The following is a 128,315-nucleotide window of genomic DNA, read 5'->3' as shown; positions in this document are numbered from 1 at the left end:
GTTAACATTTTCCGTTAAATTTAACGGTGCTTGATCAAATTAGTGACTTAATTTTAAAATCCAATTAACCGATTAACCTTACTAATTCAATATTATATTTATAAAATATTTTTTTACCTATATAAAAATATAATATTCATAAAATATTTTAACACGTATAATAAAAAATATTAAAATTTATAAAATATTTTTACCTATAGTAAAAATAAAGTTGAATTAAAATTTATAAAATATTTAAAAATTTATTAATATTAATATGTGCAAAATATTTTTTTTGTCAAATCACATTTGACCGTTAAATTTAATGGAAAATGTCACTTTTGGACCAAAACATATTATTTGGGATCAAAACCGTAACAAACTTAATACTCCATAAAGGACCTAAAAGTTTTTTAGAGAAAATATAAAAGATCTAAAAGCTTTTTAGAGCAAATGTAAATGATCAAATTTGGACTTTAGTCTTATTTTTATTATTAAAGTTCTTTATATATTTTCTTCGGTTCCATTCCATATCTTTTGATTATAAGTATTTCATCTTAGAAACTAAGGTTTGCTTTTTAAATTTATTTTCGTTATGAGAATTTGAATCATATTCTTTGTCTTATTTAGGCTTGCGAGTACAAAATTCCAGAATTTATTTTTTGAAAAGATTATTCTTGACCGTAAAAATATATAGTACAATAAGTAATATACCAGGCCAAATTAATTACCTAATATAATTGTTTTAATTAATAATGTGAATTGTAACTATGCATGTATATATAATTAATAGCTTGGTCCAATAAGAATTTGATTTCTAATAGATTTATTAGCTCTCATCAATTGTTTGAATCTAGCACCAAGATTAGGGTCAAAATGGCTTTTGACAGAATAGTTGTTACGTACCTTAGTCCAAATTGATTATAATACATATTAGGAAATACATCACGGTACGTTGTATAAAGAAACCAAATAACATCACAAATAATGATTTATTATAAAAATAAAATAATTTATCAAATTAATTATTTGATTTCTCTCTCTTTCCATATACCCATAAATACTAGCCAGTTGTAATATTTGGTAGTTAGCCCAATCAGAAAAAAGATGTGTTTTAATTTGCCATACACGCTGAAGGAAGGGAAGTTGATAATAATTAGGAAATGTAAGAAAGAGGAGAAAGAAGATATAGGGTTACTGGTGAAGGAGATTGAGAAATGGAACAAGATCAATGCAGATTCCAAGCCTAATGATGATGCTATTTCATTCTCCAAATGAGTACTATTTCTTCTCATGTTTTGTTGACTTTGTTATAATTATGTGTTGTAAGCATCTACATATTTTGATATACTATATGATTGAGATATATGCACACATGTAATGCTTGATGCAACACATACTGTAATGTTTTATGCTGTGTGATAAAATTTCATACTATTTCATTTTATCAGACAAGTTGGATCAATATATTTTATGTGAGCCATATTATAGTTCCATTCTTATGATCATACTTTAATTGCTAAGGACATTAAAGTCCAATAAATCGTGACTGGGATGAGACGAGGGGATAGAAATAGAAAGGGATAAATGGATCATTCATACTCTATATGTTCCATAGTAGTAGAGACATTTATTTTCATCACAGAGATTAAGAAAAATTGTGTTAAGTGAGTTAAGTAAAGTAAAAATAAAGTAGGAAATGAAAAAAGTAGAAAGATGAAGAGAGAATAAAACACGAGAGAGTAAAGTAAAGTGACAAGAAACGTGTTGACTTTTACTAAAACAGAAAATGACTCCTCTACTATGGAACATACCAAAATGACAAAATGACTCTCCACTTCTATGGAACGGATGGAGTATAATTTAAAGGTATCTAAAAGGAAATACTTGAATAGAATAACTCGATCATAAAGATTTTGGGTCCATACGTCACAATTCGTCAAACATCAGAGCCTTCAAGGAAATACAGAATATAACATTCTTCAAAGCACAGCGGAAACAACTGAACGTGGTTCTATGTGTAAAGACTTAAACCTCTAAGAGTGTTGCATAAGCACAAGAGTAAAAGCCCAATTCAATCAGCACCTTCTACTAATCAGAACTCAACATACACATTTAGAAATACATGCATGGTTGAGAATAAAGGTACTCAGTGAACACATTGCCAAAAATACAATTATACATATGTAGATATTGTCAAGCCATCATCACATAGTACTCAAGGTTTTTTTTTTTGTCTTAAAGGGTTTGAGCTTTACTAAATTCTCTTACTTAAAAATTTGTTTGATCAAGCTAAATTCTCTTTTTGTAATTCGCCGTATCTAAACATCTTGTGCCGAGAAAATGGCCACTTTCCACGGTCACCGAACAGACCAACCCTTACGTTGACATACAGTCCATGTGTTCACTAGTCCGAGTAGGGACTCTCCTCTTGGTGGAACCCGAATTAGCTTAATAGCATTGTACTTTCAGTATAAGCAAATCAGATGGACATCATCAAATAAAATAAATTATTTATAGCAAGACAACATCATTTGGATCATTCATATAATTTTAACATCTTCCGTTATCAAGATTTTTAAGTTGTTATTTAACAATAGCAGTGTCATTTACCTGCAAGATCGGAGCTTTGAACGTTGTCCAATCGTTTTGAAATTTTAACAAAAAATAAACAACTTATCCAATTTCATTTTGACCGAAGGAAATTAATTTGAACCGTTAGATTTATCGTTATTAATATCCAAAGAGACTACTGTTCTAAGGGTGTCTACAATGGCGGACGTCCCGGTAGGACGTCGCCGACGTCCGACCGGACGTCCGACGTAGTGGGTGGGAAGGGCTCCCACGCCCGTCCCGAGTGCCCGTCAGATGGCCTCGCCCCTCGCATCGACGTCCGACCGGACGTCCGCCACTGTGGCGAAGGTCGGACGTCCATAATTTTTAAATTTTTTTTTTTTTTAAAAACTATAAATTTTTTTTCTACTACTATATTTTAATTTTTTTTTTCGAATGATGTATGTTTTTTTTAATGAAATATTCGTATTTCCCGTTTGTATTCGTGTCGAATTTTAATTCCGTAAATTTTAATTCTAATTGTGAATTAATTTAATTGTGGGAAGGGCTAGTGGGAAGTCCTAGTGCAGTGGGAAGGGCTAGTGATGTGGCAGTGGAATGGGAAGGGCGAGTGTTGACGTGGCAGGTAGTGATTGTGGGAAGGGCTAGTGGAGGTCCTAGTGGGAGGGGCGCCACCGGAGACACCCTAAGATGCTTATTTCCAAATTGAGCACCAAAAGAAATGTTTTGTACTCCCTCCATCCACAAAAAATAGAGCAATTTGTGTATGACACGGGTTTTAATGTAGAATTGGTAAAGTAAGAGAGAAGGGAAAAAGTAAGAGAGAAGGAGAAAAAGTAAGTGAGAAGTAGTGTTAGTGGAATGATGTGTATGGTTATTATTTGTTGAAAACTTTCCATAAATGAATGTGCTCTACTTTTTTGTGGACGGCCAAAAATGATAATTGTGCTCTATTTTTTTTGGACTGATGTGTATGGTTATTATTTGTTGAAAATGTAATTGTGCTCTATTTTTAACTTGAAAAAATAAAATTGGAATATTTGATGGTGATATTAGCATATTTGATTTTTTGTTCTACGATCTATATGATCTTTCTTCTATACATCAATCACCATACGCTTTTTTTTCTTTTCTAAAATGCAAGCTTTAAAGAATAAAAATGAAAACTTTGGAAAGGAAGAAAAAGGACTTTGGATTGAGTGATGAAAACTTTACCTATTGCCTCCTTTCTTTTGTGTTTGACACTTGGATAGATATACTTTGGAGGAAAGAAGAAAAGTGAATGAAGTGTTTTGGTGTATTGGAACTGCTTGAAAAAAGATTTGAGATTCGTAGTGTTATTATCTGTTGAGTTTGACCAAACCAAATTGTACGCGAACGTGCAGACATGGCATTCGACTACAAGTTACCTCACATCCCAGCTACTTGTCAAATTGGGTAACCGTTTATAAACTTCAAGTTTATGGTTTGGATAGCCATAATGCAAATCAAGTGACAGGTTGTCATTTTAATTAGATTTATCATTTAGTATAACCATGGTAAAATAATGCTAACTAATCATAATATGGACAATCACATAGGGACAAATTAGTAAATTTCTATGTGATCAATTAATAGATAAAATATTAATTTCTTTTATTTTCAAGTTAGAATTCCCTCCATCTGAATAATTTAAATTTTGAAATCAAATTATACAATTTTATGTAATTAATAGCCAAATATTGGAAATTGAATCAAAATAGACAAGCACCTTATATTGACTCCCTCTATATTTTTTTTTTCTATCTTTCTCACTAATTGATTTATTCCAAAGGAGCGTATGGTATTTTAAATTCTAATCTTTCAACTTAACTAATTTTAAGCATAATGCAGTATATGTTTGTCGACTGATGTATAACCAAATGGGATAAAGGAAAAAGTAAGTTGAATTCTATATTCATTTAAACAATTAAGTTGAATTTTATATCTAACTAATTTAGTTACATTTATATTCATTTCGCATTCAGTTTATCATAGATCCAAATATCTAATTGAAGGATTTTGATATATAATTTTAATTGAACTATTTGTTGATTATTGGAATCAATTAAAGTTGACTTTAATTTTAAATTCAATACAACTTAAATTTTAGTGAACAAGTTGAATTTTAGATTCAAATAGTGTAACACCCAATGCTATGCACGAAAATGAATTCATATAAAAATTAAATAATTATAATCTGTATGCCATTAACATAATATAAATAGATACAACAATTTAGCTTTGTACGATTAATAAAACATTGAGTAAATTCACAAATAATTTTATAAACTAACGTGACATTGTTTGTGACAGTAAACGTAAAATAAAATTGAAGATAACAAGTTTAGAATGGTCAGAATTATCATGGAAATTAATTATTAATATAAAACAATGGGTTTATCGATATAATAATTCTCCATTAGAAAATATAAATTATAATTTAAATTAATTTTTATTAATTTAAATCTTTATAGTTAGATTATACCAGTATAGTATCCATCATACATATACAAATTAATCAATAATAAAATACAAAACCCTAAACCCATACCTATACCTATACCTAAACCCTTAACTTATGGAGTATCATAACTAGAAATATTTTTTGACTTTCTTTAATCTTCTTTCAAAACATTTCACTTCCTCCATTTATTTATCATAAAAACCTATTTGATTTCCATTGACATGATTTTATAGGAATTATATGACCTTTTATGTTAATATTCCCCAAAATTCATCTTTTATCACAATCTATTTTATTCTTTTCACACTTATTTTATATTGGTGACATGATTTTATAAAATTAATAAAATATACGTACCATCATACAACATCTAAAATCATAAATGTATAATATAAAAAAAATATTATAAACAAAATATAAAATCAAACAACTTTTAAATTAATAAAATGCACACCAAAATATTTAGTGAATTCAGGGAACTAAATCAAATCCTAACAACTAAATCAAATATAATCCTAACCATTTATGAGAATAAATAATAAAATTAATACAAACCATATTCTAGATTCATGGAGAAAATTGGATGATATGGAAAAGATATCCGTATCATGTTTTCACATGGATACTGTTGAAAACACAATGACTTCGACGTTGAAATTAATATATACCATGAAGAAAATAATTGTTATTGTGTGGACTTTTCAGCATAAAATGACAATTTGGTAGGGCTTAATCGTTATTTTGTGTTTTCACTACTCTTCCATCTCTTCAACCTTACATATGCTACACATCCAACAACATATGTAACATCTCCCAAAATATAAAATGAGAGCAACATATCTCTTCATCTTTTTCATCTTGTTCATGCGAGAAGCCATTTTCACACACACCGTTGCTTCTCTCTCTAAGGGGCTTCCGCATTCACATTTTTTTTATCTGAAACGAGAAGTCCTGAGGCCGCCGCCGGCGCCAATAGCTGCATCAGGTCCTCGCGAGATTCCGCCGTCGCCGCCGCCTCCGCCACCACATGTCCCCAAGGTACTCACAGGCCGAGGCTGAGACTAGTACTCTATCAATGTAAGAAATTACGCTACGTTTTCGAGATTAATTGTCTTACTTTGGCTCGACTCAGATTTTGAGAGATATAATCATATAAAGGAGAGTTTGGAAAAAGATGGTGTGTGTCTTATTACTTTTATACTCCTATATCTTAAATAAAATACATGAGCGAAGAAGTTAGACATGTGAGGTTTAGGGTGGGGTTTACAACGACCCCAATTTTCACTTCGTTGTTGAGGGTTTTATTGACATGGGTGGAGCATAGTTGCAAGTGTTTCTATTCTAGTTTTGCCATGGAAAGAGTCAGCGGATTTCTAATACAATTTTGTCATTCAGTTGCCACGGTTTTAGGGGCGATTTCGCCGTCACTGGGGCCTGCTTGTGCATCTCCATTCTAATTTTGGTGTTTTCATCCTTATGTTTTTTGTTGTGGCTTTTTAGTGTATTTTATAAAATGTTATAATTGCTTACTTTTTCCTTGGTAATTGCTTGATAATATTAGAAGTGTTGCTTCTCTATTTTAGTTGTCGAAAGATTGGGTGGCCATCGATTTTAACTATGTCGTTTACTTGGTGCTATTTTTAGGTCGATTTTTGCCATTGCTGGGACTTGGTTCTGCATCCCCATCCTGATTTTGATATTTTGGTCCCAATGTTTTCGGTTGTGGAATTTTGCAAATCTGAAAAATTGTTCAATAAAAGTGAGTTGCTTGTATTTTGTTTGACAGTTGCTTGCTAATTCCTTCATAATTTGCTTGATAATCATGTAAGCGTTGCTGCTTTGATTTTTGGGTCGATTTTGTTAGGTAGCTTGTTTTATGGTTGAAATCGCTTGCTTTGTGAAAAACATTGCTTGCTTTTTCTTTCGCAATTGCTTGATAATTATGGAAGTGTTGTTGCTCTGATTTTTGGGTCGATTTAGTTAGGTAGCTTATTTTATGCTTGAAATTACTTGCTATATGATAAAAATTTGCTTGTTTTTTCTTTCGTAATTGCTTGATAATCATGGAAGTGTTGCTGCTCTTATTTTTGGGTCGATTTTGTTAGGTAGCTTATTTTATGCTTGAAATTGCTTGATGTATGATAAAAAAATTGCTTATTTTTATTTTCGTAATTGCTTGATAATCATGAAAGTGTTGTTGCTCTGATTTTTGGTAGATTTTGTTAGGTAGCTTGTTTTATGTTGAGCATTACTGATTTGCATATTACAATTCAAAAAATTGCTTGTTTCTTGATACGAATTTGCATTCTCTTCAATGTGATTTGCTTGCTTTTCAAAACCTCACATTAAAATTAGTTAGTATCTTCTAGAATTTGCATCATTTTTGGTATAGTGATCTTGCTTTCCAAAGTATATGTAATTGCATATTACTGGACATTATGTTGGGTTATATACTATGTAATATAATGTACTAATATTTATTCTATGCAATGTAATATTTGAAAATTAAAACTATACACTGCACATGTTTATAATAAATTTCAATTGATTTTTGTTTTTTTGCAGGTTTATGGAAATCGAAGAATATGATGACTTGTTGTGGATCAAATTTGTTATATTTATATGTGATGGATGGAAGTCAATGTATTTTCCTATTTCAATAATATTTCTATGTAATGTAAACTCTACAACAATTATTTCATGATTAATACAATAACAAGTTGTATATAATTGCAGACTCTTTTATATTGTAATGCGTTGCACTGCACGTATTAAAAATGTAAACTTCAAATATGAAGTACTTCATAAATCACATGTAAATATTATTTCATTATAAAGCAACACTCAACACAATACTATGCAATCTAGTAGTCATATTCTGTTCTACCATGACATTGAGTGAAATGTGGAATGAACAGAATAATATTATTATATAGTATGCAAATTAATTTAGTAACAAGCAAATTCTAAGACATTACACTGCAATATGGTAGGCATACTGTATGCGCTAACAAAAAAGTATGGAACAAAAAACAATAATGTGTATGTAATATGCAAACCATTTAGAAGTAAAATGCAATATTCAATCAATAACGTTGCAATATTATTATGAACAGAAAGGTAACACTACAATAATGTTTAAAATAATATCATGCATATTAAAAAAATATGGGTAAAGAAATAAAATAATATCATGCGTATGAAAAAATTATGAGTAAAAAATAAAGGAAATCAAATAATCGACATTATAAGAGAAATAAATCTATAATTTTTACAAATATAATGTACATGCAATAATATTGGAAAGAATAATAACTTACCTTATCTAGCATACTCATAATTGGTTGAATTTATGGAAGAATAAAACCGTCCAAATCAGATTTTGGTGGCATACCTTTAATACCCCTCCACGCCTAATCCCATATTTTTTTTTACATAATTATTATGCCATGTGGCAGTTTATATATCATAGGATCCACATCTCACCTAAAATCTAACGGCTCAGATTGGTGGCACAGTGTCATTTAAAATAGCGTTGTCATTTTAACATCTCCCTATATTTATATATTAATTACTCCCTTCGTTCCACGGTAGTTGAGTCATTTCATTTTCTGCATTCGTTTTGAAAAAATGGTAGTAATAAATAGTTAAAGTAGAGAAAGAGTTATTCTCTCTCTTACTCTCTTCATTCTCTATTTTAACTATTTATTATCATTTTTCCAAAACGAGTGCAGAAAATAAAACGACTCAACTACCACAGAACAGAGGGAGCAATATTTGATTAGTTTTTTGGAATAGTCCGAAATCCGTGCTTAGGATTGTAAATTTTATTCCAAAAATATTATACTCCTAGCTAGGGGTGTCAAAATGGATATCGGGTATTGGATACCCGATATCCGAACCCGAAAATGTCGGATAATTGGATACCCGAAAACTGATTTTTCGGGTATCGGATCGGGATCGGGTAGTAAGAATTTTGGATGGTCGGGTATATCCGAAATACCCGATTTATTTTTTAAAATTAATAAATTATATTTTTATTATAATTAAATGTAATTTAATTTCTTAATTATCTTTTAGTTAATATACTTATTAGCATATAAGTAAGATATTAGTGATTTAGATTTTAGGGTATACTCTAAAATTCACAGCGCCTCTCCTGCTCCCTTGCTGCAATTCCCTCTACCGCCGCTGTCCACTTCTCCCTCTCCTCTTCTTCACATCGCCTTCTTCTCCTTGCTGCAATTCCCTCTACTGCCCTGCCACTCTCCATCTTAAAATATTACTTTATTGTTTAGTGAATTGAAATATTATAAAATATGTGTACGTTTTGTTTACTGAATTGAAATATTAAAAAATGTTTGTTAACTTCTGCAGCATATAGAATTGGTTGCATGGTTCATTGAAATATATTTGTTTTATTTTAAAGCAGCCGAGCATATATTAAAATAAAGTAGTAACACAACTTTTCATATATGGCAGTATACTTGTATGGAGAGTTGGCAGCATATAATAGTATGAAATAAATTTTAAAAGTTTGTAGTTAATTTAAAAAAATAAAAAAATCAAAATCAAAATTACAATTGGGATTGGATACCCGATTTTTCGGGACTGGATACCCGAGTTGGGTATCCGGGTACCCGAAATAAAATTCGGATCGGATATCGGGTATTGGATTTTTGGAATTTCGGGATCGGGTACCCGAAAATTTCGGATCGGGTATCCGCGGGTACCCGATTTGACAGGCCTACTCCTAGCATTAAAAGGACAGTTTTGCATGTGTCCCTTCCTATTCAACAAATGTTTATACTTTTCCACTTTCCAAAATACTATTTCCTCCGTCCCTGGAAAGTATGAACAATTGGTTCGGCATGAATTGTAATGAAAAATTGGTAAAGTAAGAGAGAGATAGAAAGAAAAAGGTTTTTAAGTATTATCATTGAAAAATGAGTCTCACCTCATTAGAGAGAAAGTCATTTTCAAAATTAGAAAGTTCATATTTTTCATTGACGGACTAAAAAGGAAATAGTTCATACTTTTAAGGACGGCGGGAGTATTAACTAGATGTGGTAAGTCAGATGTCTATCCTACGAGGAACCGTAGTATCTGTTATGTAGTATTTCAACACTTAAAGTTTCATTGATGCCGCCAAGCTCTAATTTAGGGGGTAAGGAACTGGAATACAAAATATAAATAAGATGTAAAGCAGTGTAGGAAATAGAGTGCAAATAAAATACAATTAAAAGAAGAAAATTAAAGTGGAACACATAATGGACAAGTTGACAAACTGGGCAATTTAAACGATGGCGAGGAAAATTGACATTTAGTGAAAATTAAAACCTTTCGAAAATTAAAAAACACAGCAACTTGCACGAATATTCTCACCAGAATAATGCAAAAGTAACTAAGGTAAAAGGCTACTAAAAATAAACTATGTATTAAGTCCTAAAAATGAAGCTTGAAAGAATTAATAAAACTAGGAAACTGACATGTTCAAAAAAGTGAATATTAAGGCCCCAACTAATGTGACCAAAAGCTGAAAACATTAGGTTCGTCATATATCTAAATATTCAATTGAAAGATTTTGATATTTAATTTTAGTTGAACTATTTATTTATTACTGGACACAATTAAACATTGACTTCAATTTTAAATCCAATACAACTTAAATTTAATTGAACAATTAAGTTGAATTTTAGATTCAATTTAGTTTAGATTAATCTTAGTTCAATTAATCTGAAATCAACTCAAAACATTGAGATGATTTGATTATAATTTGATAGATATGTTCAAATGAATATAATATTCATTTGGACCATTAAATTTACTTTACAATTTAGTAGTATATTAATGTTCAAAACTGAGTTGAAAATAAGATTCAATTAAACATTTTAACTTAACACATTTAAATTGTTATCTAATAAAAACAATTACATGTAAATTAAATATTTCAACTTAACAACGTCCACACGGTTACTTTACTTCATTCGTCTCATAGTAAGAGTCACATTTAGTGTGGGCATGGGTTTTAAGAAATGTAAAAAATAGTGAATTGGAAAAGTCAGTGGAATATAGAGTCCACTTTTTTATATTGGTTTTATAATCAAATTTGAGTGAAATGAGTTAGTGGATTGTAAAATTTGAGTGAAATGAGTTGGTGAAATGTGAGATCTACTTAACATTTATGATAAAAATGAAATATAACTCTTATTATGAGACATATTGAAATGGTAAAATGTGACTCTTATTATGAAACGGGGGAGTACATCTTAATCACATTAAAAGATAATTAGTCAAACACTTACTATCATTAAGATTTTTTAATAATAAATAATTGAATTAAAATAATTTACTAATTGATCTATATATTTTGCAAAGTAAAATAATAACATTCCAGTTTCTAATATTACTGCCTTCGTTCCACTATAAGTGAAACATTCTCCTTTTCGAGATATCCAACTCTAAATGACACATTTCTAAATTTAGAAACATCATTCTCCCTACGTTTTCATTCACTTTTACTTTATTCTCTCTATTTTATTCACAAAACAACACTACATAAAATCTCATGCCGAATTATAATTATTTCATTTAGAGTGGAACGAAAGGAATAATTTGGGAGCTCTAACTACTCTAACAATTAAATTAATTTTAAGTTAATATTATACAAATTTAAAATTTAGATTCAGTTACTCCCTCCGTCCATAATTAAATGTCACATATCTGACCGGCATGGATTTTAAGAAATTGTTTGACATTATAAAGTAAAGTGCGAGAAAAAGTTAGTGAAATGTGAAGTCTACTTTTATATATTGGTTTTATAATAAAATGTGAGTTGAATGGGTTAGTGGAATGTGGGGTACACTTATCAAATATAATAAAAGTGAAATGAGACACTTATTTGCGGACGAATGAAAAGAAAAAATGAGGCATTTAATAGCACACAGATGGAGTATATTTTATCATAATATAGTCCAGAATATACATTAATCACATTTGATAACTTAGAATTAAAAATTATACTCCCTCCGTCCCAAGGTAATTGAGTCGTATTCCTTTTTGTATTGTTCCAAGATAGTTGAGTCATTTCCTTTTTTAGCAAAAATTTTATATCCCTCATACTTTACTCTCTCTTACTCTATTTTCTCTCTTACTTTACTATCTCCACTTTAACCTTTAGCACATCAATTTCTTAAATCACGTGCCCGAATAAAATACCCCAACTACCTTGGAACAGAAGAAGTACTAAGTATTATGTCATACTAAGTATTTTTAAATAAATTTGAAATCATTATACTCCCCCGTCTCATTGAAATATGTGCACTTTCCATTTTCGTATGTCCCATAAAAATATGGGCATTTCCATTTATGAAAAGTTATTCTAATTTATTACCCATATACATTGATAAGGCTAATTTCATGCATTGGTTATAGGGTTAAATTCTGTAATTTCCCGGGTCTAACAAGGTTTTGTAAGCCAAGTGTATAGAGAAAACGCCAGATCCAGGAAGAAAGGAGGCTAGCAGAGGAAGGGAGCCGAAAGTAGGAAATTCACTAGACGGAGGAGCATCTTGGAAAAAGGGCGGAATGGGGATTACAAGGAAGAATCTAGAAGCTCCACTCCTTATAAATAAGAGCACGCGACTTACATGAATATCATCATCCATCATCTTTTAGCTCTTAGCTCATCTTTCTCACACTCTACACACACACTAGGGGGTAGAATTTGGGGGTTCGGTTTGAAATTTGGAAATCGGTTTGTGCCATACCGTCTCTACGCGAGGCGAAGATACAATTTACATTTTCTGTTTTAAGTTTACGTTTCTGAATTTCCCGAGTCTTCATTGTTCGAAGCTCGGCCGTATTTTGTTAAGTATCTATTGAATTTGCACTCGTTTAGCTATGGAAGTTGTTGCTATGGTTCCATTTCATATTATAACTGTTTTTTTTCTGTTTACTTTGGATGCTTTTAGCGATTGATCTGAGTTTTATAGTTGAATCGTGTGGAGATCGTAGTTGATCGTTTGAATCTGGTTGAATCTGTGTGATCGGAAATGGAAATTGTTGTGGTATGTTGTGGATGGCTTAGATCCGGAGCGGATGAAGCGTCCAGTGTTTGGATCTGTTCATTTCTGCATGGTTTTGATGTTTAGTTTCTGTTTTCTCTATTTTGATCACAAGGCACCAAAACCAAAACCGATATAAAACAAAGATCAGATACCACTTTTGTGTAAAAGTGAAAGATCATGTACTATGTGCTCCACTCTTTTAAATATCAATTTCTTAAATCTTGTGCTAAAAGAAGTGGCTCGCTTATGGCGGGACAGAGGGAGTGCCAAGATATAATCAAAAATTAAGTTGTGAGATTATTTTAGCCGGATGAGGTTGGATATGACTAACTATCATATGATTGTCATCTAGGATTGAATTGTGAGATTCAATCTCGTGAACCAAACACAATATACATTAAATCCTGAGATATAATCTAGCAAACCGAATAGCCTCGTATAGTATAAATCCAAACATGCTATTGTGTTTTGTAAAAAAAATGAACTCATTTGGGCATTTCTTCGAATAAGTATTGTGAATACATCAAAATATATCTCTTCTTTCTATCTTACAATAAATTTATCCGAAAATTTTACGGAAAACCAAAAATATCTATGTAGTGAAATGGTACTAGATTTACATGAACCAATGGATAGGCTTAGCATATGCACAAAAGCTTGGTTACTCAACGATGACCAACATCTCCGGCTCCGGCCTAGTTCAAAAATCAACATTAATTGCTACCCCTTGCCCCTTGGTCCCATTCTAAGGGAACCATTTGCCTCTTTGGATGTTTCATTGTAAATAACATATTTCTAAAATTAAAAACATCAATCTCTCTATTTTTTTTCCAGTGCTTTTACTTAATTCATTTTACTTAACTCAAAAAAAACACTACATAAATCTCATGGCAGAATAGAAATGCTCCACTAAACGGAAGGAATATATTCAACGTGCCGCTCAATTCAACAAGAGACGCGAACTCTATGTAAGGAAATAGAAGACAGAGGAAAAGATGAAAGTAAAATAAAATTAAAGGGAAGAAAGATGAGGCGGCAATTTCCTCAAAATTATAGCCAAGATTATAAAAGAAAACATATACTTCAAATGAGAAATTATAGCAAAAGTTGACGCATCATTTTGAACATTATCAACAGATATATTTTATACATCGATCAATTAAGAAAATTTAAAACTTTAAAATTTAATATTCTGATTTCAATATTATAGGATCGGCAAGAATTTGATAAATATCCCACCTTGAACAATTTGATAGGGTAGATAACTCATCTCTCTTAAAATAATATGCCTTGAACAATTTGATGGGATAGATAACTCATCTCTCTTAAAATAATATGATCAGAAATTTTTTAAAATGAATATTTATATCTTATTTTATTTATTTATTTTCCTACCAAATTGCCTCTAAAGTACTCCCTCCGTCCACAAAAATTCGTCCCGGTTTGACCGGGCACGGGTTTTAAGAAATGTAATGGAAAGTGAGTTGAAAAAGTTAGTGGATTGTGGGTCCTACTTTTAAAGTATTAGTTTTATAATAAAATGTAAGTAGGAATGAATTAGTGGAATATGGGGTCCACTACCAAAAATGGTAAAAGTGAAATGGGACAAATTTTGGAGGATGGACGGAAATGGAAAACTGGGACAAATTTTCGTGGACGGAGGGAGTATAACGTAACACTTAGAACAACATTCATGTTCGAAGTTGGTGGATTAGTACATGCTCTGTTAGTTGCAAAGAAAATTCAAAGCTATTCAAATTTCAATGAATAGCTTAGACAGTCTTTATTTATTTTTAAAATCCAGTATCAAATTACATTCACTAATCTAATCCACGTACAAAGTAAGTTCTTGAAATAGAAAATTCAAAAGCTAAAATTACAACACACGAAGTTAAAAACCTCATCTCCTTCAACAAATCCTGCATCCACACTAGACGGTGACGGCCGGCTTGAGAGCGACGAGAGCACCCTTGATCCTCTCCACGGCCGCCTGCAGAGTTGTCAGAGACTCGGCATAGGAGATGCGGATGCATGTGTCGTCTCCAAAAGCATCCCCCGGAACAAGGGCAACCTACGAGCACCACCAACCAAGTTTCCTCATCAGATTACAAATTCACCCTAATTTAATCACTATAATTGTGGTAAATAAACCCTAATTAGCTAATGACAAATCCTAATTTATGATTTATAAATCCTTAACCCTACTTGGAGTGGGATGCATCATACATCTGGATATAAAGTGTGAACTAATTTTGCCTTTCAACATTAAGAAAAGCATGTCGATTTCAAGAAATGGATGGGAGTCTTACTTGAGCCTTGTCGAGCAAATACCGGCAGAGGGCCTCCGAGCCGTTGATGACACCGAAGCCATCGACCTCTAGGCCATAGTACGAGCTGAAATCGAGGAAAAGATAGAAAGCCCCCTGCAAAAAGATCAAACATAGGCATTTCATGAAAAGGGCACGAATAAAAAAAAGCTAGCTGTCCGTCTCTTCTCCACGCCACACGTCTAGCAAGAGCTGCCACGACCACAACGAAAAATAAGTTAGGCTGTCATTACCTGAGGCTCTGAAATCTTGACTCCACCTAATTCTCCGAAGCTCTTGACCAGAACATCTCTCCTCTCGCGGAATGCTTTAACCATATCTGCGACTGCTTCCCCGCCTGCATAACCCAACCCCAGAGCAGCAACGGCGGCCTTTTGAGATATGCTGCTGGCACCTGAAGTAGACTGTGATACAGAAATTTCACATTTTTACGAAATTTCATCAAATATGGTAGTCGAACTAACTAAGTGAAGATGGATCGATGGTGTCAAACCTGACTTTGGATCTTCCCGCAAGCAGAAACAAAGTGCTTTGGACCAGCAAGATACCCGAGTCTCCAACCAGTCATGGCGAAGGCCTGAGAAGACAACATTATAGCTAACGTTAGATCTTTGAGATGGAAAAAAAATCTATTCTTTAAGGTATTTGAGGGATTTACCTTTGAGAAGCCGTTGACAGTCAAGGTTCGATCCCACATGCCCGGCAAAGATGCAAAGCTCGTATGAGTAGCCGGGGCATAAATGATATGTTCGTAGATTTCATCGGACATAACCTGCAGTGGTAAAGCTCAAGAAAGTGAGAGTGTGACGACAATACGATCAACTTTCAGTTGTCTTGGCTGAAGCCCAACTAGATGTTGAGAGGGATAGAAAGCTTACAAGAAGCCTGGGATGCTTTGCTACAATCTCAGCAATCTGTTCGAGCAATTTGCGAGGGTAAACAGACCCGGTCGGGTTGGAGGGTGAGCAAAGAATCAACAGCCTTGACTTCTCCGTCAGTGAAGACTCGAGAACCTTTGGATCTAAGAGAAAGTTTTCTGATATGGTCGTGGGAAGAATTACGGGATTGGCGTCAGCCAACCTTGCCATCTCCGGGTAGCTCACCCAGAACGGAGCTGGAATAATCACCTGCAGCCGGTTATGAAATCTTAGAATTGATTTAGGTTTTATTCTTGGATAAGCCCTAACCCGGGTAAGAAACGATTCATCACTAATGCAAGTTTTTAGAGTTAAAATACGAAAACTTTTATCTCGTGTTTTAAGGTATTACCTCGTCTCCAGGGGAACACACTGCAAGAACTGCTTGAAGAATACTCTGTTTTGCACCATTGCTCACCAAAATCTGGTCGGGCGTGTAGGATATTCCATTTTCCTCTGTTATCAAAAGTCAAATAAATCACGATCTTATGCAACAGAAACAAGAATGCTACACGAGAAGAGTTCCGTGGATATGAATACCTTTGAGCTTGTGACAAATAGCTGTCCGGAGCTCCAATGTGCCCGCATTGGGAGTATACCTAGTGAACCCTTCACGAATTGCCTTAATCCCAGCCTAAATTCGTCAAAATAGACGACAACACAATCAAGATTATTTCATTTCCCAATTGACATGAATTGGATTATTGAGCAGCTTGGATGATGCTACCTCAGCAATTGGTGTTGGAGTGTCGAAATCCGGCTCCCCTGCTGCTAGTCGGATAACAGGCACACCGGCTTGTACAAGGGCAGTTGCCTGGTCAGTGATAGCCACCGTCTTCGAAGGCTTCACCGAGTTAACCCTAGGGCTCAACGATACATCAACCTGCACCGTGTCCGAGCTCATCTCTGCCCTCACCAATGCACTAGCCCCTTGAAGATGCAGTTGCCTCGTTGCACACAACGATCTACACAAAAGATACTGGATGAAATCGGAAACAGAGCTACACGGATCCATAATAACTAGACTGGAAAAGTATGAAAGAGTTCAGCAAAACAACAGATTATATGTCAATATTGTCACAACAAAGCTCATAACTTGAATAGATTTCAGATGAAAACTTCTTCCACAATCCACATGAATGAAATTATTGAACTCCCAATTAGCTTAGACATCAATATAGAATTAATTTTGTATATTGCAGCATTCAAACATGAAATTAAAGACAATCTTAAGCATTATCACTATGAAAATATAGTTCCAAACAACACGATAAATAAATAACCCAGAACAAAATCTGATTCCATCAAGACTCAATTTTTAATTGACGAAACTGAGAGCAATCAAATTCGACCGGGTAAACACAGGAGCTCATGAGCGAAAACAAAGAAAAGTTGCGTACTTGAGGGAGAATTTCTGGAATTGGGATGCGAAAGAAAGTGATCTGGAATTCAAAGCTGCATCTGCAAGAGATTTAGGGGGAGGCTGGTTACCAATTCTTGATGTGGGCTGAATAGAATAAGGGGCAGCTGCCGCCATAGCCTGGATATGTTTGGTGGGCTTGAGCTAAAGAATGATTCGGACAAACAGAATCACGAATCTTGATAATGGAGATTAGTCAGGTAAAATACAAACACTATTACCTGGGTTGGTGAGAGCAAAGAGTAGTTGTGTGTGTGAATGTCTACCTTTGTAGGCCGGGATTTGGTGGGAAGGTTTGAGACTAAAATATAAATAAAAGAGGGGTTGGTGGATCTCTACTTGTATAACAATATTCATTTCAAACTAGAGATAGGTATCACTTGTTTTTTGTTCAAACTTAGAACAAGTGAGGAATGGTTGTTCGGAGTTCAAATTATGTGTCGGATAAGATGCATCATCACATAGGGAAGTTTCTTAGTGGGTATGTGTACGTAGATGAGTGTAGCTTCTCTGGGAAAATTATCTCTTTGGATGTGTGTACGGACATCAAAAGTCTCATTTAACTAAAAAGAAATAAATTTTCTAAAATAGAAAGTATAGAAAATTTTAATGAGAATGAAAATAATTTCTATTTTTTGAAAGATATCGATATGAATTGAATGATTCTGGAGGTTAAGGTTTTAATATGAAAGAGTGGACGTTTAATCCTTGTGTCTCAACTTGTTTTATTCGGATTTGAGCATTTTGTAAACATCTGTTGAAAATTTATGCATTGTGTTCACTTGTTATTTTTCCGCTGCTATTCTGAAGTTGTAAAGTTGCAACTTTGTGCGTGTAAAATGTTTAAGAAAGTAAAATGGTCACATGAATTTTTCACTTTACACTTGTTTACTCAACTAAAATGATAGATTGTTGCCTTCAAGAATCATTGAGCATGTCATGGAAAAAAAGAAAACTTATTGAATCAAGAAATATATAAGTTTGGGATGAAGTCTCTCTCTCTCTCTCTCCAAATCAGCCTGCCTGGGCACTAGGACAAGGTCTGCTATCCAGCAGCACCTTTGCAAACATTGCCTGAAATAGTTCACACTAAGCAAAAAAATATGGAGTACTGAAATTTCACATTTCACCATTCACAATTAAAGGTATTTATCATTGGATTTGTATAGCATTAATAGCAAAGTCTCATATCCTCATCCAAACAATCCCTCGGAATATATATTACAGTTATAGGCATGTCAAGCTAAAACAAACAAGGCAAAGAAACAGCCAAAATCGAATCTATTTAATCAAAAGCTTATTCAGTTAGTCCATTTTGGGTAGATATTGTCAAGAATGGAGAGAACGCATGCCTCAAGCTGGGCACGATGGATGTATAATATGCAATGCTAGCAACTGCTCTACAGTATACGTGATGGACACTAGTGAATTGTGACGGTAAATGTACACTTGCTACAGTATGTAATTCTACGACAAGAAACAGTAGGCACGAAAATGAATGTAGTAGCAATTACCAAACAATGCTTGTGAATGAAGCAAATTGCATTGGCATATGAATGCAACCTTCACATGAAATTTGTTTTCCGAAGAATATCAAGATTATGCATAATCCTCCACTTACATATGCAACATCATGTAGAGTCACAAGCATCACAGTTCCTCCACAATCATAGAAAAGAAAAACAATAGATAATCCAGATACAACAATCCAGTCATCATCATGAATAAAGACTAGTAATTCGAGCCAAAAATGCATGCCACACAACACAAAGAACAGCTACACATATGAAATGCAGAGAAAGCCATTACATTTCAAACTTTTTGGTACCTGAAATCTTAATTGCAACGCAGAATTTGATCATTTTCAAGCAAATGATGTTTGTGAGTTGTGACTGAAGTAACTCGTTTTAGCATCTGAATACGACAATCACTTGAAATTTGCATTCCAAAAGAATTTCCAGATCAACTATAATCATACATGCTGACCACATTTCATAAGCATTACAGTTCGTCCACAATTTTGAACTAATCTTACAACTAAGCAGACCTGTGACTAAAATCCACTGCAGAACAATCATCAGAATCATAATCATATTCATCATAAACAAAGACTGTTAAATGTGAGCAACAATAATTCATTCATCACAACAAAAAGAACAGCTACAGATATCGAATGCAGAAATCGATTACATTTCAAAACATTTGGTACCTCAAATCCTGGTACACGAGGTATCGAAGTCGTCGGGAGCCACTCTCGCAATCCAAGTACTAAGTGTCTTCTTTATATCGGCATGATTCACATAAGCCAGCTCATACATACTACACAAATTCACAACAAGCGTCTCATTCAATGCCACAGTCGGAACCCTCTCCAGCGCGCTCTCCAGCACCTTAATCGAGTCCGACAAATCCCTCAAATACATCAAACAAAGAGCTTTGTTGTTGATCGCCACAAAATCGGATGCATCCCTCTCCATACACTCCTCATACTCCCTCACAGCTGATACATAATCCTTCCCAACCAAATATGTCAATGCCTTATTCCTACCTACCAAATTCTTCAAATTCAAATTCAAATTCGCATCCCCACCCTCACTCTTCTCCACCATTTTCTCAACCAATTCAAAGCTCCGTTTAGCCCCTTCCAGATCGCCGTATTGCATCTGAACGTAACCTAATTTCGACACCATGAACGGATCCTCAAGTTTACTAGTCTCCGATTTCAACAAATAGAGACACACCTTAAATTCCTTCAGAGTCAAATGGTGACTCACAATCGAATTGATCACAAATGTCTCACGCTTCTTCCACAGATCGATCGAGATTTCAGTAACCGAATCGCGATTGCGCGACAATTTCGTGTCGCGAATGAAATGCAGGAGAACGTAAAGGCGATCGAGAGATAATTGGCGATCACCTAGCGTAAACGGCAAGTGCGCGTGCAGCCAACGGAGCGCGAACGGGACCATAGATCCGGACTTGTTGTTCGGGTACTGATCCGGAAACGACTCGAATTGGTATTGCTTCGATCCGAGATCGTCATCTAGGGTTTCGAACTCCTGCTGCGCGTCGGCGAAGCGGCGGAGCTTCACCAGGGCGAGGACGTTGAAAGTGAGGTAAATTAGATGCTCGTGCGGCCGAGAGAGGAGGGACAGCGAGCGCGAGCGCGCTACCTTGTCTAGGATCGTCCGCCACGCGCCGCGGCAGGCGAGGTCCTGCAGCGTGGAGAGATCGTGGCAGTGAGAGTTCAGAGAGGCGTACGGACTCGAGAGAGGATCTTCGACCGCGGAGGCGGAGATGGAGGTGATCGGAGAAGAGGTCGCTGGTGCTGATTCAGACTCAGGAGCATCCATGGCGGAGGAAAGCTATCGTGCGCCGTCAGTGACATGTGCAGCTATTTGTTGAATATTTTTGTGAGGAAAATAATTGGGCCTTTTTAGAGGCCCAAAATCATTGGGCTTAAAAATTGAATAAACCATAAGTCGACATACATTTAATTTAAAGGCTTTGATTAAAAATTCTACGCACTGATCAAAAAATGAAACTTTTAGCCATTAGGGCAGCCGCAACACAGCCCAAAACGGGCTCGGACTCGATGAGCCAGCTTTGGGCTGTCGTCGCAGATGGCCCCGTTACGGAAGGCAGCTCGAGAGGGAGGTGAGGCTGGCGAGCCAGCGCGCCATCCCCCCACTCATGTGGCGCGCTTGGAATGGCTTGTGACACCCGTGAGTGGGCGTAATATTTTCGGATTTTAATTATAAAAAATTTTAAATATCGTAATGATAAGAACGATATTTTGGTATTTCAGTATTTTTTTTTCCCAACCGTATACACATCCAATACATTTTTATTATTTTTTGGTTGTCCATTTGGTCTTTTAGAAACTCTCTCCCTAACGACACGAACCTCATTTTTCACTAACAATACTTTAATAATTTGTCTCTCAATTTGTTTCTTCTTTCAATACTTGATGTGAATAAAATTGTAGTCCTTTATTAGAACGGCGAACAAAGAGAGAATTCTGGATGCAAACAGCAATTACCTATCAAGTTTATTTTCAAACGATTTTACAATACCACCATTGCCTTCTTCATTGAAAGATCTTCATGTGGGTACCTCGCATGAGGGTCTGACTCAATCGTAGTCTGGTAGAGAAAGTTATAGTTATTTTACAAAGACTGCGCATTCTAAAGAAAATGCGGGACCTGAGCAATTTATGCGTGTCGCGAGTCACAGAAAACACGCAGGCCGAACGTTTTCTAAGCCAAAAAAACACACGACCGAGAAAAACGTGTCTGGCATGTTTTTCATGCCCTTACTATTTAAATAGCTAGTGCACAACTCCCAACACAGCTTTTGACGACTGGAACTCATTTTGGAGAGAGAAAACAGCTAGGAAGTCACATTTTGGAGAGGATTTACTATTTACTACTCCCTCTGTCCCTGATAAGGCTCGTTTCATGCATTGGTTTTTGGTGATATTATATACTTTTGAGGGATATAATGCACAAATTTTGAGCTTAAGTGTGCAGAAATCTGTTGGATCCGGGAGTTTGTGCTAATTGACCTGGCAGATGCAAAAGAGCTGATTTTGAAGTAAAATACCAGAAGTCATCGCCCGGACCTGGGAGAATCAAAAAGTTGGCGAAAGGAGATAGAATGGAAAAAGTCGCCTACCTGGTCAAAGAGACAGAATGGCATACTGACATGAAGATTCTCAATTACTGCAAGGGTAAAATGGTCAAATACCAACAAGAAGTTGCCTTAGGGTTGAAGTTGAAGCCACTCTATAAATAGAGGCTTTCCACAATGAAGAAGGAGCGCTTAACGCTATCGTAGTTTAGGTAGGAAGCTCTCGTAGGCGCTTAACGCCACCGCTCTCTTAGTTTAGTTAGTTAGTTTGTTGCTTTCTTGGCTTAAATATGTAGTTTCATCAGAGGAATTGACGACTTCACCTTTGGATCTCAACTTATTTTCAGTTTTATGAAGCTTTGGTGTTTATTTTCATGTTGATGATGCTATTTACTTATATTTCTTGGATGTTTTTCGCAATTGGTGGCTTAGATGTTTAGATCCATGTTGTTTACATGATTTCCAGTAGTTTAGAGGTTAAGATTTAGTTGTTCACGTGCTGGATTTCTGAGATCCAATAGTTTAGGTGATGAATTTAAGGTAATCTGTGTTCATTTTGCTTTCTGCTTGACCCAGTAGCATAGATCTGGTAGTTCTAGCTTGAATTTCGTGTTTACGTCTCGTTTTGAAACATGCTCTGTTTTATTTGTCAATGGTGTTGAAGCTCTATTCCATGCTTTGTTTTTACTTGGTTGTTTGGAGAAGATAAAGTTGAAATTAGTTAGAAAATCAGATCTGCTTTTTGCTTTTGCTTTTCACATCTTTCTGCCAGCCCCAGCATGTTTAGGAGAAATGGTCCCCACTTACTTTTGCATCTTTGTCTGCTTATTTTGGGAAAGTTTCAGCATGTTCCTTTAGTTACAGGTGTTCTAGTCAGTTTAACTCCAGTTTACAAGTTGCAAGTGTCCGTACTTTTCCCATCCCCTAGGTCAGGTAAATAGAGTCAAGTTTAATTCCGCCAGGTCAAGTAGATTAGAGTTTTAACCCACTCAATGAATGCGTGGCAGCAGCCGACCCCTTTTCTGCTTGTGTCATAGAATCGATCTCGAGTAGGTCCATGGTCTCTGTGGTTCGACCCCACTCTTGCCGCTTATACTTAGTAATATTTGTTGCATTAGTGGGAAAATTATAAATCTTGTTGAAAGGAGGGACACGTGCACACGACACACGTGCAAAAACCCGATCTTCAGTCCCTCTATAATAGAGGCATTTTCTTTTCAGCACGGAGTTTAAGAAAAAATTATTTTAAGTGAGTTAAGTAAATAAAGAATAAAGTAGGAAAAAAAAAGTAGAGAGATGAAGACAGAATAAAGTAAGATAAATGAAATTTTTTCCAAAAAAGAAAATGACTTAGCTATAGGATAATCCAAAAAGGAATATCACTCATATACCGATGGATGAAGAGTGTTCTAAAGTCCGTTATATTGACTTAAAATAAAAATATATATATTCCGTCCGTCTTGGCTCAGATGACACATTTTTTGGTCGGCACAAGATTTTTAGGAGTTGTTGGTTAATGTGTTTAATTAGAGAGAAAATGTGAGTGCGTGTATAAAATGGAAAAAGAAAAAGAGTTGAATATTTGAAATTAGTAAAAAAAGTGGTTGGTGCATTAGAGCAACCACAACAATGCTCTCCACGGAGAGCATGCTCTTAACTATTCATAGGTCTGACCCAACTTTTATTTATATTTTATTCTACGCTCTTAGCTAAAGCAAAATACCCACAATCATGCTCGTCCCCAAGAGTAGGGGTGGGCATTCGGGTTTCGGTTCGGTTTTTTGCCCAAACTTAATCAAAATGAAAAATCGAATTTAGTTCAAAATCCAAACCTAACCGAACCGAAAAACCAAAAATCGAACTTCAAAAACCGAACAAAACCGAAAAAACTGAAATTTTCAAAAAAACCCGAAAAACCGAAAAAAAAAATATGGAGTATATTAATATATAGTCATTTTGGATTCTTTTTAATAAAAAATTATTATTAATGAAATGCTTTTAGTAATTGTAGTTTTAAAATTGAATAATAGAATAGTGAGACTCATGAATAGTGAAGAACATGCTCTTGGGTAGGGGTGAGCAAAATAACCGAAGACCGAATATCCGAACCAAACCAAACCAAAATTTTAAAATTTGGTTCGATTTTTTCGCTTTTTCGGTTCGGTTCGGTTTTAACAATTCAAAAATTTTGGTTTTTCAGTTCGGTTCGGTTTGAGCGAAAAAAAAAAACTGAAAAACCGAATTATATTTTAAATATAATATTATATATATTTATTCTATTAATTTAATATATTATATTATATATATATATATATATATATAATATTCTTTTAATATATTTTTATATAATATGCATTAGGGGAGTGATCAATTGCTAACTCATCATTTAATTGCTAACTACAACTAATTTAAGGCCATAGGATTTTAGAAAACGTGTAGTCTACAATTTGTCACTTGTAACTTTTTTTTTAATAATTAAATCGAAAAAGATAAAAAAAAAACTCTAAATTATGGTTTTGGATGAAAATGTCAATATAGTGTTCCGAAAATATCAACACAATGCTTTGAGAATGTCAACACGATGCTTTAAGAATGTTAACCCATTGCTTATATTGACATTCTACATGTATTATATTGACATATTTTATATAGTATGTTGACATTTCTGCTTGTACGAAAAAATTAAAAAATTTCGAAATGTTTTCAAATTTTGACGTCGGAACATATGCATCTATGATATCGTTGGAATCCTTATGAAATTATCTTTAATTTGATATATGTTATATGAATTTAAAGTTTTGGAATTTCTTTTAAAAGTTAGTTATAAATAAACATGTAGTTAATTGACATTAATACCCCTATTGATATTTTTTGGAATTAATCATATGGCCTTATTGACGTTTTTCGTTGATCGTATTGACATTTATGGATTAATGATCTAAGCCCTTAATTTGAATATCTAATAGCTATTATTTAGTTGTAGTTAACAATTAAGTTATGAGTTAGCAATATAACACTCCACATATGCATTATATATATTCTATTAATTTTATATTATATATATCATATTCTATTAGTATATACTACCTCTGTCCCTGAAAATTTGATACATATTACCATTTCGGTTCGTCCCTGAAAATTTGATACACTTCACTTTTACCATTTTTGGTAGTGGACTCCATATTCCACTAACTCATTCCTACTCACATTTTATTATAAAACTAATACTTTAAAAGTAGGACCCACATCCCACCAACTTTTTCAACTCACTTTCCATTACATTTCTTAAAACCCGTGTCGGGTCAAAGTGTAGCAAATTTTGGGGGACGGAGGTAGTCTAAAATAAAATATTATATATATATATATATATATATTGTAAAAATGGTCTTAAAACGGAATATTTTGGGAATTGGAAATAAAAATTTGGGATGTTTTGGGATTTTTTCGGATTTTTTACGCTTTTTAAAAAAAATAAAAAAATCCTTAAATGATGCCAGCTCGCGGAGGGGCGAGTGGGCGTCGGCGCTCGGGCGCTCACCCACGTCGCGACACGTGGGCGGGAGAGTCGTGCCGCTGCAGAGAGCGTGCTCGTGCCGACGGCATGAGCCCAACGGTGAGCTCGTCGCGTGCTGTGTCAGCGGCACGAGTTGTGCTGTTTCAAATGGCAGCGCGGTGGATGCTCTTAACGGGAAAGAGAATAGTAGTGGAGAATTATTTTACTATTTGCAAAAATAAAAAAAATGCTATTTTAATTGAGACAGATTAAAAAGAAAATTATGTGATTTTAGTTGGACGAGAGAATACTACTCCACGTTAATTCATCTATAGTTCTGAATTTTGATTGATTTTGCCTACTAATTATATTCCCAAGATTTAACGATTTAACTGAGCAATGACTCATGAGGATCAACAATGTGTTATTTTAAGTTTTGACTTGGATTGAGATTGAATCTACTTTGCGAAACCCAAATTTGACTAATTCAAAGTTTAAATAATTTTTATATGATTAATTAAATAGTGAACCAAAAAAAATGTTCTTAGAATAATATGGTTTGTATATTTGCAGTATCTAGTAAAGTAAATTTTCCTAAAGATCTCTGAATAAATACATAATTTTACTTGAGGTACTTTTATACTCCTTCAGTTTGGTGGTACTTGAGTCATTTCATTTTTTTCACTCATTTTAAAAAAATGATATTTCCCCGTTTCTAAGATAAACAACATTTGAAATGGGTAAGGATTCTAATTCATAATTGGTAAAGTAAGAGAGAAGGAAAGAAAAAGTAATTTGAGTATTGTTAGTAGAGAAATGGGGACCCACCTCAATAGAGAGAAAAAAGTTTTCTAAAATTGAATTGGTCTATTTTTTTGGTAAATCCAAAAATGTCAAATATGGTCTATTTTTAAGAATTGAGTAATAAGTAAGAGAGAAAATAATATACTCTCCACTACATTATTCTCTATATTATTCTCTCTTTTACTTTACTTTTTCTCTAATTTAACTATTTATTACTTCTAAACCGAGTGGAACACATGGAGTACTATTTTTGGCCCCTTTTTTTTTGCCTTTTTTGTTCTTTTTAGTTTCAAAGGATATTTTAGTGATAATATTTCTCCCTTTTATCTCTTTTATATCTGTTTCCATTTTCTTCTCTTGTTTATTATTTATTTAATTTATTATTCATCTCTCTCATTCTCCATTTAATCTCATTATAATTTAGTTTAACAATAAATATTCAATGAACATCAATTCAAATATAGCTTTAATTTGATATTTATTTTATGAACAAATTTAAAATAAAAGACAATAATTTAATTTTTCTAAATTTTCTTTACAGAATGGATGAAAGAGAAATATAGTAACATAAAGACTAAAAGATTCATTAAAACAAAGAGGATAAAAAATGATAAAAATATTAAAAGAGTGCAAAAGTACATCAAATGAAATTGAATTACGCCACACATACAAAATGTTTCATTAATGTATCAAATTGATACAAAAGTTTTAATTTTACATGAACCATTCAAAAAGTTTAATTAGTATTTTAAATTAATACATTATGTTAAATTTCTTTAACATGGGGAGCACTATGGCGCATCCTTAACTAAAGTCACAACATACTTGCACGAAACATACAATACTATAAACACTAAAATGCAATATACATTTATGAAGCTGTAGATGGTTTTCCGCAGATTGCATTTTATATTTTGAGTTTTGCATTATAAACATAAATTGTCTACAATACAAAATAAACAATATACAAATGCAATTCGATCATCTAAATATAATGCAAATTAAACAGTGTATGTCTAAAACGCAAAACTCAATAATACAAAATACAATCTGCCTATAACTAAAATACAATCTGCAGAAATCCAACTACAACTTTCACAAATGCATATTGCATATTCGTGTTTATAATATTGCATGTTAGTACGTGTCATGTGGCAGTACGAGGTTGAAAGTACATGGTAACTTACTAATTTTAAGCACATCCCTCTTTAACATTGTTTAAAATTATTTCTATGAGGGTTAGTTTTTTATTATAAAAAAAAAAAGTTCGATGCCCTTTTTTTAAAATCATCCAATTATAAGAAATTTAACATCGTCTAAAAACATTGCTATTAGGGTTAGTTTTTTTTTTTTTTAACTCCATATTTAAAAACTAAGTTTGATGCCCTTTTTATAGAATCATCCAATTATACTTTTGTCGTATAGAAATATACAAGATTTCCAAACAATATTGCTTGTATCTACTCTAATATTTTGCAGTATACAAATATATAGTACTATACAAAAATCATAACATAACTACTATATTTGGCTAAAGGGAGACGCGGTCTGCTTTTTCATACTTGTGTGACTTTTATTTGCACTAAAATAAGTCTCTAATCACAAGAGAAGAAATAATGAGAAGAAATCTCATCCTAATATATGTAGAATTTAGTGTGGTGCTAAGCCTCATTATAATTTTGCTTAAGCACAAACTATTTTCTTTTCCCAATAAATCTTCCAGGAATTCATTCACAATATGACGTGCCCAAATGACACGTGTCCCTGTAAAATCATGTTAATTTTCTATTAATCGAGGGACAAAATCAGTAGCATAGGATTTTCAGATTTACCTAATTATTGCAAGAGATTAGTCAAAATCTTGTTTGGCGCAAATATTTTTTAACAAAAAATTAATTTTCGAAATTAAATTGATTCACTACGCAACAAGATATTTTTATTATATTTTATGTGTTGCAATTCATACTTTTAAATGTTAAATTTAGAATGAAATATAAAAGTCATCGTCGTCACATAAGATAATGCCAAACACGACTTATTGGAAACTAGTAGTAATTCTCAACAAGCTAATAATAAATGTAGGAGTTAGTTCACCTCTTGTTATATATTCCAAATTCATTATTCACACAAACTATATATATTTACATATAAAAAAGCTCATATTCACATTTTTCATAAAATTCATATTACAAAGTTTCTTAGGCCTATAAATATAGCGCTTGTGGACACAACGTTTTACCAACTTACATAGCAAAACCAAATAAGATGGGTCGGAAAATTGACATGAAAAAGATAGAAGACGTAACAAAATGTCAAGTGACGTTTTCAAAGCGTCGCAGCAGCCTCATGAAGAAGGCGAATGAAATCGCGATTTGCTGCGACGTTGATGTCGCATTTGTTGCCTTTTCGCCATCTGGCCGGATTAGCAAGTTCTGCAATAAAAAACGGTGTGTGTCAATTTTAACTCAATAAAAAAATTCTTTTTTTAAGAGAATGGAAAATTTTTGTTAAACTCAATAAAAAAATTCTTTTTATATTTTTATGTTTCACCCTCACAGAATTGAAGATGTGCTCCATCGTTATGTTGATCTACCAGCAGAGAGTAGATTGAGGTATTCGGAATTATTTCTATAGCTAATAAATTTTCGATTATTAACTTTTATTTAAGCAATTACTAAAACTTTGTTTTGCTAATAATAATTGTGATATGCTGCTGTCCGTGGTTGACGAAATGCAGGGAGATAGATGATGTTCAGGTATTTTTTTAATAAATAAATTTATTATGGATATATACACATTTTATTTTTATTTTATTCGAAAAGAATTCATATATTTTGTATTCAATTATTTACATGAAGAGGAAACTGGAGAAGTTGAAGAATCTGGATCATATTAAAAGTGACAATAGCAAGTTGCAATATTTGGACAAACAGTAATTAACTCTCTCCCTCAAACACACAAAATTTATACCTTCAATTTTAGTTTGTGTAATTATATATGTGAATTTAATTCCGTATTTCAATATATTTTTTCAACAAAAATGAAGTTAATTATCTTTTAATCTATTTCCCTAGCTGACAATAAAATATTATATATTTGGTGCATATATATTGAATTTGATGGGTGCTTTTTTGGGGATAACTAATTCAAGGATTGAGGTATGATTGATTTCTCACACTATCTACCTTTTAAATACATATGTATATCTAAATTATGAATTATAATATATAATTGCTCCTGATCAGAATCTCGAATTGCAAATTAAAAAGAGTGGCCTAGAACTGCAAATTTTAGAAGCAAATCTCAGGTAATTATTTTAGTATTTTAACCTAATCTAATTTCATTTCATTTCTTAATCCTTATTATGCCATGTTGATTAAACAATTATTTTAATTTTCTTAGAGACTATGAATTGGATCCGGAGCAGGAGCCTTCATTACATCTATTGTCTTGGTGTGAGAGAAACATTAATCATTCTCTCGAAAGAGTCCTAGCTAGAAAAGTTAGTATTCAAATTTCATCTTATTATTTTCTAAAATATTTTTAAGAGGATAGAGGATCCATTTTGTCTTATCATTTGAATCATTTGCTCAAAAATATCACATAGTTTAGGTAATTACCATCTAGTACTCGTGTTTCATTTTCAAAAATTAAAAATTCTGCAGATAAATTCAGGCGATTGATGTATTAGATTTCGTTGTATAATTTTGTGTTATCGATGTCTAATTTGGGTAATTGACATTTAATTTCAATTGTCATGTAGACATTTTGATTGGCGAAAATTTTATGCGTGATATTTAATCTCAAAAACGAAACAATAGTTATTAAATGATAATTATCTAAATGGTAGGACATATTCGAGTAATGCCCAAATGGCTAGGACAAAATGGATTGTTTACCATTTTTCAAATAATAAATAATAAATATATTAATCACGTGCTAACAAATATATTAATTACTTTGTAGGGCGTGTTGTTTAATCATCTGCAAACATCAAATGTCCAACCGAATTTTCAAGTATGTTAACAATATTTATAATTTGTTAAATATGTTTATAATACTGAATATTTGTATGATTAGTTGGATTCAAGGGTGTTGCAAAACCAAGATCATGAGATTTCTTTTTCTTCAAATTTAATGGAGAACGAGCTCAATTCAGCGATAAGTCCATTATTGAGGTAAATTTGTAAACTTTTAATTTTATTTACATATGTTGTTTTAGACCATATGGAAAAATATATGTTGTTTTTAATTTTTTATAGTGCCAAAGTCCAAGTTCAAGGTATAATAAATCCGGATCTGGATACACCCAACACATCGAACCTTCCTATCTCGTTTCAAAATTCTCAACAGGTAATATTTGTGTATATATATCAAATATGCCTTTTCCAATTGATCGATTTTAATTCTACCGTATGTAAATTATCTTTAGGCAACGTTTTCAAATGCATTCTACAATTCCATTCCTAACTTAAGCAACATGCCACCTCCAAGGTAAATACTTTCTTTTTTAAGTTGAATTTATCCATTTTCACAGTTAATTTACAAAGTTTTGTAGTGAATTGGTAATGTCTCACTCAAATGTATATAATATGATATACCCTTTTTAATATTTTTTACAGATCTACTCCAAGCGCAATATTTACAGGTTATGGCAGCACGCAATATGCAACATGCAACTTCACTAATAAAGATGATACGATACAAACTAGCTCGCAATATGCAGCTTGCAACTTCACCGATAAGGGTGAAGAGACCAGCCAATCAAACATATTGAATGGTTCAAAACAAGAGGTAGATATTTACATTACTTATTTGAAATTATATTGACGCTCTTCTTTTCTTTTCTTTTTTTTCTTTTTAAAAACACCAAGTCCTTGAAATTTTATTTTTTAATAGTATTTTTTTTGTGTGTGCACATTGAATAGTTTGTTGTGATTGTAGGGTACTTCGGGAGACAACACTTGTTGGACATCCAAGATTCAGAAGAGCAGCTTATGGGAGTGGGAAGACTTGCTTATTGATGACAATTTTAACATCGGAATTTCAAAATAATTCATGTGCTTTAACATATAGTCAAAGCTTCTTTGGAGTTGTTGGAGAAAAATGAGAAAAGAAAAAGCAGGAAGAGGAATATATTTAGTAAAGAATGAAGGAGAAGAGAACAGATAAACAATAAAGCATTTTTTTTCATTTCTGTAACATTTATGTTGTCATCTAGTGTAATTTTGCATCTATATATCAGTGGAATGTTGGAGTTGATTTGGACACATATATCAACTTATTTTCTTGAACTTCATGAAACAAATTAAAAGAAGATGCAATAAACCAACACTAGACATTACAAAAACCCACAACTAATTTTCCAAATTATAGTAACGAAAATACAAATACTGCTATCTAAAATATTAAGTTCATAAGTAGATCGGCTAATTTGTGAGTCACTCACTTAATATTATGTTTATGAGTTGATTTTGATTCGGAAGAGTTCGATGAGGAAGTAGAGAGAGAAGAAATTACCCGTAAAGATGGGCGCAGTGCCCCTCTCAGAGATATTCAGACCGCATAGGCTAAATGGAGGATGGTCAAAGGTTTGGCGCTTGCATCAGTGTTATGACATTATTGTCCAACTTCATTTTTAGGTTAGAGTAGAATGGTGACTGTTCCTTATTGGTAGGGTAGAACCTCTTTGTACTCTGCTTGATATTTGGCGAGCCATCACTTTTACACGGTTCAGTGTACATTTCAACTCAAAAAAATAATGGAACCTCCATACCATTTAGTCTAATGGATCAACTCATAGCTCAAATCCAGTTGACACAATTCAAGAAACTATAAATTCAGATGCCAAAATAGAGTTGAGACAAAACATAGAAAGGAAATCCGACTTCTCCAAGGAAAACATGTTAATGGGTATGTTAATGGGTACATACACATATGCGTCACCCCATGAGAAGAGAGTGGGCATCTGAGAATATCAGATGGAGGTTTTAATGTTTATCATATGATGTATAGAGAGGTGGTCAGTCTACAGATTGCAATGCATAAGAAAATAACTGGACAGCTCATAAATTTTTACCAAGAATGCACCACAGAGAATGTATACACCATACTCTCGATACTAAAATTATCAAGGGTTAAGAAGACCTAATGTAGGAAAGATGAGTTCCAAAAGGATAGACCTAAGAAAGATAAACCTTGTCATCATCGATAAGCTCAAGTCTGGCATACACTCACAGTAGAAATAAAGTCACACTACAGCCAGAGTAATGAAATCCTGCAAGAATGTAGAGAAAAAAATTAGAATGCCACAAAACCATAAACCATGGTAAAGAAGCAAATTTACTAAACAAACAGTAACTGAGAGATCATGCTGATTTGTTTGGATGTCAACTTCAGTTCCAGATGGTAACAGGGAGAATACGATAATAAAATACACATTTCACAAAAAGGTAGGTTTGATATAAGAGCAGCAACTGCAATTAAACAGCATATAAAGTTAATACTTCATATATGATGTACAAAAAAAATCATCATAAATAAATGCTTATCACTTATCAGAAAGTTAGCAACCTCAACAAGAGGATCGCTAAACATCAGATAATCAACTCCATATAGAATTCGGGGTTGAACAAAGAAAGTGGCATGAGTAAGCTAACATATTTCATAAAGACGATAAAAATCATTGAAACAACCATGCCTTAACCAAACTTCAAATTCATATGGAACCAAAGCAGATCGATAAGAGTTATTAGATGTCAAAATTTGATAAATACAGGCTGTCCCATAAAACAAAAGAGAAAACAAGTAACCTATAACTTCTACTGGACCTACTTAGACAAGATTGAGGTAAACAGAAATATATTGCTCAGTAAACACAAGTAATGAGACATACCGATCACTTAGGATTTCTGAGGACAATGATCACGGAATCTCCTCGGAGGAACATCTTGCTAATAAAACGATCCTTGTTAACTGGAAGAGCTTTCTTTTTTCCTTTACCAGTCTTAGGTATCTATGCAATGGATAGAATTTGATGTATGTTAGAAACATATTCCAACAGCATAAACAATTTGTTAACAATTTGAAATTAGATGTATACGCACGCCACGAACAGTAAAAAACATAAACAAACCTCAGTCCACATCTCCCTGACATTTTCAAGCACCATGTTGCAGTGGCGATCAAAAGCCCTCACATGGCCCAGAAGCTTTTTGTTGTTACGGCAATTGATGAGCACCTACCAAGCAACCGTGTCAAAAAAATCAGAGACAATACACAGTAACTGCTTTAGATTGATAAGCACAAAACACTCCATAATGGAAGAACAATGACAATACACAGTAACTGCTTTAGATTGATAAACACAAAACACTCCATAATGGAAGAACAATGATAACACACGATTTTGAAACTAAAATTCACAGAATCATACAAACTAGTCACATATAGCAGCCCTTTTTCTCTTGAACTAATCAATACCTGTGTGTTATTCTTAACACTCAACATCAAGACAGAAAGTGGACCAGTGTTGAACTCCTCCTCCTCATTCTTCACCTGTAAAAGTTGTCCAATGTAACCCAAAAAGGTCACCACTTGCTGCAAAGGTTAAAAAAAAACAACTACAACCATGCCATAAAGGATTGCAACTTACGGGAGCATCTTCTTCCATTGGCCGACTGTAAAAGAAAAAAAAACAGCAATAATTAAAATAATTGCAACAGAAAATTTGATTGTCCAGAAACCTCTCAAATACACATTATAGATGAAATATTGAAATGAAACTAAACATCCAGATAAATTTGGGCATTTTCAACTACCACTAAGAATTTTCAAATGCGGGACAAATCCAGAGAGAAAAGCAAAATCGAGCTAGAAACAGTAATTGACCATCGCTGGAAACTAAAAGGTTCAATTGAAACCGACATAAACCATTTCGCCTCTTTGCGTTCATAGATCGAACAATATTAAATCCATTTTCTCGTCATCAAACACGTACATAGATATATAAACAAGAGCTAAAATTCAACGAAGCAGGTCCTCAAAAACTCGACCAATAAATATCACCAAAAAAAAAGAGTAAATGCAAAGTAAACAGGAAATGTACAGAATTCGACCATCAGCATCACGACGGTGAGAATGAGAAATAGTAAACGTTTGACACGTTTGACAAGGAACAATTCATACCTCATACTGGAATCTGATTCGAAGAGATAGCAAGGTAGTAGAAACCCTAGAAAACAGAGAAATGGAGAGAGAAAGTATCGCTGCTCAGTTTTCAAACCTCCACTCTAAAACCCTGAAATGAAATAAAGGGGCCGGCCCACTATAGACTTTTCATATAAAAAGAAATTGGGCCTTAGTTGGGCTTTTAGTTGCTGTTTAAATTTTTAAACATGTACTACTAGTACAATTTAAATAAGTATCCATCCGTCCACGATTAATTGACACCAATATATTTTTCTTCCAAACCCATAACTAATTAACACTCTTACTTTTTACTTCCTCCATTTCAACTAATTGTACTTCCTTTTAACAAAAAAATAAAACATTCACTCATTCTTACTTTATTATATGACTAAAATACGAAATTAGTCCAAAACATTCACTTTTTGAAAAATAGGTCTATAACAAATAAAATTCTTGTCAGAGTGGTCCCTTTTTTTACGGTTCCGTCAAAAACTAGTGGCCATGCCACTGTGCATTTGACGTTGACCGTTAGTTTTTTTACAGAAACGTCAAAAAAATGACTATTTCGGTGACATTTTCATTTGAGATGGACATGTTTTTCAAAAAATGAATGTTTTGGACCAAATTCGTATTTTGATCATATGTTTAAGACTAAAATTGACCTTTACTCCTTTATTATATGAATATCACTTACTTTGTTCACTCTTTATCTTTCCTCATTTATTCTTTCATCTTACTTTTCAACACAATTTCTTAATATCTGTGTCCGAAAGTTTTGACTCAACTTAGTTGAGACAGATAGAGTACTGCTACTTTTAGAAATGGACCTCGCATTTTAATAATTTATCATATTCACATTTTATTATAAAATTAATATATAAAAATAGTACGGAAGGATTTGTTAATTTCCACATAATTTGAAACCAACTTAGCTTAGTTGAATCACATGCAAATTTTATGGTGCTATATAGACTATTCAATTATAGAAAAGTGAGTTTGTATTTTTATTTTTAAAAAGTCATGATTATTGAATACGAGTACTAATATGTCAATGCCGACAAAGTAATAGATTTATGAAAAAAAGAAAGGTATGGTATACTTTGACCTAAAAAGTGATACTGTACATTCATTGATTGGTCCAGGAAATAACTCTGGAGGAAGCGAAATTATTTGGAGTGAACGATACTGAAGTAGAATTAGGTTTATCTTTTTATATTAATAATAATGAGTAAAATTGTAATTTCACTAAATCCCTAAATGACATTATTTGACGTTTTCTTCTTAAAAAATAAATTTTGCATATTGGAGTGACGACTATGGCAACTACTAATAAATTGAATTCAACAATAAATTCTATATCAACACTATTTATATATTAATAATATAAATAGTAGTAGGAGTATTAATTATAAGATAAAATATCAATAATATTTTTTGTTAAATATAAAATAACAATGTAAAAGAAATGAACATATTTTTAAAATACGAAGACCACAAAAGTGTAATAGTATAAGAACTAAAATTTGCAATTCTCTCTATCCATTACAACGTTGTCAACGACTTGTCATTTATAATAAAATTGACATACTATTTCCACGGACATCACATAAATTCCCACCTACGAATAAATTCCCACCTACGAAACTACTCTCTCCATTCCATAGTAATAGAGTCATTTTGCCATTTTGGTACGTTCCATAGTAATAGAGTCATTTCATTTTTTTAGTAAAAGTCAACACATTTTTTCCACTCATACTTTACTCTCTCTTACTTTTTTCTCTCTTCATCTCTCTACCTTTTTCATTTTCCACTTTATTCTTTCTTTACTTAACTCACCTAACACAATTTTTCTTAATCTCCGTACCCGAAAAGTTTTGTCTGCATTACTATGGAATGGAGGGAGTAGTTTTCTAGAGCTATCACTACCGGTGGTAATTGATTTTCTATTTATTTTTTTTATTTTTTTTTGTATTAGCTAATCATAATGCCCTGATAGAGAAATCTTCATCAACTTCTCCACAGGTCATAAATTCTATCTTATCCCAGGATTCACTTCAAAACTATGTACATATATGTGTGGAGACAGCAAGTAATTGGTTTTCCAACAACGAATTCATAATTTTAATTTAGGAGATGTGACTAATAATTACAACTGACTTGTAGTTTTAAAATCCAATCAATTTGGCATTTTGTAAATGTTATCTGAAATAGAGTTGTCTTATTTTTCGTTAAAAACTTTGTGTACATAAAAAGTTTTAATCTTTAATCACCGAATAGTCTGAAAATTATTTATGATAAAGAGTTTTTTAATACTAGTAGTAACTTTATATATCGAACTTCGATAACTAAATTATTGGTCATTATAATCTGGATTTTTAAATAAAAAAACAAATTTTCATTTAGTTTTGAGTAAGGATAATGAAATTACTAGTATTTAGTGATTATTGTAATTTGCAATTTTAATTTTTTTTTTTTAAAAACAAATTTTATTTTACTTTTTAATAAAGATAATGAAAGTAAAATTTAGTACGAACTAATATTCATGTATTTGCACCTCTTTTTAAAATTTTCATATATTAGTAGTTTATATGATTTCATTATATTATAAATCGAGTTTTGGAGATTGAGTTATACCCCTTGTTTAGACAGGTTGTTATTTTCTTAAATTCATTTTCCAAATGTCATTTTAGGTGGATGATTAGAATGCAATGCGTCTAATTATGCTATCACTAATCTTAATTTAATGTACATACCTATCTATATATGATCAAAATCGCCTCATTTTAATTGGGGAATCCGAATAATTGAGGTCAATATATGTGCTTAATAAACCTTTGATTATGCTACGAGGAATAAATCGAAATAATGCTAGTACATTAGAAGATGAAGAAGAAGGTGGGCTCAATTACACTTCTTTTTATTGCTACTTTAATTCTTCTTCTTTTTGCAAATATTCTTCCAACAGAGAAAGTTAAATGCTTTATAAATGCTTTTGTTTTTGCAACACCACTTTTTGGAGCCTCAAGGATTCAACTACAACGTTGTTTTTGAATGTGGAATATTCCCATGCAAATTCTGTTACATATATATGCTGATTGAGTATATCAAATAGTAATAAAATAAATTCATCGAGATCGATCAAAAAGGTAGACTTTTACAAGAATTCAAAAATATATTGTCGGTGATCAAGATCAAGATTCCATCAGTGTAAATAATTTTACTTTAAATTCCTATCACTTGATAATTGATATTACCAATGTATGAAAACCACAACTCAGAATATCATATCTAAATTAGCTCATAATAATTGAAGTATACATATATAGGAAAATGTGAAGTGTAATGGTAGCCACGGATTACAATCAACATTATTTGTACAACTACTACAACTAATTATCCATATAAAAATGGTTTGACAGAAACGCGCATTTATATGTACCATAAATTAAAAACTTCATTAATTGATGACAAACATTCCTCTTCTTGATAAAAAATACGTACATGTCCAAAAATCATCAAAATCACCACAAGACCTACACAATTTAATTAGAACAAAAATCATATATATCGATCAAATTATTTAGTACTACAACCACCAAATACATTTCTTGAAACAAAATTAATATGAGAATTTCCATAACTACATTAGGGAGCATGCATTTGGATTGTCATCGCTAAACATAGCAATGTAGGGATCATCATACTTGACGGAGGCGACCGGGTTTTCGACTTTCCTAACGAAGCCCGGTGGAGCCTTCTTGTCATAGGCCTGCGGCGCGTAGGGCTGGGAAACCAGATTGTACGGAACATAGGGCCAAATCTCGGCCTTCTTCCCCGTTGCCTTGGCCTTCTTGAGCACCTTGGCTTGCTCCACGTACCCCGTCACCGTCACCTTCTGCTGCTTCCTGTTTATCTCCACAGACTTCACTCCTGAATTACATTACCATTTTCTTAATTATATATACTCCTTCCGTCCCATTAAAGTATGTACTTACTTTTCATTTTTGCCCGTCTTATAAAAATATGAGTATTTCCATTTATAAAAAGTTGTCCCTCATTACTCATGTAAATCAATTTATTTACAACTTATACCACTACGCCTACTAATAATAATATGGTCCCATTATTCAATAACACTGATTTAACTTAACTACCATTCTTATCCCCTCTCTTACTTTATTAATTGTGCATTAATTTCCGTGTCATTTCAAATGCACGTATTTTATGGGATGGAGGTAGTATGCATTTTGAAGGATCAAGAATGTAGAGTGAGTTATATACCAGAGAGAGAAGATAAGGCGTTCTTGACTTTGAGCTCACAGCCATCGCAGTCCATTCTGACCTTGAGGTTTACAGTTTGGAATTGCTTCTTCTTCTTTTTGTGTTTGTGGCTGCTGCTCATCATCTCTGAAATGTATTCTAATGTTCCTGATACACCCATTTTCTTTTCTTTAAAAAAAAAAAAAACTCAAAAATTAGAACCAAATACTCTATTTTAGTTTTGTTTCATAGAGCTCACTTGTTTATATAGGCATTTGGTTGTGCAAACAGCTGCATATGAATGGGGCTGGGGCCCACCATTTTTTTACATTGGAATTTTAGTTTTTATATTTGAATTTAATTAGTTTAATAGATATGGGAGAAAGTGACTGAAAGTGAGGACATTTACAAAGTAAAGTTGGATGGTAGGAGTAGTTTAAAGTGACAAAACATCGAGAATTATTTAGGGCCAAATTCACTCAAGAAAGAGACATGTTTTTGCCCTTTTTTAAAAGGATGCGAGTAATTTATTAGAGTGGAAAAGAATGCACAATTTTGAAATTTTATTTGCATAATTTTTAATTCAAATTCTTCGAATGCTATATCGTGTTTGCAAATTCACATTGGAAATCAAGTAAGGGGATGCATTATCCAAAATAATGAAAACACCACTAATTAAAATTTTAAATCAATGAAATGCAGCAATAAAGATACATACAGGAAGAGAATTCGCATTGATTTAAGTTTTTTGGATTTAGAGAAAATGAAGATGATTTCATATAGTAACAATAACGGTGCAAAATATAATATAAAAATTATAATAGTGGTTCAACATTAGGAGTAATAATGTTGAAACAACCAATAATGGAGGGGAATATGTCACATCCGGAGATGGGACACGTGGCTCGATCGGATCGACGGGTTCCAATCTAACGGATTTGCCTTCCTTGAAAGCGCGTTTATGAATTAACAACGCTTAGGAAGTCGCCTTTTCTCGTTAGTTAGGACTTAGGAGTATAAAATTAGTGTGTGGAGGATTAAGAAGACCCATTTTTGACATCAAATATTAGTATATTTTAGGTGTTGTTTGACATACATACAAGACACATTGACAAAAAGTTTATAATTCTCCTTTTCAAGTGCTGTTTTAGATATTTTTACGGTTAAAATGATACACCTTAGGGTCTCAAATTATCCTAACTGCGCCATTTTTTATACTCCTATTTGTTTTGAACTTGATTTGCGAATTTTGAATTTTCTCTCTTATCTTATTAAAATAAAATAAAATAATCATCCCTACCTCATTCATTCACGGAGTTATTAATTTTGGCTCAAAATATGATTTGTATTCTAGATCCGCCACTTTAATAAAAGAAATATTATTATGATTTATGTAGACTTGTTTTTACTTAAAAGTACTATCATAAGAAATAAAAATATTAGTATAATAGTAATATTATTATAATATTCCATCCGTCTCCGAAAAATAGAATTATTTTTTTGTCCGTCCCTTAAAAATAAAAACCTGTCCTTTTTAGGAGGTGTGACTCATTTTCCATTAACACATTTTTTTTATTTACTTCTTTCTTACTTTACCAAATTTGCATTAAACCGTAACATTTCAAATATTTCTATTTTTAAAGGACAAAGAGAATATCTTTTTAGAATTAGCCCCCGATTATTCATTCCGTCAATATCAACAATAAATATTGATTTTGAATAAGAGTCCGTATATGTGTGTATATTTACTTATTGGTAGTTATTACTCCCCCCTAAAATTCAAAGGGTACCAATATTTAAAGTCAATATGACAAGATGTTCGAACATATAATTGAAATTTTGGTGATCCAAATTAAAATTATTTATATGTGAATGAGAGGCACAGCTGGAAGAAAATTGGTTACCATGATTTAGGGCTCCAATCTCAAAGATTCCACGTTTTGAAGGTACACTAATTGTTCTACATCCTTGTATATCTACCCATGTCTACAATATTTATTACTACAATTTTATTAAATGAATATATGTGTTATATCTTTACATTATGTGTTGTCCCATTGTTTCCCACCAAAAAAAGATTCTCGTCTTCGGGAAATGTCATAGAACTCCAAAAATAAAATAAAAATTTTGAATTCGATTTAACTTTTTGAGTTGTGTTTCTGTGGGGAGATATACTTGTAATTTAAATTTGAATTGTTGGACTTTAATGCAAATTGAACCTATTTTTGATTTGTTTTTTTCATCAATGTTTTCTTCTATCATGTTATAAATTTCGTTGTCAAGCATCTAACACCTGAATAAGTAATAAAAAGTTGACACCACAAGATTTGAGGTTTTTTTATGAATTGAGTTACAATTTTGAATATCTGACAAAATTTGACAACACCGAAAGCCAATCCAAAACATGCATTTCATTGGGTGTCTTAATTTTACTTGCATTATTACACTTCTTTTTCTTGATGAGTAATAATATCTGAAAAAAGATACTAATAATCTAAGATCTATATGTATTAAATATGTCTAAAATAGAGTTCATTCTATTCATGAACAAATATGGGGCCCTCAATTTAGGTAGTCAATACGGAGTATTTTTTTAATATACCAAAATGATTTTTAAAAATGGGACTTCCATTAAATATCATTTTAGACAAACTATCTAAATTATTGCTTTCAAATCAACTGCACACGTTGTCTTCTCTCTTGAATGTAATGTTCATTCCGAGCAACTTCAACCATCAATTCTTGATAAGGATTAAGGATTAAGGATTAAGGAGCAATGCAATGTATTACTAATGAAATGAGATCTCTTAATAGTGTTGTTTTTTAATAGGTTCATGACACTTATGCTTATGCATTACATTCTATATTATCAAGCAAAGTAAGGGTATCATAGGCTAATAGTAGAAACATCTTATCGAAGAAAACTTAACTATATATCATGTCTATCTAAATGTCTTTTTTTTTAATGTTTATTATGTCTTAATTGCACATACATTCACACACACACACGCATGAAATTAGAATAAAATGTACATGGAAAACATAGTTCCCAAAGGGCCACAAGCTTAAAAGTAGAGCTAGGATGAGTTCCTCTTTATGCAAAACAACAAAAGGAAATAATAGCTTTTGGGATTGGAGTTGGAAGAGGAGGTGCAAATTCCAATTCTCAAAAGCCACACTCATCCAATCTTGATAATTTATTCATTATTTTTCCCTCACTTTATTCACTTGCTAGCATCTACTACAAACATAGTCCAACACCCTCCAACTCCCCCACTCAACACACACCATACAAATCATGGCTTGATCTAACTAGTATCCCTAGATTTCACCACTCACACAAATTCATAAATAAGCACATTTGCTAAAAGCATTATCAATCTTAGAAAAGCAGGGTGTCTAAACCAGACTTCATATATATTTGCATTAATCCAAATCTCACTCTCAAGGAATAAAAAGAGTAAATTTCTCCACTTCTTAATACTCCCTCCTGTCTCCTAAAACTAAGAACTTTAGACACGGTAAGGTTTTAATACAAAATTGGTAATTTAAGAAAGAGATAGTACTAAGAAAGAAAAAAGTGTAGTGGAAAATGGGACAACCTCATTAGAGAGAAAAATTTCCTAAAAAGGAAAGTTTCTATTTTTAGGGGACGGACCAAAAAGGAAAGAATTTCTATTTTTACGGGATGGAGGGAGTACATTTTTACTTTAATATCAACAAATGAATTTCTGAGGAGTGGGTGGTCTATTCCATTAGTGACAATTGATCAAGCTGGCAATTCAAAAGTTTAAACTACTTATACCTACAATGCAGGGGGGAGGGGGTTCATGATTATTCAACAGGAGCCTTCCTACTTGGTGCAAAAAAACAAGAATCATAACAAAATGCTTCAATCATACAAGCTGTCAATTTGGACTAATGTGGTCTAAACAAGCATTATAAATTAATAGCTTGGAACATAATTCACAAATAAAAACAGACATCATATGCTTCCTTAGATTGAGAAACACACCTGCACCAAGCTTGTTAGGTAAACAAGAATCTTTTCTCAATTGTTTGAAATTTTCTGCACAAAATGAATGAAAAAAATATCTGCAATCAACATAGAAATTATTCTTCAGTACTTGTCAAACAGATAAGGTTTCTCTGGCTCCAGCTAAGTTAAATTAATAAGTACTATGATTTGAGAGAAGCCCTACCTCAAAGGCTACCTATTGAAATGAGAGTCCAAGCCTACATAAATTCCAAGTTAAAGTTAGCATCCTATTGTATAGGAGTAAACTTTTCCCAGAAATAGTAGACATAAAAATGCAATCTTTTACAGTTCAAGTAGAAAAACGTGCAATAATAGACCTTACAGAATGGATTCCATTGGGCAACTATGGAAGTATCACAAGACTGTAAAACTGAATTTACACAAAAGAGAGAGAATCAAACAAAGACAACTGTAAAAAAAGTAATATTGGTTGACAAAAAATGCAACCAAAATTGAATTATGCATATCTCTATGTGAAGGAAGTGTATACTATTACATACAACAGTACATAAGCAGAAGTGCTAGGAACAACTCTATGTATGACCATCCTAATTCAAAGCCTATATAAGATTATATAAAGAAAAAGGGATGTTGGGATGGTGAATAATAATGATGCAGTGGGAAAGAATGAAGCTAAGAATCAGAATTTACATGGAACTAACAAAGATTTATATTTTATGTACTCTATGAGAGATGAGCTATGAGCATCAATGAGAATAGTTTTGCCAAACATGACAGGCATTTGGCAGAGGATTCAGAAGGTGTCCTTCCGGCAACTGCAGGAGAAACTGCACGGCTATTTGGCGCACTCTGCTGTTGTGCTGTCGGCAGTGAGTTGGAAGAGCTGTTATTGCCTGATGGATTCAGAGGCGCTCTGTCATTGAGATCCTTACCTGGAAAGATCAACATATACGGGTTGATGGTGTGAACTGGATAGAGAAACGAGGTTCTAGGTTGAGAATGCTTTGTTGAAATAGGTACTATCAACAGATGCAGAAGATGCGAAAAATGACCATGCAATTTATGCTTAAAATAGACAAATTTAAGCATACACTAGATTATGGACACTCACAATTTGATTCAGACCAACCCAGCTTGAAGTTTTCCCTGTCGAATACAATCTGATATCCAGTCATGAAGTTCTCTGCAAGGCATAGCCAATCACAAAAGGGCACTCACATGATGCCAACCAAATGGAAAGATGCACAACTCATTGCTTCCCATGGTAAGAGTCAGAAGCTTTTATTAAGATTCACTTACGTCCGATTGTCCCAATATCTCCATCTGCGGCCTGTACTGCTAAACAGAATCCAACAGCACCCTGTACCAAAAACAGACTATTCAGAGATTTCACATGTTTCGCATCTTAAGTTTCGTCATTCATGAACTAACAATTGACACCATCTATAACTCCAGAAACCAAATAACCTCAGTTCCATATATCACAAAAACTGGATTCTTGACCACAAAACTTTTGGATGTTGCAAACTTCAGAGTGAAAGAAGGAAGCTTAGGCACCCCATCAGAACTGTTTTCCATAAAATAATCAGCTGTGTAGATAAATAAATCAATGGGTAGTTTTAACACATGGTAAACAGTCAAAACAAACACACCTGGATTTGTAGCAGTACTTCCATGGGTATCCTTCAAAGCTTGATTTTGAAGCATTTACTTGGCTGTCAAACTACAACCAAAACAGTGCGTCTAACAAACTTGCTCACTTTTACAACAGATACCAGGATGAATAAAACTAAAAGAGAAGGGAAAAAAGAATCACCTCATTAGCCACCTTTTCAAAAATTTGTGCTGGAAGAAATGAGAATGAAGACCCACTGTCGACCAGCATCTGGAACTCCGGATTTTCAATACATGAGCTCTCAATGCAGCACACATCCACTCCGACAATATATGTTAAACTGTATCACGAACTGGATCAAAAATGAACTGCAATGTGCAAACAAAAGAAAAAAAAAGAGTAGCAGCTGTTGTTACTTACTTTTTCCCATGCAAAGGCAAAAATGGAGTAGTTTGTTGGCCAGCAATTCCCTGGTCCCCAAAAAGTAACCTTCCAGAATCATCTTCATTAAAACATAGAGAAAAGGAATTTCTAATATATCCAGCTTTTGCAAGAAAACTCCCAACAGAAATTTCTCCAAGTCCAAGACCCAAGAGCCCATCAGGAGCAACTCCACTCAGGTACCCACCAGTTTGTTTACTACCACACCTAAAATAGAAGAGTGTATAAGAATCAAGAAAAGAAGGGGAAAATGTTTCTTTATTGTAGTTATCGGGTGCATTGAGGTATGAGCAAAGCAAAACGCACCCAATAACCACTGGAGCCTTGACAGATTTGTTAGATACGTCTGAATTGCCTGGCAGGAGATGAAGAACATCTTCAACCAGAAATCCAGAAGTTGAGGTATCATCTGAATAGTAGTTGATGGTATAAGGACATTGTTGCTTAGGATTTGGACAGTTTGGACCCAGTGCACATAATTGGTGGCTGCAAGAAATGGTTTTGCTAGTACTAGAACCAGAAGGACTGTACTCACTAAGATCTCTATCCTGCATAATAAATGCCCGAAAAACAAGAGGGCACCTGCCAATCAATCATTCGGAATAAGTGATACTAAGCAGTACAAACAGCTCATTGCTTCTGATACGAGTTTATTGGGCTGCAGTTTTTTTGCTTTCTCTCATATAAAAAATTATCACTAAGGAAGTCAACTGAAACCAATTTAGGAGATCATGGACCACCAAAAGAGAATGTAAGACATACCAGGCTGCTATAGTAACTGGACGATAGTGGTGCACATTGAACACAATCACAGGGAACCCAAAATAGGTCACTTCCAGCATCCAATGCCACAAGAAAAGATACTTTTGGTGTGCCTATGTCAATCCACATATAGTGCAACCTATTTGAGATTAAAATCAGTGAATATCCCTAAACAGTTAACAGCAAACAAAAGCTAGATATGAATTGTACAGATAAGAAAGCAGGCGTATATCTCGTATTTAAAGCGACATAGCACACTCTAACTTATGGCTAGTCATATAGAGCAACTCTGAGACAAGAAAATATTTTTTTTGCAAGCTTCACACTCCCTACCTTCCAGATATCTTGGCGCCTTGTGTACTCCTAATCCTATCTAAATTCAAGTATGGGATTATTTTTTATTGACCATTGTATTAGAGAAAAGCGATAGTAATATTAATTGCATAGCCTGAGCTCTCAAATAAACAGATGCAATCCCCAATTATTAGCAACGATTAGTATTGCAGCCTATACATAACAAGATTCCTCTCAATCTCATAGTATTTGTTTAACTTCAATAAAAACTACAGAAGTCTCTCCTATTCCAGATTTGGCAACATAAAAACATAAATAACGAAATATTTCCACATAAATCCTTGTTGCCATAAAAAAGTCAATCAATCTTAAAATTGAATAATACTATTTCGGTTTTAACAAGTCATTCCCCCAATTTTCGGAGTTTTACTAATAAATTGAATTCCCCTTGGCGTGTTCCAGAGCAAGTTCCGATCACATCAAATGAGAGAGGAGAAAGAGAGAGAGTTGTGACCATCCGAAGTCATTTCCAAGAGGCAATGTGGCGCTGCCTGCAGCGGGGTAGAGAAATTGGAACTGAGGATTGAGCTTAAGCGTCTGTCTCTGGACGTCGCTGCTGAGCAGGCGGCGGTAATACTCCAAGCTCCGCCGCTGCGGCCAAAAACCGCCGTTTAATCCAGTTCCATTCCTCAAAACCCTGGCATCGCGGTGAGCCCTGGCTTCATCCGAAAATCGATGCACCAGCCTGGCGGAATAGACGATTGGAGCCCCTGATCGAGGCTCAACACAAAATACGAGTAGAAAAGCAAGCAGAGGTAACCGGATCTCCATTGATTGAAGGAGATCGGAAAAAGGTAGAATCCACACTGCAGGGGAAGATATATGTGTGTGTGTGTATTTTACGAAAACAAATGTTTAGTGTAGTTGTAGTTGTAGTTGTGGTTGGTAGAAGAAGAGAGAAAGAGTAAATGCAAGAGTAGATAGAATAGAGAGAAAGAGAGTGCGGTGAGAAGGCAATGAGGAGTGAGGAAGAAGATGCACAGCACAGCAGAGATCAGGGGATTGGGCGTAGTGCGCACCGTGGCGCATTTTAATACGCACCCAAAAAGGAAAGTCGGAAAACTACGTTTCTTTTTTTGTCTGTTTCTCTCTCATTTTATACTCAGATTTTGACACATCCTTATTTAAGCCTCGAAATTGATAATAATATCATTTGTTTCATAAAAAAAATAAAGAATTTTTCAGTTTTAATCTACTCCCTCCCTTCCATAATACTCCCTCCGTCCCAGAAAAATTGTCTCATTTCCTTTTTCACCCTCATTTTGCAAGAATAATAATAAATACTTAAAGTAGAGAGAGTAAAGTAAAATAGAGAATACTATAGAGAATAGTCTTACCTACATTATTATTTCTCTTATTTTACTCTCTTTCAACTTTACCAATTTATTAGCATTATTTTTGCAAAACGAGTGCAAAAAGTAAACTGGGACAATCTTTCTGGGACGGAGGCAGTACTAAAAAAGAGTTTTATATGCCCGCAGGGGCTTAGCGCAGTTGGTTCCGGGGAAGCAGATATTGCTACAAGGAGCTGGGTTCGAATCCCACTACTGGCGTGTGGGAGCTTCCATCTCTCAGGCACAAGTGTGAGGCCTTGAGAGATGGGCTTCTGTCAGGACAGTGGGTTGAAGGCCTCCTCTCTAACGGAGACATTCCACCAACTTATTTTTACTCACATTATATTATATATAAGTGAAACTCATATTCCACTAACTTATTCAATCCACTTTTTTTCACATTTCTTAAAACACGTGTCATAACCAAAGAGGACTACTATTGCTGGACGGATGGAGTATGTCATAAAAATACTTCAGTTCTAATTTCTATACTTCATTCATTCTGCAATAGGAATCCTATTTAGCTGGGATGAAATCCCTTACTATTGATATTCCTCACACCCCAATATTTTATTCATCAAATATAATAAAATAAATTATAAAATAATAGGGTGTGAGGACAACACCCAACTGTGTACCCCTCCACGGCAGGAGATCTCATCCCTATTTAGTTATGACACGAATTTTAAGAAATATAAAGAAAAGTATGTTGAATAAGTTAGTGGAATATGAATTTCACTTATACATACTGGTATTATAGTAATAAAATGTGAGTAAATTAAGTTAGTGGAATATGAGACTCACTTACCATTTATAATAAAATTGAATCAAATATGCTTTAATCATGGGACATACCGAAATAGTAAAATAAGACTCTTATTGTTTACAGAGAGTAAATTTTTTCAAATGTGGTGGGATTTTTTTTTTACTTTATTAATTACGCCTTAAAACTTATGTTATTATAAATGCCTTTATATTATGGGACTGGATTGAATATTAATTTAGAAAATAAAGTTAATCATATTCATGAACTTTATATTAAATTCCTAAGTTTACTTTGAATTTATTTTAAATTTCACTTTAACATTCTTCATTTCGAAAAACCGGAAATCTTTCAAACTGTTTTAGTCAATAAAAAAAAAAAAAAACTACAATAAAAGTTGTTTAAATCCAAATTTCTTAGATTATTTTTTTACTCTTGAGGAGGAGAGAAAGAAAGGGATAGTTCAATTACAGTTACTAGGAATAAATTAGTTTTAGTTTTTTCTTATCATTCACTACATGGATTATTTTCTACTATTTGTTTTATATTTATTTGTATATAATTTAATGAAAACAATAATTTATATTGTACTATCTTGTATATATGTTTCAAATTATTAGATTATTTAAATAAATAGTCACAATAATGAAATATTTATAGTTAACATAATGATAACTAACTTAGTTGATATTTAAAAAATGATAATATATCTTGTTAATAAAAATTATATTGTGACATTCTATAGATGGAGTAAAAATTTCATAGTCCTTCCATATCATGGTGTTATAATAATATGGTGTGCCTTACCAATAAATTCTTAACAAATGGAAATAAATAAGCCCATATGCCAAACCAATTGGACACATACTTCATCCGTCCCAAAATAAGCGACTCGCATTCCTTTTTGGACGTCCCAAGATAAGTGAGTCATTTACTTTTTTTTTCATTCTCTCTCTTACTTTTTCTCTATGTTTTATTAACTATATTACTTTATTCACTTTCCACTTTACTGACAAAACCTCATTTCCTTAAATCATGTGCCGAAATTTTTTTGCTCAGTTATCTTGAGACGGATGGAGTACATTTTATAAACTGACGGAGTAAGAGAGGTCCATTTTATGGAAACTCTCTAATAGTACTCTCTTCATCCTCAAAAGAATATGAACTTTGGATTCGCCACGAGTTTTAATGCATTATTGATAAAGTAAGATAGAGAGATAGAAAAAGTTTTTAAGTATTATTAGTAGAGAATGAGTCCCACCTTATTAGAGAGAAGAGAGTTTCCAAATTTAAAAATTCATACTCTTTCAGAACAGATAAAAAAGAAATTAATACGTACTCATTGGGACCGAGGAAACATTAAATATGAAAATTTCCTTATGTAATTATTGGCGTTCCATAATTGAAATATTTCCTTATGTAACTACTGCACTATTTTATATGGACATTGATCTCATAAAATAATATAATATAATATAAGGGAGTGATCAATTGCTAACTAATCATTTAATTGCTAACTATAACTAATTTAAGGCCACATGATTTTAAAAAACGTGTGATCTACAATTTGCCACGTGTAATTTTCATTTTTATTAATTAAATCGAAAAAAATTAAAAAAAAAACGTCAAATTAGGGTTTTGGATGAAAATGTCAATATAGTACTTCGAAAATATCAACACAATGCTTTGAGAATGTCAACACAAATTTAGGATTGACATTATATATGTTTTATATTGACATATTATCTTAGCTGTACTGACATTAGCCTGTGTACGAAAAATACGAAAATTCTAGATTTTTTTTTTCAAATTTTGACGTCGGAACATATGCGTGTAGTATATCGTTGGAATCCTTATAAAATTATCTTTAATTTAATATATGTTATATGAATTTAAAGTTTTGGGATTTCTTTTAAAAGTTAGTTATAACTAACTTGACATTAATACCCCTATTGATTTTTATTGGAATTAATCCTATAGCCTTATTGACGTTTTTTGTTGATCGTATTGACATTTTGTGGTTAATGATCTAGGCCTTTAATTTGAATATCTAATGGCTATTATTGAGTTGTAGTTAGCAATTAAGCATTGAGCTAGCAATATAACAATCCCAATATAATATAATATAATATACAATAATATTATACATATGAAAAATATATTCATATTGGCGTGCTATATACTACAACATTTCTCTTTCATTTTACTACTATTTGAAATAATATAAGAATATTACATTTTTTATTTTCTATTTTCATTGTTTTAAAATCTTGAAATAGAAAGATAGGAGTAGTAAAAATTATAGTATAATTTATTATGATAACAAAATATAAGTTGTAGTCATAATTTTTATTTGTTTAAAATTTTCAAATATATAAGGTTTTACCCATAAAATTCAAATAGTACTATTATCAGAGAGTTGTAATATGATTTGTTTTCCTTGATGTGAAAAGTAATGCAACATGAATATTTTTTATATGTATAATATTATTATATTATGAGATCATTCTACATATATAAATATTGTAGTAATATATGGAACACCAATAATTACATATAAAATTTCCATTTTTAATACTATTAGAAGACTTTCCATAAAATTACTTTCCATAAAATTAGCAAATGAACCTGTCTTGTTCCTCAGTTTATAAAATGCATGTGTAAAATTGATTTGGCATGTGAGCTTATTTATTTCCATTTGTCAATAAGTTATGGTGAAGCAAACCACATTATTATGTCACATGGTTACTCCTATAGATGTGTATTTGAAAAAAGAAATAAATGAAAAATATAATAATCTCAAAAATCAATTTCTTAGATGTGTATTTGAACAAAGAAATAGATCCTAAATATAATAATCTCAAAAATCATTTTCTTTGAAAACTTCATTTTTTTTCAATTAAACAAGAACTAAGTGTTAAACGTTGATTTACAAGGTGTACTCTGCGCGGACAATTTTCATCGACTCTTGAAAATGACTAGAAAATTAAAGAAATAAAGAAAATTAGATAAATAGAAAAATAGAATGAAGAGTGATTATAGAAACAAATTGAGAAATGTGGTAAAAGCCATTTTAGTCTATTCAAGTTAAATTTAGCAGTGTTTACTGTTTATGTTTTTAGAAGTTACTTGCCGCCAATTTCTAATTAAACAATGTTCAACTATTTTAATGAACTACTCTAGAAATGAGCCATAACTATTTTGAGCAATTAAAAAGAATGAACATGTGACTATTTTGACGAACCAAGAACTGACTGTTGTGAACTTATGAGAATCTATTAAAATGTTAAGTTTTTGCAAACCAAGAAAACATTTTTTAGCAAATATTAAAAATGAGCAAGTGACTATTTTCCCTCGAGATATGCATATGGTTGCAAATTGTGATCGTCTAGTTTCTTTTATTTAAAGCCATTTTATTAGGCAGACGCAACACAAATATTGAAATCCTAATTATTTTGTATTTTTATTTAAATTAAGTAAATTCTTTTTTTAATGAAATTGTGATATTTTGTTTATCCAAAAATTCTGACTTACCTATAACTAAAGAAACAAGGAAAAATCTAGTAAATGTTAATATTGTTAAGTGTTCAGATTTAACAGATTTTGCATGTATAGGACTATGGATAGTGGCACAAAAGCATATATATAGAAAATGTAAGTATTTAAAATTTAAATATTTTTGTTTGCACGTTTTTGTGGATTCCAATATTGGCATATTTTTTTAGCACTATTCGAACTCTTGAACATTAAAAAATTGAGAACTTACCCAATGATTATATTTTTTTCATTTTAGCTCGTCCATTAAAAGCAGTCTTTATCTATTTATAGTCCCAATGTTAAAGACTACTCTTTCCGTCCCGGCTAAGATGACACATTGCTTAGCTGACACGGAATTTTAAGAATTATTGGTTAAAGTGTTTAATTGGAGAGAGAGAAGGTGAGTGTAAGCAATGGCGGATCCAGGAATCGATAACCGTGGGATCGGATCGGACAAGACAAAAAATATAGTAATATTTAAATAATTACTCCCTCCGTCCCGCTTTAGCAGTCCCATTGACTTTTCTGCACTTATTTTGTAAAAATAATAATAAATAATTAAAATGGAGAAATAATAAAGTAAAAAAGAGAATAATATAGAGAAGAGTCTTATCTACATTATTCTCTTTTTTGTTTTATTATTTTTCCACTTTAACTATTTATTATCATTTTTACAAAACGAGTACAGAAAAGTCAATGGGACTGCTAAAGTGGGACGGAGGGAGTATAATTTAATAAAAAAAATATTAAAATTTATAATCTCCCCATCCCATAAAAAATATCCCTTCTATTTTTGGTAACTTCTTTCTCTCTTTCTCTCTAATAAGGAGGGTCTCATTATTCAATAACAATACTATAATTAGTTTTTTTTGGCTCTTACTTTACCAATTGCGCATTAATTACCGTATCATTTCAAATGTCATTATTTTGTTAGAAAGGGGGGAGTATATCGGTTATGTATACTCCATTTTTTGCAAGATAGTTGACATCAAAAAATATATTCTGCAAACAACTAAAAATTGTTTCATTAAACATTATTTACAATAATTTGGATATATTTTTTAAAAGTATAAAAATCATGATATATCCAACCATTTATCCTTGGTAACTAGATAAGTAAAATAATGAATTCAATAAAAAAATGTCAATAAGAGAAAAATAGAGAATATAACAATTATTGATTAATATACTATAAATTGAAAAATAAAATACTAGTAATAATCTTATTAAGGTTATGATAAGTAAAATAATGAATTCAATAAAAAATGTTAATAAGAGAAAAAATAGAGAATATAACAATTATTGATTAATATACTATAAATTGAAAAATAAAATACTAGTAATAATCTTATTACATGAAACTGTAAAAGATTCAATTTAAAAGACTTGAATTAATGTTGGAACTTATATCAATGTTGAAACTTAAAATAAAGCTACCGCTAAATTTCAAAAGAAAATTTAAATTACCATTGGAACTTGTATTACTAGAATATAAGCCGAAAATGAGACTGGTTCTAAGTTAATCAACAATTAAAAAATATAAAAAAAAATAAAAAAAAAGGAGGAAGGCCCAGTTTAGGAGCCCATTTCACAGAAAACTTATGAAAAACTCTTTCTGAGCATGCCGCCGGGTTCTGGATATATAGGATGGGGCAGATACGTGAAGGCGGTGGGGTCAGCAGCTGATGGAGGGCGTTTCCCGGCCACTCTCCGGTGCATACGGTGGGGTCGGCCGACCCTGCGCAACTCCACCTAGATCCGCCGCTGGGTGTAAGTATTAAAGTAGAGAGATAAAGAAATATGAATATTTTAATAGGAGTGAGAAAAAGTGGCCGAGTGTATTAATTGGAGAGAGAAAGTTATCAAAAAAGGAAATGTGTCATCTTAATTGGGACAAACCAAAAAAGAAAACGTGTATCTTAAGCAGGACGGAGAGAGTACCGAGTACTTACTATTTTTATTATTATTTTTTTTTAGTTATTAAAAATATTAAAATAAGTTACTAATGGGCTCTGGATGACAATGGAGTGGCGTACTCTTACAGACTTGCACGCCATAGTAATAGAGTACGACGTGATCAACGACCCTTAATATCGTGCTTAAGAAGAGCCGGTCATGATTATATGACTTATTGGTGGAAAACATTTTTTAGTTTTTTTTTCATTTCTGTTGGTATTCAATGGAGTACGTGATTATTGAAAAAAGAGTACTCCCTCTCTTCGCTATTAGGAGTCTCATTTCTTGAAGGCATATGAGTCTCATTTATATATACTCTCTCTGTCCTATTAAAAATGAAACGTTTACCTTTTTGGATTGTCCCATTAAAAATGAAGCGTTTCCTTAAAGTAGAATAACTCTATTTCTTCATTAACTCACAAAACAACACTATATAAAAAACCATATCGATTCCCAAATGTTTCATTTTAAGTGAAACGAAGGGAGTACTAGTTTTAAATAAAATGTGAGTGGAATAAGTTGATAGATTATGAGACCATATTACCGTAAAAATGAATTGAGACTTCTATTTACGGACATACTAAAATGAAAAATGAGAGTCCTATTCAACGAAAGGAATAGGAATTTAGTGAATAATGGAAATGCACGCCTTGCTTCGAGTCAAAAAGCATTGCTATTATTCAAACGTGCAACCAAAACAGCAGAATCAATAGGACCATTTTATATAAGACTTGTAGCTCAGCAACCTTAATCACACGCATTTACGTACTACTCCCTCCATCCCATAAAAGATGTCACACCTTCCTTTTTAGTTTGTCCCATAAAAGATGTTATATTTTCATTTTAAAAAAAAACTCTCTCCCACATGAATATAAAAATAATATTTTTTCTCTCCATTTAACACACAAAATAAAACTTCCTAAAATTCCGTACCGTCGACGGAGGGAGTATTACTTATTTGGCATTTTTCTATTGTATGCTCCAATTTATATTTGCATATCAAAATTATAATAACATACCTAATTATAACCGTAACAGCTGCATATCAAAAGAAAAAAGATGATTACCGAATACTATCATAATTATTTAGACAAATCAGTCTTTGCTAGGCATGTTACATTAGCACAAGATAATTAATTTAGATGGCCTTTAAAATAATGATATGTTATGTCACTCTATTGGACTATTAAATAATCCACCATTTTGAACTAATTCGCTTCGGGCCTCAATGACCGAGATAGGCTTTGATGGCCTAACATGATTCATGAATCTTATTTTATCTACCAAACAACCAAATAACTCATATAACTCATATATCTTGGTTTTATTTAGGCTACCAAACAAACACGTATATCTATAACTATAGTGAAAAACAATAAAAAAGAAAAACATTTTGATGCACGGTGCCATCCATCGAGAACTTTTTTCTATTATTTAATAAACTATATTTTTAAATTAATAATTTTTTTTTATAAATTATTACTATATCCGTCTCTTAAAAATATAAACTGCTATTTTCATTTTGATCCATCCTTTAAAAATAGAAACTTTTAAACTTTCTATTTTAGGAAATTTTTTACCTCATACTCCCTCCGTCCCACTTTAGCAGTCCCATTGACTTTTCTGCACTCATTTTGTAAAAATGATAATAAATAGTTAAAGTGGAGAAATAATAAAGTAAAAAAGAGAATAATGCAGAGAAGAGTGTTATCTACATTATTCTCTTTTTTACTTTATTATTTCTCCATTTTAACTATTTATTATCATTTTTACAAAATGAGTGCAGAAAAGTCAATGGGACTGCTAAAGCGGGACAGAGGGAGTATTACTCTTAAATGTCAATTTATTTACAACTTATATCATTAAAAGTACTATTAATTAATAATGTGGACCCCATAATCCACTAAGTTCTAATACTCCATCCGTCCCATAAAAGTTGAGTCGTATTCTTTTTTAGTCCGTCCAAATAAAGTTGAGTCATTTCCTTTTTTAACTAAAGACAAAACATCTAATCACACTTACTTTATTCCATCAATTACTTTACTCTCTCTTATCTTTTCTACTTTTTTCATCTCTCCTATATATTTAATATAAATTCTTAATCTCTGTGCCCAAAAGTTTGTCTCAACTTTTATGGGACGGAGGGAGTACTACTTACACTAAATTTTCTTTTTCTCTTACTTTATTCATTTTTTCTCTTCCTTACTTTAATAATTATATTTTAAAATCCATGTCGTTTCAAAAGATTTTATTTTTTTAAAGATAAAAGTGTGTTCTAACAAATATAGTTAATAATTAAATAATATGTCACCCTGCAAATGACCGTGCATGAGTTTTTGCATAAGGGCACTAGCAATAGGGTTGATAAACTCGACAGCCGCTCGGTGAGTTTTCCGACCCTATTGCGGAGAAGAGGCCGCAATTTTTGCCTCTAAATCGTCGTGGCACGACGCTTTCTTCGGCGGGCGTGATGACGCTATTGCAGGGTAGTTCCGCCGTAGAATCCGCCCCCGAACTTGAATTTTTTTTTTCATTATTTTATTCTATACTCTATAAATATCTCATTCCACACCCCATTTCATCACTCCTTCACTTTAATCTCATCTCATCTATCTCTCTCAAGAAAACAAAAAATGAATCCAAGTGGCCCCCCAACAAATCCCGAAAAAACTCTGATGTACACCGAGAGTTCCTTCCCCAACATTCCCCAATTGAGAGGACCCATGACTCCGGCTATCCAGGCTGCCTACTACTCCCTCTGTTCCACAGTAGTGGAGTATTTTTGTCATTTTGGTACGTTACATTACAGTGGAGTCATTTTTTTTCTTGCAAAAGTCAACATATTTTTTCGCTCTACATCTCTCTACCTTTTTCAATTCTTCCTTTACTTAATTCACTTAATACTTTATTTCTAAATTGCGTACCAAAAATAAACGTCTTCACTACTTTGGAATGGAGAGAGTACAACTTTGATCAAGTTGCAGGAATTGATTCCAACTATGGAGACGAAGTGTATCGCCCGACCATGGATGAACAAAATTTGGGTACCCTAGGAACGCATGGCTCCATCTCTAACCAGAACTTCAACATCGATAATTATGAGGTCTCGGACATGGAGCCGTCAATCTACAAGGATGTTCTCATGAAAGAAACAAAGTTTTTGGATAAAGCTACAACTCACACCTGCACACTCTGCAACATTTAAATGCAGTTTTGACTCATTTGATTTCATGTTGTGCTGGCATAATTTGATCATATGAATCAACTTGTAATCTCTATTTGAGCCTCTTCGATCATTCAATCAATGCAATGAGTTCTTTTTTATCATGGTATCAGAGCCTAAGTTCATCCTAGGTTCTGCCCATTTTTCTCCTCCATCTTCCCTTTTCAGTTTAACATAATGTCTGATAGTGAAAGCTCAAATGATGGGCAAAACAAGCCCAAGCGTTCCGAAAATATATTTCCAGTTTTAACTCAAAGTCATCCAATAGCTATCAAGCTCACAGATAGCAACTATCTTCTATGGAAGCAACAGCTCATGACTACCATTCGTGGATTCGAGTTGGAGTCCTACTTGATGGGAGAAGAAGATACCCCCCCACCTCCAAAATGCTGGCAGTTGAGGGATTTACTAAAATGAAGCTCAACCCAAAATATTCAGCTTGGCACAGGCAGGATCAGCTGCTTGCTTCGTGGATTCAGTCCTTTCTCACTGAGAGTACGCTGATGCTGGTTGTTGGCCTAATTAACACCAGTAGGGAGATATGGAGCGCTCTGGAAACCAGCTTCGCCAGTCAATCGAAGGCAAAAATTATGCAGTATAAGTTTCAGTTGCAAACTACAAAGAAAGAAAATCTCTCCATGAGAGAATACTTAGGCAAGATCAAGACATCTTGTGATCTTCTTGCTTCCGTTGGTTGCCGAATCCCTGAAGAGGACCAAATCCTCTATGCCTTGGGAGGATTAAACAAAGATTACGATTCTGTTATGGTGGCTATTTCAGCCAGAATTGATCCCTGGAGTATGCAAGAGGTGTCTGCCTTACTACACACTTTTGAATCTAGGTTGGAAAGTTCTAGCTCAAAGTCTGACAATATTAATTCTGATGGATCTCTCCCATCAGCATTACTTGGCTCAACCTTTTGCACCAAGAAAAGATGATTTTCATCAATAGGCTCGAGGTAGCTATTCTGGTTTTGGCCGAGGGGGAGGAGGTAGAAGTGCTGGTCACAGAGGAGGTAGATCTGGAGGATTCAAAGGCAGAGGTAGCAATAGGCTTATATGCCAACTTTGTCAAAAACCTGGCCATTCGTGTAATAGATGCCGGTATCGTTTTGAGCAGAGTTACATGCCTCAGCAAAATGTTCAACACAGGTAGCCACAACAACAAACTTTTCATCAAAGTTTCCAGCCTAGGCAATCTGCTCCTTCTGTCAACATGGCTTCGATCAGAGGGCCTCAATCCCACTACTCTCCTTCTGAGTACAATGCTGATTCCACTCCTCCCACATCCTGGTACCCTGACTCAGGTGTCACCCACCATGTGTCAGATGACCTCTCCAATCTCAACATTGTTGCTGAATATTGTGGAGGTACATCTCTTCACCTTGGTGATAATTCTGGTGTTGATATAGTTCATGTTGGTGAATCTTTTGTATGCTCTATTGCTTCTCCTCATTACAAAAATTCCAAGCCTTTTTTGTTAAAAATTTGCTTCATGTTCCTCAAGTGTCCAAAAATTTGCTTAGTGTGTCTCATTTTGCTAAAGACAACCATGTTTTCTTTGAATTTCACCCTTCCTTTTGTGTTGTGAGAGATCAGGACACCAAGGAAATCCTCCTACGGGGCACTCTTGAAAAGGGACTCTACAAATTTCTTCTCCAAAATTCCAAATCCAGTTCTGTTAATCCAATCAAAGGCCATTAGTTGTTGATCCTTCTGCCTGCTCAGCCTTTCTATCAGCTCCTGTCATTTTTAACTCATCTTGTAATGTTAGCCTAGAATTATGGCACAAAAGACTTGGGCATTGTGCCTTTCCTATTGTCAAGAAAATACTTAAAGGTTGTAACATTCCTTTCAAATCAATGAAGTCTACTTTGCTTTGTCACTCTTGTTGTCTTGCTAAAAGTCACAGGCTACCTTACTTGCCATCTACATCTCAATATCATAATCCTCTTGAACTGATTCACTCCGATTTATGGGGGCCTGCTCCCACTGTTTCCCGGAATGGATTCAAATACTACGTAAACTTTGTGGATCACTCTAGTAGATTTACTTGGACTTATTTTCTGAAAACTAAAGATGAAGTACTTCCTGTATTCAAATATTTCAAATCTTTGGTTGAGAACCAATGCAATTCAAAAATAAAAAATCTCCAGAGTGATTGGGGTGGTGAGTTCAGGGGACTAGTTGATTTTCTTCATGCCGTGGGCATCCACCATCGTGTATCATGTCCCTATACTCCTCAACAAAATGGATTGGCTGAAAGAAAGCATAGACACATTGTTGAATCCGGTCTAGCTATCCTTGCCCAATCTGGGCTCCCCTCTAGATTTTGGGATGATTCCTTTGCCACTGCTGTTCATCTCATTAACAGACTTCCTTCTCAAACTCTCCTCTTCTCCACCCCCTATGAGAAACTTTACAAATCCAAACCTACCTATCATGAATTGAGAGCTTTTGGCTGTCTGTGCTATCCTCATCTTAGGCCACTAAATAAATCCAAGCTTGATTTCAGATCAGATTCTGCTATTTTCTTGGGATATAGTTCATCTCATAAAGGCTATAAGGCTTTGCTTAAAAATGGTAGAACTATAATCACAAGAGATATACTTTTTGATGAATCTATTTTTCCCTACCACTCAACACCATCTCCTGTTTCAGCCACCTCACCTTTAAATTTCCTACATATTCTCCTTCTATTCCAACTACCCATCATGCTCCCTCCACTCCTATCTTGGATACTTCTGCTGATTTTTCCCCTAACTTCAGTCACACTACCTCACCCCATACTCCCAACACTTCTGCACATATGCCTGCCAATCCACCCTCTCCTGCCATTCCCTCTTCTGATTCCTCTATTTCCCCAGATATGGCCTCTCCTGCCATTCCTACTATTTCTACTCAGTCACATCATTCATCTTCCCCTGCTCCAACTAGAAGGCATCACATGATCACTTGAGTTAAAGGTGGGATTTTCAAACCTAAACTTTACTCTACCACTGCTCCCATTCCTGGTGATCTTTACTTTGTCATTCTCCACTCCATCAAGGCCGCCTTAGCATTTCCAGTCTGGTTTGCTGCAATGAATGAGGAATTCGTTGCACTACTAAGAAACAACACTTGGACTCTTACATTTCTTCCCCCAGGAAAGAATCTTATTGGGTGTACATGGATTTTTAAAATAAAAAATCATGCTGATGGATCCATTGCTAGACATAAAGCTCGACTTGTTGCTCAAGGCTTTTCACAGGAGGCCGGTTTTGATTTTCTTGAAACCTTTAGTCCTGTAGTCAAACCTAACACTATCAGAATCATGCTAAGTATTGCTGTTACCTCAAAGTGGTCTATTCGACATCTTGATGTCAACAATGCTTTCTTGAATGGTGATCTTGAGGAGGAAATATACATGAAGCAGCCCCCTGGTTTTGAACAAGGTTCCCCTGGAATGGTGTGCAAGCTTAACAAAGCTTTATATGGCCTAAAACAGGCTTCAAGGTCTTGGTTTCTCACTATCCAATCTGCTCTCTTAAATATTGGTTTTTCTCAGTCCAAGGCTGACACCTCATTGTTCTTTCTCATCAACAAGTCTGAAGTTATCTACCTTTTATTATACGTGGATGATATGCTCATCACGGGTAACTCTTCCTCTGGTATTCAAAGAGTAATATCTCAGTTGCACAACAAGTTTTCGTTGAAAGATCTTGGTGAGGTGACACATTTTCTTGGTATAGAGGTTTCTAGAACTGCCCAGGGTCTTCATTTGTCACAAGCTGCTTATATTAAGAAGCTTCTTAGCAAGGTCAAGATGCTTGATGCAAAGCCATGTCCAACCCCTATGATATCAGATCTCAAACTCAGAAGGTAATCCCACCATCGATGGTAAGCTTTATAGGAGCGTTGTTGGAGCTCTACAATATGCTACCATCACTAGACCCGAGCTGAGTTTTTCGGTCAACAAAGTTAGTCAATACATGTCTTGTCCTCTAGACACACATTGGAAGGCTGTCAAACATATTCTAAGGTATTTGGTTGGTTCTATTGATCATGGTTTGCATATCACTCTTTCTGATTTCACTCTCTCGGGGTTTTCTGATTCGGATTGGGCCTCCGATGTTGATGACAGACGATCCACCACAGGCTATTGTGTTTATTTTGGCAATAACCTTGTCTCTTGGTGTGCTAAGAAGCAAAAATTCATCTCTAGATCCAGCACTGAGGCTGAATACCGCAGTCTTGCGCAGGTTGTTGCTGATATTTCATGGCTTCAGTCTCTTCTTATGGAGTTAAGATGGTCTTTACCCAATCCCCCTGTTGTTTGGGTCGACAATCTAAGTACAATAGCTTTGGCTTCCAATCCTGTTCTCTATGCTCGTGCCAAACACATTGAACTCGATAGCCATTTTGTTCGAGACAAGGTTGCTGCAAAAGAAATTGATCTTCGTCATGTACCCTCATCGGATCAGGTTGCTAATATTCTTACCAAACCTTTAGGCTCCCAATTCTTCACGAGGTTGCGCAACCGCTTAGGCGTTTGCTCCCTCTCCTCGCTTGAATTGCGGGGGAGTGTTAACCTGGTCATTCTTCATGCAAAAGAAATGGATGCAATCCATGCAGATAAAGGGCAAGGTGTTCAAGAAGTCCATGCCAAGGATGCTATTGTCATTTCTGATAAAGGAGACACGTCCCCACCGAATCAAAGTGGTCCCAGCTACAAGGATGTTCTCATGAAAGAAACAAAGTTTTTGGATAAAGCTACAGCTCACACCTGCACACTCTGCAACATTTAAATGCAGTTTTGACTCATTTGATTTCATGTTGTGCTGGCATAATTTGATCATATGAATCAACTTGTAATCTCTTTTTAAGCCTCTTCAATCATTCAATCAATGCAATGAGTTCTTTTTTATCAGTGCGCACAAAGGGGAAGGGGAATGGCAAAGCAACAAAGACGTATCAGCCCGTCACGCAAGTACTACAACTCCGAAGAGACGATGGTTCTGGCTAGGTGTTGGGTCGACATCTCCAAGAACCCGATCTTCGCAAACAATAAGACAGTGAACAAATTCTGGTCGCGGATCTTGGAGAGGTACCATTCCTTGAAGCCGACGTGGGCAAAGGAGCACAACCCTAACCAACTCCCTAGACTAAAGTGTTATCTCATTCGTGGTAGTTTTTCACTCTTCATCCTATTTTCTCAACCAAAAATGTTCTCCAATGCATGAAGGGCAAATTTTGTCCACTTATAAAATTGGGTACTGGGTATATTGTTTACTCTATCTCACTCTTTAGTACTATTGAGTATGATATTTTCATATAGGATGGGTACCTACAATGATATTTATCACTTAAAAATATGATTTAACTGAAATACTTTCCTTTCTAATTTCTTTTTTTTTTTAATTTTATATTAACATATTACTTCCTCCGTTCCCTCATAGTTGAGGCAAAACTTTTCGGCATGGTGTTTAAGAAGTAGATGTTTTGTGTGTTAAATAGTAGTAGATAAAAAACTAAGAGAGAGAAAAAAAATAGAGAGAATAGAGTAGAAAGTGAATAAAGTAGAGATAATAGAGTAACAGAGAGTAAAGTAAGAGTGAGAAAAAGTATTACTACCATATATAGAAATGACCCAACTATGAGGAAACTTTTCAAAATAGAAAAATAACTCAATTATGACGGAACAGAGAAAATAATATGAATTAATATAGAGACTTCCATTTTTTCATATTTGTATATGTCAATTTTTTAATTATTTTTTTATTGAAATTTTTTATTTACGTTCTTTATTACTTCTTTTGTCCCTGAAAATTTGTCACTTATTTTTATTTTCATCCATCCATAAAAATTTGTCACCTTTCACTTTTACAATTTTTGGTAGTGGATCTCATATTCCACTAACTCATTTCCACTTATATTTTATCATAGAATTAATAGTATATAAAAGAATGACTCACATGCCACTAACTTTTTCAACCTTCTTTCTATTACTTTTCTCAAAACTTGTGTCACCTCAAATGGTGACAAATTATAAGTGAAGGAGAGAGTATTTTTATACTTCATCCGTCCTGCAATAGAAGTCCTATTTAGTTCTGACACGAGTTTTAAGAAATGTAAATAAAAGTGAGTTTAACAAGTTAGTGGATTTGGGCCCACTTATATATATGGAGTAGTTTTATAGTAACAAAATGTGCGTGAAATAAGTTGATGGAATGTGTGATCTACTTACCACTTATAGTAAAAGTAAAATAGAAACCCTATTGTGGGACGGAGAGAGTATAATATTTTTTATAATTAAGGCCTGGTATGTGTATTTTATTTTGAACTATCTAGTTTGGTTACAAGTCATGTAAATATTAAAAATTTTAATTTTTAATATTAGAAAACAATTAAACCATAATTAAAATTAAATTTAGCTACAAATTATTTTGATAATGATATAATTTTATTTTTGTAATTAATATATTTGAGCATTCATAGTGGAATATTTTTTTTATTATTTCTTATTTTCTAAGTATTTAATAGAAAGAGAGAAAGTGGATTTGATATAAAGTGATTGAGAAAATGATATTGCAAAATATTATACACAATACTAAAGACAAAGATAGAGAGTAAAGTAGTGCCAGATACCCTAATTTTATGAATGGACAAAATTATCTTCCATGCCTTGGAGGGCATTTTCGGTGGAAAAATAATGTAAATAGTGAAAAAGTATCACAAATAAGATTACACCTTAGTTCACCCTTTTAACTAAAATTGAAAAGTCATCTTAAACCTCTATTTAAGATAGACTAAACTATCCTAATAATCCCTGATCAATGGTCCTAAAAATTTTTATAGTCTTTTTGTCCTTAGAAATCACATTTTTGGTACCTGGCGGTCTTTTATACCTCTCTACATTCGAAAAATCCCCTAAATGCCAAGGAGGGCATTTTTAGTATCTAAAAATAACAAGTTTGGTACCTCTCTGGTTGTATCTAAAAAATTTTATAGCCTTTTTGGTCCTTAGAAATCATATTTTTAGTACCTGACGGTCTTTTATACCCCTCTGCATTTGAAAAATCCCCTAAATGCCAAGGAGGACATTTTTAGTATCTAAAAGTAACAATTTTGGTACCTCTCCAGTAGTACAATTTTTTTGGACATACATAAAAGTATCTTTTTGGGCATAAAACATTTACATTTCTTGTACTAGTTGATTTATATTTTACAATAAAATAATATTTTCTTTTGAATTAATTCATTTAATATTATTAAACAATTATTTGAATGTTTTTTATCAAAAATCTTACTTACAAGGGTTCACTTTTGTTTACGTTAGATATAATTTACTTAAATTTTAATTAATATACTTAAAAAATATTTTTTCACTCTACTATATTTTAATTAACTTAATTAAAATATTTATTGTTCACTTAAGTATATTAACATTTAAATATTTAAGTAACATTTTAAGTATAATTAAAGCTCAATTAAAACGTTTGGTTTCTTATTAAAATTTTTGAATTCATAAAGTATCAGATATTATTTAAAGGAAAGTATAATTGAGTTTCTAAATTAAAATAATACTAATGAAACTAAAAGAAAATGGTGATGAAAGATAAAATTAAAGGGAGAGTAGAAAGGTCCAAAATGCCCTAAATGCTAAATATTCATATTAGTGGTACCTAAGGTTACTTTAGTTTTATCATATCAAAAATGCTTGTATAAAATTTTTTGAAGAACCATTGGTACATTTTTCGACAAGATCAGGGACTATTAGGGTAGTTCACTCTTTAAGATAACCTCCATTTAGGAATAACTTTTTTATGGTCCAAAAAGGGTACTTGAAGAGGTTAGAGTTAGTTTGAAGAGGTCCAAAAATATTACTCCCTTTGTTCGGTTGTTCCACTAGTGTTGGCACATTTTTTTTTTCACACTCATTTTTTTAAAAATGAGATAATAAATAGTTAACGTGAAGAATGAGTCGAGTAAGAGAGAGAATATTGTAAAACTCTTTCTTCACATTAATTATTTATTACTCCCTCCGTCCCACTAGAGTATGCATTCTTTACTTTAATTCTACATTATTTTTTTTCTTACTTTACACTTTCTTTATGTTAACTATTTATTAATCTCTTCGTTCCACCAGAGTATGCACTCTTTACTTTTAAATCTATCCCACAAAAGTATGCATTTTTTAGATTTGGAAACTCTTTATCTCTATTAACGTGCGACTTACTTTTCAATAACAATACTTTAATAACTTTTTCCTTTCTAATTTTACTAATTATGCATTAAAATCTGTGCCCAATCAAAAGTGCATACTCTTGTAGAACGAAGGAGGTGCAATATAATTTTTCTAAAATGAGTGCCAAAATAAATGTTCCAACATTAATGGAACGAAGCGAGTATAAATGTAATTTAGGAACAAGATATAAATATGCTTCCAAGTTCAATCCTACTCCTACTTAATGTAGAGCAATTTTTCAAGTTCCATGAATGATAAAGCTGGAACAAATTCAACAGGTATATTCAATTCGACGCAATATGTTTATCCATGGCAAGACTACAATTACATTATCTTGCCCCAAATTCCAAAAAATATCTATAACAATAATAATAAAAGAATTTCTCACTTGTACATTAAAAATGACTCAAATTACAAACAAACAGCCGCTTGGCGAATGAGGAATTGCTACAAAAGATTGCCAAAAAATCTATATACATTTACGCCATAAATTATCACAAACGAAAAAATAATTAAAGAGCAAAATCTGTATCTTTTTGTAAATCAATTTTTAATTGAAGTAAATTTGCTAGTTTACCTCAGCTTGGCCCACTTGGTCTTGGGGCTTGTTAGACCATTGGAATTCTATTTCCAGATTCCTCGACGGCCCGCTTTTGCTCTCCGGAAGCAGAGTGTACTCACCGGCGACTGCGCCTAGCATCACCACGCGATCGATCTGGATGGTTACCTTCCCGAACGAGCTCTGCAGTTAAAGAAACAGACCTGATTAGAATAGGTATTTAAATACAGTGTTGAGAGTTAAATCTTGTCACTAGAATTCATTAACCTTTCCCATCTTGCTCTTGTTCTTGCATGAAATGTGAAGCTTCTGGCCCTTGGGAGGACTCTCGAAGGACCAATCGAAGCTCTCGTCCCACTCAGGATTAGGACCCGTTGATACAACCTAGAGCAAAGAACAGTTGGAGTAAAACAGGGGGGCGTGAAACAAACGTGTTTGGTGATGAGAGTGGATCCATACCTTGGTTTGCCGAGGGGGTGTGTTTCCGAGGGTTAGCTTGCAGTATACGCTAGCATTCCCGACGGATTGCCTCATGTTGTTTCCTCGCTTGATTATCACCACAAGTGTGCCTGGCAAACACTGCAGCAGAAACTCAGCTTTCTCCTGGAACCGTGGTGGCCCTGATTGAATCAAGTACTGTAGAAGGGGAATTGCGTCTGCAGCAGCAATGGATTGTGCTCGAGAAACTTCAGCTGGACATGCTGACCATGCTTGCCTGAGAAGAAATAGAGCATCCAAGGCAGCTTCTTGAGTTGCCTCCGAGGCAGTCTTGAGCGAGGCGACCAGATGAGGAATGCTTAGTGTTGCAGGCTCCGTTGCTCTAAGACGGGGGAAGTTGCCAAAAAGCGCATTCAGAGCCTTCAGATACTCTTCATTTACCGTGCCAGTAGCCCATAAATCTTTCTCAATTGCAGCTGGAAAAACAGCGAAAAAGTTTTCGTCAATTAGATGTTACACTCGAGCTAGCTCCGATCAAGGGAGGTAAGAATTTACCTGTTATAGCTCTCACAGTTTCGCTTGAAGCGTATTCTTGAATGGTGTTGTTAGAGAAAAGAAGTTTGACAAACATAGCTGCCTGGATTGATGTTTCAGGGTCGCTAGAGCTAATCAGATCGAGCACGACCTGAACACCGCCAGCCTCTGCAACGGCCCTCTTATTTGATCGGCTGTACATAACCAGATTCTGCAAAGCACATATAGCTACTACTTTCATTTCCTCTGTAGGTTGATCTTCAAGAAGATTCACCAATGCACGGCAGGCTGAAACAGCATCTGCTGTTCGGGCAAGAGACTCATTCTGGAATAGGTCACCCAGAGCAAGGGTGGCAAGTAATCTCGCCTGCTGACCTTGTGTTTGAGGATCCAAAAGGTATTGGGACAACGGCAATATTGCAGCTTTGGTAACTTTCGATTCCCTTATCTTCACGTTGTTCAGTAAAACCTCGAGTAGTCTGGCAGATGTTTCCTCGCACTGATGGCTTCTGAGAAGGTCCAGAAGCGCCTCGATTGCCCCACTTTCAGCCATTGCTTCAGCACTTGTAGAGTCGTCGCTCTCCAACACGAGAAGAGCACTCAGAGCACCAACAACAGTGCTCTCTGTTCCTGAACGCAGCAACCTGACCAGCACTGCAACGGGTACTTCCAAATAGAACTCAGAACTATATTGTAGGATGCTAGATAACACTGAAGCAGCACACTCCCACAAAGCATGAGGGAGAAGAGGATCTGACTGAAGTATGACACTCGATAGCTGGCCTACACCACCCTCTTTTGCAATTTCATTTGGCCATATAGTTGAGACATTGACAAGAGCACGGACAGCTCTCTGTTGCAAAATAGGAATGCCAGAACCAAGAATTCGTACCAGTGGAGGGATCACCTGCTGTGTCAGAGGATCTTTTTGAAGATGCTCTTCCAATAGTAAGTGGGAAAGAAGCTCTGCTGCTAACTGCCGTACTGCTGAAGCTGGACAGTCAAGCAAAGGTAGGAGGGGTTCTATAGCTTGTTGTGAAGTAAGAGTATAATCCACACGGCACTGCGGATGCTCAAGAATATTGACAAGAACCTGCAACGCACTGTGTTGTCCATCAGGTCCAACCTCTGGTCTTGTCAGCAACTGGAAGAGAGGCTCGACCACTTTTGCTGCCGAAGGACCTTTTGCAATGCTTGCATTGTTTGTTAGTATTCTAAGCAATTCAGAAAATGCAGCGCAGAGAAAATCAGGAGCTTCATGAAGTATATCAAGCACACACTCTATTACTCCAGCTTTCACCATTTCCATCTTACAGGCTGGCCTATCTTTACCTAACTTAACTAGAGCTCTTGATATAGCTTCATGAAGCAAATAGTTTCGACCGTATAGAAGGCCCACAAGTGGGATGACGGCACCATGGGCAGCCACAAGTTCTGCCAGCTGGTCATCATCAAGGAGCTTATCTAATGCACGGACAACAGAATGGTGAGCTGGACTATACTCAGAAACAAGCAGAGAAACCAACGGCTCCACACAGCGCGCTGCTGCTAAAGTGGATCGTATTCTTGTGTTGCCAAAAAGCACACTGCACAATTCAGCAGCATCTCCCTTCAGCTCCATAGAGTAATTCGACGAAAGGATTCTGCAAAGCACGTCAACTGCATTCATCTCAACATCAGCAACTGCAAGGGCCTTCGATGGGTTTTCATTCAGCAGTCTAATTAAGGCAGCGATAGCAGCATGTTGTTCTTTCTCCAAACCTGTACTCAGAATTTCCACCAGAGGCTGAACAGCTTGCCTGGCAGACTCGGCATTCCTTACATGATCAGCAGAAAATAAGTTTTCCAATGCTTTAGCAGCACTATATCTTGCGGCTCTTCCACCCAAGCGCAAAACTGCTACGAGCTGACTGACTGCACCGAATGCAGATTCGTGTCTCCTTATCTCAGCTGTGCTGAACATAATGCCCAGTAAATCTGTAGCAGCTTCCTCATATGTATCTTGGGGGCCAAGGGACAGATACTTAGTCAAGCCTTCCAAGGCACCTGACTCTACCATAGCGATTTGATTAGTAGGGCAATCTGTAGCAAGCTGGATCAGAAGTCCCAGAGCAAGAAAAGGTGCTCCGGGACGTTCTGGAATAGGTTTAAGCAAATCCACTAGTGCTGGTATAGCTTTCCGAGAAGTAGCACCAAGCCTGATGTCATCAACCCTGAACAATCTCTCAAGGGCGACTTGATCAGGATAACGAACCAAAGCAAAGTCATCCGCCAATTCCAAAAGGTCATGTATATCAACATCAGCACAACCAAGCAAGGAAATGAGTCCAGCTGGTGCCCCTGAATTTGCAACAGAGAGAAGAGTCCCCCTGCTACCATTACAGACAAGACTTGCTACAGCTTGTGCAGCAAAATATCTATTCGCCCCCTCTTCCGTCCTAAACAAACTAGCCAGTACCGGAATCACTTTCATAGTTGCATTGGCACGTATGATATCTCTATCTTGGAACAATATTGCTAACAATAACGCACAGATCCATATGCTGCCATCCTCCTTATAATCATTCTAAACAAAAGAAAATGAAAAAATCAGAGCAAGTTTTTTCAAGACTATGCCAGCAAGGCTATGCTTTAGAATATGAGCCATGTACTGCAGCACTTAAATCAATAAAATAAACACATACCAGCAAGTTGTGAGAAAAGGATTCAGAAATTTTATCAGTGAGAACTTCAATTGCACCAGCCTCCATGATCTCAACTTTACTTTTGTCATCCCGACTAGCAAGAATAGAAAGAAGCCATGTAGCAATATTCACACTACTGATGACTGACGTACTTTTCTCAAAGTCATCTTCACTTTCTTTTTCGGGGATCCTGGAGATGCTTATAATATCCTTGCTACCCCGATCAGCACCAGGGGAAGACTCTGAAGAAGTTAACATTCCAACAAGAGAATGAATGAGTGGTGTACTCATATTAGATCCATGTAAATCTTCAACTACTTGTTGATAATTGACTTTTGCAGTGCAGATGAGCAGTGCAGCTCCTCCAATTTTGATCCTTGAATCTGACGAACTGATCACCCTTCTTGTAATAGATGAAATGCATCCATTCGCACATGCAATAGTATTTCCAAGAATTAGGGGCCGAGCCTGGGTGAGCCGAGATAATATTTCTATAGCCTTATCCTGCAACGATGGTGTGGCATCAGCAATACATGAAACTATTGGGGTAATGCCACTTGGATATTCAGCAAGAACGGCCCAAGCAGGCTTCACTTGCTCACCATATCCTGTGGATCTGGAGAGAAAAGCAAGTGCATCTAATGCCTCTGATGTAGCAACTGATCCACTGTCCGCAGTTTCAAGGAAAGAAACTATAGCAAGTACTGTTCCATTGCGATTCACACATTCAGTTAGAGAGGAATCAATTTGACGAGTACGAAGCAGACGGGCAATTGCCGCTGCTGCGTGGATCTTGCCTACATTTGAGCCTTCACGCAACACTGTAGTGGCAGGTAAAACAATCTCTTCTAGGATAGCTTTTTCTGAAGTCTCATAGTCTAAAAGGAGATTGGCCAATGCACAAACCGCTTGCTCTGCGACCTGCAGTACTGAAGAGTTAGCAAGCACCACTAATGTAGGCAAAGCACCTCTAGCAAGAGCAGCCACATCACGGTTTTCTTTAACTGACAGAAATATAGCAGCAAGGCACCGAGATACTTCTGCTAAGATGGTTTCAGATTCAGAGCTCAAAAGTTTCATGACCGATCCAAGAGTCTTAACAGCAATGTTAGTTTCACGCAAGTCTTTTCTGACATCAAAGATTCCAGCAAGAGCCAGTGCAGACCTTGCCTGAGTCTCTTCCTTGACAGAGCTCAATATTTTTATCATTGTCTCAATTGCATCATTTGCTGCACTGCCTTCACGTACCATGTCACTGAGAGGGGCCACACAGAGCAAGCTTTTTAATGCTTCTAATACATAAATTTTGGACTCAGGCAACTCGCTCAGTAGTAATGCAGTGAGTTGGCTAATCGTTGCTGTGTCTGACTTATGAATCAAATGATTTAGAGTCTTAGCAGCAATCTCCTTTCCATTGGGTCTTCCGTTCTTTAATAGCCAGAGAAGAGCAGGAACAGCATCAGCACTTTCAACGCAAGCACGTATATCCTCACTATGACTACAGAGGTTTCCAAGGATTGTTGCAGAATCTTCTTTAGCTTTAGCAGACCCAGTTTCCAGAATTTGAACAAGTGGAGGAATACCACCAGCAGCAGTAATAGCCCATTTGCTATCATCGTTTTCATGGGACAGAAGGCAGAGTAATGCAACAGCACACTCTTGTTGTTGTTCCGATGATAGACCAAGAAGAGATATTAACAGTTGAATCCCTTCACGGCCTTGAAGGGCCTGCCACAATGTACCCTCATTGTTGCAAAGAATAAGTAAAGATCTTATCAACTCTTCCTGAACTTCGTCTGTCGCCATTGTAATCAAACCTACAAGCAGCCTCTTTGCATCAGAATTTGCAAGTTTGCTTGCTAGTATTCCATTACCATACAAACTGGCAAGGGCTTCTATTGTACGCTCCTGGATTAAAAAGGGCAACTGAGGTTTGAGCTGCTGTAATAATGTCTTCTCGACCTCTTCCGCATCTGATGCTCTAGCATATTCAGCTTTGCTATCATATATCATCAGAGCAGAAGCTAATGCACCTAATGTATCAGCTACTTGTGCAGGAGATGAACATGATTCTAGGCTTTGACCAAGACTTGAGATGACATACGACAAGCCACCAGATATATTTGCAAGGGCACACATCGCGTTCTCTTGCAAAGCTTGAGCAAACTCGCCCTGCATAAATTCTTTAGAAGGAGCTATTGTAGCATTTATTAAAACAGGAATACCATTAGCATTGGCAATCTCCCGCCTGGCTTCTTTGGATTGTGCAGAAAGAGATTTAAGAGCAGATGCAGCTTCCGCTCTAAGTGGAGCTTCATTATCCGGCCCGAGTAGCTTGAGGAGCAGTTTAGTAGCTTCTGCAGCCAAGATTTTGGAACAAATAGATGCATCTTCCATCATCATGGATGCAAGGAGAAAGCACACATTTGCTTGAGTACTTGATTGGCCGGTTGTAAGCAATTTGACCAGTACATCAACCCCTCCAGCTTGAATTGTTGCTGGCCAAAATCCCTCAGTGCTGCTACAAAGATTCCGCAAAGCTCCTGTTAGTAAGTGATCAACCTCATTTCCTGCCTTAAGTCCCTTATCTAATTGTTGCCACAAGGCAGGAACAACACCTTCTGTTGAAAATATTTTTGATCCAACGTGATCCTTCGCACCACCTTGAGACACAGCATATATGGTCTTTGCTGCTGCAATTTGGCCTTCTCTCGAGTTGGACTTGAGAAGACCAAGCAATGGGGGAATGCATCCTCCAAGTAATACTTTGACCCTCAGTTCATTCTCTTTGCACAGAGAACCCAACACTACAGCAGACTGTATCTTTATCCCCAGTGATCCAGACCGAAGAAGAGAAACGAGAACTGGAACCGCTTGAGAATGTGATCCAACTGCACCGAAAGCATTTTCCCTTGTGTTGATTAACTCAAGTAACTGCTTCAAGCATTTCTCTTTTTCCTGTGATGATGAGGAACTCTGCCGCATCTGCTCAATACATTGTGCAACACTTGCTAATGTTCCATCTGGGTCCTCCATGTTACCTCTATCTCTGCATGTGAATAAATCTCATGACCATCACAAAAATTAACCTAAGTATACCTAAGTATACTGAAATGAAATCGAGCAGCAAATTCAAAGTAGATTTCAAACTTTTTTGTCACTAAATTAGCTATGCAATGTAATGATCTCCTAAACACTATAATTATAAAGCTACCGCTGTAACCTATAAGACATATTTAAATTGGTGTACCCTGAAATTTTGTTAGCAGCAAAGGTAAAACAAAACTTCAACTATGAAATGCTACACCATATCTAGCATTTACAAAAAAGCTAGCAACTGCAGATAACTCAGGGGCCTATTGGAGGTCAGATTAATTATGCAACATGGAGGTCAAACAATTATGTCTAGATACCAGGAACAAGTGACATTGCTAAGCAACAGTTTTCAGTTCAAAACACATAAACTGATCAGCCTTGAACAAAATAAAGCAACTGCTAACCTTGAACCCATTTTCATGAGTGAATGGGGGGTTGGAAGTTCTGAATCATGAGGTCTACTTTCCCCATTTCTCTCCTACAAAAAAATATATAAAAAGCTCAAACTAACTTTAATAAATAACTCTGAAATGGACACTTCAGGAAATGGAACAGGAGTAGACAACCAAGAAAATCCATGCCATAATAGCATATGTGCACCCTAACAAACAATATAATGCATGACCCTCAGAAAGAAAGCAACATCAGGAATGGCAAATATACAAGCTACTAAAAGTAGATTTAGTACTCCAACCGTTCCATTAGTGCTGGAGCATTTCTTTTGGGCACGGAGATAAAGGAATGCATTTTTAATAATTTAAGCAGAGTGAGAAAAGTAGAAGGAAGAAAAATTATGAGAGAATAAAGTAAGACTCTAAGAGAGATAAAGTGTGTTGTGTTTTTCCAAAAGAGGAAATGACCCAACTCTAATGGAAACGGCTTACGGCTCAAAAAGGAATATGATCCAACACTAAGGGGAACAATCATAGAGAGTATATTTTAAAAGCCAATCATGATCTTCATCCTATCTCTTTCAGGGAACTAGAGTGGTTTACTCGGAGTAAACAATACACGTCACGCAACAGAGTAATACTAATACTAGAAATCAGGGTTTTCAGGAATTTGCTTTATAAATTAACATTATAAAAACAAATGAACAGCGTAACTATTAAGGGTGATTTATCGATCTCTTTATAAATTTTTCCAATCTGAATTATTTCTATTCGAATGGGAACAAACTCACTGTTAGCAATGCATGTGATAAATGTACACTACAAACGGAATCAGAAAACATTTATTTTGGATCCAGATAGTTCAGCAGATTTCAAGATTAACTGCAGAGAGAGTCATAGACAAACAGAAAACAAGTTAAATTAAGCAAGCTTACCATGTCGTTAGAGGGATTGCTACCATTAGGCGCAGCCACCCTCCATGCTATTGTAGCCGCCAGCTTCGCTGCTATTGTGATGTCTTCCCTTCAGATCCAAATTGCCCCCTCACACAGGAAAAAGCTAGCAATGCGTACTGTTGAATCACAAGTCAGCCTCAGCACATCAAAAGGTTGACTAGACTAAAACACATAATTAAAATCTATTAATGAACTTGGTTTGATAGCACAATTAAATCAAAGCTACAGAGAAATGTAGTAATCTGAAACGTGAAATCCAGCTGAAACGCCTCGCCTCACGTTTAGAAATCAAAGAGGTGAGTGGTTTAAACGTTACTTTCACCATAAAGTTGCAACCAATTGAAATTGATTGACTAAAACCAGTATCATCATCACTTCCAATCACATTATTAATAGGAAATAAGTAAATCCTATTGAATTTCCACTAAAACAGTTCAAAAAATTCTTAGATCATATACATCCGCATAGAGAAGCTGACAACAGCAGTATAGAATAACCAGATCAAATACAGCGCGGCGACCGGAAAATTCTCCACGGATCAAAAATTAAACGTGAGAAAAGATAAGATCTAGCAGAAATGGAGAAACCTTTTAGTAGATTCAGTGGAAGCGCATGAAGATTTCCTTCTCCAACAATGCAGGTGAGCTGCTATAAATGAATCCCCCCTTTTAGCAACTCTCTTCCTCGCTTTCTCTGTGTGTGTAAAATGAAATGAAATCGAGAGTTCCGTAGCTGAGAAGCGAGGAAGATAGATTGCCTAGAGAGAGAAGAGAGAGCGTATGTATGTGTGTGTGTATGTCAGAGAAGAAGAGTAGTGTGTGATGAAGAGAGAGACAGAGAGCTTTGCTGGTGTGCGGTGGCGGACCACCGACAACTCTAGCGACCGCGGCTGCGGTTTCGGCTCGGCTCGCTGCCGTTTATCTGAGTAAATAATTTAAAAGTTTGTAGCAAAATATATAAATATCATCAATTTACTAAGATAAAGTATATAGTTTAAACAATGTACTACTATTTCTTTATTAATTTAGTACTTCCACATGTATAGAAACATATCAACGATATTAGATTATTTACTCACTTTATTTGTTTTCGGGATTAGATTTAGGCAATATTAGAATCTGATAGTATTACTCTTATCCCAAAAAAATAGTCAATGTTTTAAACAACCCAAATTTAATGCACAATTGATATAAAGTAAAAAAGAAGTGGGAGAGAAGGTGATGGAAGTATTAGAGCATCCGCAATGGATGTCCGATCTAGAGCCCGATCGCGTGAGATCGGACTTGGTCGTCCTCGGGCATCCATTGCAGAAGCCCGATGGATCGGGCGCCCATTGCAACGCCGAGCCCGACTACGCGTTGTGCACTTTTTTTAATTTTCTATTTATAAATATGCCTTATTTTCACTCATTTCTCACACAACTCTCACACATCTCTCAACCCTCACACAACATCTCTCCAATCCAATATCTCTCTTTCACTCACTTTTCCAAAATGTTTCCCGGAGAAGATATAAGTCGGGCTATGGAACGCGCAATGTTTGCTTTCGAGAACAGAATTCTCACAGGTATTCATGCAATAAAAGAGCAAGAGCAAGTCGAAGAGCAGGTCCTGAGGCCCATCTGCAACTAGACATCCGTCCGTCGAGAGCATGGCCTAGCTCACCAACGTCTGTTCGAGGACTACTTCGCCGATGAGCCTCAGTGGGAGCCGACCAGTACTTCCAGCAACGGCAAGATGTGGCCCACATAATCGGTCTATCCCCGCTTACGAAGTGCACGGTTGCGATTCGTCAGTTGGCCTACGGCACCACGGTGGACATGTTCGACGAGTATCTTCACGTCGGGAATACAACTGGCCGGGAGTGTCTGGCAAAATTTTGTGAGGGCGTGATTGACACCTTCGGTGCCACATATTTGCGCAAGCCGAATGCCGAAGATTGCCACTTCCTGATGGGGATGCACGATAGGGTGCACGACTTTCCTGGAATGTTATGGAGCATTGATTGTATGCCCTAGGAGTGGAAGAATTGTCCGGCGGCGTGGAGAGGCCAATTCACCAGTGGGTATAAGGGTACCCACCCGACGATAATCCTTGAAGCCATCGTTGATCACCGTCTTTGGATCTGGCATGCTCACTTTGGCGTGGCGGGATCAAACAACGACATCAACGTGCTGAACACGTCGAGTCTCTTCACCGAGCAATGCAATGGCAATAGTCTGGTTATCGAGTTCACTGCCAACGGACGGTAGCATCATATGGGGTACTACTTAGCCGTTGGCATATACCCAAGATGGTCAATCTTCTTGAAGACGAACTCCTTCCCAACGGATGAGAGGAGAGCCGTTTTTGCACAGCGGCAAGAGTCTGCACGGAAAGACGTGGAACGAGGATTCGGTGTGCTTCAAGCGCGTTGGGCAATAGTGAAAGGTCCAGCTCGTTCCTGGTACAGGCATCATATCGCCAATATCATGTACGCGTACATCATCTTGCACAACATGATTATTCACGATGAAGGTCCAAGAGCAAGCGATTGATCCGACGATGAAGCTGAATCGAGCGCAGGTCATGCAGCCCCGCCGGTCGTTCGAGGTTTACCCTATGAAGTTAGTGAGAGATTACAAGCTCGGGAGAACATGCGCAACTAACAAGCTCATCTTCAACTCATGAACGACATGATTGAAGAAGATTGGGCACATAGGGGTAGGGGTCGTAAATTGTACCTTTTTAAAGTATTTCCGTTGTAAATTTTTTTAAAATTAAGTAATTTATGTTTTTTTTGCTACTTCATTAATTTAATATCTAATTTTACCATTTATAATGTGTAAAAATAAAAAATATATATTAAAATTGAAATGAAAATGGATAATTGATAGGGCGGACACTAGGACGCAGCCATTGCAGAAAGAAGGGGCACCCTAAAATTGCTGATGTGACAACCACTAGAGCGTCCACTAGGACATCCATTGTGGATGCTCTTAGTAGTGTCAATAGTTTTCAAAACTTTCCATTTTAGGAATTGGTTTAATTTTGGTAGACAGCTAAAATGATAAAAAAAAATTAGCAGTATACTTTTTATGGACAGAGATAGTATTAGCTAAGACTTGTCAGTAAATACGGTATTTTTGCTAATTTTTACAATTTAGAAAAGTTACGTCCAAATATCAAATAGATAGTCCATTTCATTCAAATTATGGTGTTGAGTAAATATGGTCTCATGTTAGTATGTAAGTGAAAAATCTTAATTTGAGCATGTATAACGGTGAACCAAAAAATAGTTTACACTCAACTCGTTGCAAGGATGCTCGCGTTGAGGAGGTGGGGGTGAGCCATCTCTCCACAAGCCCGGAGAGTCGAGAGTCGATTTGTTGAGGGTTCGATCTTTGGTCAAGGAGTCGGGAGCCAGTTCAAGACGTCGTTCGACTGGGATGAAGGCGACATAGGCTTGAGTCAGGGGAAGCCAAGAGCCCCACTCACTCTTCAACCTTAATATTTTACCGGGATATTTGATGCAAGTCGTAGCTGCCGACAGTACCCATATGATATCGACAAAAAAAGTGGCATATAACCAGGTTGTTGAGTATTTCCAGCATCAATTGGGCTTCCCCCAACTTCACTACCATCGTAGTAAAAAAAAAAAATTGGTATTTTTAGAATTTTTTATTGCATAAACTTTAATTATTAGGATTTTCAGTTATGTCATTTTTAATTTTTAGAAATTTTAATTATGTAATTTTTATTTTTTTAGTTAAGTATTTTAAATAAAATAATTTTTAATTAATTGTATTTTAAAATTGGAGAAATGAAATAGTGAGATCCATGAATCGTTGGAGAAAAGATGGTGGAGAGATGGCCTTGTAGTTGTAGGTGTTATCAGCAAGAGATAACATAAAAAGTGATACAAGATCCATGAATAAGAGATGGAAGAGTATTTGGTAGTTTTATAATAATGTCGTGGAAAATGTCATATAGTATTTATTAAATATGTTTCGGTTCGTGTTCTCGCGTTAAGTTAAGTATGTGCGATATAGGAATGTGTTATGTTGCTGACTAAGTAAAATTAAATGATAAGCATTAGACTTTCAAATCAAGGATCAAGATCATTCAGCTCCGAGTATCAATATCATGAAAAATTATCAATTAGGGTATTAATGTCAATTAACATCAAATTAGTTATAACTAACTTTTGAAAAATATCTCAATACTTTAAATGCATATAACTATCTCGATTTAAATTACTTTTTTGCACAACATATATCAAGTTAAAGATAATTTTATAAGAATTCCAATGAGATCCTACATGCATATGTTTCGATGTTAAAATTTTGATAAAATTTTCGTAAATATTCATAAGTAGCTTTATAACAATAAATCTTGCTCCCTCTGTCCCAGTTTTGGAGTCACATTTTGCCATGAAAGTCCGTCCCAGTTTTAGAGTCACATTTAGAATTTCCATATTTGGACATACAATTTTACCCCATTGTTCATCAAAATTACATCAAAATGTCATTATCTCACTTCATTTATTACACACTCCACCATCTCACTTCATTTATTGTACACTCCACCATCTCACTTCATTAATTACACACTCCACCAATTCATTAAAACTCGTGTCATAACTAAATGTGACTCCAAATGTGGGACGGATGGAGTACATGATATTTCATCAATCTCAGTTAAGATGATCATTTTTTTTTCGCACTTGTTTTGAAAAAATAACAATAAATAGTTAAAATGAAGAGAAATTAAAGTAAGAGAAGGAATAATATAGAAGAGATTCTCCTCTATAATTCTCTCACTTTTACTTTACTTTCTCTCCACTTTAACTATTTATTAACATTTTTCCAAAACACGTGCAAAAAAGGAATGAGTCATCTTAACCGGGACGGATCGAGTCTGTCAATACAGTACTTGTAAAATGTCGATATGAAATTGTGTTGACATTATCATGTTTTCGTGTTGATATATTGAATACACTATTGATATTGTGTTCTTAAACCCTAAATCTATAGTTGTTATTATACTTTTAGGGTAGTGATAAAATGCAAACTCTATATATTGTACAGACTCCAAACTTTTCAATACTGTATCAACACAGTTTCAACACAATGTCAATACAATGTAAAATTTCAAGATTTTGATGTTAACACAATGTCAATATAGTATCAACGCAGTGTCAACACAACATCAACTGTTGACACTATGTTGACATTTTTTGTTGATATTATTTTGTCATCTGTTGATATTTTCCAACGGTCCAGATCATAGTTTGGAGTTTGTACAATATTTAGAGTCTACATCCCTATACTTTTAATATTAAAAAATAAAAAATGAAATTACACATGTCAATTTATAGACCATTAGATTTCTAAAATTTTATGGTCTTAAATTAGTTGTAGTAAGCAATTAAGGGATAAATTAGCAAGATCACATCCCGTGTGATATAAATATGTGTGTTTCCTATGTATATATATAGTACATGTCATATATTTACAAACTCCAAACTATGATCTGGACTGTCAAAAAATATCAACAGATGACAAAATAGTAACAATAGAAAATGTCAACACAGCATCAACCGTTGACACTGTGTTGACATTTTCTGTTGATAGAAAATGTCAACACAGCATCAACCGTTGACACTGTGTTGACATTTTCTGTTGATACTATTTTGTCATCTGTTGACATTTTCTAACGGTCCAGATCATAGTTTGTTGTTTGTACACTATTTTGATTTTGCATTTGATTACGTTATTATCGTACTATTCCCTCCGTCCCACAAAAGATGTCACACTTTCATTTTTAGTTTGTCCCTCAAAAGATGTCACATTTTCATTTTTCGAAAAAGTTATCTCTCACATTAATATAAAAATTATATTTTTTCTCTCCATCTAACACACAAAACAAAACCTCCTAAAATCTCGTGTCATCCCATAAGTGTGACATCTTTAGTGGGACCGAAGGAGTATTAAATTATTTTTTCTTTACAATTTCAAAGGTATTTACTCTGTATGAATGATTATCTTAATTAGCATATCAAGCCAATTAAAAATACAAGTATTCTACTATATCTCACATCTACAAACACATGCACTTACATTAAGGATGGTGGACAGACAATAATTATCTAATAAATTAATCAAATTCAGTTTTGACAGAATGATTATCTCTCCATCTCACATGCAATTAACAAATCGACATCCAAACCAATGTTTTTAACATTGTTACCCTATATTAATAATTCTTAAACCGACATTTTGCCTAATTAAGAAGAATGAGCTACTATTTCCGAAGTATTCAGATCCGACAATTCGTTATTTCGTTGGCAACCAACATGGTCCACTTTGTTTTGCCTGTCAAATTTGTTTGGCTCTTAAACTAATTTTTGCCTAAAAATTTTGACACCTTGCTCTTCATTATTCATCATACTACAACATAAATATTACTACTACAATCCTCTTTCAATTAAACGTAATATTGATTAAAAAACACACACGCACAGTATTCAACAGATGATGGGGAAATTTTTGCACATTTCTACATAATTTAGTGAATATTAGATTAGGTATGACATCCAAATCACACGAAAGGCTACAATAATGAATAATATAGCAAGTTGGTCAATTGATCATCGGTTTGGTATAATCTTTCAAAATATTGTTAAAAATAACGAATAAAATTACAATCTTGCATCGTTTGACTTAATAAAAGAAATTGATAGAAAAAGTTAGTAGAGACGAGTCCTACTTTTTTATATTGGTTTTATAATAAAATATGAGTGAGGTGTAATATGGAGTCCACTTACCAAAAGTGATAAAAAATTGAAATGAGATATTTATTGGCGGACGGACAAAAAAGGAAAAATGAGATCACCATGAAAACAGAAGATTCTACGTCCCCAGCACGATTTTTTATAAGATGCCAAATTGCTCAAACTAGAAGGCGTTGGCCGAGGCAGCAAATGTACCTTGTTATTGTAGGCAGAAACCAGGACTGAATAAACACGACAAACGATACACATAACGAAGTCACCTTTCGCAAAAATATTCTACATCAGAAGTCACAGGTAAGCTCCAGTTCTCACATACTGTAGTCTCTGGAAATAAATTTAGGACTTTATTTTTCATGGAGCCGTACAACAGTATAAAGGGAAAGAAACCTCTGCATTTGGTTTTGAGTTACTTTATAGGCTGGAGACGAACCTTTGTGGCTTCAGAAAACCGAACATTGATATGTTGTACAGTGGGTTCAGGTTAGGCTGATTGAAGTGGCGTAGGACTGCAAGACCGTCAAAGCTTGCTCTGTGATGGCTCTGTCCCTAGCTCGCCTGACCCAATCTGTTACGACTTCTGCTGCCTGGCTGCCTCTAACCCCATTCTCAAGAGTGTCTGCAGCTTCGCATAGTTTGCCTTGAGCTAACAAAATCTCGACTCTGGTTATGACAGATTCAACTCCTTCGCCCAACTGATCAGTCTCCTTAACCTAAACTCGGAAAGAAATATTCATAGTTGTGAGGTTGTATTTTGTAATCCGAGTAAGGGCGCTTAACTGCAAGGCTAAAAATGCACCTTTAACCACGAAGCAACTTGAGCCAATGAGTGTGACAATATCCCTCCGCCACCAGGTGGGATTAAACTGAAGTGCCTCAGTGTCCCCTTCATGGCATCAAACTGCAAAAAATATGAGAAATATACTGTAAATTTCTTCGAAGCCATGCTGCACACACATGCTGACAAACACACCTTGTGATTCAATTGGGACAGGGTATCTGTTCCATATTTTTGAGTGTCTTCGGGAAGTGACGATAGAACTAGAGGTATAAGTGAGTCTTTGTCAATGCCTTCAAGATGATCGCGGACAGTCTCTATTTCCTTTTTAATTGGCAACCCTTTGGATAGTGCATCCTCCAGTGCCAGTGCACCCTGCGACATGCGTGATTAAAGAAATCAGCTGGACGAGTTACATCATATCAGTGGTCAGTCCAAAAACATGTTGTACCTTCTAAGGAATAGGAAAACATTGTAAGCATAGTTATACACTGCATTTGATTTTAAGTGCTATTTTACTCACTTCTTCCCTCGCTTTTTTCATGACTTATGATATACCAGCTCATACACTTGCTCTAATAAAAAAACTGTTTACTTTTATCTTGATTGAACAACAAAGAGGTGAAAGACAAGTTAGATTCATGTTCAGCTATGACAATAACAGCCAATAAGCTAAGAGTAAAGTAGATTCAGGGTCACATCTAGAAGCATGTAATATGGAAGTGTACACATACCAGAGCAAGCTTGTGCACAGAGTGACTCTGGCGAGCTTCTTCAGAGCGCGCATAAAATGCCATGCACAACGCATTTATCTGCATAGAATGGGAAGGGTCACTAACTTATGATTGAAGTTTTTGGTAGAGGTTTAATGACTCCATAATGAAATCAACATTAGCAAGTACCATACATGAAGGTTGGCTTCAGCCATTTTCTCAATCTGGGAAGCCTTCTCACTTGAAATTGCAGCAGCCAGTTCAGCTTTAGCTATATCTTGCATTTCCTCCAGTCTTTGTTCCACTTCCATTTCCTGCACAAGGAATTCCAGAAATTGAATCGGTAGATCAACATCGTTGAAAAAGTTACATTCCATAGAGTATTGTCGATAACATTACGTTGATACCTTCTGCTCAAGTTCGGTTTTGAGCTGCTCTTCTAATGTTTCTTGAAGAGATTTGAGTGCGGCAGCTGCTTTAACCCGTTCTTTTGTTAATTCCTGTGAATATTTCAATAACGAACAATTTTAGGGGCAAGATAACTATTTTTTGCTCCAAACAGAACCAAGAAGACTATTATCTTTCTGGTCCCCCTATTATGTTTCTGGTCTGGAATGAAGATATTCCACTTCCAGAAGCAATTTCTTTCCAAGGCATTCCTCAGCTAATAAGTATGTGAATTACTTTTGATTTTCAAGCAAATCAAGACACAAGATTACACTTTTTAAGCACCCAGAGGCCGGTGCAAATTGAGGACAGAGTAGATGAGTAAAAAGGAAAGTGAAAAACCTGGAATAATTTATGCATGCATTCATACACAATGAATCAGGAGCTCTGAGTAAAACTTGCTTACTACTTTTAGCGAAATGAATGAGAAAAAAGGAGGGGAAAATGCTAGTAGTATAATTTTTCCACCAGATTGATTGTGACAAATGATGCAATGAAGATATAAGCAAAGACATCAGGCAAACTGAATTACATTCAACTGGGAGCACAAAGGAAGAAGTTTGAACCTTATCCAAAATGGCTTCCCTCTCAGCATACATGAGTTCCCTGACTCGTGCGTCCTTAAGTTCCTTTTCATATTTCTCCTGAAGAGTAGATGAACTTGTTATGTGAAACTCCAAGTCATGACATTTAGAAAGAAGTCCTCCCAATGAGACATCATCACAATGCAACTGAAAGTAAAACTTCAATAAACTACATGAGTATGTATGTGTGTGTGTGTGTCTCCTGACCTTCATTGCTCTCTTTTCTTCGGCAAAAGAACGAGCGTCCATCTCTGCTTGCCTTTGTTCAGCAGCATGTATGGCTTGCAAGAAGTCAATAATCAGGTTCCCATCATTTGTTATGTAACCACCATGGGCATCTTCTACTGTGGAACTAGTGCCCTTCAATAGTTCAATATCAGATGTAAAAAGTATATCCATGAAAAGATCAATCTTCTGTGATAGCAATGAGGTTATTGCTTAATAAACAAGTACAACACTAAATTCTTCTTCATAACTATTTAGCAAATATTAACCTCATGATTTTTTGATGAAGATGAACCAAGTTCTTCAGATTTGTCTTTTAATAGATAATCGTCGAGGAGTGAATCAGATTTTTGTGCTATACCATCCTGGAAAACCTAGAAAAAGTTGCACCACAAGAAATCTTGAATGATCCACCAGAAAACAAAAGCTGAAAACAATGCAAGAGAAATTGAACATTGCCTAAGAAATCTAAAATTTTACCCCTTGTATGTCATCAGTTGTGGTTGGCTCGCTTTGTACAGATGTAACTACAGAGTCTGCAGAAGTATTATCAGCTGAAGTAAAAGTGGTTGTGGTCTCGGTTTCCTTGTGCTCTGGCTCATCAGCTCCCAACCCTAGGCCCTTCAGATCAACACTTTCTTCAGCCGGTTTACCAGTTTCATCACCTGTCAATGAGCTGCTTTGAGGAACATTAGGAATATCGCTACTTTCAACATGATCGACATTCAATAGTGTCTCAACTGCAGCAAGTTTTTCTTGAAAACTTTTCTCTTCTTCAGTTCTCATCAAGTCTCCTGGAACATGTGGCTCTGCATGTGTTTCAGCATCTTGTTTGCCATGGTCCACAAGGGGACTTGATTCACCTGATTGCCTTGAGCTGTTCTCAGGAATCACAGTAATCATTCCACTAGCTGGATTGTATGTGTCTTTTTGTCCTGGAAACGCCTCCGTAGCCTTATCACCAATCCCAGAGTCGGTGTATTCCCTGATGCTTTTTTTTTGTTTCCAAATGTACTCATCAAGAGCACCATAATAGTACGCTGCCAGGAGGGCAGAACCCAACGCAAGACCTCCAATGAGAATCTTTGGTACACAGCTCTGAGGTTCAGGGGTGTTGCTTCCTGGATCTACCTTCTTTGGTCCATTCTTCGGAGAAACAGAAAATTCCCTTCTGGAAGAAAGGTATGAAGGTATCTGCATATTACACCAATTTTTAGAATATAACAACTTAAACGATCGGACAAGTAACTTAGTTGCCAGCATACACCCCCCCACCCTCCTCCTATATACATCTCGGGAGCTACAGGAAAGAAGCAAGCCAAAGAAACCCGGCATCTACACTCTGTGCTAATTCATGTTTTTCTTTCTAATCTTCACCAAAACAAAATCATTCATTTACCTCATTACAATTTCTTACTAATGCATCACTCATACATAGCATCAAAGCTATTCCACCAATATACAATCAATCAGAAACTGAAAAAACATTACCAGAACATAAAGATTTGCTGTGTCTTTCCAAATTAAAAATAATAATATGTTTACTAAAATAGCATCATTTCTCTATCCTAGTCAATACCCTGAAGCAAATTCAGATTCTGAGAAAACTCATAATAATGCAGCAGAAACAAATATCAGCAATAATCATATTTCATTAATTATTCATACACAAACACACACGGGCACACTAATACAACAAAATCGAATGAACACCTGAGTTGTAGCTTGCAATGGAAGCCTATTGAATGAACTACGGGATGCGAGCTGTATAAGTGACCTACAAAATCGTTGCCCAACAAAATTTAACAAAGAGAAGTGAAAACCAAAAAACCCTTGATTCAATCAAATTAATCAGAATACAAAAATAAAAATAAAAAAAACATGCGTTTCAGATATGGAGTGAATCACATTGATACCTGCGTAACATTGCGAGATTATTAGCTTCTGCAATTCAGCGGTGCGTTGAAGAGGATTTATTTTGTATTTGTACGGGTATGGGAACACAGCATAGTGTGCTGTGCACCAAACGGTGTCGTTCCATCTCTATTTGTACAAAAATTAGTCAAATATCGTTCTCAACTTCCCATCACTTTTTTTTTAATTTTATTTATTCCCTTTTTGGAAACAGTTCAATGAAATTTTAATCAAAATTTAGTTATTAAGGTCCTCTTTTTTTTTTTATTGTAAAACAAAATTTTACATGTTTATTCGATATTAGTGTAATAGAGAGGTATTAATAGATGTTTTAGGTGATCTCTACTGCCAAATCGGATAGTGTTTAGATTCATTAAAATTTATCAATTACTTGTAACATATAGGAGTAGTAATATTCAAAAAGTTAACAAACAAAGAAAATACACATTTGCGATTTAAATTTATACTCCCTATGTCCCACGTTATTTGAGTCATTTCTTTTTTGCACTCATTTTGAAAAAATAATAACAAATAGTTAAAGTAGAGAGAAAGAAAAGTAAGAGAGAGAATAATGTAAAGAAGAGTCTTAGGGTGTCTCCAACAGCGCCCCTCCCGTTCGCCTGTCGGGGACGGGCGACCTGACGGGCGCCATAGTGGGCGGGAAGGGCGCCCACGCCTGTCCCGTGTGCCCCTGCGATGGCCTCGCCCCTCCCGTCGACGTCCTACCTGACGGGCGCCACTGTGGCGTGGGTAGGACGTCCCACCGATTTTTTTTATTTAAAAAAAAAAAAAAACTCTATAAATACGGCTCGTGTCGAAATTTTAATTCCGTAAATTTTAATTTTAATTGTGAATTTATTAATTTTATTGCGGGAATGGCTAGTGATGTGGCAGTGGAATGGGAAGGGCTAGTGCTGACGTGGCATGGGAAGGGCTAGTGGGAGGGGCGAGTGGGAGGGGCGCCACCGGAGACACCCTTAACTATAGTATTCTCTTTTTTACTTTATTTTTTCTCCACTTTAACTATTTATTATTATTTTTTCAAAACAAATGTGAAAAAGAAGTGACTCAAGTAACGTGGAACAGAGGGAGTATTTATATTATCGAGCATATTTTTATCCTGTAGAAAAAAGAAGAACACGGGCCGGGTCGATCAGTTTGAATCCGAAAATTCCTACCAGAAAACCCCTATTAGAAACCTAGCCGGCAAAGTATACTGCGCGCCCCTGTGCAATACTAAGCTTTCTCTCAACTCTTCGTAACAATGGTGGCCGCGAAGAAGACTGTAAGATATCCCCTTTCCATAATCAATTTACCTTCTCCTATTTTTCGGCTTACGATTTCGTTGTTTTCATTTCACAAAGTTTGGATTTTATTTCTAATTGCGCAGAAGAAGACTCATGAGAGCACAAACAACAGATTGGCCCTGGTGATGAAGAGCGGGAAATACACGCTTGGATACAAAACCGTGCTCAAAACTCTCCGCAGCTCCAAAGGTTGGTGTGTGTGTGTGTGTGTGTTTATAATTTGTGCTACGTCATTCATTTTAATTTATTTTGGCGATTTTATTTTATTTTGTTTGTATTAATGCTTAATGGTTAATTCGGTGAACCTGAATTAGGAAAATTGATTCTGATCTCCAACAACTGCCCGCCGCTGAGGAAGTCGGAGATTGAGTATTATGCCATGCTTGCAAAAATTGGCGTTCACCACTACAACGGAAGTGAGTTTACTAGTTTTTTCCTATTTTTTGTTTTTTCAGTATTGTTTTTGCTGTGGTAGTTTTGTTTCAGAAATGGAGAGCATTGATATTGCATTGTTACATTACGCTACTATCTATTTTTTCTGCTGAATTTGATAGTTGTTTGTTGTTTTTCTGAAACATATAAGTAGATGAATTTGATTTGTGTTTCCTAATATTCTAGTATACTGGTTATGTTAGTGATCACTTTAATTTCCTATAGTTTCATTCTAGCACACAAGATTGCTTTGTTTATTTTCTACTTTTGTCTATCCTTCTTTTGTGTTGCATTGTTGTTTGTACACTGCTGATCAACTCTGTATTTTATTTGAATCTTCAAATTGCATTCATGATCCAATGTCTCCACTTCATCGCTAGGCCAAGATTCCTTTACCTCATCACCCATAGATATATGCCAATAACATTTATCTTATCAAGTTTCTCGAAATATCTTTAGTTCAACTTTTTTTTGCAATTTCCCCTTGATCATTGCTAAAATACTCTTTATAACCTTAGATGCACATAATTTAGCTCTATTTTCATCTAAGTTGAGTTTTGCTTTATTAAAGTCACTTTAAGAAGCTAAAGTTTGAGTTGTGTACATCTTTTACTGACTCACTTATGCCACACCAGACAATGTCGATTTGGGCACAGCTTGTGGGAAATACTTCCGTGTTTCATGCCTCAGCATAGTCGATCCAGGTATTTTAAGATCTCATATTGCTCGGTATCTTTGTAGCATGCATTTTTAGCACTCCTAATGCTATGAACTGCTTCCCTATAACATAGGTGACTCGGACATCATCAAGTCTTTGCCTGGTGACCATTGATAAGCGATAGTCTTTTGTAAGGCCTTTTATGTTCTGGATACGATTCTTATTTCAAGTTGTACAATCTCAGAGTTTATATCAAGTTTTTTTAATGTGATATTTGTTTGGTATTTTTGACAGCACATTTTTTTGACAATTAAGAAATGGATTATTGAAATATTTTTGTTTGCACACTATATTAAGTGAAATTGTATTATAAACACGACTTACTAATTCCTAAACTTCATGGTAATTGTATAATAGTAAAATCATGGTTGGTAGGGTAGATAACTCATTTGGGGATGGAATTCTATGAACAAAAATGTCTACCAAACATGTGTTATAAATTTTAGTTATCTAGGCATCTAAGAGTAGCTAAAAATTTGTGAAAATAAACTGACTTAATGCGTGTATGTGTTAAATATTAGTCTTGATGTTGTTCAGAGGGAGCTTCGAGTCTAATATAATCGTACATAACACCAACAAAAGGATTATTCCCTGTTGCTTGCTTAAGATAGATGATGTTTTTCCCTTCCACGAGCTGAGATCCTGCTATATCCACTCCGTACAACCAATACCTCCCATGAATTCCGTGTCTTGCTATCGCATTGTCTCGGCCTATTTTTCCTGTTGAGAAATGGGGCGTGCTAGTGTTCAGCTCGTTGATCCATACCTGAGATTAATACGATCAAGCATGCAGGTCAATAACTTGTTGCACGAAAATAAGTATCTATGCATTCATTTTATACTTGTATATTCGCCAAGTTGGCACATGCAAGGGCAATCCTGAGTGTATAGACTCCAACATTGTCTATATTTGTTAAGTTAAATTGAATCTTCCATGTCGTAGGTTTGTATTTATTGTTGCCCGATTTCCTGCAAAATAATTGCACGAAATGACGAACAATTAAAGAATCTACAATGAACATACAGATGAAATGGAAAAGTTGACATGTTTTATACGAGCATTTCTAAATGGAACAATTGCTAAAGATATAGAAAGCCTGTATCATACTAACCTTGTGACATGGGCAAAGAACCAGTCTTTTCTATAATCACTATCGTTGATGTTGTAAATCAGATCTTTTTTAGGATAAAGATCTGTATATCTATCCCATAAGCCATACTGCCTATACCTGCATTTGTGAGAGGAAACTAACAACCTTTAGCTTTCGAGAAGCCAATTTTTATTTAATTTGGTTTGGTGATGGCTATTTTCATACATCAATTCTTGATGATATGATGATTTTATAGAAACAGAAAAGAAATTGACTGGTTGGCTTAAGCTTGATCTTACTTTTCAACGTGATTGATGTATAGCTTGTTAGTAAGCCTGGGATGCGGATCCGGGACATAGAACTCGAAAGCAGTTCGATCGGGAACACCGATTTCCCAAAGAGTGGGCCCGCTTCTTGGAGGATTGTACACAATGTCACCTATGCCAATCTTACTACCTAAACACAAACGTGCAAGTTCATTTTATGCATAACAAAATAATCTTAATTCTTAAAATCGCGTACCTGAATTTATGACAATATTATCTTCATATTTAAAGTCCCCGATAACTCCGGGAACCCAAGCGTACAAATTATAAGTTCCAGGGCGAACATGTTCGATGGTAAAGAATCCATTTTTATCTGCCCGTGTCCAAAATTGATAGCTCTAACAAAATAGAAATAAAAAATAAGACAAAAGTATTATACGAAAAATAAGATTGATATACTACCTTAGAATCATCTTGAAAAGATCCTTGATCTCCAGGCGGAGCCAATCCTACATAAGCTGATCTTGCTTTGATTAGATGAGTGCTAATACACTGGTCGTATACGAGCAAGCGACCATGGATTTGTCCTCGTTGCTTCGCACTAGGGTAGTCAGCCGAAGACGGGAAATCATACGGCCATTTCTTTGCTTCTTTCAACATCTGAGTATAGTATAATATATATATGTATCATTTGTTTGTGACTAAATTTAATGGAGTAGTAAAAAAGATAACCTGGTTTCTTGCATCTTTCCACAAAGTTGGATGATCATTGCCTGAATCCGAGTTAAGGTATATGAAAACAGGGCCAAAAACTCTCTTCCAATGCTCTCCGCCGCGTAATTTAATACCGTAATGGGGTCCCATGTAATGATTACTTAAGAAAATCTGCATAACAATTTTAACTTAAGTAATTTAAAATTTTCTCAAAAAATTAGGTAAAATTCAAGATATTATAGAAGAAAAAAAAAAGAAAAAAATAATTACGGCAAGGGCAATGGGACCGGCATGAGAAGTAAGGTCGGTTTTCATGGGACCACCCACTCGAACTTCATCGCTAGGCGTTATGACCCAGAATCCGATGTGGGGATCGGAGCCCATCCATCCATGCATGTGGTTGTCCTTGTTGTCGCACGAGTATTGGTACTTGTCGTCCACCTACGTACATCCACAATTTGGGATATGTCCAATAAAATGGAGTATATTCGTTGCCGACTGGACTATAAATTGAGAAGGATGATGCCTACCTGGCCTTTGAGGATGGGATGAGTGGTGTTTGTTATGAGAACTGCTTCTTTATAAGCAAGAACTTTACCAGCAGCCCTCTCTGCCCCTGTGGGCATCATCCTCTGCTTCTGCTTCGATATCGCCATGTAGTTAAACCTAGATAAACATACACATTAATTTGAATCATCAATACCTTAGATGAATTGATCTTACATGCTTTGATCGAGCTTGAATGCGATTCTTGATTCCTCTATGTCAAGGTCGGGCCAATTTTCCAAATGTTCGTATATTGCATACGAGTAGAACCCTGAATCTCCACGCAACATTATGTACCTGCTTTCCACAATCAAGATTCACTACTACTACTTGAAATAATAACAAATTTGTATGATAAAATACAAGTACCTCTTGTCCACATTGAGTGGGACGACATTATCACCTAATGTAACGTTCCATTTCTTGATGAATGAAACTTCAACTTGTTCATCACTTTGTGCAATAATCCTGAATTCTGTGCATTCCAGCCTGCACTTTTACCAAACCCAGAAAATTACTACTCTTTTCTTCTATGATGATATAAGTATTTTAGAGTAGTGGATAGTTACTTATCAAAATTACTTTTGCCAATCTCTGGCCTGGTCCATACAATATCCCAATACCTACATTTACACCAACAAATTAAAATAAATCAACCTCTGTTTTTAGTCCATAATAAATCAGGATTAAGTTATTGGTGGTGACCCTCTTTCATGATCTTTGAACTCATGTTCAAGAACATTATGAATATCTTTATAAGCTATTCCCTTGATTAGTCCAGTTGGATTTATCAACCTCAATTTCACAATGTCATTGTATATCTTCACCTGCAAATTCAAAATAAATCTTAACAACATTTCTATACATGCATCAATCACTATTTAATTAAAGTATCATAGTATAATATTTTAGGCTTACAGTGCGAGGTGATACATGAAGCTTGACTGGATGTGGAGTGGAGTTGCTGCTGAATGAACTATTCAAACTATTATAAGATTTAACAAATTGGGTTAACAAACATATTTGTATGAACAAATTGATGTATAACAATTTCATTTCAAAACTGAAAATTGTGGGATTGCTTCAACTCCTTCAAATATTTATCTTGTACTAAAACAGCATGCGTTACATGGATTTAATTTTGCAATGGACGTAGTTACAAAAATAAATAATCATAATTAACGCAAAGGGTTCATTTATTATTTAAACGTGTTTATATTGAACTCATTTCCAAAATATATAAATTTAAACTAATTTTAGTTTGTGGATCTTAATTCTTAAATTGTTAATTTTGACACATAATAATAGTTGTGGTCGCACTCTTGATTCTAAGCTTGGACCATATTTCAAGGTCTCATGGCCTCTGGACCTCAAAAAAAAAAAAAAAAAATAAATAAATAAAATAGTACTAGTAATTATAATACAAATTTGAGAAAATTGAAACCACACAAATACATGGTATGAATGTTTCTGTCATTGAAGTGAATATTTATGTCACTGAAGTGACATTTTCCCAGTCAACATTTAGGTAAACAGTAACCTAAACTTTTTACTCTTTTGGCCCGTCATCTATTCTACCTACCCAAAAATATGGTTACAACTTACATGTATTTATTTACATAACTCTATTCATAAAAAAAAATTCAATAAAATTAAAAAAATTAAAAAAATTAAAGTATTGTTAATGAAAAACGAGTCCGTGTAGTTGTATAAAGAAACTTGCATGAATAGACAAAGCTTAAGTTTTAGTGGATGACACAAATTGAAAAGAACGTGACTTATTTTTAAGACGGTAGAAGTATAATTTCCTTTTCTACAGTATTTCCCAATCGTTATTCTCGATGGGCATTTGGTAAATTGAAAAATATCATATGTAAACCGGTTCAAATATACAGTATCATCAAGGAAATTCAAATATGGTATAATATTCAATCTCAAAAAATCACTCCACTCCAGAATTTATTGCAATAACCACAATCGAAAAATAAAAATGCTTTCGTTATTTTTCCGTCCTCTAAAAATAGAAACTTTTCTTTTTAAGAAATTTCTTTCTTTTTAATGAGGTGAGATTCATTTATAACTAACTCACTTTTTTTTCTATTCTCTTTTACTTTACCAATTCTGCATTAAAACCCATGTCATTTCAAATGTTTCGATTTTTAGTGGACGGAGAGAGTATACTATTTTCTATCTCACTCAAAGTGATACGTTTTCTTTTATATGATGTCCCACTAATAGTGACATCTTTCAAAAAATAGAAATATTATTCTTTTTACATTATTCTCTCTTCACTTAACGTACAGTACAATGCTGCTAACATCTCATATCGAAAAAGAAATGCTCCACGTTGAATGAGATGATGACAATACATATTGGTGAAATAGAAATTTGCTCTCATGAATAGTCACCCCACTCATAGTAGACCTTTTAATACTCAAAACCTTACAATAGACAATTTTCATGATTGAAAAGTCATGATTTGGAATCCCTTGGTCTCAAACATTCCCTATATAAATGGGCAAAAACCCTCATCACTTAGAAACAAACAAAACACCATAACCATGGCATCCCTATCTCAAGTCCTTGGGCAGATCTACACCATGGTCATGCTCTTCTTTTCCATCCTCCTCCTCGAGCTCGCCATCCTCGTCCGTGGGGCCGCCCGTGCCTCAGCCCGCCGCTCCATCACCACCGATCAATTCCTCAAAATCGTCGACAAAAAGGCCCCCTCAGGGCACTACTCGGCAGCGGGGACATCAGGCTTCCCCGCGGCCGAGTGCAGCGTTTGCCTCTCCCCTTTTGAAGAAGGAGATGAGGTGAGGAAGCTCAAATGCAAACACACTTTCCACAAAGGATGCGTCGACACGTGGCTGCAGCAGGACTCCGCCACGTGTCCCCTCTGCCGCTGCCCGGTCCTCCCCGTCGACGTGGTGGTCAAGCACCGCAACCACCGGCTGAGGGAGTACTACGACGGCGGCGATGAAGAGATCATGATCATGCTCTATGCTTTACATGGTAATTTCTTGAGGAGATTTTCTTGATTTTTTTTTTATAATAAATCTTGATTTAGAAGATTTTATTTTAATTACTTGGTAGGTAGTATATACACTAGCTAGAAACGATTGTAAATTTTTTTTTTAAAGATGGAGATGAAATTGTTTACATACTAAGACGTCTACATCATTTGTATCATGGAGAAGGAACTATTGAAAGTTAGAATTTGGTGTTTTATCAGTTTTACTAGTTTAAATTATGTCATATCTACAAGCAAACATTTAATTTACTATAATTTTAATTTGCATGGTTTCGATATTTGATTAATTAAAAATAAAACGTTTGAGAGTTATCTATTTATTTAATAAATGGAGTATACGTTTTATCTACGAGCAAACATTTAATTTAAGGTGAGTAGGTTCCACACGAATTAATTAAAATAATCTATGGCGATTTAGGACTGCTTACCTACCACTATAATATAGGCATGTTTTTTACCTTTATTAATGTTGACAAGAATTAGCTTGTCTATATTCACACGGCAAAGTAATTTATAGTTAAACCAAAATTTGAACAATTAAGGATCGATATTATTTTTCACCATTTTTATTATTTAAATTTCAATATTATTTAATTCCTCAAATTTGATATTTAAAAACTTTATCTTATAGAATATTCTACAACGATGGTAAGCATATTTATATATATGTTGATATATAAAATTGAGCAATTGGCTTCGTAACTAACGAGTCTTTTCTAAGTTTGTTTGGTGTTTTTTCCTAGCAAAACACTGACTAATTAGGCATTAGATAATAGCAATCTTTGGATTCTTCGTCAATGATATATGTATGTATGTTGGAAAATTATTTGATGTTAGTGATTCTAACATATTCATACAATATATAGCGGTTTCAAATAAAAATATCTGTCGGCGGCATATATAGTTCTAACAGCCTCTCCTATGATTTATTATGTTATATTTTCCTGAGATTTAATAATAAAATTTTGTACTATCATATGTCCCAATGTTTAACAAATGCTCTATCATATGTGGGGACATGGTATATAGTAATATTACATTAATTTGAGTTGGGTGAATAATTCGTTGTACACTTGTACCAAATTTGGATGAGTAATTATATGTCATACATATATGTCATCTTTCATTTGACTTTTTATTATACACTAAAAAATTATGATCATAATCGTCGAATTTAAATAGATTAATAGTAAAACAATATTGATTTTATGTTATATACATAAATTATGAATTTGGTGTTCTAGTTCATAATATTTTAGGTAGTATATTATAGAAGAAACAAAACAAGAAATGAGAATAAAAAATGTTGAGGTATGTTTAAATATACAATTCTTTTCTTTTGGTTGATGCGCGGTTCTATTTATACTCCTATCATCCTATGTAATAAATATATTTTAACTAAGGGTACTAATTTCTTTATTATTTTTGTCAATTTCAATATTCAAACGTCATAATTTATTGTTTGTGTCAATTTTGGCCCCATTTAATAAAAGGTTGTTTAATTAATTAGGTAGAAACCAGTATACCACAAACATTAATTTTTTTTTCATTAAAACTATACCCCCTAATTTGAGTTTAGCACTAAACTTATGTTAGTTAAGTAAGAAGATCGTCTTAACATTAAGTGCACACATCTAGACCACATAAAATCTTCATTAGATTCCAACCATTCTTGCTATCCATCAGTAAATTAGTAGTAATAACTAATTCAAATACGACACGAAATACATTTCGAGGCATTAACTCTTAACGATGGTAATCGAGAGAAGCAAGGTTGGTATTGAGAAACATTGTAAACAAACTTAGAGAGAATTGATTGTCTTTTTATTTCAGTATATTTTTAATATACAATACATCCTAATATATAGGAGAAGAATACAATATAAATATGGAAGAATATAATCCTATTTTCAGCCATACTAATTTCATATTAATGCTCCAATATTTTCCAATCTTTTCCTCTTGAAATTAACAGCGAAGCCAAAGGTTGATATGTATAAATATGAAACAATAGCTAGTATTAAAAAAAATAGAAAAAAAATTGATTGAAAGTTTTTTTAGTGGATTGGCTTTAGATCATGTCATGTCAATATTATTTTTTCATTTTTTAAATGATTAATTAAGTGGACCGTCGCTCGACCAGCGTTGTACCAGTCAATTTATAGTTATTTTAATTCCAGTGGCATGATCCGCTCCGATTATGGAGGCATGTTTTTTACCTTGTAACACAGGCATGTTTTTAACCTTAATTAACTTGGATCCTACTTTTAGTCCGTCTTTAAATAAAAGTATCAGTTCATCTATATTAATAAGTAGAGGTGGCAAAATAGATAGTGGGTAACAAGTAATTCCTATTACGATCCAGTACCCGCAGAGTATTAGATATCTGTTACCTGGTGATAATGGGAAACGAGACGGGATCAGGCACTATGTTTTAGAGTGTTGCGGATAGCGAGTATACCTATTAGTCCCGATAATATATTATTAGTATTTAGCTATATATAATATTTTAATACTTTATAGAATCTAAGTGTTTAAAGAGATCTTTTAAAATATTTATATACTCCAACAAATATTCAGTTGAAAACTCACTGGTTCTAGCTATAGAGTTTCCCCTCACTTTTATTCTTAATCTATTCAAAGCTTACCATCAAAACAAATAAAGTAAATTAATTAGGAAACATTGTCGGTTATTAAGATTTTCAAATTTTCTATTTTAGTTGATTAATAACAAATATTTTATGTACCATAAATTATTCTCTTATAATTTAATTTTCGGGTCGGGTACAAGATACCCGACACGGGTATCGAATAATCCAGATATGTTACGAAGCGGATATTAGAATAACAAATTTGGTTGTAATCGGATACGGTACCCGTGGATAACCCGTTTCGCAGCCCCTACTAATAAGAACCAAAAAGCAACAGGAGACATGTAATTCTACAATCTCCACACGATCCAAAAACTACCCTATTATTTATTCACACCACCATAGTTTGAGATGTAAATATTTGAAAATTAATTCCAAAATATTACTTCCTCTGTCCGCCAATACTTAACACAAGTTGTTCTGATGCAGTTTTTAAGAAACATACTACCCCCGTCCTCCAAATATTAACACACTTTAACCCGGCACGGGTTTTAAAAAATATAATGGAAAATTAGCTGAAAAAGTTGGTGTGATGTGGGTCCTACTTTTAAAGTATTAGTTTTATAATAAAATGTGAGTAAGGATGAGTTAGTGGAATATAGAGTCCATTACCAAAAATGGTAAAAAGTGAAGTGTGTCAAACTTTCAAGGACGGACTGAAATGGTAAACTGTGTCAAACTTTCAGGGACGGAGGTAGTTATAAAAAGTTAATTGAAAAAGTTAATGAAATGTATATCTTATTTTTATACATTAGTTTTATAATAATATATGAGTAATAATAAGTTAATCGAACGTGAGTCTACTACCAAAAGTAGTAAAAGTAAATATGACAAATATTGACGGACTAATTAAAAATAATAAGTAATGGTGGAATGAAGGAGTGTATTTAAGTCACCAAATAATAAAAATACCTCCGTCCTCCAAAGCTTGACACGGTTTGACTCGGCACGGGTTTTAAGAAATGTAATGGAAAGTGTGTTGAAAAAGTTGGTGGGATGTGGATCCTACTTTTAAAGTATTAGTTTTATAATAAATGTGAGTAGGAATGAGTTAGTGGAATATGGAGTCCACTATCAAAAATGGAAAAAGTGAAGCGTGTCAAGTTTTCGGGGACGGACTGAAATGGTAAACTGTGTCAAGCTTTGGGGGACGGAGGTAGTAACTTTTACTTAAAAAGAAAATGACTACGCTAATATAGAACGTACACCCTCCGTCCCAGAGAAGATGTCACACTTGAGAAATGACACGGGATTTTAGGAGATGTTATTTTGTGTGTTAAGTGGTGAGAGAAAATATAATTTTATAATTGATGTGAGAAGGAACTTTTTTCTAAAAAAAGGAAATGTAACATCTTTTATGAGACAAACTAAAAAGGAAAGTGTGACATCTTTTGTGGAACGGAGGGAGTACTAAGCCGACAAAATAACTCTATAATAGGAGTACTGTACTATGTTTTCCTCAATTTTAGTATTATTGGTTATTACACGGAATCAAAATATCTGCGGTGCTGGGCCTACCCATGTCCTTTTATATTGCTGGGCCCATTTAATTCTTTATTTCGTTATTGCTTTTCACCCATCCACCTTGATCAGTACTATTCAAATATCAAAAGGTTGAGCTTCCTTTCAATTTATCACAATTAAAACATCTTTTTTTACTAAAAATAAATTGATCTCTTCTTTCTTCTCATTCAAACATTTAGATTAACGCTTTATAGAAAATGTTACCAGTGCTATAATATTGCATTGTTCTCTATGAATTAATGTTTTCTTTAAAGCCCTCTAATTAAAACTCAAATTGCTTACTCAATCAACTATTCATTTTTTTTCACATTCATAAACATTGAATGACTGGAATATTATAAAACCAGCTAAAACCTGTCATTTTTCATGTCTTCGATAACTAAGTATAGTAAGTAGTTGTTAGATTTGTAAGATTGTACCCTGAAACATCGTATATAATGTGTTTGGCTCATAAAATTGAATCGCACGACTCAATCCTAAATGAATAATCAACTCAAATGAATAATCAACTCAATCATAAATTATCATCCTAATACTATTTTATCCAAGAAACTGAACACCACGCAAGTAAATAACTATCCAACAACAAACAATTAAAATGTAATCTCGAACTCAAATAATCATTTAATTTACACAGAAAAAGCACATACACCATAATATATCTATATACATACATACATAGAAGAAGAAGTTAAATTAAGCAGAAAAGAAGCCATTAGTAGCTTCAGCAGTCATGTTCGATCTTGCCTCAAAATTCTTGACAAAAACATCTTTGATCCAAGAAGAAGAAGAGCCTTTGAGTCTCTGCCCCAAAAATCCCACACATGAAAACAATTCAATCTCCTCACCATTAATCTTTCTTGAATTCTTCACTCTCCTCTCGTACTCCTCTGCTACCAAGATTGCAATATCTGCCATTTTTCAACAATACGACTATAATTAATCTCTCTCTAGAATTATGTTTTGTTTCAGCTATGGTGGATAATTGGTGGGGTTTTAAAGTGGTGGGAGAGATTTTGGATAAGGTTGCCAGGTGATGAATGAATCGTACAAGGTTTTTGCATTATTTTATGCCACCATTGATGAGGAGACTACTTCATATAATAAATAAATTAATTAATTACTTAACTCTTTCCTCGAAATTTTGACACAATTTACTATTTTGGTCCGTCTCTAAAAATTTAACACACTTTACTTTTTATTATTTTTGATAGTGGATCTTATATTCCACTAACTCATTCATACTCACATTTATTATAAAACTAATACTTTAAAAGTAGGACCCAGATTCCACCAACTTTTTCAATTCATTTTTAATTACATTTCTTAAAACTCGTGACGGATCAAAGTATGTCAAAATTTGAGAGACAGCGTAGTAATTAATTAATTAATTTAATTTTCTATTACTATGATATTGCAGCCGGTTTCTGTGGTCATAGGGGATGAATAATAAGTACTGCTTTGCCGACCAAAATGGAGTAGCAGTTTTCTAAAGATTGCACTAATATATGAGTTAAAAAGTGGTTCACTTTTTGGATAGATCTGAAGAATTAGAAGTAAATTATTTATTGAATATACATCTAAATTTGAAAGTTTCACTAATGATGACTTCTAAACCGGCAATTAGTTGGATATCCTTTTCATACAGGCCTGCATTTTCTTCTATTTCTCATTTTCTAAAGTCCTAACATTTTTTTAATGAGATACGAGATCTTTTTTCTTGGAAGGTTTGTTATTTTTAATAAGGGAGAACATTTTGGTGAGATGAATAAATTATGTAGAGTTGCTTTAACTAAATAGCTTTGGCTAAACGTAAGCCAATTAGTTAGAAAAATAGTGCATGAATTAATTTGATAATTATTATGTGGTGTAATTCAAGTGCTTTCTCCATCCGTAAATAAAAAACACCTTGTAATTTCACGAGTTTTATCAAATTATTTATTTTTATAAGTATGGTAGAACCAAAATTTATTCGAACATGAATTTCGATCAATGTCTTGAAAAAATGACCAAAAAGGAAAAGAAACGAGACACGTGTCAATTTATTCGGGGAAAATGGACTGTATGTGAGAAACCACATTGAAATTTGTGAGGAATGGCGGTGGATCAGAACCACGTGCGCCGAAATGGTACAACTACTTTCAGCGCCTCTGCCTTTGCCGCTTGTACTCTTGATTTTTTTACCTATTCTTTTCCACCGATTTATTGCTTTGCAATTATTCTATGAACCCAGAAAATTATTACTCCTACAGTCTTGCTAGATAAATGTTATAGAAAAAAAGAATTTTTTCTTCGATACGGTGAATATAAGATTTAGGCCATCGTATAAGTGCCTAGGTTTACAGTTTCAGCGGTTAATCGTGAAATTGTAATCGATGGTTACAGTTTTAAATCAGAACCAGGAGTATTTATTCGAACCGAAATCGTCGATTTTAGAATCGTGGTTCGGTTCACGTTCAAAAATTTTCGGATCGAAACCGGAAAAACGTTGAAAAACCGTGAAATCGAGCCGGAACCGCAAAAAGCCGCCAAAAACCGTCATTTTGGAACCGTGAAAAACCGTCGGTTCAGAACCGAGACTGACAATTTTGGAACCGGAGCCATAACCGCGAAACACCCTCGCGGTTCGGTTCGATTCCGATTCGCCAATTTCCAGAACCGGAACTGTGGGCACCTCTAGGCCCCCGGAATGTGAGTGTTTTTTTATTTTTATTTGGTAATCTCGAGTTCGAAAACTCGCTTAAAAGTTGATTTTGAAGAACTCAGCTTTAGTCCGAGTTTTCCACTTAATGATATTCACTTAATTCCATAAAAGATGTCTCACTATATTTTTTTAGTTTGTTCCACTAAAGATGTCATATCTCAATTTTTAGAAAAAGTTCTCTCACAGTAATATTAATATTGTATTCTCTCTTTCCATCTAACAAACAAAACAAAACTCCTAAAATCTTGTGTCGTCCCACAAGTGTGACATATTTTGTGGGACGTTTATTTACCCTTTATACTTCTTCCGTCCACGAAAAATATAGCACATTTGCCATTTTTGGTCTACAAAAAATAGAGCACATTTAAAAAAGAAAAGTTTTCAACAACTTCTCTCTTACTTTTTATCTTCTCTCTTACTATACCAATTCTATATTAAAACTCATGTCGTTCACAATGTGTCCTATTTTTTTTGGACGGAGGGAGTATTATTTTACTTTTACATAATTATATAATTAAAATTGTTATATTTAGCTATTATTCACTCAAAAAAATAATGTTATTTTATTTAAAAGTTAAAATAAAATTTAGACTAAAGTCCAATTTTGGTCTCTTACACTTGTCCTAAAATTCTTTTTGGTCTCATACATTATGTTTGTGACATTTTGGTCCCTAACATATTGTTTTGATATCTTTTGGTCCCAAACAAGGTCACAAACTAAATGTATGAAACCCAAAAAGAATTTTATGGAAAATGTAGGTGACCAAAATTGGACTTTAATCCTAAATTATAATTAAGTTATTAAATTTGTCAAACATTTTGACCGTTAACTAAAAAAATAACTCTCTCCGTCCCCGATTAAGAGTTACACTTTGACCGGGCACGAGTTTTAAGAAATGTAAAGAAAAGTTGGTTGAAAAAGTTAGTGGAATGTTGGACCCATTTTTTTTATAGGGGTAACTGATTTTAAAGTCATCAACTTTCCATGAATTCCGGTTTTTCCCACGAACTTTAAAAAGTTCGTGTAATGTCACGAACTTTATTGTCGGTTGCCATTTTCCCTCGTCAGGTTTTCCGGTCTGATTCAAACTGTTCGTTTCCTATTAAGACAATGTTCAAATTCTTTTATCTTACTGTTGTTATCTTCGTCTTTGAAATAGCTTCGTGTGGGTACCTTGTACGCCTCAATCGGAACTAGAATGAAGAAGTTATGGTCATTTGATGAAGGCTGCGACCTTTGTGCGACCTTGTACTATCATAATGATCATAACTTCTTTATCCGATTTCAGATTGAAGCATACAAGGTACCCACGCGAAGCTATTTCAAAGACGAAGATAACGATAGTAAGATAAAAGAATTTGGACAATGTCTTAATAGGGAACGAACAGTTTGAATCAGACCGGAAAACCTGACATGGGAAAATGACAACCGACAATAAAGTTTGTGACATTACACGAGCTTTTTAAAGTTCGTGGGAAAAACCGGAATTCATGGAAAGTTGGTGACTTTAAAAGCAGTTATCCCTTTTTTATATTGGTTTTATAATAAAATATGAGTAAATTGAATTATGAAATGTGGGACCTACTTACTATTTACGGTAAAAATGAAGTGTAACTCTTAATTGGGGACAGACCGAAATAGAAAAGTGTGACTCTTAATCGGTGACGGAGGGAGTAGTTATTTTGGATCAAAACAATATGTTAGGGACCAAAAGGCTACAAACTTGATGTATGTGACCAAAATGATTTTTTCAGCAAATATAAGGGACTAAAATTGGACTTTGGTCAAAAATTTATTTAGTTGAATGTTTTATTTTTCTAATAATTAAATTACTAGTATCATTTTTATCCTTTATATTATTCTACTTTTAATATTAATTATATAAATGAAAATTTATTACTCCAATTCATTAAAAAAAGCAATATTATTTTGTAATTTATACTTTAAAATTAAATATAGCAAATTAATTAATAGAACAAGTTTGGCAGGCGCCATCCTTGACCCCTTATGCAAGCATAGCAATTCGTTTTTCTGCTCGGATATTAATTAAAGTTAAAGCTGAATTTCTCAAATTTAGAAATGCCAAATGAAATTTAAAACAAAATCCAGTTTTGAGAGCTTCAAAGCATCCTCATCCATGGCTCTTGCTAAAGAGCATGGAAGTGGGTCCGGATTCAGATTTTAAGAAATGTAAAGAATAGTGGGTGGAAAAAAAGTTAATGGAATAGAGGTCCGTCCCACTTGTATATATTAGTTTTAAATTAAATGTGAGTGAAATGAGTTAGTGGAAGGTGTGACTCTATTACTATTTATGGTAAAAAATTGAACCGGGACTCCTATTCGCAGACGAACTAAAATGAAAAAACGGGACTCCTATTCGCGGACGGAGAGAATACTTTATACGCCTAACAGAAACACGTATATTGGTGAAATCAATAGTACTCCTATTACAAAATAGGGGGTTTGTTGTTGTTTTGTTCGCCTAATTTGTTTTCATCTGATCAGTACACGTGTCGTCATTAATAGTTAAACACCATTACATGAATTCGGTAATCACTACTTTTTTAGAGTTTCAATCAAGTTTTATTGCTTTCATTCTTAGTGCAGTGACAAAACAAATAAAGAAACGAATGTTAGGTATGTTTGCTAGATAAGTACTACTAATATAACCTCCAAATTCATTCACATTCACGATACTCTCTCATTTCTATAAAAATTATGATATTTTTTTATCCGTCCCATAAAACTATTTTATTTCCATTTATGAAAAAATTCACCCAAACTCATTACACATATAAATCAATTTATTTACAATTTATAAACTAAGATCCGCCATTAAAAACTAATAATAATAGGAGTTCACTATCCACTAACACTATTTTCACTATCCTTCTCGCCATTTTTTTTTATATTTACCTATTATGCATTAATTCTCATGTCATCTCAAATGTCAATTTTTTGAGACGGATGAAATACTACTCCATATTTCTACGGAATTAATCACGGATTTATAAAATTAATCACGGATTTATAAAATTCAAGATTATAATGTAAAAAAGTGGAAGAACTTTCTTTACTTCGTACTATAACTTGCAAATTAATTGCACATGGTAGCACATGGGATGGGACTAAAATCCCAGCCATCATATGTCACATCCAATTAATCTTATTACTACTACAATACAATATATACATATATAGCTTTATTTAATTAAAGAAAAATTAAAAATATGGTGAGAAGAAAATCACTGATTCTATCGAATTCTTTAATTTCAGCAAATGAAATATTATACAATTAATACAGTTAGTTTCTGCTCATCCCAGAACAGGAGCACAGTTATCAATTCTTTAATTGCAGCAAATGAAAAATATAGGAATCAGTTAATATAGTTAGTTTCTTCTCACCCCAGAATATGAACCCAGATTGAAACCACATCAACTGCTACATTCTTCGTAACAGAAAAGGTGTAAACACTTACATCAGACAGCCGAAAATATACCGAATTACGCTACGTCTTATTGAACTCGTAAGGGTGTTTACAGAAGCCCGAGCGCCTTCAGCTGATTAACGTGCTCGGAGGGGAGAGACGGTGGCGACCAATCTCCACCGGTCATCTCATCGTCAACATCCTCAACGACGTATTCCTAATCGAAGTAATGTAGAAGCACGTTCACACAACAAGTAGTTGGGAAAACAACGAGGCTTGATGAAGAGATGGTAGACGTGAGAGAGCTCACTCACCTTTGTTAGCATTCGTTTGGCAAGGATGTGGTAGTGCCGTTGCCAAATCCTTTGCCCGACCATGGTGGCGACGAGGATAGTATAGAATATGCCGATGATGGTGAATAAACCTAGCACTACAATGGCCACTACTAACAGTATTGGCAATCCGGCTTCACCAGCGCCTCCCAGCCAACCACATTCACTGGCCGCCCCAGCGCAGCTCTCAAAGCATGTGGTACAATCAGTCCACATGCAAAGAGTGCCGGGTAAATGGCAGTCAGCACATACACTGCAAGAAATAGAAGACGACGACATAAAAAAGTTATAATAACGACCCATCTTATTACACAATACCTGCCTCAAAACAGATTGCGTACCCTGGATGGCAACAAGAAACGCACAATTCTCGACAAGGCTGAGCAAGATCACTCCGCACTCTTCTGTCGTAACAAGTTATAAAGCAACCGGATAAGCCCAGCAAAGCGAAAAACAATAATGCCCCTGTCAAAAATAAATGGGGGTTGCTTAGACATATTAGCATCAACATCTATGCCTATGCTTTAACTAATAAATCCCGGTTGAAGGATAGATATGCTACAAATAAGTGTGTGCTGATATATGCAAATGTCCCAATTAGTGCAACAATAAAACATGCATTCATTGTTGTATGAAATGAAACCATAGATTTTAAAACTAGTAGCACCGGATGATAATTTAACAGCTAGTTGTCAAATGACGAAACCAGCAACACCCAAAACAGTCCATTCTTGCAAATATGTTCAAAACTAAAGAATTTGTTCCCATAAGACTGACTTTTGACTGAAATTAGAAAGACGAATAAAGAACTCACAACTAAGATTATTATGAAGAGATTCTCATTCATTAACAAAACTACTCAACTACTCCTATATAGATATACTCACTCCGTCCTCAAAAAATAGACTAGTTATACTTACTATTTTGGGTTGTCCTCCAAAATTAGTCCAAGTCTTAATATAGAAAGTTTTTAACCAATTACACACCATTAATAATGTGGAGCGGAACCCACAAGTCACTAACACTACTTTCACTATCTTTTCTCTCTCTCTCACTTTTTCCCATCTCTCTCTTACTTTACCAATTGCACTTTAAAACCCGTGTCATTTACAAGTTTGTCTATTTTTTGAGGATGGAGGGAGTATTAAACTAAAAGTTTTATAGGATTTATCATACAAATTTTATCAGAAATGTAACTAAAAATCTTAAGATATGTAGATAAAAGTAAATATACTTCATTAAAGTAATCAAAAGCATACAGCATTGCATTTGAGGTGCATGCTTCAATTCACAGCAATCTTGTCTTACAATAAACATAAACATGCCTATATTTCAAACATCGGCTATATATAGTTCAACCATGCAATTAGAAGCATGTTTGGTAGTGTAGATAACTCATCTAGGGATTTTGATTAATAGAATTCAATCCCTAGATGAGTTATCTACCCTACCAAACATGCACTAGGTATCTGTAAAGAATATAATCTCATGACTTTGTGGAGGAAATTTGTTCAATTACAAAAGCACAAACAAATTAGATATAATAAACAATTATTTCACGATCATTGTGGACAAGAAATATTTTACCACATATATAGTAGAAACTCAATTCACTGTCGAAGCCCCAGATGTGACGTAGCCAAAATTTCTGATAACGATCTATAAGATACATTGAATATGCAAACAGACCAATAACCTGTAGCAAGTAGCATGGCTGTCATGATCGGACATTATAAGTATTAAACACACCCATCCTCACACACCCACAGTAAAAAGTTTAGATGCATATAGTCAAAGACCTACCAGTTGCACAGAGAAAAAGATAAACAAAATATCTCTAGTGACAAAAAATCGAAACTTCAATGTCCGCCATTTTCTATCAGCAACACCGTGTACTCTTATATAATACGGAGCCTTGCAAGTCGTGCAATGAGCAAAGGCAAACCCTTCCTGAAGGAAGAAAGAAATGTATTAACACCCTCCTACTCAAACACAAACTTTGAGGTTCACACGCACAAGTTGGTTGAAACAGAAACCTAAAGAACTTAAGAACAGCAAGAACAATGATAAATTCACCAAGGAAATTATAAACCAGCAGAGAATAACTGTGATGCCCTAAAGCCCTAAAATTAAGAATCTCAATATCTTGGCATTTCAACTGCAAAAAAGAGCAATTATTTCTTGTAGAAACATTTCCACCCAAAAATCAAAAAGGAAATGATAGAACTGCTGCATCGAAAAAACTAAAATTTGCCGGAGAATCAACATAAAATGCAGCAAAGCCACATTGCACAAGCAACTCCAATCATTATGAACATTTCAAACACAATTTATAATATCTAGAACTAAGAAAGCAGATTTACCTTCACGGCACGCCAATGATCAAGGCATTCCCGGTGAACGTACTTTGATGTGCCTTTGCACTTGCAAGGAGCAATAAAATCCCTACCTGATCACAATAAGAGTTGAGAGAGTCTCAAACCATTTTATTAGGTACAATTCAACTAGATCAGCTAATATATAACTACGCCCAAATTTGTAACTGCATTTCTCTCATCAATTACACAAGCTCTTTTGGAAAACCTCACAGCTAGAATGCAATCAAATTCGCAGCAAATTGCACGCCAATTTAAGGAAAACACACACACACACACACACACACAAAGGCAAGACGAATTTCATGAATGATTCAAAGCAAGACGACTTTTTTTCCACTGTAAAGAGAACCAGCAGGTAGAAATTGAGTAAAAAATTAGGGCTTTTGACCAATTTACCATCAGTTTCAAGGCAAATTCGGCACTGAATTTGCTCATCGGGGCCGGCCTCAAGGTCAATCTCGGAGGGGGCGGCGATCAGCGGCGGCGCCATCAGCGGTAAGGAATCCGATTGCTTGCCGCTCATGTTTAACACAATTTTCTACGGTAGAATTCAGCAATTCGAGTGAAATTTCACAAGGAGACACCCAAAAAAAACCCCTTTTGAAATTATCATGCGATTGTACGGCAATTTGGTTCCTCAGCACAAAAAAGGTCAGAGCATGAACTGAAGATTGACGAAGACGGCTAAGGGGCTTCAGAATTCAATCGCGAGTGAGGTGTAGTTTAAGATGAATCGAATAAATCAAAGAAGTGGAAAAAGAGAAATGACATATTTAGGAATATTATATTAAATGAAGAAAATTTAATTATTGGTAAAAAAAATTTAAGTGATATTGAGGAAAAATTTAATATATGGAATATAAATCTATATCCAATTAAAAAATTAAAATATGGACTGTCTATACTAATAAAAAGAGAATTTAGGATTATTTATAAAATTATTATTTCATAAGGAAATATGTTAAAAATTTAAAAGATAAAAATTATTGGACATCATTATTATCCAATAATAAAATAGAGAGAAGTTGGCTTTTCAAAAATTTCAAACATCTATAATCTAATTTATTATGCTATTAATAACATATTTTAAAAATTTGTTAATTGTTTATTTCATGCTATTGATAAAACATTACTAAAATATTACTTATTCCGTCCTAAAAAAAATTAGTTTACCATTTTGGACCGTCCCCCGACATTAGACATAGTCTAAATATGAAAATTTTTAACTAATTACACACCACTAATAATGTAGATCTCACAATCCACTAACACTACTTCTATTACCTTTTTCCTCTCTCTTTTTTATTTTTTTCCCTACTTTTATTTTACTAATTATACATTAAAACTCATGTCATATAAAAGTTTATTTATTTTTTGGGGTCAGAAGGAGTATAAAATTGTGTTTATCGACTTAAATTTTATTTAAGTTTTGATTATATTTAAAGTTAAAATAGTAGAATAATAATATTTATAAGATATTTCGTATCTGAAAAAACATAAACTTTTGAATACACGCGAAATGGTTCATATTTTTAAGGTCTAGAGAGAATAATATACACAAAAGGGGAATGTTATATTGCTAACTCATAACTTAATTGATAATTACAACTAAATAATAGCCATTAGATATTCAAATTAAGGACTTAGATTATTAATCCCTAAATGTCAATACGATCAATGAAAAACGTCAATAAGGCCATAGGATTAATTCCAAAAAATATCAATAGGAGTATTAATGTTAATTAACTACATGTTTAGTTATAACTAACTTTTAAAAGAAATCCCAAAACTTTAAATTCATATAACATATATCAAATTAAAGATAATTTCATAAGGATTCCAACGATATCCTACATGCATATGTTCCGACGTCAAAAATTGAAAAAAAAATTTTAAATTTTTAATTTTTTCGTACAAGCAGAAATGTCAATATACTATATAAAATATGTCAATATAATACATGTAGAATGTCAATATAAGCAATGAGTTAACATCCTTAAAGCATTATGTTGACATTTTCAAAGCATTGTGTTAATAATTTCGAAACACTATATTGACATTTTCATCCAAAACCCTAATTTGAAGTTTTTTCTTATCTTTTTTGATTTCATTAATAAAAACGAAAATTACACGTGACAAATTGTAGACCACACGTTTTCTAAAATCTTATGGCCTTAAATTAGTTGTAATTAACAATTAAATGATGAGTTAGCAATTGATCACTCTCCATACACAAAATTATATGATATATTAAAAGATAAATAAAATTATGAAAAAAAATCGTAATAATAATAAAAAAGGCTCTATATATAATGAATTCAAAATGAATATATTTTGAAATTCTAAAATCTTAATACACTATAGTAACCAAATAAATTTTACTTTTTGGTCTCAATGTAATTGAGTCGTATTTCTTTCACTTTTTAGGTTGTATAAAGATAGTTGAATCATTTTCTATTTTAGCCAAAAAAAAAAAATTCTCTTTTACTTTACGTTTTCTTTCTCTTTCATACTTTTGATATGCTTGATTTTTGCATGAGTTTAGATACGAGATTTGATTGTAATTATTCATATTTATTTGGCCAAAAATCAATGTGATTATATCTTGTTTTCTACTATTCCTTCCGTCCGCGAATAGGAGTCCCGTTTTACTATTTTAGTCTATCCGCGAATAGGAGTCCCGGTTCACTTTTACCATAAATGGTAATAGGGTCTCACCTTCCACTAACTCATTTCACTCACATCTCATTTAAAACTAATATATACAAGTTGGAGTTGTTGGACCCCCATTCCACTAACTTTTCTCTACCCATTTTTCTTAACATTTCTTAAAACCTGTGCTGCCAAAGAATGGGACTCACAATGACGGACGGAGGGAGTATATTGGTATTTTGACCGTTTGTGTGAGATGTGCAGAAACGAGCTTAAATAGGATGAACCGCAGTCCCGAGCTCAGCCAACGACTCGCTGAGTGTACACTCAACGACTTGTTGGAACGTCCACTGACTTATTCTTCCTAAAGTATAAAAAGGCAATGTACACACGTTTCAACGCTACTTTTTCAGCTCCCAAAATACCATAAAATAAGATGAGAGCTATTGTGAAGACTTTGATCATCAAGACTAAGATTTCACATTGTTCAACTCATATCTTGGATAAACTTATTCTTCATATTTCTCTTGTTTTGATAGATTACTCTTGCACTTTTTATTAGCACTAAACAAACCTGCAAGTATACAGAATAGATCTAGTATAGTTAAAGGTCAGTACCAGATATCGAACACAGCGAAAACAATCACATATCAACTATCAATTATTAAGCTTCTTTAACTATTTAGAAACACGATTTGTTTTGGTTTTAAGACCTAAAAACTTGAAAATTAAAGAAAACAAATAAAACAATCGCGGATAAAACACATAGATAAGACATATGAAAAAGGGGAATTCCAGAGATGTGCTTTTATGGTTTATACAAGTTCCAACTACAACACTCAAGCACACAGTTCAAAGCTTTACTAGAACGAGCCATATATAAGTATTGCCCATGCGGCAAAAAATAGATCACACACTAGGGTCGTTAATCTTAGATTTGTTGGGGTTTGGTGCCCCTTGCACAGCGGAAGACTTGTACAAAACAAATAAATCAGACGTAGGATCTATTTGACCGATTATGCAATTAATCAATTCACATGTTAAACAGATAATTGCATGCTAGAACGCAAATAATTCATGCTCATAAAAAATAAATCCTAAACATGATTTCTACGGTTTAGAGTTACCGATTTGATTCTCCAAAGAATCGACGATTGCTCGCGCCTTCTCCACGTGATGATCTTCGATACTAGACCACGGATCTTCTCTCTGGTTCCCGAACTGTATCTCGATATCAGGGTGGGCTGATCTTATCAAAATACTAGGACTCGAATAAAGAAGACAGAAGAAATCCTTCTCCAATTAGGAGAGAAATTCGAACTCCTCTAGGTAGAGGGGGACGAAAATTATGAATAATAATAATGAATGAATGATTTCTGTCTCCTTTATTCTCCTATTTATATTAAGTTCATTTGGGGCCCAGACAGGGATCTATGGAAGGTTTTAGATATGGGCTCGCCCAATTAGCTTTTTACTAATTAAATTGAACCCACAATTTAATACAAGCTTATATTGGAATATTACGAGCAACCACTACAGAAGTAATATTGAACTCTCCCCATCCAAATCCGAAATTACAAGTAATCCGGGTTTCCGTTATTTATATTATTTATTTCCCGCGCTTAAGATATAAATGTCCATTAATTAATCAATGTCTGCTATGGACTTAATTAATTAACATCTTATTAATTCCAAGAGTGGACTTAGCAAGAAACACTTATTTATTATTCATAGAGTAATAAAACTCCAACTGGCCAGTTTTTCGAATAATAAAACCTTGTTCGAGCTCCTCTTGAGGACATTATCAAACGAGACTCATCTCGCGCACGTTTCAACATAATAGCAATCTTAACACCGCTAGATATTAATCACCACTACCTAATATATCAGGATTATTGGGTTGCGAAAAACCCGCACCATTTGATAAGTCAAAGTAGTGCATAATCAATACCGTATGCTCAATGCTAACATATGTTGATTAAGAAATAGTATTTTATCAAGACCTAGTCTTTCAGTAGATAGCATAAAGACACGTCTTGCTGTTAGATCCGTTCAGTGCTATACCACACCAATGTCATCTTATTTCAGTAAGGCTTAGAAATATGCGGACTGACATTGCAACCTTTCACGATAGGTAGCCAAAGCCTATCTAGGTTGTGAAATTCTTCTTTTTCTTTTGCAAAACATTGCATAGATCTAACCGTCTTACCTTAAAGTGGACGACGCCCACAACCGGTCTACTAAGCAAAAGACTTAGACTTTGTTTACTTCTTATGCATTTAAATGTTTGTAAACCATCTTATAAATGCACAAGCAAACACAATGTAATAATAATAGTGATTCTATTCGTGCGAGACTGCTCGAATAATACTGAATCGGGTTAAAAGTGGATTGTAGAGTTTTACGTATACAAGCAAGATTCTATTCGCGCGAAACTTGCTCGAAACATGCTTTTCAGTATACCAAACCTAACAAGATTAACAACTCCCTAAAGCATATAAGACTCCTTGTTTTCACTCTCAATTAAAAGTACCGTTTTAAGTTAAATTAATTCCAGTGTTAACTAATTTATTCTAACATGCGAATCCTCTTTCGATTGCTTTGCAAGCCAATAAATGATCATAAGAATGTGTCACGCTAGCATGAAACATTATCTAATGCTTAGAATAAAGCAAGCAATGAACAAAACGAATATTAAATGAATAAAAACTCTATAAACAAAACTCGTTACTAACACATCCCTAGAATTATATGAATTTAGCTACTCATAGACAAATATACTTGTGACGCCCCGGAATTTCGTTCCCTTCTTTCGAGATAAATCGGATTTAGTAGCTTAATTAAATTCCTTCTACAAGCCATGTAATCATAGTTATCGTTGTAATTTTCGACTTTGGAGTAATCTAAGTATTTTCGTTGGAAGAAATAAAATGCAAGGAAATTTATGTGTTCAAGGATAAAAGTAAAGGCTATCCTTTTACTAGATAAATATTTGAGGAATAAGATATATAAGAATGTTGGAGATACATCTAGCACATGTTTACATACGTGAGAGTGACAACACACACATCTATTCTACACCATTTATCCTACAACACTAATCAACAAGTTTGGAAGCTAGCTATTTTGGTGATGGAGCCAAAGGATCTCTAGAGGAGCATCTTCTTTCTTTCTCCTTCACTCTCTTTCTCGAAAAAAGGCAGCCACAAGACTCCAAAGCTCCAGCCATGTACCTGCAAATTAACACAAGAATAGGGGTTAGAAGATGACTCACAAATACAAAGGAAGGGAGGCACAAGCTCATTTAAGAAAGGGAAATAGTAGAGCTTGAGATCAGCCTCTTTTTGGCACATTCTCAACTAGTATCAATGAGGAATCAAAGACAAATGAGCATGGTAAAATGAGCCTCTACACAAGCCCAATATAGACGTGAGTCAAATCCTCTTTTCCCCATCGTTCAAGGCTGAGGAAGCAGCCAAGAGAGACATCCACACATACACCAAAGTAGTAAGAATAACATGAACATGAAGCTCAAAAGAGGTAGAGCTGACAGCCCCAAAATAGGAGCCTTTGCCTCCAAGTCTCAAGCACAAACAACCAAGAGTAGAGCACTATGTAAGCAGCCTCATCTCTCTTCTCCTCCCCACAAAATCGACGCCCCAAACTCACATAAAGTCAAGGGATACCGCAAAGGGAGGAGGAGCAAGGAGGAGATTTTGAGGCTGGACATCAGTCTCATCCGAGAGGATTCATCAAAGTGAGGTAACAACCTCAACACCCAATAACCTTTGCATCATGTAGAACAACAAATAGATAGCACAAGAACTTAGAAATTTCCATAAGATCCTCACATCAAGTATGGAACAGTAGCATAGAATAATGGCAGAGTGGCCAAAATTAAGGACTCTTTCCAGTAGCCAAACTCTTTCTCAAGATCAACATTAGAACAACATAATCAAATTCTCAGTTACCAAATAGTTCTAAATCAATATCGCAAAGCAAGGAAATAAGTTTAAGGGAAAGAGGGAAAGAGGACTTAGCTTAAGTGTAAAATTGACCGGCGACGACGGGACACCGAGGAGCTCTGCGGAGCAGCTGCAAGCCGCGGCTGAGAGAGGGAGAAGGAGGCGATGCTTCCTCTCTACTGTCGGATTTGCCGAGGGTGGAAGCGCTCGACAGAGGACGTGAAACGGAGGGCATTCGACGAAGGGCGTACTGCCTCCCGGAGAGATCGACGGAGCAGTGATGAGAAAGAGAGAGAAAAGAGGAAGGAGGCGGTGGCGATGCGTGCCGAGCGCTGCCGGCGACGCACAGGAGGTGCCGAACGGAGCAGCGGTGGGTGCGAGGAGAAGACGCCGCCGTGTTCTTCGATTTGGGAATTTAAGTTGGTTTTGAGATAAATAGAGAGGAAGAAAAGGAAGGAAGGAGATTCAGCGGAGGAGTGGACGAACTCCGGCGACACGGAGCAATATCGATTTCACCGGAGGAGGCGTGTGGTTGAGGGCGAGATGCGCCGTCGTGTTCTCTTCAATTTAGAGATTTGGAGTAATTGAGTTGGAAGAAGAAGAAGAGAGAGATCGATGGACTAAGATAAAGGAGAAGGAAAATGGGATGATGATTTAAATTATTTGGGCTACCTCTTTTTATTTTAGTATGGGCCATTTAATTGGCTAAGTGGGCTGCTTGAGTAGATTTAAATTAAAATAGAAGGTGTGCCGATTTTTATGAATGAAAGAAATAAGTGGAGATTATTATTGGGCCAAGATTTAATTATGGGAAGTTGGATGGGATTAATTTAAGGACTTGAGTTGGAGCTCAATTAATTAATTCCTGAATAATTGCTAAGTTTCCAAAGATGGAAAATTTTGAATTGGAGCTCGAAGGTCGAGGAATAAACTTCCAAATAATTTATTTAGATTCTGGGAAAAATTTAGTAGGAAAGAGGGAGACGCGAAAGCCGACCGGCGTCGCCCCGCGACACCATAGGTGGCCTTAAGAAAAATCCGAAGAAAAGAATTTTAGAAGAGACTTTCCAAGTATTCCTATTCTTGTAAATAAGGGCCGAGTATTTGTTTAGAGAAAATAGAATTTCTCCAAAGTTAATAAAGAGAATAAATAAACTCTGCAGAGTAGTGAAGCTGAGGTAGGATTTAGAAAAATCCTACAAGACGAGACTGAGATATAGGTGCTATCCAATAGGATGCATGCATTCTTTCTAAAGAAAATTAGTTCAAGTATTAATTAGCGTGCTACGCTATTTATTTTCAAGGGATAAATTGCTCAAGGGCGAGTGAGGCCAAAGCGAGTATTTGAGTTGAGACATAAGCATATCAGGTGGGCTTTCTTTTAATATCCAGCACTATAGTGTGGATATAAAGCAAATACTTGTGAAATTATGAAAAATCATCTTTTCTCAAATGAAGCAGTGATTATTTTAAAGTTGTTGTCATGCCATAAAATGTTTGTTTTGAGGCCTATCTGTTGGGGTTGTAGCCCGCGGGTTTTGGCGATGCCAGCCCGAGTTTAACGAATTCGGTTCCCAATAGGACCGCAAATCCTGTTCGGAATAACGTGCACGCGAGCCGTGAGCCATCAACGGTTGGCCGACGATGTGTCAGCCCTGAACCGATACACGATTCTCAGATAAGGCGAGGATTCAAAAGAACTTAGACTGCAGTCAGACTTTTAGCTCACAAAAGAATTTAGTATGCTCGGGCCTTTTAAGAAAACCCCCGTGCGATACTGTGGATGGATGACAACTATATATTGTATGTTTTGTTTTCGGCATGTATCCACTGAGTACTCCTGTACTCAGCCCTGCATGTATTTATATATCTGCAGGTTGAACGTCAATAGGATGGAGAAATGATCGGAGTCGATGCTACTAAATATTCCAGTGGATCTTTTCGCGATTCGTGTCTTCATACACGAAGTCGTCTAGTATGGACTTATTCCGCTGCTCTTTTGTGAAGTGAGACGTCTTAGAATCTCACCATCGAACTCTGATTTATTGATGTAATATTTATTCTAGTTCTAAGACCATGAAATGATACATTTGACTTCTATTCTATGATATGAATTGACTTGGCCTTTGGGCATATTCTCAAGTTCTTTCGCCTTTTCTTTCCCCGTTTCTTTAATCCCTCTCATTAGTCGCGGTTTACCCGCTTTCGCTATCCTTAGCAATGTGCGGTCGTGACAATACTAAACCCATAGTTTGTAAGGAAAACATAGAAAACGTAAGAATTAAGATAATAGATCCCAAAGGTTTTGCTTTCAAGCTTCAAAAACCCTCAAAGTATGGTGGTAGAAGATGGTAGACGGTCTCAAAAGTAATTCTCAGATGTAGAATGCAGCAAGAGGTTCCTTTGATGAAGCTATGGAGGGTTTTTATTGTTAGATTTGGTATACTGAAAAGCATGTTTCGAGCAAGTTTCGCACAAATAAAATCTTGCTTGTATACGTAAAACTCTACAATCCACTTTTAACCCGATTCAGTATTATTCGAGCAGTCTCGCACGAATAGAATCACTATTATTAGTACATTGTGTTTGCTTGTGCATTTATAAGATGTTTTACAAACATTTAAATGCATAAGAAGTAAACAAAGCCTAAGTCTTTTCCTTAGTAGACCGGTTGTGGGCGACGTCCACTTTAAGGTAACACGATCAATTCTACGCAATGCTTTTCAAAAGAGAAAGAAGAATTTCACAATCTAGATAGGCTTTGGCTAACTATCGTGAAAGGTTGTAATGTCAGTCCGATTATTTCTAAGCCTTACTGAAATAAGATGACATTGGTGTGGTATAGCACTGAACGGATCTAACAGCAAGACATGTCTTTATGCTATCTACTGAAAGACTAGGTCTTGATAAAATACTATTTCTTAATCTACATATGTTAGCATTGAGCATACGGTATTGATTATGCACTACTTTGACTTATCAAATGGTGCGGGTTTTTCGCAACCCAATAATCCTGATATATTAGGTAGTGGTGATTAATATCTAGCGGTGTTAGGATTGCTATTATGTTGAAACGTGCGCGAGATGAGTCTCGTTTGATAATGTCCTCAAGAGGAGCTCGAACAAGGTTTTATTATTCGAAAAACTGGTCAGTTGGAGTTTTATTACTCTATGAATAATAAATAAGTGTTTCTTGCTAAGTCCACTCTTGGAATTAATAAGATGTTAATTAATTAAGTCTATAGCAGACATTAATTAATTAATGGACATTTATATCTTAAGCGCGAGAAATAAATAATATAAACAACGAAAACCCGGATTACTTGTAATTTCGGATTTGGATGGGGAGAGTTCAATATTACTTTTGTAGTGGCTGCTCGTAATATTCCAATATAAGCTTGTATTAAATTGTGGGTTCAATTTAATTAGTAAAAAGCTAATTGGGGGAGCCTATATCCAAAACCTTCCATAGATCCCTGTCTGGACCCAAAAGGAACTTAATAAAAATAGGAGAATAAATGAGACAGGTTTATTCATTAGCTTCATGGTGTATTTTTCATTCCTTTCTCTACAAGGAGGACGAATTTTCTTTGATTTTCTCCTCCGTGAGAATTTCAGCTCCTCCTTCGTGAGGAATTTTTCTATCTCTTTTATTTAAGTCCTAGTATCCCGGTGAGATCAGCCCACACTGATATCGGAATACAGTTCGGGAACCAGAGAGAAGATCCGTGGTCTAGTATTGAAGATCATCACGTGGAGAAGGTGCGAGCAATCGACGATTCTTTGGAGAATCAAAATCGGTAACCCTAAACCGCAAAATCATGTTTTAGGATTTATATTTTCTAAGCATGAATTATTTGCGTTCTAGCATGCAATTATCTGTTTAACATGTGAATTGATTAATCGCATAATCGGTCAAATAGATCCGTATCTGATTTATTTGTTTTGTACAAGTCTTCCGCTGTGCAAGGGGCACCAAACCCCAACATTTATAACCTCCAAGTCGTGTAATGATATGTCAATTCTTCAGCATAGTACGGTAAGTCTTGGAGAGAAAGTATGGCAAATTTCATGCGCTGCGTTTTCCCAGTGGTAGTTGACCAACATTATGTAGCTTATGGACTCTGATGAGTGGTCGTTGGTCGTGTTCTCCTTTTCAGTTCAAAATTTCAAGACGGGCCGTTGCATGGACAGTGGTCGATGAGTGCCAACGGCCCCTGAGTGAGGTCTAGCGGACCGCTGGTACTTCCAACTTCGACCTTTTCTACTCCCTATGTCCCATAATAGATGTCACACTTTCCTTTTTAGTTTGTCCCACAAAAGATGTCACATTTCCTCTTTTAGAAAAAGTTCACTCTCACATCAATTAAAAAATTATATTTTCTCTCACCACGTAACACACGAAATAACATCTCCTAAAATCTCGTGCCATTTCCCAAGTGTGACATCTATATGGGACAGAGGGAGTATCTTTTTAGGCTCTATTTTGCATATTTCTCATAAAATACGTAAAATACCAATATAGACAAAATATGTAAATAATGACCATGTAGCACCTTTGTCACTCAAAACGGACCACATAAAGGGTTTAAAATAGTGCAGAATTTAAGCGTATCAATTACTTTTGTGTTTCCGTTTTAAACATAAGTAGCTAAACCTCTTTTGTGGAATTTTTGGTGAAGACTATTACTATGGACATGTTTTGATTTATTGAATTGAACTTTTTCCTAAACTCTTGTGATTATCTTGATTGGTCTTGTGTTTTTATCGTTCTTTTGTCTGACCAACTTTAGAACTTTGATAGTAAGCGAAATTAATTAAGAGATAATTAGCTTTCCGTGGCTGAGGGTACAAAAAACAATTAGAGTATCTGCACTTGAGAAAAGAGATGCCTTAGTGAGGGCTTGAGTTTGAAGAGCTATATGAGTTAGATTTGAAGTATTGAAATGAGACTTTGATATTAGAATTTAATCAATTGGGTAGGTGCACTCGAGAGATAGCTTATTCTATTGTAACAATTTTCTTAATAATCCTAGAGAAAAATAAAGGTAAAGGGTATGTGAGAATTGAGATTAATCATTATTAGGCCGTAATAGTTGGATCTTAAAATTCTATAATTTTTTCCATTTTTTTCTAAACCATTTTTTTTTTTTTTTTTCGTTTGCTATGGCTAATTAGCAGTAAGGATCTAGTAAACACTCAACATTTTAGTAGTCTGGATAGTGAAGGATAATAATTTGAAGCACTCAATCAGCTAATTAAGCTATTTAATCTATGTGGATACATACACTTGCAGGATAATATTTTAATAAAACAAAAGTGAGCCAATTTTATTTATTATTTGGTAATCCTTTATTCAAAAAATTAATATGAGAAAAACAATAATTATAATACTTATAATTTATACTTAAAAGGAGTATTATATATGGAGTATAATTTTATCTGCATATCGTCAATCAAATTTATTGTGTCATACACTTAAATTGTTGTTACGCGCATTTATAAATATAACCATTTGTATAATAAAATTAAAGCTCATTTGTAACAGTATTGGCGATAGTTTTTTATTGTGTATCATTTCCAGTGTCTGTTAATTATTTTTCAAATTTTATAATATAGTAACATATTATTGATGTAATTTTCTAATTTTGAAACCTTTTAATGTATGTACTTAAATATATAAAAATGAGTTTGAATTTGTAAAATTTATGCTCTTAAGAGATTTATAAATTAGTTAGCGAATTATATATCCAAGCACATTAATGCTAACAACTAATGCGGTGCTAGGAAATGTTCGTGCATATCCAATTTGATAGTATATTCTGAATATACTATGCTAGATAAGTATAGGATTTAGAGATGATTATTTACACCTTTTCAAATCTCAATCACAATGTCCTAACTTAATATATTAAGTTAAATTCATTTTTATTTGGTTCTGTCATGAATTATCGGCTTTGACCAATACTATCTAATTAGATGTAACTATTTGATTTTGTTAAGAATTTTATAATCTCAGAAAATAATGGGTTTCATTCATTTAACTGAATTTTCAGTTTACTTAATCATCCTCTGCATTACTCATTAGTATCCCTCTACGTTAAATAATATAAAAATCATTGTAATAAAATTTAAAAAATACTTAATAAATAATTGATTTTTAGATACTTAATGAAAAAAAAGAAACACGTTAAAGGAAAAATATAACACATATAAAATGGAAAATAACACAAAATATTCACATAATGATTTTGAATACTTCATGAAAAAGAAAACGAAATAAGTAAAAATAACACAAAAAATTAATGATAGCCTAAAAGAAATATGCTTCGTCATTATTACTACATTAGTTTGTTTAGTATAATGTTCCAATCTCAATAAGGTAAAAAGGCATACTCTTTTTTTTTTTTACTTTTTTGTATTCATATATTTAGATAAATGATTGAGTAATTTGTTTTTTAAAGTTAAAAGAAAATAAAAAAAAAGAATAAAAAAATTAACCTGAAATATAAATGTAAATGAAATTATATTTGAAAAGGTATATAGTCCTCTATTGAGTTAATATTAACTTAATCTGCAAACAAGTATAGTAATTTAATTTCATAGTATGTTAATTAATTAATACCAGAATTAATTCATACTTATTTAACTTAATAGGAGTAATTTTTTTGTTAAAATAATAATGCTATAAATATCCAAAATTTGGTAATAAGGATAAATTATGTATGAAATTGTATCACTAAAATTATAACCGATACAAAGAATCAATTCGATCCAATTCTAAATTGAGGGGTATTATGTTAATACATAATTTTATGAAAATTTATTTTATCTTTCATAATATAATCGATTTTATAAAATTATCGCCAATCGGGTGTTGTTTAATTAGAAAATGGAGATATATATGGACTAGATGAACTATTATTTATGTACATAATTTATATATTAAATACATACGTGTTAAACAAACTGGGAATATAATGATTTCAAATCTGAACTGCATTCATAAATTATAATCATAGAAAATATAAGTATCATATGCATTCAAATTATGCATTAAAATGTAGATCCAAGAGACAGCTCAGGTTAAATATTTTGATATTTATATTTTCATCATAACAATATCTAATTTGGCACTAAACAAACACAAACAAGTTCTTTTTTTCCAGGAACAAGTGGAACACATTTTCCTCCATATTTTGCATATCCTGTTTTAACACAATGCTCGTTGCAATCTAGATACTTTGAGCATAGTCCTTGAAGAATCTTTATTACTTTATCACGTGTCTCTGAAAATTTTTAATAAATAATAAATAAAATAACTCAGTCAATTGTTCAGACTTGTTTATTTTATGTAAAAATAATTAATCAAAATAAAATATAAGACCAATATATAAATTGATTAAATTCCCTTACCTGCGGATACAGAACCTAAAAGCAAAGACATGCAAATTAATCCAACATAAATAGCCATCATGATGGTAGCAACTCTTTTTGACTCCATTTTCTAGAAATTTGATTTTGAAATTGATAGAGAAAATTTGTTTGAAATTGATATAGAACTTATGCTACTGGCTTCACCTTTTATAGCAATTTTCGGGTATAATTTTTGGCATGATTGTCACAATCTCACAATAAAATACAATTTATTGTAATAATAGACATATATCTCAAATCTAATTTGTCACGCCTAATCCGCCTACCACATTTTAGAAATGAAATCACATTTTATGTCTCATTAGCTTTTACTATGTTTTAATATAGGTATATAAAAAAGAAAATGATTTTTTGACATTAAAAATTTTTGGCCTAATGTTTTTATGTCGGAGTATCCTATTTATGAACATTAAAGTCAGTATATCATGTTTAAAAATAATGTGCAAACTCTACATAAAATTTGATTTTGTAGAAACAAATAAAAAAAAATAGAACAATGAAACTCACCACTATAATAGGAAGGAGCTTTGAAAAAATATCGTACCAAATTTTATTAATGAATAAAGTAAAATTTTATTATCTATACTATTTCCAGTTCATAAAAATAGTAAACAAGTAATTGCTAAGCATCAACGTTCACGATTTACTCCTTCATTACAGCACGAGATTTATATAGTGTTATTTGTGAGTTACTGAATAGAAAATAAAGTAAGAGAGATGAAAAAGTAGAGATGATGTTTTTTTCATTTTAGGAAACGTTTCATTTTTAATACGACCGAGGGAGTATTTTACTTTACTCTTGTTTTCTCCTATTCGGTCTTACTTTACCAATTTTATATTAAAACCCTTTATGTTTCCATAGTTCTTATTTTAAGAATACCGGAGGGAATAGTTTATTTAAAAAATAAACTAAAAATGTAATAACTATTTTTATTAATAAAATAATACTCCCTCCATCCCAATATAGTTGAGTTGTATTCCTTTTTCGTTTATCCTAAAGTTATCGACTCATTTCCTTTTTTGGTTAAAACCTTATTCTCTCTATTACTTTATTCTCTCTTCATCTCTCTTACTTTTTTTAGACTTGTCAAATTAGGTATCCGTGGATACCCGATCCGAAACTGATTTCGGGTATCCAGTCCCGAAAAATCGGATCTAGTCCCGATTTTGGATTTTTTTTAGAAAATTAACTACAAACTTTTAGAAATACAAACTTGAAATAGTCGAATTTAAGAGAAAATAACTACTCCCTCTGTTACAAGGAAGATGGCCCCTTCCTTGCGGCACGAGATTTTAGGCAATTTTATTTTGTTGTTGAGTGGAGAGAGTAAATTATGAGAGGAAATAAAGTAGATATAAATGCGTTTCCAATAATGGATCAATGAAAATTGGAACAAATAAAAAAAGAAAGTGAATCATCTTTAGTGAAACAAAGGGAATACGAACTTTTAAAAATACAAAAGCTTAACTGGAATTGATAATGGACTCATGGTCCAAATAAAGCAATCCTTCTCTATCCTTATTAAAAATACAAAAGCTTAACTGGAATTGATAATGGACTCATGGTCCAAATAAAGCAATCCTTCTTTATCCTTCATAACTTAATTAATGTATCAACATGACAACTCAATATAACATGTCATGAAAAAAGTGAGAATATATTCAATAAGACATAACAATATGCATAAAACACACACTAAACAACATGTATAAAAAATGAGACTAAAAATAAATGAGCATTTCATCCTTAAACAAAAGTTCTACTTAACAATATCAATTCATAAAGATAATTACCTTTCATGTGAATTTTAAAATTAAACACTGCCAAATCATATCAGGCATCGATTCACATTAAATAAAATTAATAAGTTAAGAAGATAAATAAATATTAACACTAATAATCAAAAGAAATCCATCAAAAATTCGAAACATATCCCACATTTGAGATTTCTATTCGGTTTTGAAGTATTAACACATAGATACACAATAAAGTCTCTAAGTATTAATTGCAGTGGACTTGGATCTATAATAGACAATATTAACACATGTAGTACATAATTTATTAAATTAAAAAAATCGGATAATTCGAGTATATACGACCAGATATCGGGTAACCCGATACCCGATGATCCAATAATCTCACTACCCGATCCCCATTCGAAACCTGAAAAATCGGATATCGGGTATCCAACTACCCGATTTTCGGGTTTGGATATCAAGTATCCATACCCGGTATCCATTTTGGCAGGACTACTTACTTTTTTTTTTTATAAGCTAAAATGCTCAAGCCAAAAAAGTGGCGAGCCAAAGAGTACAACAGGAAAGTCCAGCAACAACCAAAGCAAAAAAGCCAAACAAAACAAGAGCTAAGCACCACAGAAGGAAAAAAAATGCTACCAAACAAAGAGGTCCCTGAAAACGCACTCCACGCAGCACACCCAAAAGAGAGGAAAGAGCAGCAAACAAGCAGAGAAAAGGCAAGGAAAACGAACCGTAACACATGCCCAAGACAAGCCCAAAAAAGCAAGCAAGCACCTCTTTGCATCTCCTGTGGTCACAATGATTTGAAGTTTCATCCACACAATCAGTCAAGAGACCTCTTTTAGGAGAGTTCCAACACCAGCCCTTTATTCACTCTTTTATTTTATTCACTCACTTTATTCATTCCCTTACTTTCCTCTCTCCACTTTAACATTTAACAAATCAAGTTCTTAAATCTTGTGTTCATAAGAAATGCCCTAACTACTCCGGAACAAATAAAGTATTTGATAATAGCGAATTAGTTATAACAAATAAATCTAATTATAATTTGCATTGTGTATTTTCCTATCATTATAGGACGAGCGCAGTAGATTCTACTGAGACTACAAATTATAGGAAATAAAAGAGTCGGCAACTAGGATGTGGTTATTAAAGGTCAAAATGTTTTTTAATATTTATTATGATAAAATTTTATTAAAGTTATTTTTTGTTATTATTATTATGTTAAATCCTCTCTCTGTCTATTTCTTTTAAATTTTTAGAAAGTACAAAATTAAAATGAAAAAGTACTATAAAATTATTAAATATCTTATATGAATTAAAATTATAAAATTTAATTACTAAAATGACTTTTAGCTAAATTTAATTTTGATTATGGTTTGATTATTTTTATAATTTAATCATTAAAATGACTTTTTCAATACATTTATACTTTTTTCAATGAATTAATTATCCATCGAATATTGTATGACTTTCATCTGCTTGAATTTGTATACGTTAATTTTTTAATTATTTTTGTTTCTTCCATTCCACATTTCGAATTAATGTTGAAGCGAAATTGCAAGCCTCAGGCGCGAAAGAGAGAGAAGGCCGTGTGAGTTCTCCAATCCCGCATGTGCAATCTCATTTCTTGATAGGATCTGTTTCGTCTTCTAATCCCGCATGTGCAATCTCATTTTTAAGGTTTATGCTCGAGAAAGAAAGACAGTGATCAAGTTGAGTGAAAACCTTTGTAAGCATGGAAAGGGAGAAGAGTTGGTTGAAGTATTCCAGCTCTTGTCCATGAACTTGGATAGTTACAACGTGATGGTTTCCTACCTTTGTAAAGTGGGAAGAGTTAAAGAAGCTTATCAGGTGCTTCAAGAGATGAAGAAAAAAGGTTTAGGACCCGACGTGTCATCTTACAATTATCTTCTTGAAGCTTGCTGCGCCCTGCAAAACGGCTGTGGGATGAGATGTTTGCAATTGGTTGTCGTGGTAATTTGGAAAGTTTCAATATCCTTATCAACAAATTTTGTGAAGTAGATCAGGTCAAAGATGCTTACCACCTGTTTAACCAGATGACCATGAAAGGATTGGAACCCAATGAGTCAACATACAAATCCCTCCTTCAGGGCATCTGCCGGGCGAAAAATGTTGAGTTAGCCTTTGAAATATTCAACAAGGCCATTGAACAGGACGAAGGACTTGCCAAGGCCTTACTGAATACATTTGTTCTTTGCCTCTGCAAAGAAGGTAAGACGAAACTCATTCATTTGTTACCTTTTCGGCCTCATGTACATTTTATGTTTATGTAATTGTGTGTAAGTTAAACTACTGCAGAAAAAAAAGGTGCTGAACTACTTTTCTTGGCAGGGTTTCTCCTTCCGGTTTCTCAATTGTTGCGTGAACTCACTTGTCGCATAGGATGTGCAGAATCCCATTTGACTTTTTTGAGATACTTAGCTGATGCTGGACAACATTCCTTGGCCTGCAAGCACTTACAATGGATTGCAGATGAATCACCTGAAATGCTACATACTATTCCCCCCGAATTTGTTGCATCACTCTCATCTTCGTGACTCAGATTATCAACTGTAATTGCATTAGGAGCAGTTAAGCTGATGGTTCTATAATCACTGTCATGTAGCCAAAACTAGGGTTATCTATATCACCACAAACCACAGTGACAGCCTATAAGTTTTGAATTGTGAAATTTGTAATATATGTTTCATGAAATGATTTCTTTTATCATTCACCTCTGTCAAAATATTGTCAGCTTACACTACTAGACTTGTTCAAGGGATTATACACAAAAAGGCCAGTTTTTGGTTTTGCATCGAAACATCCTATTAACACTCTTTTGAACAACGGACTAATTTGTAATTTTGGTGCTAAGTTTTAACTGATTGAAAAGTCTAGTGTGGCATCAAATTTTTTGTTATTAGTACGTAGCTATGACCTATATCCTCTTGATTGCTTCTTTGAAGGGAGTTTAAACGTGATCATGGGGGATTTAAGGGTGAGCTCTAGCCCACTGCAGGCCTCCAAGAAAATTGTAAGTTTTTCTCTGAGTGGTAGTATTATCTTTCATGTTTGTGTGCTCTAATTTGTACCGACATTGCCTTTGAAAATCACTTTGTCTTGGAAGTGTAAATTTATGGTACAATAAAATAAGTAAAGGCCAAAATTGGTTCTGAACATATGCTCATTTTATCATTGTGGTCCTAAACTTTACCAAAATGATAAAATGGGCATATGTTCAGGACCAATTTTGGCCTTTACTCCAATAAAATGGTTACCTCTTTTTTTGCAAACACTTTCACCACATTAGCATGCTTATTATGTTGATCCTTCCAAAGTAGGATACTCAGAATAAACACCCCTTTTTACCACGGTTATGACTACCCTTTTTTGATTATTTATAGGGCATTCTACCGGCAGGCTATGATTGATGTAGCAAATTGATAACTCACACTGTGAATGATGAGGGACACACTCAAGGCACATAAACTTTACCCAGAACTTGAGAATATTACCCCGCTGCTTAGCATCTGTGATGTTCATTGGTGTCTGGATCTGAAAAGGACTGGTATGGACTTCTTCAAGCTGAAAAGTTTTCTCATGAGATGACAATCAAGAAACAATATCGGCGGCAAGTCTTGAATGTATACATACAAATATTATCTATACTTGAATGTAATAATTCATCATAAGTGATCATCATTTACCACATAATATAATTATAATGTCAATGATAGTATAGATATACAAATAATAAATTGTATAAAGATGGATAAAAATAAAGTGTTACTACAATTCTTCCCTACTTTTAACTATTTACAATCTAAGAAAGAGAATAATAATAAATGGAATGAAAATTACGATGAAAATTATAAAATAAATTGAATTATAAGTCAAGTCGAGGAGATCCCTCTTAAAGCAAGACAAATTATGGCACAACTAGTGCTCTCAGATTGATATATTATCCCTAGACCCTAAGGATAAAACGACATTCTCCTAACGTGTACAAGCATCTTAAACCAGCTAGTCATCGACGTACTTGATGGAGCCATGAGAATCTAGCAATACAATGCTCCTGAAATGCACAATAAAATGTTGAGAGGTTGAGAGATAATGAATGAAGGGCAGGGGCTTTGTACGTGTGTCGTGTGCACGTGTCCCTCCTTTCAACAAGATTTATAGTTTCTCACTTTTGCAACAAATATTACTAAGTATAAGCGGCAAGAGCGGGGTTGAACCTACAAACACCATGGACCTACTCGAGATTGTTTCTACGACACGAGGTTGGTTTTAGCCACCACGCCTTAATAATTGGAGTATGGATCTAATTACTAGAGTGAGAAACTTGAGTTTTGAACTTGGTTTGAGAGCTTAAACTAATCCTTCATGTGGTGGCTTGATCAGCTCAGTGCTCCTCTTGATCAGCTTGTCTCCAACTGATTAATTTGTCTTCAGATTTGACCATTTTTTGCTCCTTTTCCGAGTTGATCAAGTTGTTCCTGCATTCTGCCGCTTCAACACTTTTTAGCTCCTACACACTTAAATTTAATACTTTTTCGCACATTATCAACCAATTAGTGTTTAAAAACCTATAAAACCATGCATGAAACGAGCCTCATCAAACTGCTCACACTTAAACCATACTTGTCCTCAAGTATGAAAGAAAAAAGTAAAGAGACAAGTTTCAATGCATGGTTCCCATTTGACCAATACTAAAAAGACTAAAAAAAGAAAAAAAACTAGACTTAGACTCAACCAGACTCAAACAAAGATAAAACATCAAGAACAAAAGCACACATAAAGAAAAGAAAAGAAAACACATATATGCATAAAAAGGCTTAACTTCTAGCAACCGTCCCCACAAGCTTAAGATCATCCAGTTGTCTGCAGTCTTAGATTCATCCACCTCCCTTCTTCTATTTGGTCAGTTTGTCAAGATAGCCTTTATTGTAGTCAACTGTTGGATTCACTCGGTCACTCATTCCTCACCAGAAATATTAGGATCATTCACTCATTCGTTTTACCATACCACTGATGCTTTGAGTTCTAATGACACAAGATAGTTCCTTAAGGTCTTTATTAGGGTTGTAATGGAGCTAGGGGTTATGATGTAAGTAGGTAGGGTCCTATGGGTCCTAAGTTCATAAAAATCTTAAAAAATGGCTAAGGACATGTGAGCTTAGGAACAAAGGTGGAGCAACCTCCCTATTACACTTTTATTCCTCCAAAAAAATAAATGAACAATATTACTTGGCCATTTTGGCCTTATTTTTCTAACATCTTCCATAGGGTCAGGTTACATTATTTCCTACCTTATCTAAACTATACATATCTTTTTCTTTTTTTCTTTTTTATTTTGGGTCAGGTTACACTTTCTCTTGCCCTTCATTCAATTATTATTTTTTTCTTATGTCTTGACTATAACTCTTTATTTTTTTTTTCCAACCAGCTTGGTTGTAACTCTTTCTTCATATCCCTTCTATCCCAAATTGGTTAGCTGCTCCATTCTATCCCTTTACTCACATGGTACGAAGGCTTGTGGCTTTCAACAGAAGGTGGATTCGAATGTAGGCTCAAAATTGGGTAACTAGGGGGTGCCCTTACAATGAGGCGGGTTCTTCTGGTCCGAAAAGAAAAATGTCCAACTGGTTATTTCCTATTGCCTTTAGTCTTCACTAGCCTATTTCATTTCCCTCTTAGCATCAAGTGACAGTTACTCTATTTTTTTATTTAGTAAAAAGTGTTCTACTCTGAGCTTTTAACTCACATTTTAGAGGACTTCACAGTTGACTTAAATTAAGGCTCTCCCATCGTCCTCACTTCGTCCAAACTGACTTCAATTTATTAAGGGAGGGGTATCATACATCAACTTGTATTCTTTCTTCACCACTCTCACTAAGAGGATCATGTTTTTCATTT

The 128,315-nt window shown here is 34.3% G+C and overlaps 13 protein-coding genes and 1 long non-coding RNA gene across 20 annotated transcripts; 5 read left to right on the top strand and 9 right to left on the bottom strand.

Moving 5' to 3' along the window:
* Positions 1-5,772: 5,772 nt before the first annotated feature.
* On the top strand, positions 5,773-7,768 carry LOC125209116 (uncharacterized). 2 transcript variants are annotated; one of them, XR_007174310.2, is made up of 3 exons: positions 5,775-6,115; positions 6,683-6,797; positions 7,604-7,768. It is a non-coding gene; the product is annotated as an uncharacterized LOC125209116 (long non-coding RNA). The 2 variants fall into 2 exon arrangements; XR_007174309.2 differs by lacking the exon at positions 6,683-6,797 and having other exon boundaries at positions 5,773-6,115.
* A 7,069-nt stretch (positions 7,769-14,837) lies between these two features.
* AAT (aspartate aminotransferase) lies at positions 14,838-18,192 on the bottom strand. Of its 4 annotated transcripts, none has more exons than XM_048113954.2 (11): positions 17,993-18,192; positions 17,752-17,812; positions 17,079-17,316; positions 16,892-16,985; positions 16,704-16,807; positions 16,313-16,561; positions 16,093-16,206; positions 15,928-16,011; positions 15,668-15,838; positions 15,417-15,530; positions 14,838-15,178 (listed from the first exon to the last, which is right to left on the bottom strand). In XM_048113954.2, the coding sequence occupies exons 1-11, from the start codon at positions 18,126-18,128 to the stop codon at positions 15,038-15,040; spliced, it is 1,506 nt and encodes a 501-aa protein (XP_047969911.1). In that variant the 5' UTR covers positions 18,129-18,192; the 3' UTR covers positions 14,838-15,037. The 4 variants fall into 4 exon arrangements, with proteins under 4 accessions (XP_047969911.1, XP_047969912.1, XP_047969914.1 ...); XM_048113955.2 differs by having other exon boundaries at positions 18,038-18,189; XM_048113957.2 differs by having other exon boundaries at positions 17,752-17,915; positions 17,993-18,122.
* A 412-nt stretch (positions 18,193-18,604) lies between these two features.
* On the bottom strand, positions 18,605-21,155 carry LOC125213418 (Tetratricopeptide repeat (TPR)-like superfamily protein). Its single transcript, XM_048113958.2, has 2 exons — positions 19,981-21,155; positions 18,605-18,845 (listed from the first exon to the last, which is right to left on the bottom strand). The coding sequence occupies exon 1, from the start codon at positions 21,122-21,124 to the stop codon at positions 19,982-19,984; it is 1,143 nt and encodes a 380-aa protein (XP_047969915.1). The 5' UTR covers positions 21,125-21,155; the 3' UTR covers positions 18,605-18,845; position 19,981.
* A 7,810-nt stretch (positions 21,156-28,965) lies between these two features.
* LOC125210476 (agamous-like MADS-box protein AGL104) lies at positions 28,966-29,636 on the top strand. The gene is made up of 4 exons (XM_089067623.1): positions 28,966-29,147; positions 29,259-29,312; positions 29,438-29,456; positions 29,559-29,636. Exons 1-4 carry the CDS (start codon positions 28,966-28,968, stop codon positions 29,634-29,636), a joined length of 333 nt encoding a protein of 110 aa, XP_088923749.1.
* A 3,046-nt stretch (positions 29,637-32,682) lies between these two features.
* Positions 32,683-35,001, bottom strand: LOC125208938 (uncharacterized). The gene is made up of 6 exons (XM_048108474.2): positions 34,888-35,001; positions 34,355-34,379; positions 34,183-34,257; positions 33,836-33,940; positions 33,596-33,715; positions 32,683-32,977 (listed from the first exon to the last, which is right to left on the bottom strand). Exons 1-5 carry the CDS (start codon positions 34,890-34,892, stop codon positions 33,599-33,601), a joined length of 327 nt encoding a protein of 108 aa, XP_047964431.1. The 5' UTR covers positions 34,893-35,001; the 3' UTR covers positions 32,683-32,977; positions 33,596-33,598.
* A 3,350-nt stretch (positions 35,002-38,351) lies between these two features.
* Positions 38,352-39,370, bottom strand: LOC125215741 (Heavy metal transport/detoxification superfamily protein). The gene is made up of 2 exons (XM_048117273.2): positions 39,172-39,370; positions 38,352-38,820 (listed from the first exon to the last, which is right to left on the bottom strand). The coding sequence occupies exons 1-2, from the start codon at positions 39,329-39,331 to the stop codon at positions 38,531-38,533; spliced, it is 450 nt and encodes a 149-aa protein (XP_047973230.1). The 5' UTR covers positions 39,332-39,370; the 3' UTR covers positions 38,352-38,530.
* Positions 39,371-43,599: 4,229 nt separating this feature from the next.
* Positions 43,600-47,344, bottom strand: LOC125210716 (Eukaryotic aspartyl protease family protein). Its single transcript, XM_048110297.2, has 10 exons — positions 46,777-47,344; positions 45,969-46,107; positions 45,513-45,754; positions 45,186-45,413; positions 44,967-45,105; positions 44,803-44,873; positions 44,618-44,717; positions 44,450-44,510; positions 44,262-44,333; positions 43,600-44,082 (listed from the first exon to the last, which is right to left on the bottom strand). The coding sequence occupies exons 1-10, from the start codon at positions 47,091-47,093 to the stop codon at positions 43,874-43,876; spliced, it is 1,578 nt and encodes a 525-aa protein (XP_047966254.1). The 5' UTR covers positions 47,094-47,344; the 3' UTR covers positions 43,600-43,873.
* Positions 47,345-65,595: 18,251 nt separating this feature from the next.
* On the bottom strand, positions 65,596-74,952 carry LOC125211208 (protein CELLULOSE SYNTHASE INTERACTIVE 1-like). Of its 2 annotated transcripts, none has more exons than XM_089067037.1 (8): positions 74,608-74,952; positions 74,000-74,182; positions 73,077-73,150; positions 69,577-72,625; positions 66,914-69,458; positions 66,380-66,834; positions 66,188-66,304; positions 65,596-66,103 (listed from the first exon to the last, which is right to left on the bottom strand). In XM_089067037.1, exons 2-8 carry the CDS (start codon positions 74,000-74,002, stop codon positions 65,930-65,932), a joined length of 6,417 nt encoding a protein of 2,138 aa, XP_088923163.1. In that variant the 5' UTR covers positions 74,003-74,182; positions 74,608-74,952; the 3' UTR covers positions 65,596-65,929. The 2 variants fall into 2 exon arrangements, with proteins under 2 accessions (XP_088923163.1, XP_047966883.1); XM_048110926.2 differs by having other exon boundaries at positions 74,000-74,136.
* Positions 74,953-75,839: 887 nt separating this feature from the next.
* LOC125210474 (uncharacterized) lies at positions 75,840-76,556 on the top strand. The gene is made up of 3 exons (XM_048110024.2): positions 75,840-75,989; positions 76,038-76,241; positions 76,332-76,556. Exons 1-3 carry the CDS (start codon positions 75,840-75,842, stop codon positions 76,554-76,556), a joined length of 579 nt encoding a protein of 192 aa, XP_047965981.2.
* Positions 76,557-81,016: 4,460 nt separating this feature from the next.
* Positions 81,017-85,582, bottom strand: LOC125214740 (MICOS complex subunit). 2 transcript variants are annotated; one of them, XM_048115874.2, is made up of 13 exons: positions 85,455-85,582; positions 85,252-85,315; positions 84,019-84,732; positions 83,808-83,912; positions 83,521-83,673; positions 83,296-83,373; positions 82,690-82,782; positions 82,477-82,596; positions 82,304-82,381; positions 81,765-81,944; positions 81,591-81,692; positions 81,225-81,504; positions 81,017-81,118 (listed from the first exon to the last, which is right to left on the bottom strand). In XM_048115874.2, the coding sequence occupies exons 1-12, from the start codon at positions 85,463-85,465 to the stop codon at positions 81,271-81,273; spliced, it is 1,932 nt and encodes a 643-aa protein (XP_047971831.1). In that variant the 5' UTR covers positions 85,466-85,582; the 3' UTR covers positions 81,017-81,118; positions 81,225-81,270. The 2 variants fall into 2 exon arrangements, with proteins under 2 accessions (XP_047971831.1, XP_047971830.1); XM_048115873.2 differs by having other exon boundaries at positions 81,017-81,504.
* A 1,009-nt stretch (positions 85,583-86,591) lies between these two features.
* LOC125212020 (large ribosomal subunit protein eL30-like) lies at positions 86,592-88,122 on the top strand. Its single transcript, XM_048112023.2, has 5 exons — positions 86,592-86,737; positions 86,843-86,948; positions 87,074-87,175; positions 87,827-87,895; positions 87,983-88,122. Exons 1-5 carry the CDS (start codon positions 86,717-86,719, stop codon positions 88,021-88,023), a joined length of 339 nt encoding a protein of 112 aa, XP_047967980.1. The 5' UTR covers positions 86,592-86,716; the 3' UTR covers positions 88,024-88,122.
* Positions 88,123-88,265: 143 nt separating this feature from the next.
* Positions 88,266-90,823, bottom strand: LOC125210472 (uncharacterized). Its single transcript, XM_048110023.2, has 10 exons — positions 90,704-90,823; positions 90,511-90,646; positions 90,251-90,421; positions 89,999-90,151; positions 89,729-89,926; positions 89,523-89,664; positions 89,300-89,456; positions 89,022-89,138; positions 88,752-88,878; positions 88,266-88,675 (listed from the first exon to the last, which is right to left on the bottom strand). The coding sequence occupies exons 1-10, from the start codon at positions 90,814-90,816 to the stop codon at positions 88,427-88,429; spliced, it is 1,563 nt and encodes a 520-aa protein (XP_047965980.2). The 5' UTR covers positions 90,817-90,823; the 3' UTR covers positions 88,266-88,426.
* A 2,177-nt stretch (positions 90,824-93,000) lies between these two features.
* LOC125216027 (RING-H2 finger protein ATL72-like) lies at positions 93,001-93,757 on the top strand. The gene has a single exon (XM_048117629.2). It carries the CDS (start codon positions 93,001-93,003, stop codon positions 93,565-93,567), a length of 567 nt encoding a protein of 188 aa, XP_047973586.2. The 3' UTR covers positions 93,568-93,757.
* Positions 93,758-103,689: 9,932 nt separating this feature from the next.
* On the bottom strand, positions 103,690-107,323 carry LOC125211423 (RING/FYVE/PHD zinc finger superfamily protein). Its single transcript, XM_048111199.2, has 7 exons — positions 106,975-107,323; positions 106,564-106,649; positions 106,004-106,150; positions 105,788-105,896; positions 104,542-104,665; positions 104,183-104,453; positions 103,690-104,085 (listed from the first exon to the last, which is right to left on the bottom strand). Exons 1-7 carry the CDS (start codon positions 107,099-107,101, stop codon positions 103,978-103,980), a joined length of 972 nt encoding a protein of 323 aa, XP_047967156.1. The 5' UTR covers positions 107,102-107,323; the 3' UTR covers positions 103,690-103,977.
* Between the last annotated feature and the right edge of the window lie 20,992 nt (positions 107,324-128,315).

Source organism: Salvia hispanica, chromosome 3 (genome assembly GCF_029641045.1).
Source record: "Salvia hispanica isolate PSC_SH4W2 chromosome 3, Shi_PSC_v1, whole genome shotgun sequence".
Classification (NCBI taxonomy): Eukaryota; Viridiplantae; Streptophyta; class Magnoliopsida; order Lamiales; family Lamiaceae; genus Salvia; species Salvia hispanica.
Note: the sequence above shows the minus strand (reverse complement) of the source record. Positions and strands in the feature narration are given on the sequence as shown.

Excerpts from the sequence above, each read along its gene's own strand:
- LOC125214740 (XM_048115873.2), bottom strand. Across the intron at positions 83,374-83,520 it reads AAGAAAAGAGAGCAATGAAG|GAGAAATATGAAAAGGAACT; the intron begins GTCAGGAGACAC and ends TCTACTCTTCAG. Across the intron at positions 81,505-81,590 it reads AAGTTGCTTCGTGGTTAAAG|GTTAAGGAGACTGATCAGTT; the intron begins GTGCATTTTTAG and ends TTCCGAGTTTAG.
- LOC125211208 (XM_089067037.1), bottom strand. Across the intron at positions 72,626-73,076 it reads CTCATGAAAATGGGTTCAAG|AGATAGAGGTAACATGGAGG; the intron begins GTTAGCAGTTGC and ends ATTCACATGCAG. Across the intron at positions 69,459-69,576 it reads CCTTTTCTCACAACTTGCTG|AATGATTATAAGGAGGATGG; the intron begins GTATGTGTTTAT and ends TCTTTTGTTTAG.
- LOC125212020 (XM_048112023.2), top strand. The coding sequence starts at position 86,717 with ATGGTGGCCGCGAAGAAGACT. Across the intron at positions 86,738-86,842 it reads TGGTGGCCGCGAAGAAGACT|AAGAAGACTCATGAGAGCAC; the intron begins GTAAGATATCCC and ends CTAATTGCGCAG. Across the intron at positions 86,949-87,073 it reads AACTCTCCGCAGCTCCAAAG|GAAAATTGATTCTGATCTCC; the intron begins GTTGGTGTGTGT and ends AACCTGAATTAG.
- LOC125210716 (XM_048110297.2), bottom strand. The coding sequence starts at position 47,093 with ATGGAGATCCGGTTACCTCTGCTTGCTTTTCTACTCGTATTTTGTGTT. Across the intron at positions 45,755-45,968 it reads CCAGTTACTATAGCAGCCTG|GATAGAGATCTTAGTGAGTA; the intron begins GTATGTCTTACA and ends TTTATTATGCAG. Across the intron at positions 44,718-44,802 it reads AAGTACTGCTACAAATCCAG|TTCTGATGGGGTGCCTAAGC; the intron begins GTGTGTTTGTTT and ends TATGGAAAACAG.
- LOC125210476 (XM_089067623.1), top strand. The coding sequence starts at position 28,966 with ATGGGTCGGAAAATTGACATGAAAAAGATAGAAGACGTAACAAAATGT. Across the intron at positions 29,148-29,258 it reads AAGTTCTGCAATAAAAAACG|AATTGAAGATGTGCTCCATC; the intron begins GTGTGTGTCAAT and ends TCACCCTCACAG.
- LOC125211423 (XM_048111199.2), bottom strand. The coding sequence starts at position 107,101 with ATGAGCGGCAAGCAATCGGATTCCTTACCGCTGATGGCGCCGCCGCTG. Across the intron at positions 104,454-104,541 it reads GTTTCTTGTTGCCATCCAGG|TGTATGTGCTGACTGCCATT; the intron begins GTACGCAATCTG and ends TATTTCTTGCAG. Across the intron at positions 104,086-104,182 it reads CCAAACGAATGCTAACAAAG|GAATACGTCGTTGAGGATGT; the intron begins GTGAGTGAGCTC and ends TACTTCGATTAG.
- LOC125210472 (XM_048110023.2), bottom strand. The coding sequence starts at position 90,816 with ATGTTGCGTGGAGATTCAGGGTTCTACTCGTATGCAATATACGAACAT. Across the intron at positions 90,422-90,510 it reads ATCCCATCCTCAAAGGCCAG|GTGGACGACAAGTACCAATA; the intron begins GTAGGCATCATC and ends GGATGTACGTAG. Across the intron at positions 89,139-89,299 it reads TACATCAATCACGTTGAAAA|GTATAGGCAGTATGGCTTAT; the intron begins GTAAGATCAAGC and ends TCACAAATGCAG.
- AAT (XM_048113954.2), bottom strand. The coding sequence starts at position 18,128 with ATGAATATTGTTATACAAGTAGAGATCCACCAACCCCTCTTTTATTTA. Across the intron at positions 16,986-17,078 it reads CTCCAACACCAATTGCTGAG|GCTGGGATTAAGGCAATTCG; the intron begins GTAGCATCATCC and ends TGACGAATTTAG. Across the intron at positions 16,808-16,891 it reads TATTTGTCACAAGCTCAAAG|AGGAAAATGGAATATCCTAC; the intron begins GTATTCATATCC and ends TTTTGATAACAG.
- LOC125210474 (XM_048110024.2), top strand. The coding sequence starts at position 75,840 with ATGTTCGACGAGTATCTTCACGTCGGGAATACAACTGGCCGGGAGTGT. Across the intron at positions 75,990-76,037 it reads TGATGGGGATGCACGATAGG|GAGTGGAAGAATTGTCCGGC; the intron begins GTGCACGACTTT and ends TGTATGCCCTAG. Across the intron at positions 76,242-76,331 it reads AATGCAATGGCAATAGTCTG|ACGAACTCCTTCCCAACGGA; the intron begins GTTATCGAGTTC and ends ATCTTCTTGAAG.
- LOC125208938 (XM_048108474.2), bottom strand. Across the intron at positions 34,258-34,354 it reads CAATGGAAGAAGATGCTCCC|GTGAAGAATGAGGAGGAGGA; the intron begins GTAAGTTGCAAT and ends CAACTTTTACAG. Across the intron at positions 33,716-33,835 it reads TCAGGGAGATGTGGACTGAG|ATACCTAAGACTGGTAAAGG; the intron begins GTTTGTTTATGT and ends TCCATTGCATAG.
- LOC125213418 (XM_048113958.2), bottom strand. The coding sequence starts at position 21,124 with ATGGATGCTCCTGAGTCTGAATCAGCACCAGCGACCTCTTCTCCGATC.
- LOC125216027 (XM_048117629.2), top strand. The coding sequence starts at position 93,001 with ATGATTTGGAATCCCTTGGTCTCAAACATTCCCTATATAAATGGGCAA.
- LOC125215741 (XM_048117273.2), bottom strand. The coding sequence starts at position 39,331 with ATGGGTGTATCAGGAACATTAGAATACATTTCAGAGATGATGAGCAGC. Across the intron at positions 38,821-39,171 it reads CGCCTTATCTTCTCTCTCTG|GAGTGAAGTCTGTGGAGATA; the intron begins GTATATAACTCA and ends AATGTAATTCAG.